The sequence below is a fragment of the Ranitomeya imitator genome, chromosome 2, assembly GCF_032444005.1.
Source record: "Ranitomeya imitator isolate aRanImi1 chromosome 2, aRanImi1.pri, whole genome shotgun sequence".
NCBI lineage: Eukaryota > Metazoa > Chordata > Amphibia > Anura > Dendrobatidae > Ranitomeya > Ranitomeya imitator.
This window is the reverse complement of record NC_091283.1, coordinates 179442668-179569667: the sequence shown is the minus strand read 5'-3', so window position 1 is coordinate 179569667 and position 127000 is coordinate 179442668. Positions and strand designations below refer to the sequence as shown.

Sequence of the window (127000 nt, the reverse complement as noted above, 5' to 3'; positions counted from 1 at the left end):
CAGGGTCACAATGTAACGCCATTTACTTGTACAGCACCTCAATGTGGCAGCGCCACCTAGCGAACTTGTGTTGCCATGAAGCCCCAGTCTAATTAATAAACGGACAGTATGTACCCCAAAATTAAATAAGTCCTGCACATTATGTAAGGATAATAGTCCTATAATGGATTGCAATATTAGACGATACTTTTATTTCTATTCCTCATTGTTTTCAAGAGCTCTGCATGCTTTCATTGAATAATTCCATTCCTGGTTACAATTAGAAGCTGAAAATCTAGGCAGAGCTCTGATGCAATGTATCAGTTGAGACAATCCCCATCAACAATAGCACACGGTTCTCCCTGGCCCAAATTAAAAACTTTCTACCACCACTGATACACTGTAACAAAATCTCAGCTATGTGAGCAGGATGGGGTAAAGACAGATTTTTTTCATTTTGTAATGTTAAAAAAAAAGTTTCAATTCACTGATCGCAAGCAGAGGTCATGGAAATATAATTAAGAAGGCACACTTAGGCCAGCAGTGCACACATATTGCCCCTTGCTACAGTAGAGCTGAGATGCCAGGAAGATCCCACCTAGTCTGCCAGAAATTCCAGCAGGGTAAGGTGCCAGTATACAGGAGGGACCAGAGCAATGAGAAGAATAGGCATAAAGGTGAACCTTGTGTGGTGAAAGGCACCAGCTCCAAAAACTGCTGCTGTGATGACTGCACTCAATGATTACTGCAATCTGGGCCTATTAGCCTGAAGTGAACCCATCTCAGCAAGTCTTTGCTATACTGAGGACTCTGTCCCCATCTACTGTTCAGAAATGTACATAACTTCAGTATCATCTTCACCAGGACAACCCCAGGTCACATGAATGGTCACTAATATTGTGCGGAATATGGTGGCAAGACTTCAGTTCCTATACTTATTACACAGAGACATTCTAAATAAAATAGACCATCTGTGGAAAAGATGGGTCCTCCAAAGGAGAAAACCATAAACAAGCAGGCTAGTTGATGTTGTTGGATACTGTGTAGTTCCATCTTGATAATAGTTATGGTTAATCACAACTCTGGCCCATCTGGGCTGTGTTCAGTAGCTGATGACTAATTAGACATCGAGTTACAGATGTTCCATTTACCTCATGTTACGCTATCACAGTGGAGGTCTACCCTAACCAGAGATGAGTGGCGCTTTTGTCTTGGATGCAATGACAGTCCGATTTTGGTCTGGAGAACACAAAGGCAACACCAAGAAGCGGCCTTCACAAGGGAATGTAACACCAGTGGGGTGGTTTAATGTACTTTAGCTTTGCCCCTCTAGTCTTCCTTCCAGGTGCACTATCAGCTCAGTGATGCATTGGTTTGGTTCTGGATCCAGTGGTGCAGCCAAAGTGTCCCAGGAGCCGTTTTTCCACGGTGAGACCAGGCCGCATGTTGCATGTGTTACAGTGATCTGCCTGTGTGGCCTAAAAGTGCTACCATGGCTGCAGCATCTCCAATCTTGTCTCCCATCCAGCACATCTTGGACTACACAGAGATTACACAGTTGATACCAGCAGCGGATCTTGATGATTTGTCCAACTGCATTCAGTGTGGCAGAATATTTTTCAGACAGCCATTAAGAATCTCACTGATAGCAGCCAAGGCTGTAGTGACGGGATTTCTGCAGGTGGCTCATTCTCCAGACTGAATAAATTGAGATATTGTGAACATTACGCCTCCATTTTTCAATTATCTGCAGATCAGTAACCTGTCTATCCACCCTGTGATTTCCATAATTCCACAACTTTTACTTCTTGGTGTTCAGATATATATAAATGAATAAAGGACAAATCTAAATACCATCAGTATTTAGTGTCCGCCCTTTGCCTTCATCAATTCTCCTAGGTACTTGCCACTTGCACACAGTTTTTGACGGAACTCGACATTGAGAATGTTCTAGACATCTTGGAGAACTAACCCCAAATCTTCTCTGCACATCTTTCTCTCTCTGCATGTGATACCAGACAGACTGAATGATGTGAGATCAGGGCTCTGTGGACGCCATATCATCAATTCCAGCAATGGGCGCCAGAAGTGACAGCGGCATCTAAGAGGTTAAACTGCTGGTATTCTGTCCCCGGGGCCTGTGGCTGCAAATATGGCTCTGTGAAATGCTGAATCTCTTCACCCTACTTTCAAAATGTCACGTTCGCAGATAGCTTAACTCAGCTGCCGGCACACGTTATGAAGAATCCAGAAGAGACTTTGATTTCTTTAAGAATTCTTGTTGAATGCATAAACAGCAGCAGGTAAAAAAGACTTTCTTGATACAAGCTGAAAGCATATGTGCCTCTAATGAAGCCAAGATGGAGACTGAGACAGAAGGGACAAACTTGATGGAAAGGGAGGATTTCAGCTATGCAAAACACAGGAACACATAGCAACAATAAACAATATGAGAACTGCAATACTGCATGTAAAATGTACAGGACAGTCTGTAAAATGTCTCATTCATGGGACATAACACTCCCGGTCTGAAATCTTTAGATTTCATAATTCTTGTGATGTCCTCTGGGGATGTCACTGTAGACCTGAAAAACAATAAGAAAACAAGCTTGCAAGTAAAAACAACAATAATTGTAGTCCAATTGGCATGGTCCAATCTTGAGTTGGAGGCATGAAGTCCTCAACAGCGGGATTGTCCGAGTCCAAACATAAACCCATCTTCAGATTGGGGAAGCTGCAACGTGCAAACACCTCCACCAACTCAACAATCCACTGGAGAAAGTTCAAATGTTCGAATGTTCCAACACAGCTGGAGGCTCCCCGCCGTGAGCTGTGTCCAAAAACAACGACTTTATGTGATGTCCTCCTTTGGTAAAAGTAACACAAGCTCAGTGACTGGACGGAAGAAAATACGAGTTGAACCGCCTTTCGTAACCTTGACTTCTACCTTACGGATCTTCCCGTCATTGGTTGGTGTAACCTTGGCGATAAGACCCATTGGCCAGTCGTTGCGATGAGCTTCATTATCCTCAAGGAGGACGAGGTCTCCCTCTTGGAGATTAGGTTTTGCAGTCTGCCATTTGTGACGGCTTTGAAGCGAGTGCAAGTATTTAGTTTTCCAGCGGTACCAAAAGGCATTGGACAAATGTTGTACCTGTTTCCACTGACGTCGGTAAATGTCCCCGTCCACAAACTTCCCTGGAGGGATTGTGGCAGCTGCAACCTTCTGAGTAAGAAGTGTAGCAGGAGTAAGGACCATTGGTGCATCAATGTTACTGGTACCACTTTACTGTCCGTGTAGAAGGTAAATGAATCAATAGCAATGTCCATTTCATCCTTTATAGCTTCAGCTAACTCCACTGCCAGAATGGCGGCACAAAGTTCGAGTCTTGGAACAGAGTGAGCAGGTTTCGGGGTTAGTTTTGCCTTACCAAGGATGAAACCACAATGCACCTTCTTATCTTCTTCCAAGGTCTTCAGGTAGGCTACGGCAGCTATAGCCTCTGTAGAAGCGTCGGAGAAAATGTGGACTTCTCTTCTGATGGTGGCTGAAAGGGTGAATGGGGAATAACAACATGGGACTTGGAAATGCTATAAGACCTTCAGAGACTTCTTCCATGTCTCCCACCTTTGTTGTTTCTGGGATGGTAGCGGAATGTCCCAATCCATACTCTCAGCGGTCAACCGTCTCAACGGTATCTTGCCTTGAATGGTGATGGGTGTGATAAACCCGAGAGGATCATAGATGCTGTTCACAACAGATAGGACTCCTTGTTTAGTGAAAGGTTTATCACAAGCTGACACCTGGAAAGTGAACATGTCCTGCTTAATATCCCAAAGCAGACCGAGGCTGCGTTGCGTGTGAGGAACGTCAGAACCAAGAACAAGATCCCTTACACCACGTGATCCTCAGATGGAAATGCTTCCATTACCTTTTTACTGTTGGAGATGATCTTGTAGTCTATGACCTTGTTATGGACGTCATTGTATTTGTGCCATAGGAATCTGAGGTAGTTTCTGCTGTCTTCTCTCACGATAAAACAATGAAAGATTTGTTGAATGTCGACCATTACTGCGACAGGATCTTGCCTGAAGCGAATCAGTACACCTATAAGGCTGTTGTTTAGACTAGGTCGAGTGAGGAGCAGGCTATTTAGGGAGATGCCTTCATACTGAGCACTGGAGTCAAACACCACTCTAATTTGGTCGGGTTTGCGAGGATGGTAGACACCAAAGGATGGGAGATACCAGCATTCTTCACCTTCTTTTAGCGGGGTTGCGGGTTCTGCGTGACCTCTATCGAAGATATTTTGCATGAAGTTGACAAAATGTTTCTCCATCTCTGGCCTTCTCTTTAAGGTGCGTTTTAGGGATGAAAACCTTGCCGTTGCTTGTTGCAGATTATTAGGTAGTCTTGTTCTTGGAGAACGAAAAGGTAAAGGTGCTACCCAGCTATTTGAATCGTCTTGGGCGAATTCCTTTTCCATAATCTTTACAAACTCTTTGTCCTCCCTTGCAGGTGCTAGCTGGTTGTCTTCTCTTGTAGAGTTGAAAACTGTTGACCCGAGGTCATCATTGTGGGACAGGAATGTGTTTGTGTCGTCAGAGGTTTCTTTCTTACTCCTGTTATCGCTTATCTTCTCTTTCACCCAGTAATGATGTGGGCATGGTTGAAAGTAAGTGTTGCCACCATTTGGTAGGATGTGAGTCTTAAATGAGGAAATCCTCGTGGGTCTCTTAATCTTTCCTATACAGACATTGCCTATGATAACCCAGCCTAGGTCAAAGCGTTGAGCAAATGGGGCATCGTGTGGCCCGTTGATTTGCTGGCGTACCTTGTGTAGTCACAGAATGTCTCTGCCAAGCAAGATCAGAATGTTTGCGCTGTTGTCTAGAGCTGGTATCTTGCCTGCCAAAGTCCTTAGATGAGGGTAATGGAGTGCAGCCTCTGGAGTTGAGATTTCCTCTCTGTTGGACGCTATCTGGTTCCATTCGACCAGAGTGGGTAAGGGTTTCTCCACATTGTTCTCAAGAGAAGACACCATAAGTCCATTTGCTCTTCTCACAGAGACCTCCGTAACACCGCTGCAGGTGCCCAGGGTGTAGGGGTGATTGTTTCCCTTTAAGTCAAACACATCAAAGAGTTCTGACCTTGCAAGTGACTGGTTGCTCTGATCATCCAGGATAAGATACACCCTTGCGGTTTTCTCTGGTCGACACCTGGGATACACATTCACCTGGGATATCTTCGCACACAGCTAGTCCCGGAGGCCTTCTCCGCAGACTTCTGTGCATGAGGAAGATATTGTGATAGAACTCACTGTTTGAACAGCATCCTCCCCACATTGCCTCGTGGTGGGGGGAGGCGTAGGCTGTGCAGTGTTAGACTGGATGGATGGAGCGCTTGCATATGCTCCTCACTGTCGCACTCCAAACACTTAATAGATATTTTACAGTCCTTAGCAAAGTGTTCAATAGAAGCGTAGCACCTGTAACATATCCCAAAGTTCTTCAGAAGCTCTTTGCGTTCCTGGAGTGGTTTCTTTCTGTAGCCGATGCACTTCTTTAAGGGGTGAGGTTTCTTGTAAATGGGACACATATGATTAGGATTCTCAACCTTCTCACCTTTGTGCTCTTATCATGTGATACTGTAGGTGTGGGAAGAACATCAATCTTCTTGACGGACATTGGAGCTCGGCGGTTCCTGTAGTTAAGATGCAGCGCCCTAGGGTCCTGGTCGTTGCAGTAATGTCATTCTTCCACCAGGGGGAGTGATGTTACGTCTGAAGGCAATAAAGGAGATCACCTTACCAGGTATCACAAACCACACAACACACTTCACACTCCAGGCCGCCAGGGGGAGCCATGCTTCTATCTATTAGGGCACTCCTCACAATTAGGTAAAAGGGGTAGTCTGGATAGGAAGTGAGGGAGAAGCTGGCTAGAGTGAGAGGGAGCCAGTGAGAAACAAAGTCATAGCACAAGGAGAGGAATCCAGAGGGAGTTCTGCCCTGCAATAGGCTGCCTCCCTCTGAGGCGCAGAAGCCGGTAGCCAGAACACCGAGGGAGTAAGGATCTCTATGCTTTACTTCAGAGACTGGCAGGACAGTTAATTCCACGTTGGCTGCCCGACCTTATACCCAGGAGGCACGGTGGCAACTTGTGGGGGCTGGGGCGTCGTAGGGTCCCTGTAAAAAGCCTCAGGCCATCAGTCATATGGGTTGGTCCTATCCTACCCATCAGGGGGACAGAGAGAAAGAGACATTGGACTCCTGTATCCCAACACTGGACACGTCCCTATCCCCCGACTAAAGAGCCTGATATGTCATGGACTCCTATACCCCACCCTGGACAAATCCCCATCCCCCCACTAAAGAGCCTGATATGTCATGGACTCCTATACCCCACCCTGGAAACATCCCCTATCCTCTAAAAGGAATTTGATATTCCTTGGACCTCTATATCCCCACCTCCCCCACCCCCGTATTTTTACCATATGCTTTGGCAATGCTAACATGTACTTAGTCCTGCCAATAAAGCTCATTTGAATTGAATTGAATTGACATTACATCTACGATAGTTGTGAGGATCTCACCGAGAAGCTCAGCAGGGAGGAACTACAACACTCAGGCGCTAGAGGAAGGCTACTGATTGCCACCTGGATAAGGGGACTCTGGATTTGCCTTCAGACCGGCCAGACTCTGCCTGCCCTGTGGTCTGGTGCTCTGGACTGTGGACACTGAAGCCTTCAGTAAAGGTAAAGAGACTGCAATCTTGTGTCCTCGTTCTTTACTGTGCCTCACACTATCCATCATCTACACTCTGGGATGCCCTGGGGACATACTTCACCTGTGGGAAGGTATACCATCTAGCTGCCATAACATCACCCCAGCGGACCCCTAAGCAGCGTCGGTCACCCTGACCGAATACCACAGGTGGCGTCACAAATATTTCCCCTTTAAAGACCTTTCCCCCATTTATTAACGGACGTCCCCTAGGGCCACGGACCGGGTCAGCCACCGTGACATCCCCACTGAGAACCGAAGGACCCGGTACCAAGTACCCCACTGCCCTACCGGGGGCGCTCCAAAGACATGGACTCTCGTGTTTAGGAGATGAAACAGGGTCGCTGTGTTCTTCATAGGAAAAACTTGGATCAGTCTTACACTCTGCAATATTTTCGATGAACTCGCAGAAATAGGAAAATGGAGGGAAGGAGACTTGGTTTTCCGTTTTGTATTTTGATCCAAGCATGGCCCACTTATTTTGGATATTGGATGGCAGCTTGGAAACTATTGGGGTTACCCCATCAGCAGGTAGCTGAGGCCAGGCAGGTACGGGTCTGCTTTAGCCAGCTGAAGCTCTAACAGAAGATCGCTGAACTCTTGGAACCTTGTACTGTCCTTACTAGATACCTTTGGAAAATCCTCTAGTCGCTTGAACAGGGCCTTTTCTATGGCCTCAGGACTGCCATAGCTTCTTTCTAGCCTGTTCCATGCAGCGGTGAGAGCCGCGATAGGAATACTGATGTAGACGGATTTAAATCTCTTGACCCGATCTGTGGATTGTGGCCCAAGCCACCTGATTAGCAGTCTAGCTCTTCAGTGGTGGTAATGCCGAGGTCACCGATTGTGGTTTTAAAAGTACACTTCCAACCCCTATAGTTCTCAGGTTTATCGTCAAACTTGGTAAGACCGGTCTTAGTTATATCACGCCGAATCATGTACCTTGCAAAGCCAGTCATCTCAGCATTCTCCAATTTTGGAAGGACCGTTGCTGGCTGGGTAGCATTGTTCATACAGTCTGTGCTTTGACCTGGAAATGCAGGAACATATGGGGCAGCGTAGGCATTCAGTCCATTAACTGGCTTAATGAGCTTAGTTTCTGCCACACATGGGACTGGAATTGTGTGACTGATGGAGTGTAGTGACTTGCCAGCCTATTGGCCTGCACATATGTTTCATTGTATAAGGTTTGGTGAGGTGCAGGTTTCCGGTACATTCCAGTGCACAGAGGATGATCAGGACAGCATATTGTACTGACCTTGGGTGCAGGATGCGGGTAAACACTGTGTGTCCTGTTGTCTCAGGGGAGCATCTGTGCAGTCAGGAAGGATTGCAGGAGCAATCTCTAGTACGCTTAAGAGGGTCTTCAGTATAAAAATCACTTAAACTGACACTGTCTCTTTGGCTCCCACTGATGGCTTGTTCCAGGACCTTTAACCTTGCCATGGCTGTGGCGTGTTCGCATTCCTTCTCTAGGGCCTCTATTTCTGCCTTTTTTCTTCTTCTCTAGGGCCTCTATTTCTGCCTTTCTTTCCTTCTCTAGGGCCTCTATTTCTGCCTTTTTTTTCTCTAGGGCCTCTGTTTCTGTCTTTCTTTCCTTCTATAGGGCCTCTATTTCTGCCTTTCTTTCCTTCTCTAGGGCCCCTATTTCTGCCTTTTTTTTTCTTCTCTAGGGCCTCTATTTCTGCCTTTTTTTTCTTCTCTAGGGCCTCTATTTTTGCCTCTTTTTTTCTTCTCTAGGGCCTCTATTTCTGCCTTTCTTTCCTTCTCTAGGGCCTCTGTTTCTGCCTTTCTTTCCTTCTCTAGGGCCTCTGTTTCTGCCTTTCTTTTCTTCTCTAAGGCCTCTATTTCTGCCTTTCTTTCCTTCTCTAGGGCCTCTATTTCCATCTCTGTTTTCTTTTGAGGAAAGGCAGCTTGTATTTTAGTGGCCTCAGCTTCTGCACGTGCTCTTCCGAGCTGTTCGCTGAGGGTTGAGGATTTTGAAGAGCTTGACTTAGATGATCGCTTTGACTGTCTGGCTGAGCCGGAAATACAAGATGACATCTCAGCTACTAGCGCGATTCTTGCCTCTGTCTTGGCTTTTATATCGCGCACGATGCTTTCTTTCTCAGAGTTAAGTTGTTGGAAAGCTTGCAGCTCTTTGCAGGGAACTGACGGGTTAAGTCTCTGTAAAACGGAGGTGCACTGATCTGCAATTTCTGCATACAGTTGATAATCTGAACACAGCTGTGCAAGGGTTCCCTCAGGTGGTCGTTCGAGAGAAGCAGGCTGAGACAGGCTGTCTATGTAACTCAGCAGTTTTTGCCATTGTTCTGCAATGGCACGGAGAAGATGTTTACTGGATTCTAGATTCTCCCTTACTTTCCATGTGGGCTTTGTGGGACGTCTAGCCTTCTCACTAAGATGGTGGATCAAGTTCTATGCACTCTTCCTCTAACAATGGGTCTGGCAGAGACCGTGTAGTCATTCCTTCAGCCATCCTGATTCACAGGGAGAATGGGAGCTGTATAGTCTCTTATATGCTGAGAGATGATGCTCTGCAGGAAGTTCTGTAGCTTTATAGAAGCTGTTGGTGGCTTTACAGATGAATCTGGTAAGTCTTTTTTACTATTCTTTCCCCGGGGCCTGTGGCTGCAAATATGGCTCTGTGAGATGCTGGATCTCTTCACCTTACTTCCAATTGGCTACAGTCGCAGATGGCTTTACTCAGCTGCCGGCACACACGTTATGAAGAATCCAGAAGACACTTTGATTTCTTTAAGAATTCTTGTTGAATGCATAAACAGCAGCAGCAAGTAAAAAGAGACTTTCTTGATACAAGCTGAAAGCACACATGCCTATAATAGAGCCAAGATGGAGACTGAGACACAGGGAGAAGAAGAAGGAAGTGACATGACACCCAGCAGAGGGAGACACGGAGACAGAAGGGCAGAGGCGTAGCTAGAGCTTTTGCCGCTCGGGGCTGATCCCGAGTTTGGCGCCCCCCCCCATCCCCCCCCCAGCTCAATACACACAAAGGTTACCAAAAATGGTTTTCCTGTTTTGTAGAACTTAAACTGGGCCTAATGGTGTCACCCCCACATGCCACACCTGTGACTTAATACCACCACACCATGACCAGGCCACATAGTGACCGAATAATACTACATACAAGGGACAAATACCACCGCACCATTTCCAGACCACATATTACCACCAAATAGTGACTGAATACTACAATACTGATCAGTAATAAAAAAAAAAACCACAATACTATCACCATAAGTGCCAGTATTCACAGGAGATCTGTACTTAGTATGCAGTGTCTGTGTAGAGGTAATACAGAGATCACTGGTGACATTATACACAGGACCTCTATATAGTATACAGTGTATAGTGTCAGTGTATAGGTAACACTGACTCACCAGTGACGTCTCTAGGTGAAGTCCTTCATCTTTCATCCAGCACAGACCGCCATCATTCCTTCCAGCCAGGACTCGTTTCTGCAGGAAATAACACAGTTATCTCGAGCTCCGCTTGCAGAACACATTACTTAATTTTTCACAACTTCTACATTACACCACATGAAGAAAAAAAGGTGATATAGTGTCACTCTGCACAGTAACAGGACCGCCCCCCCATTTAAAACAGTATACTCAAAAAATAAAATAAATACATCACTGCAGTAACAATATCCCTTAATTATCCCCTATGGTAATAATATTCCCCACCCTGGCCCCGTTTATCTCATTCCTGGCTCCAGCCATATGTTGTCGTATCCTGCCCTCATGAGTATCCATTCTACCCCATATGATCTCCACATCCTGCCCCACCAGCCTCCATCGTATCCGTCCTGCCCCATGATCCAATCCTGCCCCGTGTCTCCAATCATGCCCCGTATCTACATTCTGCCCATGCCTCAAGTCCTGCCCCCAGTGTGTCCAGCATATTACCCCCATGTTGCCCAGCAATCTGCCCCAGTGTGTCCAGCATATTACCCCCATGTTGTCCAGCAATCTGCCCCAGTGTGTCCAGCATATTACCCCCAGTGTGTCCAGCAATCTGCCCCAGTATGTCCAGCATATTACCCCCAGTGTGTCCAGCAATCTGCCCTCAGTGTGTCCAGCAATCTGCCCCAGTGTCCAGCCTTTCCCCAGTGTGTCCAGCAGTCTGCCCCAGTGTGTCCAGCATATTACCCCCAGTGTGTCCAGCAATCTGCCCCAGTATGTCCAGCATATTACCCCCAGTGTGTCCAGCAATCTGCCCTCAGTGTGTCCAGCAATCTGCCCCAGTGTCCAGCCTTTCCCCAGTGTGTCCAGCAGTCTGCCCCAGTGTGTCCAGCATATTACCCCCAGTGTCCAGCATTGCCCCAGTGTGTCCAGTATATTACCCCCAGTGTGTCCAGCAATCTGCCCCAGTGTCCAGCATTGCCCCAGTGTGTCCAGAAGTCTGCCCCAGGGTCTCCAGCATTGCCTCAATGTGTCCAGAAATCTGCCCCAGGGTCTCCAGTATTGCCCCAGTGTGTCCAGCAATCTGCCCCAGGGTCTCCAGTATTGCCCCAGTGTGTCCAGCAATCTGCCCCATGGTCTCCAGTATTGCCCCAGTGAGTCCAGCATTCTGCCCCATGGTCTCCAGTATTGCCCCAGTGTGTCCAGCATTCTGCCCCATGGTCTCCAGTATTGCCCCAGTGTGTCCAGCATTCTGCCCCATGGTCTCCAGTATTGCCCCAGTGTGTCCAGCAATCTGCCCCATAGTCTCCTGTATTGCCCCAGTGTGTCCAGCAATCTGCCCCATGGTCTCCTGTATTGCCCCAGTGTGTCCAGCAATCTGCCCCATGGTCTCCTGTATTGCCCCAGTGTGTCCAGCAATCTGCCCCATAGTCTCCTGTATTGCCCCAGTGTGTCCAGCAATCTGCCCCATGGTCTCCTGTATTGCCCCAGTGTGTCCAGCATTCTGCCCCATGGTCTCCAGTACTGCCCCAGTGTGTCCAGCAATCTGCCCCATGGTCTCCAGCATTGCCCCAGCCCCAGACAGTCAGACATAAAGAAAAAAAAAAAAAAGTAAAATCCTCACCTCTCCCGTTCCCAGCGCAGGTCCGGTGCAGTCAGCGTCTCTCCGGCTCTGCGACGCTCAGGACAGAGAGGCAGAGCGGCGCGCACAGTAGTGACGTCATCGCGCCCTCTGCTCTGAGACGTCGCAGAGTCAGAGGACGCTGAAGCCGCAGGAACCAGGAGAGGTGAGTATTAGAGCGGGGGGCGGGGGCGGGACCCGGGGGTGGGGGGAGCTGGCCCTGGTCGTGGCGGGCGGACAGCGCCGCCCGAAGATTTAAAGGGGCGTCTTTTTTTTTTTTTTATCTTCTTCTCCTGCAGCGCCGGCCGCCCCCAGCATTGTGCCGCCCGGGGCGGACCGCCCCCCCCGCACCCCCCTTCCTACGCCACTGCAGAAGGGACAAACTTGATGGAAAGGGAGGATTTCAGCTATGCAAAACACAGGAACACATAGCAACAATGAACAATATGAGAACTGCAATACAGCATGTAAAATGTACAGGACAGTCTGTAAAATGTCTCATTCATGGGACATAACAGCTGGCATCGGAGCTAACTCATATCTCAGCAATGAGACTCAGATTACAGCTGTATAACACAGATGACACCAGCGCTGTATGGAGCAGGCACAACTCCCAAGCCTTTTCCATGCATGCAGTGTGATACAGTTATATGAAAAAGTTTGGGCACCTCTATTAATTTCAAGCTTAATGTTTTATAAAAATTGTTTTGTTTTGCAACAGCTATTTCAGTTTCATATATCTAATAACTGTTGGACACAGTAATGTTTCTGCCTTGAAATGAGGTTTATTGTACTAACAGAAAATGTGCAATCTGCATTCAAACAAAATTTGACAGGTGCATAAGTATGGGCACCCCACCAGAAAAGTGACATTAATATTTTGTAGATCCTCCTTTTGCAAAAATAACAGCCTCTAGTCGCTTTCTGTAGCTTTTAATAAGTTCCTGGAACCTGGATGAAGGTATTTTTGACCATTCCTCTTTACAAAACAATTCCAGTTCAGTTAAGTTTGATGGTCAGCCCTCTTCAAATGATCCCACAGATGTTCAATGATATTCAGGTCTGGGGACTGGGATGGCCATTCCAGAACAGTGTAGTTGTTCCTCTGCATGAATGCCTGAGTAGATTTGGAGCGGTGTTTTGGATCATTGTCTTGCTGAAAGATCCATCCCCTGCAAAACTTCAACTTTGTCACTGATTCATGAACATTATTGTCAAGAATCTGCTGATACTGAGAGGAATCCATGCGTCCCTCAACTTTAACAAGATTCCCGGTGCCGGCATTGGCCACACAGCCCCAAAGCATGATGGAACCTCCACCAAATTTTACTGTGGGTAGCAAGTGTTTTTCTTGAAATGCTGTGTTTTTTTGGCCGCCATGCATAACACCTTTTTGTATGACCAAACAACTCATTCTTGGTTTCATCAGTCTACAGGACCTTCTTCCAAAAAGAAATTGGCTTCCCCAAATGTGCTTTTGCATACCTCAGCCGACTGTTTGTGGTGTGCTTGCAGAAACGTCTTCTTTCGCATCACTCTCCCGCTGTTGTGAATTCTGTTGTCGAACTCCCTCCTGTGGTCGTGAATGGTACTTCGGCGAGTTCTGTCCATGGACTCCCTCTGGTGGCTGTGAGTGGAGCTGCTGCTTCTGAGGTTCCTTACACAGGTGACGTGGTTTATCCTTTGGTTGGCTGCTCTATTTAACTCCACTCAGATCGTTACTCCATGCCAGCTGTCAATGTTCCTGCATTGGTTCAGTTCGCTCTTGGATCTTTCTGGTGACCTGTCTACTCCAGCAGAAGCTAAGTTCCTGCTAGTTATTATTTGTTCATTGTTTCCTTGTCCAGCTGGATATCATGATTTTGCCTTGCTAGCTGGAAGCTCTGGGATGCAGAGTGGCATCTCCGCACCGTTAGTCGGTGCGGAGGTCTTTTTGCACACTCTCTGCGTGGTCTTTTGTAGTTTTTTGTGCTGACTGCAAAGATACCTTTCCTATCCTCTGTCTGTTTAGTAAGTCTGGCCTCCCTTTGCTGAAACCTGTTTTATTTCTGCGTTTGTGACTTTCATCTTTACTCACAGTCAATATATGTGGGGGGCTGCGTTTTCCTTTGGGGAATTTCTCTGAGGTAAGGTAGGCTTTATTTTCTATCTCTAGGGCTAGCTAGCTCTTAGGCTGTGAAGAGGCGTCTAGGGAGTGTCAGGAACGCTCCACAGCTATTTCTAGTTGTTGTGATAGGATTAGGGGTTGCGGTCAGCAGAGCTCCCACATCCCAGAGCATGTCCTGTGTGAGTTTAACTTCAGGTCGTGCCGGGTGCTCCTAACCACCAGGTCCATAACAGTACAGCTGGCCCAAAGTATTAATGCATCTCAATAGAGGGATAAGAGAAGTTCTGAGACCATTTTTTTTTCTTTGCACTGTGTTTTGTCTTTCTTTTCCACTAAACCTTTGGGTGGTTCAGGACACAGGTGTAGATATGGACATTCAAGGTCTGTCCTCTTGTGTGGATCATCTCACTGCAAGGGTACAAAACATTCAAGATTTTGTGGTTCAGAATCCGATGTTAGAGCCTATAATTCCTATTCCTGATATATTTTCTGGGGATAGATCTAAGTTCCTGAATTTCAAAAATAATTGTAAACTGTTTCTAGCTTTGAAACCCCGCTCCTCTGGTGACCCCGTTCAACAAGTAAAACTCATTATTTCTTTGTTGCGTGGTGACCCTCAAGACTGGGCATTTTCCCTTGCGCCAGGAGATCCTGCATTGCGTGATGTTGATGCGTTTTTTCTGGCGCTTGGATTGCTTTATGATGAACCAAATTCAGTGGATCACGCAGAGAAAATCTTGCTGGCTTTGTGTCAGGGTCAGGATGAAGCGGAGGTGTACTGTCAGAAGTTTAGAAAGTGGTCTGTGCTTACTCAGTGGAATAAGTGTGCCCTGGCGGCAATTTTCAGAAAGGGTCTTTCTGAAGCCCTTAAGGATGTCATGGTGGGATTTCCCACGCCTGCTGGTCTGAATGAGTCTATGTCCTTGGCCATTCAGATCGATCGGCGCTTGCGTGAGCGCAAAGCTGTGCACCATTTGGCGGTATTCTCTGAGCATAGGCCTGAGCCTATGCAGTGTGATAGGACTTTGACCAGAGCTGAACGGCAAGAACACAGACGTCGGAATGGGCTGTGTTTTTACTGTGGTGAATCCACTCATGCTATCTCCGATTGTCCTAAGCGCACTAAGCGGTTCGCTAGGTCTGCCACCAGTGGTACGGTACAGTCTAAATTTCTTTTGTCCGTTACTCTGATTTGCTCTCTGTCGTCCTATTCTGTTATGGCATTTGTGGATTCAGGCGCTGCCCTGAATTTGATGGACTTGGAGTTTGCCAGGCGCTGTGGTTTTTTCTTGGAGCCCTTGCAGTATCCTATTCCATTGAGAGAAATTGATGCTACGCCTTTGGCCAAGAATAAGCCTCAGTACTGGACTCAATTGACCATGTGCATGGTTCCTGCACATCAGGAGGATATTCGCTTTTTGGTGTTGCATAATCTGCATGATGTGGTCGTTTTGGGGTTGCCATGGCTACAGGTCCATAATCCAGTGTTGGATTGGAAATCTATGTCTGTGTCCGGCTGGGGTTGTCAGGGGGTACATGGTGATGTTCCATTGTTGTCAATTTCGCCTTCCACTCCTTCTGAAGTCCCTGAGTTTTTATCAGATTACCGGGATGTATTTGAAGAGCCCAAATCCGGTGCCCTACCTCCTCGTAGGGATTGCGATTGTGCTATTAATTTGATTCCTGGTAGTAAGTTTCCTAAGGGCTGACTGTTTAATTTATCTGTGCCAGAGCACGCCGCTATGCGGAGTTATATAAAGGAATCCTTGGAGAAGGGTCATATTCGCCCGTTGTCGTCACCATTGGGAGCAGGGTTCTTTTTTGTGGCCAAGAAGGATGGCTCTTTGAGACCTTGTATTGATTACCGCCTTCTTAATAAGATCACAGTCAAATTTCAGTATCCTTTGCCGCTGCTGTCTGATTTGTTTGCTCGGATTAAGGGGGCTAGTTGGTTCACCAAGATAGATCTTCGAGGGGCGTATAATTTTGTGCGAATTAAACAGGGAGATTAATGGAAAACAGCATTTAATACGCCCGAGGGCCATTTTGTGTACCTGGTTATGCCATTCGGGCTTTCTAATGCTCCATCTGTGTTTCAGTCCTTTATGCATGACATCTTCCGAGAGTACCTGGATAGATTCATGATTGTATATTTGGATGACATTTTGGTCTTTTCGGATGATTGGGAGTCTCATGTGAAGCAGGTCAGAATGGTGTTCCAGGTCCTTCGTGCGAATTCCTTGTTTGTGAAGGGGTCAAAGTGTCTCTTTAGAGTTCAGAAGGTTTCATTTTTGGGTTTCATTTTTTCCCCTTCTACTATCGAGATGGACCCTGTTAAAGTTCAGGCCATTTATGATTGGACTCAGCCGACATCTGTGAAGAGCCTGCAGAAGTTCCTGGGCTTTGCTAATTTTTACCGTCGCTTCATCGCTAATTTTTCTAGTATTGCTAAACCGTTGACTGATTTGACCAAGAAAGGTGCTGATGTGGTCAATTGGTCCTCTGCGGCTGTAGAGGCTTTTCAGGAGTTGAAGCGTCGTTTTTCTTCTGCCCCTGTGTTGTGCCAGCCAGATGTTTTGCTCCCGTTTCAGGTCGAGGTTGATGCTTCTGAGATTGGAGCAGGGGCTGTTTTGTCGCAAAGAAGTTCTGATGGCTCGGTGATGAAACCATGTGCCTTCTTTTCTAGAAAATTCTAGCCTGCTGAGCGCAATTATGATGTTGGCAATCGAGAGTTGTTGGCCATGAAGTGGGCATTCGAGGAGTGGAGACATTGGCTGGAAGGAGCTAAACATCGCGTGGTGGTCTTGACGGATCACAAGAATTTGACTTATCTCGAGTCTGCCAAACGGTTGAATCCTAGACAGGCTCGATGGTCGCTCTTTTTTTCCCGTTTTGATTTTGTGGTTTCATACCTTCCGGGATCTAAGAATGTGAAGGCTGATGCCCTGTCAAGGAGTTTTGTGCCTGACTCTCCGGGTGTTCCGGAGCCGGCGGGTATTCTTAAAGAGGGGGTAATTTTGTCTGCCATCTCCCCTGATTTGCGGCGCGTGCTGCAGAAGTTTCAGGCTGATAGACCTGACCATTGTCCAACGGAGAAACTGTTTGTCCCTGATAGATGGACTAGTAGAGTTATCTCTGAGGTTCATTGTTCGGTGTTGGCTGGTCATCCTGGAATCTTTGGTACCAGAGATTTGGTGGCTAGATCCTTTTGGTGGCCTTCTTTGTCACGGGATGTGCGTTCTTTTGTGCAGTCCTGTGGGACTTGTGCTCGGGCTAAGCCCTGCTGTTCTCGTGCCAGTGGGTTGCTTTTGCCCTTGCCAGTCCCGAAGAGGCCCTGGATGCATATTTCCATAGATTTTATTTCTGATCTCCCTGTTTCTCAAAGGATGTCGATCATTTGGGTGGTTTGTGATCGCTTCTCTAAGATGGTCCATTTGGTACCCTTGTCTAAATTGCCTTCCTCCTCTGATTTGGTGCCATTGTTTTTCCAGCATGTGGTTCGTTTGCATGGCATTCCGGAGAACATCGTCTCGGACAGAGGTTCCCAGTTTGTTTCGAGGTTTTGGCGGTCCTTTTGTGCTAAGATGGGCATTGATTTGTCTTTTTCTTCGGCTTTCCATCCTCAGACTAATGGCCAAACCGAACGAACTAATCAGACTTTGGAAACATATCTGAGATGCTTTGTTTCTGCTGATCAGGATGATTGGGTGTCCTTCTTGCCTTTGGCTGAGTTCGCCCTTAATAATCGGGCCAGCTTGGCTACTTTGGTTTCTCCTTTTTTCTGTAATTCTGGTTTCCATCCTCGTTTCTCTTCAGGGCAGGTTGAGCCTTCGGACTGTCCTGGTGTGGATACTGTGGTGGACAGGTTGCAGCAGATTTGGACTCATGTGGTGGACAATTTGACATTGTCCTAGGAGAAGGCTCAACGTTTCGCTAACCGCCGGCGCTGTGTTGGTCCCCGACTTCGTGTTGGGGATTTGGTTTGGTTGTCATCTCGTCATGTTCCTATGAAGGTTTCCTCTCCTAAGTTTTAGCCTCGTTTCATTGGGCCATATAAGATTTCTGAAGTTCTTAATCCTGTGTCATTTCGTTTGGACCTTCCAGCTTCTTTTGCCATCCATAATGTGTTCCATAGGTCGTTGTTGCAGAGATACGTGGCGCCTATGGTTCCTTCCGTTGATCCTCCTGCCCCGGTGTTGGTCGAGGGGGAGTTGGAGTATGTGGTGGAGAAGATTTTGAATTCTCGTGTTTCGAGACGGAAACTCCAGTACCTGGTCAAGTGGAAGGGTTATGGTCAGGAAGATAATTCCTGGGTTTTTGCCTCTAATGTTCATGCTGCCAATCTAGTTTGTGCCTTTCATTTGGCTCATCCTGATCGGCCTGGGGGCTCTGGTGAGGGTTCAGTGACCCCTCCTCAAGGGGGGGTACTGTTGTGAATTCCGTTGTCGAACGCCCTCCTGTGGTCGTGAATGGTACTTCGGCGAGTTCTGTCCATGGACTCCCTCTGTTGGCTGTGAGTGGATCTGCTGCTTCTGAGGTTTTCTTACACAGGTGACGTGGTTTATCCTTTGGTTGGCTGCTCTATTTAACTCCACTCAGATCGTTACTCCATGCCAGCTGTCAATGTTCCTGCATTGGTTCAGTTCGCTCTTGGATCTTTCTGGTGACCTGTCTACTCCAGCAGAAGCTAAGTTCCTGCTAGTTATTATTTGTTCATTGTTTCCTTGTCCAGCTGGATATCATGATTTTGCCTTGCTAGCTGGAAGTTCTGGGATGCAGAGTGGCATCTCCGCACCCTTAGTCGGTGCGGAGGTCTTTTTGCACACTCTCTGCGTGGTCTTTTGTAGTTTTTTGTGCTGACCGCAAAGATACCTTTCCTATCCTCTGTCTGTTTAGTAAGTCTGGCCTCCCTTTGCTGAAACCTGTTTCATTTCTGCGTTTGTGACTTTCATCTTTACTCACAGTCAATATATGTGGGGGGCTGCCTTTTCCTTTGGGGAATTTCTCTGAGGCAAGGTAGGATTTATTTTCTATCTCTAGGGCTAGCTAGCTCTTAGGCTGTGAAGAGGCGTGTAGGGAGTGTCAGGAACGCTCCACGGCTATTTCTTGTTGTTGTGATAGGATTAGGGGTTGCGGTCAGCAGAGCTCCCACATCCCAGAGCTTGTCCTGTGTGAGTTTAACTTCAGGTCGTGCCGGGTGCTCCTAACCACCAGGTCCATAACACCCATACAGCTTCTCCTTGTACAAAGTGCGTTGTATAGTTGACCGATGCACAGTGACACCATCTGCAGCAAGTTGATGCTGCAGCTCTCTGGAGGTGGTCTGAGGATTGTCCTTGACTGATCTCACCATTCTTCTTCTCTGCCTTTCTGATGGTTTTCTTGGCCTGCCACTTCTGGCCTTTACAAGAACTGTACCTGTGTTCTTCCATTTCCTTACTATGTTCCTCACAGTGGAAATTGACCGGTTAAATCTCTGAGACAGTTTTTTGTATCCTTCCCCTGAACAACCATGTTGAATAATCTTTGTTTTCAGATCATTAGACAGTTGTTTTGAGGAGCCCATGATGCCACTCTTCAGAGGAGATTCAAACAGGAGAACAACTTGCAAGTGGCCACTTTAAGTAGCTTTTCTCATGATTGCATACACCTGGCTATGAAGTTCAAAGCTCAATGAGGTTAGAAAACCAAAAAAAGTGCTTTAGTAAGTCAGGAAAAAAGTATTTAAAACAAGAAAATGATAAGGGTGCCCATACTTATGCACCTGTCAAATTTTGTTTGAATGCAGGTTGCACATTTTCTGTTAGTACAGTAAACCTCATTTCAAGGCAGAAACATTACTGTGTCCAACAGTTATTAGATATATGAAACTGAAATAGCTGTTGCAAAAAAAAAATTTTTTTATAAAACATTAAGCTTAAGATAAATAGGGGTGCCCAAACTTTTTCATATAACTGTATCTGCTGTATGTTTAAGAAAATGAGAAACCTTGGTTTTAAGTTGGCACCTCAGGCACCATGAGCCCCTGTACTTGCAGATGCTCGGTGGGTGTTGATGCTTGCATTGATCTTAGGCACTCAGGAAAGCCCAACTAAATCAGCCTATTATAAGAATAACAACCCAATCAGTAGATAACCTGCTTGTTAATAGTTTCCATTGCATCAACTAACTGAGAACAATAAAAAGAGCAATGCAGAGATATTAGAAGATGTTTAAAAGGCACCTTTATGTCCACGACTAATAACCATCTTGCAGATTTTTCCAAGTGCCGACATGTCAGAAAAGTAGTGCAGATAAATTTTACACGTGGCATATTTAACATTTGAAGACTATATGGTGGATGTTCGTCAGATGTAGGACTTTGTTTTGGCCGCGTATATAACGCTTTCTCTTGAGTACATGGATTTCTTTGTTCTTTATCCTTCTATAGCCTGACACTTTTTATAGGCCATGATACGTCTGTCTTCCCTTCGTGCCTCGCATTTTTTATTTTTTTGATGGTTTCTTCTCGCTGTTATTTCTATTTTTTGTAAATCCGTTTGCATGAAGTGTCCTATTACCTAAAGCGAGTCTTGTAAAAAGGCGGCGGGACCTAAATAGCTGAGTCTAGACGAAGATTCACAGCCGCCTCTCCACGTCACACCTAATCCCGCAGACGTCACAGGAGATCCCAGCGAGACAAAAGATCATTACTAAAACCCATCACTGCTGGTATATATAGCCAAAGGGTTAAATTTATATAGCGCGAATAAAAAATGTTTGTGCAGCCCCATCCCGAGAAAGTAGACTCCGTTGTGGCTGTAAAACCTGATCCAGATAACCACAGAGAACAATGTCTCCTGCACAGAAATACATTAAAGGCATTTTTAAGAGAAGGAAAAGTGAATGAGACTGCCATGGAGAGCATTAACACCAGGGGCTCCGGGAAGGGGGTTAGCGGGCTGTTCTGCCAGCACGTCGTACCCCAGGGTCCTGGAGAATAATGTTTCTGAACACAATGTTGCACTCTCACTTATAAATAGAGGTTTTATTTATTTTGGTGTCACAGAGTCTCACATCATACAAGCTGTTATGGCTGGCAATCAGGCAACACAGCGTGCAGTAATCAGCGCACATACAGAGATCTGGCAATAACCAAAAACAATAGGACAAGCTCTGAGACGTGGAATCTCTGTAGACTGCAGTACCTGATCTATCCTCACACAACTATAAGCAGCAGTGGATTGCGCCTAAAACTACCTATGCAACTCGGCACTGCCTGAGGAGCTGACTAGCCTGAAGATAGAAATACAAGCCTGACTTACCTCAGAGAAATACCCCAAAGGAATAGGCAGCCCCCCACATATAATGACTGTTAGCAAGATGAAAAGACAAACGTAGGAATGAAATAGATTCAGCAAAGTGAGGCCCGATATTCTAGACAGAGCGAGGATAGCAAAGAGAACTATGCAGTCTACAAAAAACCCTAAAACGAAAACCACGCAAAGGGGCAAAAAGACCCACCGTGCCGAACTAACAGCACGGCGGTGCACCCCTTTGCTTCTCAGAGCTTCCAGCAAAAGTTAATAGCAAGCTGGACAGAAAAAACAGAAAACAAACTAGAAGCACTTATCTAGCAGAGCAGCAGGCCCAAGGAAAGATGCAGTAGCTCAGATCCAACACTGGAACATTGCCAAGGAGCAAGGAAGACAGACTCAGGTGGAGCTAAATAGCAAGGCAGCCAACGAGCTCACCAAAACACCTGAGGGAGGAAGCCCAGAGACTGCAATACCACTTGTGACCACAGAAGTGAACTCAGCCACAGAATTCACAACAACAAGCATCTCTGTTTTTCTTTTATAGTTCGACCATTGAGATTTCCATCATGGGCTAAGCAGAGTACGTGATGACAATATGGCAGATTTTAGAGGAATTCCAGGAGGTGTAAAGATCAAAACAAACCTGGGGGTGATTCATAGTCAATGGGATCATGCTAAGCCTTGCATGCTACAGTTTAACGCTCTTTAAGACTATGCACAATGGATGGCACTACCCTAAATAAGGAAAGTGCCACTGACTGAGAGCTACTTCCCCCTTTTGGGACCTATTATGATTATCTGGATGTTCCCTCTAATGTGGCCAGTGAGAGATGGAATGGCTAGTATAGCCCCTTCCCTCCTAGCCAGTCTCCTCCTCTTCCGTTTTGGGCCCAGGAGGTGCTTTTTCTTGAGCGCTGTCATTAGAACACACAGATTTATTGTATAGCATATATAATCGCCTTACTTATACTACATTTTTGTCAAGTAACTTTATATGACTTCCCCTTTATTTTTTGTACACCCGACCCCACTCCCTCACAGTTCCTCCAACAGTCACCTTTTCAATTCCTGCATCTGTCTCTGCACCAATCGCTCACTCATCCCTGCAGCCACACTGCACCAGCCTGTGCCTCTGCACCAGCCTGATTTTCCCATGGGTGCCAGAGTTAGTAGTTCTGCATCTGCAGAAGATCTCCCCCCGATGAAATTAACCCCAAGAAACCCATCAGCACATACTCCAACAGTTGCTAAGTACAGCTCTTCTGAGGTGAACAGAGATTATTTAATCCCTTCACTTCCATGTGGAGCGCCCCCAAGGGCCTTGGGGTACCGGGCCGTGTTGGATAGTTGTTAAAGGGGAAGTGATCACGGCAGCCGTGACCCAGTCCGTGGCCCTGGGCGTCCAACAAAAGAGTCACTTGAAATTAAAAGGGAATGGGAAAATGTTCATGACGCCACCTGTGCTACTCGGCAATAAATGTGTTAGCCGACGCTGCTTCAGAGTCCGCTGGGGCTGATGGTGATGCAGCAGAGTCGGTACAGCTCTCCACAGGTAGAGCTAAACCCCAAGGCAACTGTATGTAAGTGATGAGATGGTGCTTGTGGTAGGCCGGGCAGGTGTTGTAGAAAGAACACAGGGACACAGCGAGGTGCAGTTTCCAATGCTTTACTCACAGTTCTCCAGTCCACAAATGCAAGCCTGATGCTGTGTTCTTCAGGTTGATGGTCCAGCAAACTCCCGGGTAGATTGGGATGCACTTTTCCAGGACTCCTTTCTATGTTCCTTTCTCTGGCCGTCTCTCTACGCTGGCATTCCTCTTCTCCTGTCCAGCTCCTAACCCACAGTGTCCCAAGCCAGCAGCCACAAACCTTGTCGGGCAACGTTCTCTCTAGTCCCCTGGGTCCTATATGGCTGCCTTTTTGGCAAAGTATGGGTGGATGTGACTGTGCTTCTTGCAAAAGCCACAGCCTCCGGTTTCTTAGCTGAACTGGAAGTATTGCACTAAGTTGGGGCCGGTTCCCTTGCCTGCGACCTGGTCCATCCACTCTGGATGTGGGCTCCACAAGTGGCTTCTGCACTACCAGGACCCATTCTGTCCTTCTGGGAGCTTCATTCAACCTCTATCTCAGTTCTCTGTTCTGTCTGTCAGGAGCTGCAGATCCTCACATCTGCTCAGCTCCACATCTCTCTCTATCTCACTCTAGCCCCCTCTGACAGGCAGCTCCTTTCCAGCACATCTTCCTGCTTCTTTGTCCTCTCACAGTCTGTATAACTTTCACTCCTAATTAGCTCTTCCCCTACTCTACCTACCCCACCCACTCCCCAACACCCTTTCCTGTCCAGCCTGGGATGAGGCCTTCCACCCTAAGTGTACACCCAGATGCCCTAGCTGAACTGGTGTGTGTGTTGGATGGGAGTGCTCCAGGCCCGGATCCAAGATGGCCGCGGATCCGGGTCCTGCAGGGAGGGAGGTGGCTCACAGAGCCTGCTCAGAGCAGGCACTGTGAAGGCTGCAGCGCTGCATGTCAGATCAGTGATCTGACAGAGTGCTGTGCAAACTGTCAGATCACTGATCTGTGATGTCCCCCCCTGGGACAAAGTAAAAAAGTTTAAAAAAAAATGTCCAAATGTGTAAAAAAAAATAAAAAAAAATATTCCTAAATAATGAAAAAAAAAATATTATTCCCATAAATACATTTCTTCATCTAAATAAAAAAAAAAACCAATAAAAGTGCACATATTTAGTATTGCCGCGTCCGTAACGACCCGACTTATAAAACTGGCCCACTAGTTAACCCCTTCAGTAAACACCGTAAGAAAAAAAAAAAAAAAAAACGAGGCAAAAAACAACGCTTTATTATCATACCGCCGAACAAAAAGTGGAATAACACGCGATAAAAAGACAGATATAAATAACCATGGTACCGCTGAAAACGTCATCTTGTCCCACAAAAAATGAACCACCATACAGCATCATCAGCAAAAAAATAAAAAAGTTATAGTCCTGAGAATAAAGCGATGCAAAAATAATTATTTTTTCTGTAAAATAGTTTTTATCGTATAAAAGCGCCAAAACATAAAAAAATGATATAAATGAGGTGTCGATGTAATCGTACTGATCCAAAGAATAAAACTGCTTTATCAATTTTACCAAACGCGGAACGGTATAAATGCCTCCCCCAAAAGAAATTCATGAATAGCTGGTTTTTGGTCATTCTTCCTCACAAAAATCGGAATAAAAAGCGATCAGAAAATGTCACGTGCCCGAAAATGTTACCAATAAAAACGTCAACTCGTCCCGCAAAAAACAAGACCTCACATGACTCTGTGGACCAAAATATGGAAAAATTATAGCTCTCAAAATGTGGTAAAGCAAAAAATATTTTTTGCAATAAAAAGCGTCTTTCAGTGTGTGACGGCTGCCAATCATAAAAATCCGCTAAAAAACTCGCTATAAAAGTAAATCAAACCCCCCTTCATCACCCCCTTAGTTAGGGAAAAATAAAAAAAATGTATTTATTTCCATTTTCCCATTAGGGCTAGGGTTAGGGCTAGGGTTAGGGTTAGGGTTAGGGCTAGGATTAAGGCTAGGGATAGGGCTAGGGTTAGGGTCAGGGTTAGGGTTAGGGCTAGGGTTATGGTTAGGGCTAGGGTTAGGGCTAGGGTTAGGGTTAGGGCTAGGGTTGGGGCTACAGTTAGGGTTGGGGCTAAAGTTAGGGTTAGGGTTTAGATTACATTTACAGTTGGGAATAGGGTTGGGATTAGGGTTAGTGGTGTGTCAGGGTTAGAGGTGTGGTTAGGGTTACCGTTGGAATTAGGGTTAGGGGTGTGTTTGGATTAGGGTTTCAGTTATAATTGGGGGGTTTCCACTGTTTAGGCACATCAGGGGCTCTCCAAACACGACATGGCGTCCGATCTCAATTCCAGCCAATTCTGCGTTGAAAAAGTAAAACAGTGCTCCTTCCCTTTCGAGCTCTCCCGTGTGCTCAAACAGGGGTTTACCCCAACATATGGGGTATCAGCGTACTCAGGACAAATAGGACAACAACTTTTGTGGTCCAATTTCTCCTGTTACCCTTGGGAAAATACAAAACTGGGGGCTAAAAAATAATTTTGTGGGAAAACAAAAAGATTTTTTATTTTCACGGCTATGCGTTATAAACTGTAGTGAAACACTTGGGGGTTCAAAGTTCTCACAACACATCTAGATAAGTTTGTGGGGGGGTCTAGTTTCCAATATGGGGTCACTTGTGGGGGGTTTCTACTGTTTAGGTACATTAGGGGCTCTGCAAACGCAATGTGACACCTGTAGACCAATCCATCTAAGTCTGCATTCCAAATGATGCTCCTTCCCTTCCGAGCCCTCCCATGCGCCCAAACGGTGGTTCCCCCCCCCCCCACATATGGGGTATCAGCGTACTCAGGACAAATTGGACAACAACTTTTGGGGTCCAATTTCTTCTGTTACCCTAGGGAAAATAAAAAACTGGGGGCTAAAAAATAATTTTTGTGGGAAAAAAATTGTTTTATTTTTATGGCTCTGCATTATAAACTTCTGTGAAGCCCTTGGTGGGTCAAAGTGCTCACCACACATCCAGATAAGTTCCTTAGGGGGTCTACTTTCCAAAATGTTGTCACTTGTGGGGGGTTTCAATGTTTAGGCACATCAATGGCTCTCCAAATGCAACATGGCGTCCCATCTCAATTCCTGTCAATTTTGGCATGAAAAGTCAAACGGTGCTCCTTCCCTTCCGAGCTCTACCATGTGCCCAAACAGTGGTTTACCCCCACATATGGGGTATCAGCGTACTCAGGACAAATTGTACAACAACTTTTGAGGTCCAATTTCTTCTCTTACCCTTGGAAAAATAAAAAATTGGGGGCAAAAATATAATTTTTGTGAAAAAATATGATTTTTTATTTTTACGGTTCTGCATTATAAACTTCTGTGAAGCACTTGGTGGGTCAAAGTGCTCACCACACCTCTAGATAAGTTCCTTAGGGGATCTACTTTCCAAAATGGTGTCACTTGTGGGGGGTTTCAATGTTTAGGCACATCAGTGGCTCTCCAAACGCAACATGGCGTCCCATCTCAATTCCTGTCAATTTTGCATTGAAAAGTCAAACGGCGCTCCTTCCCTTCCGAGCTCTCCCATGCGCCCAAACAGTGGTTTACCGCCACATATGGGGTATCAGCGTACTCAGGACAAATTGGACAACAACTTATGGGGTCCAATTTCTTCTCTTACCCTTCGGAAAATAAAAAATTGGGGGCGAAAAGATAATTTTTGTGAAAAAATATGATTTTTTATTTTTACGGTTCTGCATTATAAACTTCTGTGAAGCACTTGGTGGGTCAAAGTGCTCACCACACCTCTAGATAAGTTCCTTAGGGGATCTACTTTCCAAAATGGTGTCACTTGTGGGGGGTTTCAATGTTTAGGCACATCAGTGGCTCTCCAAACGCAACATGGTGTCTCATCTCAATTCCTGTCAATTTTGCATTGAAAAGTCAAATTGCCCTCCTTCGCTTCCAAGCTCTGTCATGCACCCAAACAGTGGTTTACCCCCACATATGGGGTATCGGCGTACTCAGGACAAATTGTACAACAACTTTTGGTGTCCATTTTCTCCTGTTACCCTTGGTAAAATAAAACAAATTGGAGCTGAAGTAAATTTTTTGTGAAAAAAAGTTAAATCTTCATTTTTATTTAAACATTCCAAAAATTCCTATGAATTAATAAACTTCTTGAATGTGGTTTTGAGCACCTTGAGGGGTGCAGTTTTTAGAATGGTGTCACACTTGGGTATTTTCTATCATATAGACCCCTCAAAATGACTTCAAGTGAGATGTGGTCCCTAAAAAAAAAATGGTGTTGTAAAAATGAGAAATTGCTGGTCAACTTTTAACCCTTATAACTCCCTAACAAAAAAAAATTTTGGTTCCAAAATTATGCTGATGTAAAGTAGACATGTGGGAAATGTTACTTATTAAGTATTTTGTGTGACATATCTCTGTGATTTAATTGCATAAAAATTCAAAGTTTGAAAATTGCAAAATTTTCAAAATTTTCGCCAAATTTCCGTTTTTTTCACAAATAAACGCAGGTACTATCAAATAAATTTTACCACTATCATGAAGTACAATATGTCACGAGAAAACAATGTCAGAATCACCAGGATCCGTTGAAGCGTTCCAGAGTTATAACCTCATAAAGGGACAGTGGTCAGAATTGTAAAAATTGGCCTGGTCATTGACGTGCAAACCACCCTTGGGGGTAAAGGGGTTAATGATCTGCCCGTGCTCCCGGGCGGCCTGTGGGGGGGTCTTCATGTGGTGCTTTGATAAAGTATTCATGTGTATGGTTTCTGACAAGTCACTGATGCCTCACTGACCTGCCCCTTAGTTTAAATAATGAATATTATATACATCTTGAAAAAAAAACGTATGCAGGCAGGCGCCGGTGCACTGCAGCATGATCGCATATGTATTGTGTTTATTAATTTCTTTGCTGTTGTCCTGATATTCCTAAAAATAAAAATCCATTTGAAAATGGGGCCAGCCGCACCTGCGCAGCAGCAGCTATCGTTGATCTGATAGCTGCTATTGCGCAAACGCCGGCGGCACCATCTTGGTAGAGAAAAAAAAAACATTTCCTCCTCCAAGATGGAGCACTGGCTCCTATGAAATAGCAGCTCTCAGATCGCCGATAGCTGCTACTGCACAGGCACCGGCGGTACCATCTTGGAGGAGGAAAAACATTTTCTTCTAGCAAGATGGCGCTGCCAGCTTTTGCACAGTAGCAGCTATTGGATCACCAATAGCTGCTACTGCACAGGTGCGGCCGGCGCCATTTTCAAATGGATTTTTTTTAGCAATATCAGAAGAACAGCAAAGAAATTAATTATAAACACATTACATTTGCGATCATGCTGCAGCACCACCGCTGACACCTGCCTGCAGGTTTTTTTCCAGGATATACAGCTCTGGTAAAAATTAAGAGACCACCACATCAAATCCCTGTCATGCCCAGCCCAATCTCCAGACCTGAACCCCATTGAAAACCTCTGGAATGTAATCAAGAGAATGATGGATAGTCAGAAGTCATCAAACAAAGAACTGCTTACATTTTTTGTACCAGGAGTGGCATTAGGTCACCTAGAAGCAGTGTGAAAGACTGGTGGAAAGCATGCCAATACGCAGGAAAGCTGTGATTAGAAATTATGGTTATTCCACAAAATATTGATTTCTGAACTCTTCTGGACTTAAAACATTAGTATTGTTGTTTCTAAATGATTATGAACTTGTTTTCTTTGCATTATTTGAGGTTTGAAAACAATGTTTTTTTTTTATTTTGACCATTTCTCATTTTCAGAAAATAAATATAATATTTATTGCTTGGAAATTCGGAGACATAATGTCAGTAGTTTATAGAATAAAAGAACAATTTATATTTTACTCAAAAATATTCCTATAAAGAGAAAAATCAGACAAACTGAACATTTTGCAGTGGTCTCTTAGGTTTTGCCAGAGCTGTATATAATATCCATTATGTAAACTAGGGGGCCGCTCAATGAGGTATCAGTGACTTGTCAGAAACCATACACATGAATAATCTTATCAGCGCATCACATGAAGACCCCCCCACAGGCCGCCCCGGAGCACGAGCATATCATTAACTCAAAACTGGAAATAAACATTAAACAACAACCACAAGACGGATTTCATCAACCAAGGTATCATTGTAATCAGTATAACGGCGCCGACCTGACAGTGTCTGTAGGTTACTGTGCACAATCCTGCTGACAGGGTCACTTTAAGGCTTTATTGGAGCAGTTTTCTGCTCCGGCTAGTACTGTAATCCCTGAAGGCAAAGTTGTACGTCCCTTAGCTAACGTACAGTGAGGACGGAAAGTATTCTTGCAGCCATTTGGTAAATTCAAAAAAGTTCATTTTTTCTCATTAATGTACACTCTGCACCCCATCTTGACTGGAAAAAAAGCAGAAATGTAGAAATTCGGCTATTGCTTGCCGAATAAGCGGAGACCCGAGCAAACTCACTCAACTCTACGAGTTGTTATGATCTCTCGTCTCAAACATCCCCATTTTGTTAAGCTAAGAAATTGAAACTTGCTGATGAGGTTCACATGTGTAGCATCATTATTTTGTCAAGGTTTCATGTTGAAAATTCTTAAAATGTATTACTTGAAGGGATTTTTATAGTAAAGACAATGCTTGTATATCATTAGGATATGCAAAAGGGTAATAATTTGATTACTATGACCCCTTGCAATCATGAAATTAAAGTGTGATCAGTGCTAATAGTTATGGTGCCATTTTGGCTGTTGACCGATCCTGCATGTTAGCGTCTATACTAGGTATACAGACAAAGTGCTTTTTCCCAATAAGACACTAGAGGGCAGTATAAGAACGACACAAGTACAAGGAAGTTTATTACTGTAAGTACATAAAATTCAACAAATAGTAAAATCATTAAATCCTACAACATAAACACAGAATTGTGAAAGGACAATTTATCTCATATGACTTCAGAACCAACTGTACAAAAAAAAGACCTCCCAGCATTCTTTCATGAAAAATTAAAAAGTTTAAAACACCAATCCAGGTTTTTTTTTCTATTTTATCCCTGGATTGGTACTACTAATCTAAGTTCCCTTCCCCTAGTCTTATACTTTCCAGATCCTGTCCTCAGCTCTTCCCGACCCTGCTCCGGTCCCGCACCACTATCTTGTGACCACAACTTTTGAGGGACCGGAAGTCAGAGATAGCTACAGTCGCAACCTCTCAATGTAAGTCTATGGGAGCCTCTTTCTGGACTCTTTCTGGCTCTAATAGACTTATATTTGGTTTTGACTTCTGGATCACTCTGCAAACACTGGAGCAGTCCGGCAGGTCACCGCAGAAGAACGACAGAAGTGAGGTCGATAACAGAAGAAGACAGCGGCTGGTAAGTTTGAGACAAGGAGCAGGGAACTCCGAGTAGTAGCACTACTCCAGCGCTTCCATAAAAAAAAAAAAATCCCTGCAGTGGCGCTTTACGTGTCTGTTAAACAAAACATTATACAAATGCAGAAAACAAACAATTGTTTAGTTGTGTTTCTTGAATGACATGAATGCAACCTGCAGTGTCAGTGTGCTAATATTCTATCTTAAGCAAGGCCATACTAAAGGTCTGGCTTATAGGCTGTTAGGCCAAGTCCACTTTAGCAAGAATCTAAAATTAAATAAAAAAAATATATGTATGAAAATTGAATGGTCTGTATTTGAAAGCAGCCACTTCTATTTTACATACCCAGCCCCTCTGCAGTGTAAGAGCATGTGCCCTTTACAAAAAAAAACTCCATCCAATATTGAAGAAACTGCTAGCGATTTTTCACACGAAATGCTCAAAAAGACCCCTGGGCATCTTTTGAGCTCTCTCAGCGACTCATTTTACTATAACATACAGAATGTCTTCAGAATGTAGAACTCTTGAAGAATCGTCAGGTCAGTTTTGAACTGATTGGCATCTTTTAAACTGTTCCAGGTTTCCAAAGACTGAAATATCAAGTCATTTTTACATAGAAATAAATAGGATGATCCTTTGGAATGTTTTCTGGGTGCTTTTTCAGACGGCTTTTAGAATAGACCCACCTGAAAAAGATATTGCGTGCACATCCCCTTAGGCTGTGTTCACATGGAGCTTTTTTTTCTAGTGTTTGCTGAAGAGCCAATTCAGAATCTTGCTCAAAACCACTTGAAAAAAACTCTTCCTATAAATTTCTATGGGAAATCCTATTTGCTGACCAAGAAGAGTTTTTTTTGTTAAAGAATCTGCTTCAAAACCAGGCATCGACATTAAAAGGCTGCAAAAGCAAAACACCCATTCCCCCACCCCTCCCCCCCAAAAAAAACAACAACTCTTCCACAACCTCTTAAAAAAACAGCTTTTACAAAAGAAACACCTCCACACCTGGAGAGCTTCCTGAAACAAGAACCTTCCAAGTCTGTGTGAACATAGCCCCATGTCTCCATGGATACAGACTACAAACAGACCATATGTGGTCTGACCCTGCTCTCTTCCATCCTTTCCCTGTTTTTTGCTTAAAATCTAGATTTTAGCAAGGCTAGTAGAACAGTGGTTATTAAAAGTTACATTGAGAACCTCTTCCTTTATGGTCTGTAAGATGGCATGTATAATGAGTGTTCAATAGTAGTGGAGTAACAGGTGACTGCAGAATTTGACTACATAGGGTCTGTTTGTCTTCTGTAACCATGGAGACACATTTTTTCAAATTAAGATTAATAACTTCATTGTGTAAATTTTAGATACTATGGATCAGCAAAAAAATGAGTGCAAAAGTAATGGATATAGGGACACTATACATAACATTAGTCTATTTCCCTATATGCTAGTCACAATGTGAACAACCACTTAGGACAACCTCCTAAATAACAGAGGGAAATTCTTCTTGTGAACTGCAAGAAAAAGGGTTCATACCACTTTTGGCTTAGTTCTCCTGTGCTTTCGGTGGGGGCGACTCCTATCTACGTCCAGAATAATAGATCCAATGAAAACTAGGACCGTTCATTACATATCTCCCAGCATCTTCGAAAGCAGGCACTCCACCTTCAAGTATTTGCAGGAAAGTGCATAGCATGCATGATATATTGCTGTAGCCCTCTGACATGTAGATCTCCAGAACCTATTGACTAACCAGATTTGTAAATACTTCATCTTATAAAAGGTATTCATATTACGGTCACAAAAATTAGGAGCGTGCCTCATATCTAGCAACATATGAACCTACCAAATTGGGAGTCGTTGGAAAGGCTTTTTAATGAATATTTGTATAAACTCCACACCCCTAATGTGGTTCGGTTCATGGATGGTAGGTAAATATGATATGTAGGAGGAAACCCGATATATATGGTAATCTATGGAGTCCTGCATATTTCTACTACTATTAGGGATCTACATACAGATAAGGGACCCATAGCAGTGTCTCCTGTCCTACACAGGGTCCTAGACTTCTTGCACTTGATCACCATTCTCTGCCTGGAAGCTACTGGACCCCTTTACAAGTTCTCTAACATCCCCCCTCCCAACTATCATATTTAATTAAGGGTGTACATACAAATAGGGACCAACCATGTGGCCCCTTCAGTGAGGCCGATCCTCTCTGCTACCAGCATAGGCCTTCCTTTTCCCGAGGAACTTCAGGTTTAGCTAGGAACAACATGGAAAATTGTCCCAAAGGTCAGGAAGATTTAAATCCAAAATTCAGAACTATAATGGGGGGGAGGGTGCACTGTCACCTTCATTATTGGGTCTCATGTATTCTATGCATGAAACTGTGAATATCTGGTCTCTTTGGACTGGAAGAAAGGACCTTTTGGGTGACAAATTCCCTGGTCAAGTGCAACCACAGTCCATGTAGGTGACAGTCTTGTCATGGTTCATCCAACATTAGAAAAACAAGGTTTGCTTTTTTTTTTTACCCCTACAAACAACACCACTCTTGCCTATAGGTGTTGCTTGCAATTACATTTTAGCTCCGATCAAGCTGAGCTTCAGTATCACACACAGCCTACGGCCAACAATGACGTTATTTCTGAAAAAAATAAAATATCTCAGATATAAACCCTTTCAAGAAGTGATATTCAACTTATTCTATTACAATAAAAAAAAACCTTTATCAGTTGTATACAAACCATATAATAAAACTACATCACAAATTGTCATGTAGTCAGAATACTGATATTTGATTACATAACTAAGAAAATGTACAAAAATATAAATTCACAATGAATAAGGCTTATGGGGCACTTAGGAGGTCGAAGTCTACACTTAGTAAATGCCTTCGCAGACACAACATTGAACGGAATCCCGGCCATGGGTATGTACTGTATGAACACGCTATACTTATGTCTACCAATAGGAGGCAACGGAATAGAGAACTTGGAAAGCCATAGAAAAGCATGGTAATTGAGCTAGGCTGTAGGCCACGGAACGCGTTGGGGCTTTCAGGACCAACACATAGGCTGCTGTATGTACTAATCGACCAATGAAGAAGACTAAGAAATGGATCCTGGCGATGCTTGGATTGGGATCCATTAAGGAGTAGATGGCGCCGAGGAAAAGGAACGGGAAGATGTTCTCCATGTCATTGCGATGGGCTCTAGGAAAAATAAAATAGACAATTAAGTGAAATGAAAGGGATAGAAAAACCAAGACAGTATCAACAAAAGTAATGAGATCCATCAACAGCAACTTTCCCCAATCATGAACCTCCACCTCAGGCCCCCCATGATGCAAATAACAGTATCAGTAACCTTTTCATGGGTTTCTGTCTTGACTTACATGTTGCATAAAATAATGAAATGCTGTTGATTGGACTGAAAGATCTTCTATGTAACTGTCAAGAAGCTGCTGTTGATAGATCCAGCATCCGTGGTCAAGCTATACCTATTTCAGGAGTACGGTTTAAGACCTAGTGGATGCATCGTATTCTTTTTATTGATTCTATGAGTTTCTAATATTATATTATATATTTCTTTCTTTCTTTGTCCAGAATCTATCCTTTGCTAGAAATTTATAGGGTCATCAAGGGACAGAAAACTTGTGAGTGGGGGCGCCACTGGCATGTTGAATTAGGGTGCCAACCCCTACGGACAGGAAGGGTTATCAAAGGGATACGCAGGTTAACAGAATCCCCCCTCCTCTGCCTTAATATATTTTTGTCTTTTTAGGTGGTTATTATTTTAGAGATTGGTGTGGCCGCACCATAACACTACTAGGGGAACACGAAGAGTCCATTGACTGTGATATCGATATTTAGTGAAGATCTTGTACTTTATTTTTTAGCACTTTATTCACTTGTATAGGTGAGATTTTTTTAGGAATATTTTAATAAAATTATATTTTTACAAAGGAGTTGTTTATGTAAATCGTTATGTTCACACCCTTATATATTCTTGTAAGTAGATCCAGCATCCTTACTATGGATTTTTTTTGGACATGTGAGTGATGCGCTGCTGTAATTGAGGAACTGATTGGATTGTCTTGTTCAAGTCTTTAAAAACCACTGTAAAATCATGCTCACCATACTGATCCACAGCCATTCCTCTTCCTATACTACTAGGGACCAACCCATGTCTCATGACTTCCTGTTTTGATCAGGCTGTGTGCTTCCTTTTCCAGAAAGACAGGAAACCGCTGCAACCAATCACTCATAGCAATAGTGACACTTCTGTGGACAGTGATTAGCTGCAGGAGTTACGTGCCCCGTTTCTGGAAGATGAAGCATAGGATACTGCGTTTGTTAAAGTCAGAGTCTGGTCTGTAACAGTTCTTCTTGCTGACAGTTTCTAAACAACATTTTCCCTTACTACCTCATTCAGACGACCAATTTTCTTGTTTTGTCCATTTTTTTTACTGTAGCATCCGTTTTACTAGTAAAACCACCAACGCCTAAGAAACTAAGCAAAAGCTGAAAAACAGCTCGAAATGTAACAAAGATTCTGGATTTTACATGAAAGAATCTCCTCTTTACAAGTTGGTTGCATTAAGGGGTCATCCTAACTGGACAATATCTACGGCAAAAAAAAGCCACCACTAAAGATTGTCTGTCGAAACCACCAAAGATTGAATTTGTGCCAAAATTAATTTTGTAACTCTTGGGTCAAGTGACTGGTAAATATTAGTCAGTTCTATGGGTGGTAACATTTCCTTTTATTTCTGTGTTATTTTCACACAACTCTACCAAGTTGTGCCAAAAGTTGCAGATGCTTTTAGACTATGTTCACACAACGTTTAAATTTTTTTTTTTTTTACAATGAATCCGCTCCAAAACCCCAGGTGAAGGGGTGAATATGTGTATATATACCGTATATATATATATATATATATATATATACATATATATATATATATATGTATATATATATATATATATATACATATACAATGCCTACAAGTAGTATTCAACCCCCTGCAGATTTAGCAGGTTTAATAAGATGCAAATAAGTTAGAGCCTTCAAACTTCAAAGAAGAGCAGGATTTATTAACAGATGCATAAATCTTACAAACCGAAAAGTTTTGTTGCTCAGTTAAATTTTTATAAATTTTAAACATAAAAGTGTGGGTCAATTATTATTCAACCCCTAGGTTTAATATTTTGTGGAATAACCTTTGTTTGCAATTACAGCTAATAATCGTCTTTTATAAGACCTGATCAGGCCGGCACAGGTCTCTGGAGTTATCTTGGCCCACTCCTCCATGCAGATCTTCTCCAAGTTATCTAGGTTCTTTGGGTGTCTCATGTGGACTTTAATCTTGAGCTCCTTCCACAAGTTTTGTTCTTGAGCTCCTTCCACAAGGTTCTTGGCCAAAATCTCCAGGTAGGCCGTGCTATCTATCTTCCCATGGATGCGGACCAGATGGCCAGGCCCCTTGGCTGAGAAACAGCCCCACAGCATGATGCTGCCTTACCTTGACAAGCCAGAGATGGTATGTCACTCTCCATAAGGAAAAACGATACCCCTTAGACCCCAGTCCAGAGCCTCTCACCTAGCCAAATCAGTTCTCATGCTTCGCACTGACGAGGGCCAACAGCCCGAAACACCGTGTCTGCGAATTGACATACTGATTTGGCTTTTATCCTAAGTCATATTGCACGACTCGTTAAAGGGTTGATTGTGACTTGTAGGATTGCTACTTCCAACAGGTGGCGCTATAGAGTTTAAGTCCTCTTTTTCTCAGAAGAGGCAATTTGCATATTATATTTCCCAGAGGAGTATTGCACAGCGAATAAGCCTCCTTACCTTGACAAGCCAGAGATGGTATGTCACTCTCCATAAGGAGAAACGATACCCCTTAGACCCCTTGCACACTCTTGTCATTCTCTTGATGAGCTTCAAGAGGTAATCACCGGGAATGGTTTTCACTTCATAAATGTGCGCTGTCAGCTTCAACAAGTGGGATTTCTTGCCTTATAAATGGGGTTGGGACCATCAGTTGTGTTGTGCAGAAGTCTGGTGGATACACACCTGATAGTCCTACTGAATAGACTGTTAGAATTTGTATTATGGCAAGAAAAAAGCAGCTAAGTAAAGAGAAACGAGTGGCCATCATTACTTTAAGAAATGAAGGTCAGCCAGTCCGAAAAATTGTGAAAACTTTGAAAGTGTCCCCAAGTGCAGTGGCAAAAACCATTAAGCGCTACAAAGAAACTGGCTCACATGAGGACCGCCCCAGGAAAGGAAGACCAAGAGTCACCTCTGCTTCTGAGGATAAGTTTACCAGAGTCACCAGCCTCAGAAATCACAGGTTAACAGCAGCTCAGATTAGAGACCAGGTCAATGCCACACAGAGTTCTAGCAGCAGACACATCTCTACAACAACTGTTAAGAGGTTAAGAGGAGACTTTGTGCAGCAGGCCTTCATGGTACAATAGCTGCTAGGAAACCACTGCTAAGGACAGACAGACAGACAGACTTGTTTTGGCTAAAGAACACAAGGAATGGACATTAGACCAGTGGAATCTGTGCTTTCGTCTGAAGAGTCCAAATTTGAGATCTTTGGTTCCAACCACCGTGTCTTTGTGCGACAAAGAAAAGGTGAACGGATGGACTCTACATGCCTGGTTCCCACCGTGAAGCATGGAGGAGGAGGTGTGATGGTGTGGGGGTGCTTTGCTGGTGATACTGTTGGGGAGTTATTCAAAATTGAAGGCATACTGAACTAGCATGGCTACCACAGCATCTTGCAGCGGCATGCTATTCCATCCAGTTTGCGTTTAGTTGGACCATCATTTATTTTTCAACAGGACAATGACCCCAAACACACCTCCAGGCTGTGTAAGGGCTATTTGACCAAGAAGGAGAGTGATGGGGTGCTACGCCAGATGACCTGGCCTCCACAGTCACCAGACCTGAACCCAATCGAGATGGTTTGGGGTGGGCTGGACCGCAGAGTGAAGGCAAAAGGGCCAACAAGTGCTAAGCATCTCTGGGAACTCCTTCAAGATTGTTGGAAGACCGTTCCACCTGACTACCTCTTGAAGCTCATCAAGAGAATGCCAAGAGTGCGCAAAGCAGTCATCAAAGCAAAAGGTGGCTACTTTGAAGAACCTAGAATATAAGACATAATTTCAGTTGTTTCACACTTTTTTGTTAAGTATATAACTCCACATGTGTTAATTCATAGTTTTGATGCCTTCAGTGTGAATGTACAATTTTCATAGTCATGAAAATACAGTAAAATCTTTAAGTGAGAAGGTGTGTCCAAACTCTTGGTCTGTACTGTATATATATATATATATATATATATATATATATATATATATATATACACACAGGGTGGTCCAAAAGTAGACGGACAGTATGTGTAATAGGGTTATGAAGGGGGAGATTTATCAAACATGGTGTAAGGTGACACTGACTCAGTTGCCCTTAGCAAACAATCAGATTCCACTTTTCATTCTTCACAGACTCTTTGGAAAATGAAAGGTGGAATCTGATTGGTTGCTACGGCCAACTGAGTCAGTTTCACAGATCCAGTTTTCACAGATAAATCTCCCCCAAATCTGTTTTCTTTTCAGATAATTCAGATAACCCATAATGGCAAATTATTTAAGTACAGATCAAAGAATATGGATTTTAAAAGAGTATTGGAAATCTCAAAATGCTGAAACAGTTAGAGCAAATTGGTTGAAACATTTGGTACTCAAGCCCCAAACAAACCATTTACCGCATTCGTGAAAAATTCGATGCCACTGGCTCTATCCTTAAAGGGCCACTGTCACCCCCTCTCCAGCCATTATAAACTAAAAGAGCCACCTTGTGCAGCAGTAATGCTGCATTCTAACAAGGTGGCTCTTTTAGTTTTAGGTTCAAGTATACCCCAAATAAAGCGTTTTTATACTTAGCCACAATTCCTGTCTCTAGCCAGGGAGGCGGGTCCTCACTCCCCAGCTCTAACCGCTCCTCTGCCGTCACTCAACTCTTCCTGCGCTTTCAGCGCCGCCCCCTCAGCGCTGTGTACATTTCAAAACCCGGCACCTGCGCAGTGTACTGCTGTGCTGCGCAGACGCAGTAAGTTCTGACCGTCTGACGTCCCAGCCAGGCTTGCAGACTGCGCCTGCGCGGGCATTGCGGCCAGCCACCTTTGGAATCCCCGCCCCGCACTGTGCATAATGCAATATCATTATTTTTATTATTTTTAACATTACTATTAATGCTGCATATGCAGCATCAATAGTAAAACAAGTGCAGGATTAAACCCGCAGTGGAACCCGCAACACAAACCGTGATAAATCTGCAGGGATAACCGCAGCGGGTTTGCCCTGCAGATTTATCAAATCCGCTGCGGGAAAACCCGCGGGAGAACCCGCAGCTCCCTTCCTACGTGTGCACATAGCCTTACTCATGATATAGCCCAGCCTGGATTTTGTGTACATTCTAGTCCCTTAACGCTACCACCATGCAGTGCCCTCCATACAGTGAACCATGACAGCACCATAAAAAGCACGATGTATTTCTCAAATAATAATGCCAGCTACTTGATAACAGAAGACTCCATGATGCATTTAGGCATTGACAGTGGTGACCCTGTTGGGCAATTGCCCCTTTTGTCATTGCTCTAATCCAGCCCTAAATTGATATCAAGGATTTGTAGTAAATTCCCTACAGCCGGTAGGCCCCAACTGTCCTGGAAGAGAGGATTTTGTTCCTATAGGCTCCTAATATGCATTTTCTTGTACCGGGGCCCCTACTAGAGGTAGTAATTCCCCAAAAAGATGCCTTCAGATGTCAACAGGCAGCAGACTGAGCGACTACAGGAGATCTGCAGCTGAGTCTCTTCATTCTGCAGCTTGTCTCCAATTTCCCAGTGTAGCCTTGAGCTTGGAATGTGATCCAGGAAAAAAATGTTGAAGAGAATGAAAGTCCAGTCTCTAAAGTAGACAGTCTCCTCCTGCCCTGTAATTAAGTGCAGATTTGGTAGGGGATGGATCCCTTCTACACTTTCTCTTAGGGAGAATCAGAATGACAAGTGAGATGTTATATAAACAGGGGCTGTATAAACATAAGCTAGGGAGTTCCCTTTTCATTAGCAGCACAAGCAAAAGCCATGTATACACAAATTTCAGCCGTATGTGTGTGTATACACGGAATCAGCTCAGCTTTCAGTTGTTTCCGCATGCCTAAAAGTTTCCAGAAAAGTTACAAACCACAGCATCTGGTTCATTGAGGTCGTCATATAAGATTATGCTGAAAGCACAGTCTTATTTATTATTTTTACTTTACCTTTTTTTTTATCATCATTTATAGATCAACGATATATTCTGTGGAGACTGCACAGAAAAAAGCGATTCAAAAGAATGCTTCTTCCCGATCTTCGGACAGTGCAAACATGCTTGTTGGTAGGCAGATTATAAACAAGCCTAGTCTTTAACTCCACGTCATTTTAACAGGAGTTGGGTACTCTTGGGAGAAGACAGAAGTGGTTTATTACCGCTTCTGCGTTTTTGGCTGTCCCAATAGTGCTAATAGAAATTATTATTTTTTTAATAAAATATATGTTATTACTTACATATAACAAACACCCCAAAAAACTGCATATAATAAGTATTCATACAACTGTGAAAACAGGGGGGATTTATTCAAGCAGATTACTTTGGTGTGAGATGAGAACATTAAAAGATCCAAAATAGCTTTTTCTAAATGTGAATCACATTTTTTTTTCTCTATGAACTGCATAGTATTTATATGTACATGAAAACAGCTATGAGAAATTCTATTTTCCTTACATAAAACAAAGCCTTATACAGCTACATCAGAAAGAGGAAAAATAAAGTTATGGCTGTTAAAAAACGAAGGGAAAGAAAAACAGCTATTTTTTAGGCTATTTATTAAGGGGTTGGCTAGCTATTTGTTTTAATACAGCCCACGCTATAAACAGATTGATCTTATGATATATAACCAACGTGCAAATAATGGTCATATGTAAACACAGCTTAAGACAAGCATCGAAAAATCAAACAGATGGATGTTACCAGGTATGATTGGAACCCAGTGCACTGGGTTGTAATCTTTCAATTTTCAGATTTTAGACTCATCATTCTGTCCTTTTAGGAAGAGTTTTCAGCGGGCTCATTATCATCAAAGACAGGATTACAATGAAAGGTAACACCCCTGGATACATAGGTGATATCACAGGATCCACCAATCACAATAAGTGAAGTAATAGCTCCCCCTCCCTTCACAATGAGTTTTGCACATAATTATTAGACACTTCATCGTTGCCAGTGTAAATGTGAACTTTCTGAAACAGGAAGTATGAGGCAAAAAAAAACCAATGGCCAGTGTGAAAATTGCAAAACTTCTAATCTTTAATACAGATTGTGATAGAGATTAAAAAAAAGGATAATTACCAATACTCTAAATGGTAATTTGATTTTCTGATGCCCATCAGTACCATGAGAGGGGGTACGCCTCATAGGACAGGAAACCTGTGAATACAAAAATGCCGAACCTCCCACCATTCCTCAGTGGTTTCTGAGAAAAAAAGTCACCTTCATGTGGTTAACTTATACATTTAAAAAGTTCAATCATAAAAACAGAAGAAAAAGGGAGGAAATGTAGGGTTGCTGAAATGGGCTCCAGAAAATTAAATTACTAGTTAGTGTAATTATCTGCAGTGTCAGAATAAAGTAGATGGAGAAGACAAAGTGGCTGCTCTACATAAAGAACCTTTAGAAGCCTCTGACTTCTCTACCCAAGAGGTGGAAATGGCTCCAGTGGAGTGAGCTGCAAGACCCCCTGGTGCTAGAGTAGAAGACTTGTAGGCCCTGTAGTGCAGCGGGGTTGGTGCAGTGCAACAGATAGGCAGGGACCACAGAACGATCAACATAAACTGTGTCTTTAATCTCAGACTCACATAACAGGAGTGATATCTTCCAGATCGCAGCTGGATTTCCACAAATGCAGTCTGTATTCAAAACCCTTTGCCATGGGCAATGGCACCGCCGTGTCTCTTGGGTGCATCAGCTGCCTTGAAGTCCCTGGCTCTGTGTTAGCTCCACACAGACCTGGGTTGCACAAAGCCTCCTGCTCTGCAGCTTGAAACCTCCAAACTGACACACACAAGGCCAAACTGACAAATTTAAATGGAATCGTGATCATAGAGCCACTTCCAAAACCCAGAGTGGAGAGAGGGATTATACCCACTACCAAACCTGCAAATCCCTCTAAAAATAAAAGCCCTTGATGGGTTTTCCTATAAATCTGACTGGGTCAACTACTTGGACCCAATCCACTCTTTCTTTTATTTTGCCTTGTGATTCACAGGAGTTCTGCTGTGAACACAAGGCGCTCCAGCAGGTTTAATAAGACTCCGCCCACATCCTTGTGGACACATATCGACCATCACATATGATCACCCTCACAGCCCCTAAAATAGTCTGTTTAATCGACCTAACTATGATCCTCTTACTAGCCACCTTCCCTTTATTTACTTCTCCAAAATGAAAGAAGGAACTAGTCGAAAAGAAGATGTAACCTAGAGATATTTAATAACGCATCTTCTTACGTCTAAGCGTTAAACTCACTTTCTAATCCTGATTTAAGATGATCACAAAAAAAAAAACAGGAAAATACTGTCTCCTGAGACCTATTAAATTTGTTAGAGATTTTACTAAGGAAGGCCGGGTCTGGTTTTATTACAATACGGTCCTCTAAAATAGTCGTGTATGGAGGAGAAATGGACATTGCCTGAAGTTTCCCAATGCGCCTAGCGGATGTAATCGTTAACAAAAAAACAGCATTTTAGTGTCAGAATTTTTAAAGAGAGTTCATTAATTGGCTCAAGAAGGTGATGTAGTGAGCACATTCAACACCAAGTTTAAATCCCAAGGGTGCATTCTAGGAGCAGGAACCAGACGGGACCTAGAGATGCCCTTAAAAAATATTGCAACCCATGGATGGTCAGCCATATTATGTTGAAAAACAGTGCTAAGGACAGAGACGTTTACTTTAAAGGTGCTAACCACCTCATCGTCCTCGTGCTGAAGCCCAACGGTGATTGGCGATTTTGCAATGATTACCGCAAGCTGAATGAGGTCTCCAAATGTGATGCACATCCGATGCTCCGTGTGGACGAACTTATTGAGAGACTGAGAACCGCAAGGTACCTCACCACCCTCGACCTGACGAAGTGCTACTGGCAGATCGCCATGTCCCAGAGTGCCAAGGAGAAGATGGCCTTCTTGACACCTGATGGGTGTTTCCAATACACCAGAATGCCCTTCGGACTGCAGGGGGGGCCAGCAACCTTCCAGAGGGTGATGGATCAGGTCCTGGTTTCCCATAAGTATACCGCAGACTACCTAGATGACATTGTGGTCTTCAGCCCTGACTGGGGTAGTCATCTACCAAAGGATGCGTTGAGGAATGCGGGGTTCACTATAAACCCCCTCAAAATATGCCATAGGGAAGGAGGAGGACAAATATCTAGGCTCTGTCGTCAGGAGGGGCAAAATAAAACCCCAGATGATCAAGATTGAGGCAATCCAGAAATGGTCACAACCACTTTCCAAAAAGTAAGTGAGGGCGTTTCTTGGAATTGTGGGTTACTACTGACGATTTATTCCAAGGGTCACCATGATTGCTGCGCCATTGACGGACCTCCTTCAAGGCACAAGATCATTGTTGATAAAATGGTCAGCTGAGACTGAGATCGGTTTCCAGGAGCTGAAGCAGGCTTTGTGTAAACATCCGATTTTGGTCGCTCCAGACTTCAGCAAGGAGTTCGTGGTCCAGACAAATGCGTCAGAAGCCGGCTTGAGAGCTGTGTTGTCTCAGGTAGTGAATTGGGAGGAGCATCCCATCCTGTATCTGAGGCGGAAGCTCTCTTCATGTGAGAGAAACTATGCCATTCTTGAGGAGTGCTTAGCCATAAAATGGGCCATATATACCCTGCGGTACTACCTGCTAGGCCGTAGGTTTAAGACGGTATCTGACCATGCTCCTCTGAGGTAGTTGAGGGAAAAGAAGGCTAAAATGCTCTGATAACTAAATGGTTCTTAAGCCTCCAAGATTTCACTTTTCACGTCGAACATAGGCCAAGAAAGTTGCATGGGAATGCAGATGCCCTATCCAGACTCCCCTACAGAGCGAATGAAGGTGCCAAAACCCCCAGCTTTGTGCAGAGGGGGGAGTATCTGACAAAGTCACTGGTAATGTAATAGAGGGAAGATATGTGTCACTGCGCTTAATGGCGTCAGTAATATGAAACCAGAGTATTTTCCTCTAGCACACTATGTGTTGTGAGGGTTAAGATAAAGTTGCATAATGGGCTGGTTTCATGTGGACTTTCATAGAGCGGGAGGGAGGATGTCTGCAATATCTGCACCTGCAGAGCTGCCGGGACCTGTGTGATATCATGATCATGTGGTCAGTCACATGCTGGAAAAAGTCACATGGTCTGGGGTTTAAATAAATGGGCTCTAGAGGCAGTCAGTCTTGGGTCAGCTAGACTGGAGGGAGGTTCTCCAGTGGATTGGTGTCCTGAAGAGTCTGAACCTGTGTTGCGCCAGAGTGAGGTTCCACCCGCATACCTATGGACTGTGTTGCAGTGTCTTGATTTTTGTTGTTTTCTGTTTTAGCCAGAAATGCTGCATTTATTTTCCCTTCTTGCTGGTTTATGCTGCAATACAATAAACCAACTGAAGACTTAACGAGACGGTGTTCCTACTTTCTACCTCTGCATACTGTCATGTGAGTTGGACTACCACAAGATATAAATATATATATAAATTCTAGAAAATATAAACCATTTTCTGAAAATGCATTCCTCTAATATTTTATAATCTTTTCCCATAGATCCATTGACAATTCTTTTGCTTTTCCCATGACTCACAATCCAGAAACATCAGTGGCTGGATGAAAGATGCAAGAGTCTTTCTGGATCCCAGAAACTCACTCAGCTTTTATGCACACACGCTAATTACAAGCAAACAGGTCACAGGTGAGGATGTTACCTTAAGTAGCCATTCAAACCCATTTATGTCAACTGCTGTGCATGTTATTAGGCCAAAATCACCAGTGTATGGCTACTTTCATACTTCCGTCGGCCCGACGTACAGACGGACGTTGTGCTAAATTTTGCACAACGTGGGCAGCGGATGCAGTTTTACAACGCTAATACAAGTCTATGGGCAAAAAACGCATCCTGCAAGCACATTTGCAGGATGCGTTTTTTGCCCATAACGACGGATTGCGACGGAGCCCGGAAGACGGAAGTGTGAAAGCAGCCTTAGTGAAATGACCTCAGAGTCATTTGGATGTTTTGGGTTGTCATTATGATTTAAAAAGCGATAACACAGTAGTTTGACAATAAATGGCTTCATCCAACCATTATCCATGAGTGGAAAAAAGTTTTGGGGTTATCATTCATATTCTCTGAAAAAAAGGCCTAGGAAGCAAAAATTCTGCCTGGTTATGTAATCTTTGAGCACAACAGTACACCCCTAGTGGAGTGTGTCAATGACTGCCTTCTGGACATCTGTCAAGTCAGCAGTCTTCCTACTGAAACGGACTAACGGACCTTTTTAAACGCTTAGGAAGCCTTCGCAGGTGGTTTTTATTAATTATTCGAATTTACTGAGAGAATGACTTTTGGGTTTTCATTGGCTGTAAGCCATAATCATCAACATTAACATAAATAATCACTTGAAATTGATCACTCTGTTTGTAATGACTCTATATAATACATGAGTTTCACCTTTTGTATTGAAGAACTGAAATAAATTAACGTTTTGATGATATTCTACTTTTGGGAGAAGCACCTGTATTATCCATTTCCTACACTACTGGACTCATAGGGAGGGGTGTCTGCATTAAAGGCTCAACATTTCTTCAAGATATAGTGCCATTTTTGCTTATGTGATGCGTCTAATCACTTAACTGAGTTGTAATGTCAAACTTTTGTCTCCTTCATGATTAATAAGACCATGGTACCTGTAGTGCTACATTGTCTCTTCCTATTATAACAGACATACCATACATTTGAGGAACGCACGGTAAGTACCACCTTGTGCCCATAGTAGTAGCATGGTCTGCATTTATAGCTGGGATGCCTGACTCTATTGCAATTTTACCAAACTGAACATTAAACTTTGGGTGGAATTATTGTAAAATGCAACATGTTATTACGGATATGTTTCATGTAGCATCATATCATTACAGAAAGCCTTTTTATGTTCCAGGAGTCATCCTTCACTACGGAAGTCCCAATATATGTCAGCAGCTGCTGCGTTATCTCGGAACCCATCATCAGCAAGTAAAGGCAGATAGTTTTATAGTCCGATTAGAGAAGCAACTTAACCTAGCAATAAAGTAAACTGCTTTTTGAAAAGAGTATCTCAGCGCCCAATTCCCTAATCCAAAGAGATCATGTTAAACCCGAATGTAGACAAACAATACGGCTGACCTCCTGTACCAGGCTTCACTGTCCAAATAAAACCTCCTGGGTGGAATGTTGGGAATCTGTACCATACACCTTCAAAGTCACACCCAGAGCTCATCTATCTGCGCATTGTGTTATCACAGTCCAATCTCATCCAAAGGGGTAACCTGAAGCTTCCAGGCATGAATACAGAAACAGACCCCATTTATTAACCCCTTTACCCCCAAGGGTGGTTTGCACGTTAATGACCGGGCCAATTTTTACAATTCTGACCACTGTCCCTTTATGAGGTTATAACTCTGGAACACTTCAACGGATCCCGCTGATTCTGACATTGTTTTCTCGTGACATATTGTACTTTACGATAGTGGTAAAATTTCTTTGATATTACCTGCGTTTATTTATTAAAAAAATGGAAATTTGGCAAAAACTGTGCAATTTTCCAAATTTGAATTTTTATGCCCTTAAATCACAGAGATATATCACACAAAATACTTAATAAGTAACATTTCCCACATGTCTACTTAACATGAGTTATAAGGGTTAAAAGTTGACCAGCAATTTCTAATTTTCACAACACCATTTTTTTTTAGGGACCACATCACATTTGAAGTCACTTTGAGGGGTCTATATCAGGGGTGTCAAACTGCATTCCTCGAGGGCCGCAAACCATGCGTGTTTTCAGGATTTCCTTAGCATTGCACAAGGTGCTGCAATCATTATGTGTGTAGGTGATTAAATTATCACCTGTGCAGTACAAGGAAATCCTGAAAACATGACCTGTTTGCAGCCCTCGAGGAATGCAGTTTGACACCCCTGGTCTATATGATATAAAATACCCAAGTGTGACACCATTCTAAAAACTGCACCCCTCAAGGTGCTCAAAACCACATTCAAGAAGTTTATTAACCCGTCAGGTGTTTCACAGGAATTTTTGGAATGCTTAACAAAATTTTTGGAATGCTCGTTTTTTGCAGGACAAGATGACGTTTTCAGCGGTACCATTTATTATTATTATTATTTATTATTATAGCGCCATTTATTCCATGGCGCTTTACATGTGATGAGGGGTATACATAATAAAAACAAGTACAATAATCTTAAACAATACAAGTCATAACTGGTACAGGAGGAGAGAGGACCCTGCCCGCGAAGGCTCACAATCTACAAGGGATGGGTGAGAATACAGTAGGTGAGGGTAGAGCTGGTCATGCAGCGGTTTGGTCGATCGGTTTTTTTTATATCTCTCTTTTTGATCGCGTGTTATTCTACATTTTGTTCGGCGGTATGATAATAAAGCGTTATTTTTTGCATCTTTTTTTTCTTTTTAAAGGGTTTAAACTAGTGGGACAGTTTTATAGGTCGGGTCGTTACGAATGTGGTGATACTAAATATGTGTACTTTTATTGTTTTTTTATTATTTAGATAAATAAATGTATTTATTTGAACAATATATATATTTTTTTCTTTATTTAGGATATTTTTTTTTTTACACATGTATTTTTTTTTTTACTTGTTTACTTTGTCCCCGAGGGGGGGGACATCACTATATATTATCAGATTGCTGATCTGACACTTTGTAGTGCACTGTGTCAGATCAGCGATCAGCGACAGGCACTGCAGGGAGGCTTGCTGACGCTGGTAAGCCACCTCCCTGCAGGACCGGAATAGCAGCTCTCTGTGTACACTGTACATTGTCAGCAAGCAGCCAATCAGTGGTGGGGATGTGCTTGGACCAGGAGAAACAAGATATCTAGTCCTATAGTAATAACTTCCTTCCTGTGCCGATAAAACACTGATTTAATTGATACAACAACACAGCTTAGTAAATGAGACCGCTGGAATCAGGATTTCTGGCCCTACATTATGCTGCTCTCAAATTACATAGTAAAAATCTGCTGACATATTCCCTTTATTATAAGCATATATAGAACTTATTTGTATTAAGAAAAGTGCCCAAATCTCAAGGTATCAGCACCAGTACTGGGTTCTGTCGATCATAATGTTGGCTTTCATTTGACGCCAGTGTTCTGGGAGTAGGGGGCTTGCCGACTGGCTTCTTTAAGTAGCTAAGCATGTATGTTTTTGTTTTTGTTTGTCTATGAATTATTTTTTATGGAAAGGGTTCTGACCCTTTCTGCTGGGACCAGAGCTAATATAAGGGCACCTTTCTTTATACAAGTAATTAGTAAGAAGTGTAAGTATATTAGGAAGTTTTATAAGTTTCTATTTTTTTTCAATTGGACAACCCCTTTAATGATCATTTACAGTACCTATTGTGGGCCACATAATTAAGTCTCCTCTTTTCTACATACTTCCATTTATGCCGTATTAGCTACATCATCAAATACCACAACCATAACTAACTACCAAAAAAATAGAGAAAAAAAAGGCAGATTGGACATAATTTCGCCCAAACCCACAAAAACGGGAGGGACATAATTGTTGCCACCTTTCCTAAATTGTGGGCGACCAACTTTGTTTCAAGCATTTGATGCTTGTTGAAACTCACCTGTGGCAAGTAACAGGTGTGGGCAATATGAAAATCACACCTGAAACCAGATAAGCATTTTGTGTCTGTGTGTGCCACACTAAGCATGGAGAACAGAAAGAGGAGAAGAGAACTGTCTGAGGACTTGAGATCCAAAATTGCTGAACAATATCAACAATCTCAAGGTTACAAGTCCATCTTCAGAGATCTTGAGGGTCCTTTATCCACGGTGCACAACATAATCAAGAAGATTACAACCTATGGCATTGTAGCTAATCTCCCTGGATGTGGATGGACGAGAAACATTGATGAAAGGTTCCAAAGCAGGATAGTCCAGATGGTGCATAAGCAGCCCCAATCAAGTACCAAAAAATTCAAGCTGTCCTGCAGGCTCACGGTGTGTCAGTATCAGCGTGAACGATCAGTCGACATTTAAATGAAAGGAAATGCTAAGGCAGGAAACCCAAGAGGACTTCACTGCTGACACAAGACATAAAAAAGCTAGAATGCAGTTTGTCAAAATGTACTGGAGTAAGGCTATGTCCCCACGATCAGGAAATAGAAGCGTTTTGGATGCAGTGTATTTTCGCTGCATCCAAAACACTGCGTTCTAAATCACATAGTTAAATCCATGTGTTCATTGAACCATGCAATCTACTGCCTCTAGTGAATGGCTATGCAGTCTCCACTGCAGATAATTGACATGTTGTGGCTCGTAAACCCACACTGTTAAATAGAAGCACAGTGGGCAGGAGATTTCTATAAATCCCATCCACTGTGCTTCTAATGTAGAACACAGTGTTTTGGATACAGTGCAGGTGAGCTGCTTCCAAAACACTGCTCTTCCTGATATGACCTAAGCCAAAATCCTTCTGGGAAAGCGTCTTGTGGACAGATGAGACCAAAATAGAGCTTTTTGTTAAAGGACATCATTCTACTGTTTACAGAAAATGGAATGAGGCCTACAAAGAAAAGAACACAATGCCTACAGTGAAACATGGAGAAACACTTTATTTTCTAGAACAATTTCAAAGGTGTCAACACTTTCAGCCATGAGGGTATATAAATAATAATATTTGATAGGTGTTTGGGAGTTTCCAATGTGGATTAGTAATGAGCCTTAAAATGTCAACAGCATGATGTTATAATAGTACATTACTAATGAGCGCTATAACACACATTGGTTTATCTGCCCAATGATCTGTAGACGTCAGGTCTAATGCTGCAATATAGGGAAACATGTTACCAGTAATTTAGTTACTCGTCACCCTGCAAGACCATAAAACTAAAAATACTGGAATTTAGATAAAACTTCGGAACATTTTAATGGTCTAGATACGTTTACGACTGCAATGAAACGGTAACATTCCAGAAATGCTAAAAAGCATGCTTTCATCTCACACATTGAAAGCTAGAGCACGGACTGATCCAAAATCCTGGGTCAATACACAGACCCGCTCTACAGGAAGTGAAAATCATTAAGTTTAGAAACAATTAATAGGCAATATGACCATAATAAATGCCAAACTGACAAAACTATCAAGTCTGTTGAAGGTATATAACGTGTTTTATATTTTTTAGCTTTTATTTTTTTTCCAAATTAAGTTTAGGATTAAGGCCATATTTATGGTACCTTCTTTCTTCCTGCATTGGTGGAGCAGCAGGATGTGTGCACTTAATTTAACCCCTTCATGACCCAGCCTATTTTGACCTTAAAGACCTTGCCGTTTTTTGCAATTCTGACCAGTGTCCCTTTATGAGGTAATAACTCAGGAACGCTTCAATGGATCCTAGCGGTTCTGAGATTGTTTTTTCGTGACATATTGGGCTTCATGTTAGTGGTAAATTTAGGTCAATAAATTCTGTGTTTAATTGTGATAAAAACGGAAATTTGGCGAAAATTTTGAAAATTTCGCAATTTTCACATTTTGAAATTTTATTCTGTTAAACCAGAGAGTTATGTGACACAAAATAGTTAACAAATAACATTTCCCACACGTCTACTTTACATCAGCACAATTTTGGAAACAAAATTTTTTTTTGCTAGGAAGTTATAAGGGTTAAAATTTGACCAGCGATTTCTCATTTTTACAACGAAATTTACAAAACCATTTTTTTTAGGGACCACCTCACATTTGAAGTCAGTTTGAGGGGTCTATATGGCTGAAACTACCCAAAAGTGACACCATTCTAAAAACTGCACCCCTCAAGGTGCACAAAACCACATTCAAGAAGTTTATTAACCCTTCAGGTGCTTCACAGCAGCAGAAGCAACATGGAAGGAAAAAATTAACATTTAACTTTTTAGTCACAAAAATGATTTTTCAGCAACAATTTTTTTATTTTCCCAATGGTAAAAGGAGAAACTGAACAACGAAAGTTGTTGTCCAATTTGTCCTGAGTACGCTGATACCTCATATGTGGGGGTAAACCACTGTTTGGGCGCACGGCAGGGCTTGGAAGGGAAGGAGCGCCATTTGACTTTTTGAATGAAAAATTGGCTGCTCTCTTTAGCGGACACCATGTCACGTTTGGAGAGCCCCCGTGTGCCTAAAAATTGGAGCTCCCCCACAAGTGACCCCATTTTGGAAACTAGACGCCCCAAGGAACTTATCTAGATGCATAGTGAGCCCTTTAAACCCCCAGGTGCTTCACAAATTGATCTGTAAAATGAAAAAGTACTTTTTTTTCACAAAAAATTTCTTTTCGCCTCAATTTTTTTATTTTCACATGGGCAATAGGATAAAATGGATCCTAAAATTTGTTGAGCAATTTCTCCCGAGTACGCCAATACCTCATATGTGGGGGTAAACCACTGTTTGGGCACACGGCAGGGCTCGGAAGGGAAGGCGCGTCTTTTGACTTTTTGAATGGAAAATTAGCTCCAATTGTTAGCGGACACCATGTCGCATTTGGAGAGCCCCTGTGTGCCTATGCATTGAAGCTCCCCCACAAGTGACCCCATTTTGGAAACTAGACCCCCCAAGGAACTTATCTAGATGCATACTGAGTACTTTAAACCCCCAGGTGCTTCACAGAAGTTTATAATGCAGAGCCATGAAAATAAAAAATAATTTTTCTTTTCTCAAAAATGATTTTTTAGCCTGGAATTTCCTATTTTGCCAATGGTAATAGGAGAAATTGGACCACAAATGTTGTTGTCCAGTTTGTCCTGAGTACGCAGATACCCCATATGTGGGGGTAAACCACTGTTTGGGCACACGGCAGGGCTCAGAAGGGAAGGCACGCCATTTGGCTTTTTAAATGGAAAATTAGCTCCAATCATTAGCGGACACCATGTCGCGTTTGGAGAGCCCCTATGTGCCTAAACATTGGAGATCCCCCACAAATGACCCCATTTTGGATACTAGACCCCCAAAGGAACTAATCTAGATGTGTGGTGAGCACTTTGAACCCTCAAGTGCTTCACAGAAGTTTATAACGCAGAGCCATGAAAATAAAATAAAAAATTTCTTTTCTCAAAAATAATTTTTTAGCCCAGAATTTTTTAATTTTCCCAAGGGTAACAGGAGAAATTTGACCCCAATATTTGTTGTCCAGTTTCTCCTGAGTACGGTGATACCCCACATGTGGGGGTAAACTACTATTTGGGCACTTGCCGGGGCTCGGAAGTGAAGTAGTGACGTTTTGAAATACAGACTTTGATGGAATGCTCTACGGGCGTCATGTTGCGTTTGCAGAGCCCCTGATGTGACTAAACAGTAGAAACCCCCCACAAGTCACCCCATTTCGGAAACTAGACCCCGAAATGAAATTATCTAGATATGTGGTGAGCACTTTCAACCCCCAAGTGCTTCACAGAAGTTTATAACGCAGAGCCGTGAAAATAATAAATACGTTTTCTCTCCTCAAAAATAATTTTTTAGCCCAGAATTTTTTTATTTTCCCAAGGGTTACAGGAGAAATTGGACCACAAAAGTTGTTGTCCAGTTTCTCCTGAGTACGCCGATACCCCTTGTGTGGGGGTAAACCACTGTTTGGGCACACGTCGGGGCTCAGAAGGGAAGTAGTGACTTTTGAAATGCAGACTTTGATGGAATGGTCTGCGGGCGTCACGTTGCGTTTGCAGAGCCCCTGGTGTGCCTAAACAGTAGAAACCCCCCACAAGTGACCCCATTTTGGAAACTAGACCCCCAAAGGAACTTATCTGGATATGTGGTGAGCACTTTCAACCCCCAAGTGCTTTACAGAAGCTTATAACGCAGAGCCGTGAAAATAATAAATACGTTTTCTTTCCTCAAAAATAATTTTTTAGCCCAGAATTTTTTATTTTCCCAAGGGTTACAGGAGAAATTGGACCCCAAAAGTTGTTGTCCAGTTTCTCCTGAGTACGCCGATACCCCATGTGTGGGGGTAAACCACTGTTTGGGTGCACGTCGGGGCTCAGAAGGGAAGTAGTGACTTTTGAAATGCAGACTTTGATGGAATTGTCTGCGGACGTCACGTTGCGTTTGCAGAGCCCCTGGTGTGCCTAAACAGTAGAAACCCCCCACAAGTGACCCCATTTTGGAAACTAGACCCCCCAAGGAACTTATCTAGATATGTGCTGAGCACTTTGAACCCCCAAGTGCTTCACAGACGTTTACAACGCAGAGCCGTGAAAATAAAAAATCATTTTTCTTTCCTCAAAACTGATGTTTTAGCAAGCAATTTTTTATTTTCTCAAGGGTAACAGGAGAAATTGGACCCCAGTAATTGTTGCGCAGTTTGTCCTGAGTATGCTGGTACCCTATATGTGGGGGTAAACCACTGTTTGGGCACACGTCGGGGCTCGGAAGTGAGGGAGCACAATTTGACTTTTTGAATACAAGATTGGCTGGAATCAATGGTGGCGCCATGTTGCGTTTGGAGACCCCCTGATGTGCCTAAACAGTGGAAACCCCTCAATTCTAACTCCAACACACCCCTAAACCTTATCCCAACTGTAGCCGTAACCCTAATCACAACCCTAACCCCAACACACCCCTAACCACAACCCTAATTCCAACCCAACCCTAACCCTAAGGCTATGTGCCAACGTTGCGGATTCGTATGAGATTTTTCAGCACCATTTTTGAAAAATGCGCAGGTAAAAGGCACTGCGTTTTACCTGCGGATTTACCGCGGATTGCCAGTGTTTTTTGTGCGGATTTCACCTGTGGATTCCTATTGAGGAACAGGTGTAAAACGCTGCGGAATCCGCACAAAGAATTGACATGCTGCGGAAAATACAACACAGCGTTTCCGCGCGGTATTTTCCGCACCATGGGCACAGCGGATTTGGTTTTCCATATGTTTACATGGTACTGCAAACCTGATGGAACACTGCTGCGGATCCGCAGCGGCCAATCCGCAGCCAAATCCGCACCGTGTGCACATAGTCTAATTCTAAAGGTATGTGCACACGCTGCGGAAAACGCTGCGGATCCGCAGCAGTTTCCCATGAGTTTACAATTCAATGTAAACCTATGGGAAACAAAAATCGCTGTACACATGCTGCAGAAAAACAGCACGGAAACGCAGCGGTTTACATTCTGCAGCATGTCTCTTCTTTCTGCGGATTCCGCAGCGGTTTTACAACTTCTCCAATAGAAAATCGCAGTTGTAAAACTGCAGTGAAATGCGCAGAAAAACCGCGGTAAATCCACAGCGGTTTAGCACTGCGGATTTATCAAATCCTCTGCGGAAAAATCCGCAGAGGACCAGAATACGTGTGCACATCCCGAACCCTAACCCTACCCCTAACCCTAGCCCTAACCCTAACCCTACCCCTAGGTACCCCCTAGCGGAGCACAGGACTGAGGGGAGCGCTGCACAGATCGGGGGGCTGGGGGGGCGATCGGTGGGGTGGGGTGGGGGCACATTAGTATTTCCAGCCATGGCCGATGATATTGCAGCATCGGCCATGGCTGGATTGTAATATTTCACCAGTTTTTTAGGTGAAATATTACAAATCGCTCTGATTGGCAGTTTCACTTTCAACAGCCAATCAGAGCGATCGTAGCCACGGGGGGGTGAAGCCACCCCCCCTGGGCTAAACTACCACTCCCCCTGTCCCTGCAGATCGGGTGAAATGGGAGTTAACCCTTTCACCCGATCTGCAGGGACGCGATCTTTCTGTGACACAGCATATGCGTCACAGGTCGGATTGGCACCGACTTTCATGACGCATACGCTGTGTCACAGGTCGGGAAGGGGTTAACAGTTGCAGTTTATTCCATTTAATTGACAGAATAATAATAATAATTTTATTTCTATAGCACCAACATGTTCCGCAGGACTTTACATTTTAGAGGGGACTTGTACATACAGTACAATAGACATTACAGCATAACAATAAACACATAGATCAGAACAGATGCCAAGAGGAATGAGGGCCCTGCTTACAAGCTTACAATCTGTATGGATGTTGTCTTATATTGGGCGCCAGCCTCTAACAAAATGTGAAGATGTTTTATTAATTATTGAAAAAAATATATAGAGAGAGAGAGAGACATTACAAAAAGAGTCATCTGTTTCAAGTGTTTATTTCTGTTTATGATTATGACTAACAGCCTATGAAATCCCAAAAGTCATTATCTCAGAAAATTAGAATAATTAACAAAAAAAAACCTGCAAAGACTTCCTAAGCATTTAAAATGGTCCTTTAGTTTGTTTCAGCAGCTCCACAATCATGGGGAAGACTGCTGACTTGACAGATGTTTAGAAGGCAGACACTGACACACTCCACAAGGAGGGTAAGCCACAAAAGGTCATTGCTAAAAAGCTGGCTGTTCACAGATGGCTATATCCAAGCATATTAATGGAAGGTTGAGTGGAAGGAAAAAGTGTGGTAGAAAAAGGTGAACAAGCAATCGGGATATCTGCAGCCTTGACAGAATTGTTAAGAAAAGGCCATTCAAAAATTTGTGGGAGATTCACACGGAGTGGACTGCTGCTGGAGTCATTGCTTCAAGAGCCACCACACACAGAGGTATCCAGGACATGGGCTACAAGTGTTGCATTCATTGTGTCAAGCCACTCATGACCAATAGACAACACCAGAAGCGTCTTACCTGGGCCAAGGAGAAAAAGAACTGGACTGTTCTCAGTGGTCCAAGGTGTTGTTTTCAGATGAAAGTAAATTTTGCATTTCATTTGGAAATCAAGGTCCCAGAGTCTGGAGGAAGAGTGGAGAGGCCACAATCCAAGCTGCTGGAGGTCTAGTGTGACGTTTCCACAATCAGTGATGGTTTGGGGAGCCATGTCATCTGCTGGTGTAGGTCCACTGTGTTTTATCAAGACCAAAGTCAGCGCAGCCATCTACCAGGAAGAGCACTTCATGCTTCCCTCTGCCGACAAGCTTTTTGGAGATGTAAATGTCATTCTCCAGCAGGACTTGGCACCTGTCCACACTGCCAAAAGTACCAATACTTGGTTTAAAAACAAAACAGAGTCACTGTGCTTGATTGGCCAGCAAACTCGCCTGACCTTAACCCCATACAGAATCCATGGGGTATTGTCAAGAGGAAGATGAGAGACTGCAGACCCAACAATGCAGACGAGCTGAAGGCTGCTATCAAAGCAACCTCAGCTTCCATAACACCTCAGCAGTGCCACAGGCTGAGCGCCTCCATGACATGCAACATTGATGCAATAATTGACGCAAAAGGAGCCCTAACCAAGTATTGAGTCATTTACTAAACATGCATTTCAGTAGGCCAACATTTCAGATTTTAACCCCTTTACCCCCAAGGGTGGTTTACACGTCAATGACCAGGCCAATTTTTACAATTCTGACCACTGTCCCTTTATGAGGTTATAACTCTGGAACGCTTCAATGGATCCTGGTGATTCTGACACTGTTTTCTCGTGACATATTGTACTTCATGATAGTGGTAAAATTTCTTTGATAATACCTGCGTTTATTTGTGAAAAAAACTGAAATTTGGCGAAAATTTTGCAATTTTCCAACTTTGAATTTTTATGCAATTAAATCACAGAGATATGTCAAACAAAATACCATTTCCCACATGTCTACTTTACATCAGCACAATTTTGGAACCAAAATTTTTTTTTGTTAGGGAGTTATAAGGGTTAAAAATTGACCAGCAATTTCTCATTTTTACAACACCATTTATTTTTTAGGGACCACATCTCATTTGAAGTCATTTTGAGGGGTCTATATGATAGAAAATACCCAAGTATTACACCATTCTAAAAACTGCACCCCTCAAGGTGCTCAAAACAACATTCAAGAAGTTTATTAACCCTTCAGGTGTTTCACAGGAATTTTTGGAATGTTTAAATAAAAATGAACATTTAACTTTTTTTCACAAAAAATTTACTTCAGCCCCAATTTGTTTTATTTTACCAAGGGTAACAGGAGAAAATGGACCCCAAAAGTTGTTGTACAATTTGTCCTGAGTACGCCGATACCCCATATGTGGGGGTAAACCACTGTTTGGGCGCATGACAGAGCAATTTGACTTTTCAATGCAAAATTGACAGGAATTGAGATGGGTCGCCATGTTGCATTTGGAGAGCCACTGATGTGCCTAAACATTGAAACCCCCCACAAGTGACACCATTTTGGAAAGTAGACCCCCTAAGGAACTTATCTAGAGATGTGGTGAGCACTTTGACCCACCAAGTGCTTCACAGAAGTTTATAATGCAGAACCGTAAAAATAAAAAATCATATTTTTTCTCAAAAATTATATTTTTGCCCCCAATTTTTTATTTTCCCAAGGGTAAGAGAAGAAATTGGACCCCAAAAGTTGTTGTACAATTTGTCCTGAGTACTCTGATACCCCATATGTGTGGGTAAACCACTGTTTTGGCACATGGTAGAGCTCGGAAGGGAAGGAGTGCCGTTTGACTTTTCAATGCAAAATTGACAGGAATTGAGATGGGATGCCATGTTGCGTTTGGAGAGCCACTGATGTGCCTAAACATTGAAACCCCCCACAAGTGACACCATTTTGGAAAGTAGACCCCCTAAGGAACTTATCTAGAGGTGTGGTGAGCACTTTGACCCACCAAGTGCTTCACAGAAGTTTATAATGCAGAACCGTAAAAATAAAAAATCATATTTTTTCTCAAAAATTATATTTTTGCCCCCAATTTTTTATTTTCCCAAGGGTAAGAGAAGAAATTGGACCCCAAAAGTTGTTGTACAATTTGTCCTGAGTACTCTGATACCCCATATGTGTGGGTAAACCACTGTTTGGGCACATGGTAGAGCTCGGAAGGGAAGGAGCGCCGTTTGACTTATCAATGCAAAATTGACAGGAATTGAGATGGGATGCCATGTTGCATTTGGAGAGCCACTGATGTGCATAAACATTGAAACCCCCCACAAGTGACACCATTTTGGAAAGTAAACCCCCTAAGGAACTTATCTGGATGTGTGGTGAGCACTTTGACCCACCAAGGGCTTTACAGAAGTTTATAATGCAGAGCCATAAAAATAAAACAAATTTTTTTTCCCACAAAAATTATTTTTTAGCCCCCAGTTTTGTATTTTCCCGAGGGTAACAGGAGAAATTGGACCACAAAAGTTGTTGTCCAATTTGTCCTGAGTACGCTGATACCCCATATGTGGGGGGGGGGAAGGACCACCGTTTGGGCGTATGGGAGGGCTCGGAAGGGAAAGAGGGCCATTTAGAATGCAGACTTAGATGGAATGGTCTGCAGGTGTCACATTGCGTTTGCAGAGCCCCTAATGTACCTATACAGTAGAAACCCCCCACAAGTGACACCATTTTGGAAAGTAGACCCTCTAAGGAGCTCATCTAGATGTGTTGTGAGAGCTTTGAGTCCCCAAGTATTTCACTACAGTTTATAACGCAGAGCCGTGCAAATAAAAAATATTTTTTTTTCCACAAAAATTATATTTTAGCCCCCAATATTGTATTTTTCCAAGGGTAACAGGAGAAATTGGACCCTAAATGTTGTTGTCCAATTTGTCCTGACTACGCTGATACCCGATATTTGGGGGGGAACCACCGTTTGGGCGCATGGGAGGGCTCGGAAGGGAAGGAACATCATTTGGAATGCAGACTTAGATGGATTGGTCTGCAGGCGTCACATTGCGTTTGCAGAGCCCCTAATGTACCTAAATAGTAGAAACCCCCCACAAGTGACCCCATATTGGAAACTAGACCCCTCAAGGAACTTATCTAGATGTGTTGTGAGAACTTTGAACCCCCAAGTGTTTCACTACAGTTTATAACGCAGAGCCGTGAAAATAAAAAATCTTATTTTTTCCCACAAAAATTATTTTTTAGCCCCCAGTTTTGTATTTTCCCAAGGGTAACAGGAGAAATTGGACCCCAAAATTTGTTGTCCAATTTGTCCTGAGTACGCTGATACCTGATATGTTGGGGTAAACCCCTGTTTGGGCACACGGAAGAGCTCGGAAGGGAAGGAGCACTGTTTTACTTTTTCAACGCAGAATTGGCTGGAATTGAGATCGGACGCCATGTTGCGTTTGGAGAGCCCCTGATGTGCCTAAACAGTGGAAACCCCCCAATTATAACTGAAACCCTAATCCAAACACATCCCTATCCCTAATCCCAACGGTAACCCTAACCACACCTCTAACCCAGACACACCCCTAAACCTAATCCCAACCCTATTCCCAACCGTAAATGTAATCCAAACCCTAACCCTAACTTTAGCCCCAACCCTAACCCTAATTTTAGCCCCAACCCTAACCCTAACTTTCGCCCCAACCCTAACTGTAGCCTTAACCTTAGCCCTAGCCCTAACCCTAGCCCTAATGGGAAAATGGAAATAAATACATTTTTTAAATTTTTCCCTAACTAAGGGGGTGATGAAGGGGGGTTTGATTTACTTTTATAGCATTTTTGTTTAGCGGATTTTTATGATTGGCAGCCGTCACGCACTGAAAAACGCTTTTTATTGCAAAAAATATTTTTTGCGTTACCACATTTTGAGAGCTATAATTTTTCCATATTTGAGTCCACAGAGTCATTTGAGGTCTTGTTTTTTTGCGGGACGAGTTGACGTTTTTATTGGTAACATTTTCGGGCACGTGACATTTTTTGATCGCTTTTTATTCCGATTTTTGTGAGGCAGAATGACCGAAAACCAGCCATTCATGAATTTCTTTTGGGGGAGGCGTTTATACCGTTCCGCGCTTGGTAAAATTGATAAAGCAGTTTTATTCTTCGGGTCAGTATGATTACAGCGATACCTCATTTATATTATTTTTTTATGTTTTGGCGCTTTTATACGATAAAAACTATTTTATAAAAAAAATAATTATTTCGGCATCGCTTTATTCTGAGGACTATAACTTTTTTACTTTTTTGCTGATCATGCTGTGTGGCAGCTCGTTTTTGCGGGACAAGATGACGTTTTCAGCGGTAGCATGGTTATTTATATCTGTCTTTTTTATCGCGTGTTATTCCACTTTTTGTTTGGCGGTATGATAATAAAGCGTTGTTTTTTGCCTCGTATATGTGTACTTTATTTAGATAAAGAAATGTATTTATGGGAATAATATATATATTTTTTTTTCATTATTTAGGTTTTTTTTTTTTTTTACACATTTGGAAATTTTTTTGTTTCACTTTTTTACTTTGTCCCAGGGGGGACATCACAGATCACTGATCTGACAGTTTGCACAGCACTCTGTCAGATCAGCGATCTGACTTGCAGCACTGCAGGCTTCACAGTGCCTGCTCTAAGCAGGCTCTGTGAGCCACCTCCCTCCCTGCAGGACCCGGATGCCGTGGCCATCTTGGATCCGGGCCTGGAGCAGGGAGAGAGGTAAGGAGACCCTCGCAGCAACGCGATCACATCGCGTTGCTGCGGGGGTCTCAGGGAAGCCCCCTGCGTGACGCTTCCCTGTACCGCCAGCACACCGCGATCATGTTTGATCGCGGTGTGCCGGGGGTTAATGTGTCGGGGGCGGTCCGTGACCGCTCCTGGCACATTGTGCCGGATGTCAGCTGCGATAGGTAGCTGACACCCGGCCGCGATCGACCGCGCTCCCCCCGTGAGCATGGCTGATCGCTATGACGTACTATCCCATCGAGGGTCAGATAGGCCCAGGGCACCTCGACGGGATAGTACGTCTAAGATCAGAGAGGGGTTAAAATCATTTTTCAAGCTGGTGTTATAAAGTATTCTAATTTCCTGAGATAATGACTTTTGGGTTTTCATTGGCTGTAAGCCATAATCATCAACATTAACAGAAATAAACACTTGCAATAGATCACTCTGTAATGACTGTATATGATATTCACTTTTTGTATTGAAGAACTGAAATAAATTAACTTTTTGATGATATTCTAATTTTGGGAGAAGCACCTGTGTATACAGAATAAACACACATAAATTTATATTAATTTTATTTATTTATAATGAAGTTACTGTGCTGGTTGTGGCCCAGTCTACACATCAAAGCTTAAAAGTGAGCTTCAGCAGCGCCACAAGCAACCTGTAACTAGAACATTTTATGGACTTTATGGATAGCTACCGTAATAAAAGCTTTAAAGGAAGATTACACCGTTACTGTTCGGGTATGTGCACATGACATCTTTATCAGGTACTGTAGATTCCTGCAGAAAGGTCACCCCCCTTGCATCCAAACAAAACCCCACACACACTTTTTTTCCAGGCCTTTTGACTCATTCAAGTGAATGGGTGAATAGCGCAAGTAATGACATTATAAAAACATGTTTTGTTCACAGTGTTTTTCCTTCCAATATTCTTTTTCTACATAAAAAAAAAACGCCACTTATGAACATACTCTAAGATCGCTAACGTGCTGGCAACTGTATGATAAATATGGAGAGGATCCAACAGGCATCCAAAAAACAGTCAAAGTCCATATTATATACTCTGTGACTTCTGAGTCTTATGTAATACACAGTATGCACTGTATCTATGTCTTACCTCTCTCTTCCAGATTTTCATCTGACTAACACAACATTGCGGTTATGCCAAGACTGAAGAAACTTTGTACTTTCCTCAAAGACGACTTCACATCTTGCTGCCAAGTCATTAGCTAAACATCGTAAATGTGCCCTAAATATTACGTTTACTATGGGAAAAAAACAAAAGTTGAAACAGGGATTACTGTCTGTCCTAATCATGGCTTCCTGGACAGCCACGTCTGTTGACATTCCCATGCAGGGAAAGTCTTCCCTGGGGAATCCAAAGGGCATAGAGGAAAAAATCAGAATGGTGGTATGAAATATATACAGTAACCAAAACCCTATGTAGTCAGGAGGCCACAACAGCTGCAAAATATAGATGGAAAAACAAAGTAATCTGAATTATAGCCAAGCTATATAATGTCTAATTAATAGCCATACATGCTCTAATAATACCGCTCAGATACCAGTGCTTATCACAGGTAGTTTGGTGGAGGATGGTAGTTTTAGACTTTTTTATTTTTGCTGATGAAAAAAGAGGCTCTGATGCGTCTTACACCCCCTGACAACAGTGAGCAGTGCGTGCGTAAGGTGGGTGGTAGTCATGGTCAATGGCCTGCCGCACATCACCCTGGCTCCTTACAGATAACACGTGCCCCGGTCTGTATGCGCTCTGGGTGTCGTGCAGAAGCCTCACGGTGTGGCCAGAGGCCTCCACTGTCTGCAGGCCTCCGGATTCAGGAACAGCCGCACATAAATCAGGGGACACCCGCTTCTCATCAACCAGTTCAACTTTACTAAACAGTCCAAGTTGAATTGATGACAAAGCGCAGTATATTTCAATGTTTTCCGTTGGTTCAGCTTGAACTATCCCTTTCGCTTACTTGCTCCTTCAGCCACGCAGTATTCGAGACCCGACCCGTCTTCCTCACGCATTTTAACATCCAGCTACCACTTGTTGGAGGGGAATATGGCTAGTGCCTAGTTCGGGCTGCAGGCCATGGATGTTACAGGAATGTCCAAAGAAAGTGGCCGACGTTCTCATACTGCCAGAACAATACATACTTCCCGTGCCTCCAGCCCTCTGGCCATGAACTATCTCTCTCACACTATCTAATCTAATCTAATCAGGAAATGCTTCCCCTCCCATGCTGGGCTGGTCAAAAACATTTAACTGTATCCTAACCTGTACACTATTTACTAGTACTAATATGCTCACCACTGCATATCTCCCTTTCCTAAATGAAACCTCTAAGCCCTATACTAAACTTTATGTCCTAGATCTAACCCTATACTTTCCCTATTTACTATGCATTGCTAATATTGTTTATATTACATTACAATAACCACCTCAATTAGTACTTATAAGGTTCTATGTATTTTCACATATTACCCCACTCAATAAAATACAATAGCATCCCATGTCACAACACACATCTTCCTCCTGGTCACACCCTTACATGTGTTCTTTACTTGCAGGAATACAGAAGGGACTGAGGGCATTATTTCAAGAGAAGGTCATTGATGACTGAGCCTCTAGGTGTGAATTTTTTCTTGGGTGGTTGGTATTGTGTTACTTGTGTAAACAGGGAAGCTGATATCTAGTCAGTGCTCTGCTGAGCCATGGTTTATTTGGGTTCTTGTGCCTGTAAAGACTTTACATTTATTTTGTTCCCCAACTATAAAGGACAGGAGAAGCCCTGTCTGAACCACACTTCTGTGCCGCCGTCTGACTGCATTGATCCCATTCTGCCTACTGCTACGCAGCTAATCCTCCACTGCATCTGCTGGCATTTCTAGCGGCAGAATATAAATGATATGGAAAATTGAATCACAGGCCATGGAATAAAGAGAACAGGAAATCGTGCAAGGAGCCAGACATACAACAAAGGCTTCTCTTCCTCTGTGGTTTGTGGGATGTGATTGATGTGTTGTTTTAGTTGTTTTTTTTAAGACCTCTTCACATTTAATATGGCCCCAGCATGAGACATAACATGAACTTCAAGTGTAGCCCCCGACTTTGGTGAAACTACTCATTAAAACAATTCTTTAAAAGGGGTTGTCCAGGACTTCCTTGATGATCTAACCTTAGGCACCCGCCGATCAGCTGATTGCAAGTCTTACAGTGGCCAGAGTCAAAATGCCACAGCTCTGTGCACCGTGTAGTGGCTGTTCTAGGGTACTGCAGCTCAGCTCCCATTTACTTCCATAGGAGCTGAGGAGATTCAGTAACCGAAAACAGCTGAAGAATTCCAGGCTACATACACTGAACATTCTGCAGCCAGGATCTGCTTACTATTGTGGTGTCGGACCCCCACCTATTCAATATTAAACCACTATCTGAAAGATGGGTCATCAATATCGTTGTTCTGTATGTCCATCCATATCTCAAATAATATACACTGCCCTGTACAAACCTGAAGGATGTTATCTGTTCATGCCCCACTTAGGTGGCCCTTCTTCTAAATGGCCCCAATGTAATACTACAAAATTGATGGAGCAGTCAAGCATTACTCAAGAGCCCACCTATACAAGGGTTGCCACACAAATACTTGCCTACAAAACCCATAACGGCACTTTCATCGTTGGATACAAAGCAAAACTTTCAGGCAGTAGGTAAGGCATACTAAGAAGTTTATGTTTTGTAAAGGTTCAGCTGGGTCAACCCAGTGTGACCCCCTCTACAGCGTTCCCTGAAGCACAAATCCCCATCTAGCTAATGGATGCTGACTTTTTATAGTCTACTTAACATACAAGACAAACACAACAAATGCCAGTCGTGCTTTTATTGCAAAATCAGTCTGCTGCATAAAGGGAATTTGCAGATTTTCTGACCACATTGGAAATAAAAACAGCATCATAAACACCTCAGGGTCAGCGTCAGCCTAAAATCTGTTCCCAAATAGCTGCGGTTTCCGGATCACAGAACATTCAGGGTTTATAAAATAGGGAGGCACAAACTATCTTTAGATAGTTACAAAATGACCTGCTCAAAAAATACCAAAATAAGGTAACCAAAGAAAATGTAGAGACAAACAAAATCCTCCAGAGTGGATTCTCATAGAAAATAATTTTATTAAAGTACATAATTTGAATTAAAAAACATTAAAAATTGGAAATGCAACTCAACCACAAAAATGATGAGAAAAAGCGCAAACACTGTACATGATAATGATATGGTACGTAAAGTGCAACAATACAAATTATGCAGAATAGCGAACATCAAGTAATAATCCGACAGACAGTTTAAAGAGAGATAGAAAAATTTGACAATATAAATGGAGTAAAGGTGAGTATAATATCATCAATACTAGTCATAGGAATAATAGGGCCGTTCAAGAATATGGTGTGAAGCTTAGGTAAAGTGCATAGTGCAGACAATTTTCAGTGAAATATATAGAGAGGGATAAATCAATCCAGTATCTAATTGCATATCAAATCTGTCCGTTTTTCATCTGAAGGCTAAGAATATAAAGAAAAAATTCTTATTTTGATAATTGAAGCAGTGTAGTAGGATCAATGAGATCCAAAGCCTTTGAAGGAAAAACACAGCATAATGTGCACACAAAGACCTGAAAAAATTAAATAGACCGCAGTAGCAGCAAGCGAGAGTATCAAAGGTAATCAAGATACAACCTGTCTGACGTCAGGTACCAGTGTACCCCTTAACGTGAGTTTCGATATTCAGTCTTCCTCAGAAGGGGTGCATGTTTATTAAGGGGATTATCTTTAGATAGTGTTGATCCAGAGGAAGGAAAAAAAGCTCCAAGAACAGGGGTCGAGATGAGAGGGCCCATAGTAAAGATTAAAACCTGTTAGCCATTAGCCATGGCAGATAGTAGTCATAACGCGTCTCTCATTCAGGAGGCCCTAACATGTCTGTGTATTACATGGAGCCCAGTGATTTTATTAAGCACCATTTAATACTTGGTCTTTACTGTGGAAATAAAGGGGACCTGTCAATTTGCCATAAATATGGAAGTTTTTCCCCTGGTATAAATGCTGCTGTTCTCCTGAATCCGTCGCTGTTTTTCTTTTGTCCCTGCATCTCTCCATTCCTGAGGTATATCCCTCTCTTTCCTGTATGTAAAATGTAGTTCTGTTAGCCAACAGGCCATAGTCTGCCAGGTGACACCCACAGATGTGGTAAGGATAAACACCCATTTGTTAACAATTTCACTGCTGGTGATATCTCTCCAAATCCTGGTCTTCCTTACCACATCCCCACAGTCAGTTCTACCTCCCATCGACGTTCTACCACAAATTTCCATAACCTCTCCAACCTTATACCCATTTGCCCGGCCCCCACTTCCCCAGTCCCACTAACAGGAGCTCTATGAAACGCTCGCTCTGTCTGCAACAATCTTTTCTACATCCATGATCTTTTTATTACTAACAAAATTTCCTTGCCATCACCGAAACCTGGCTCACCCCTTCTGATACAGCCTCTCCTGCTGCACTTTCGTATGGTGGCTTCCACCTTTCTCACACACCCCGTCCTAGCAGCAAGCATGGCAGATGAGTTAGTTTTCTCCTGTCAGATAACTGGTCCTTCACCCACATCTCACTACCACACTCTGTTACCATCCCTTCCTTTGAGGTGCACTCTGTGCGCATCTACTCCCCCTCCAACCTCCAACTGGCTGTCATTTACCGCCCCCCAGGGCCAGCCACCACCTATTTTGACCACTTCACCACCTGGCTACTTCATTTCCTTTCTGCGGACATCCCCTCTATTATCATGGGCAACTTCAACATTCCCATTGACACTTCCCTCTCCGCTGCCACTAAACTTCTATCTCTCACTTCCTCCTTCGGCCTCACTCAATGGTCTTCTGCAGACACTCACAAAGATGGTCACACACTGGACCTCATCTTCACCCGCCTCTGCTCCCTATCTAACCTCTCTAACTCACCTCTTCCTCTTTCTGATCACAATCTACTCACATTCTCTTCCCTCTTCACTCATTGTCTACAATCCCCACCCCACAAACTTGCACACCCTCGCAGAAATCTTGAACTCCTTGATCTACACTCACTCTCTGAATCCCTCCTCCCTCTTACAGACATAAGTTCCCTACAGAATGCGGATAACGCTGCCGCTCTATATTGCAACACTATAGCTGTAGCTTTGGAATCTCTTGCCCCTCTCACACATACCAAAGAAATCAACAGACAGCCCAGGCACACCAGCCTGACCAAAGAACTGAGGTGAGCTTCCAGGGCTGCTGAGGGGAGATGGAAAAGATCCCACTCCAACGAACACTTCATCGCATTCAAACAGTCCCTCACTACTTTCAAGACCACACTCGCCACAGCAAAACAAACCTACTTCTCATCTCTCATATCCTCCCTGTCTCACAACCCTAAACAGTTATTCAACACCTTCAATTCTCTCCTCCGTCCCTCAGCACCTCCTCCCTCCCCACTCAACTCAGCTGAAGACTTTGCCTCATTTTTCAAGCAGAAGATTGAGAACATCAGAGACAGTTTTAGTCGACAACCCCCAGAGCCCTTCCTCCCAACTACCCTCCACCTCCAAAACCAACTTCTCCACCATTACAGAAGATCGACTCTCCACTCTACTCTCAAGATCGCATCTTGCCACCTGTGCACTTGACCCAATCCCTTCCCACTTCATCCCAACCTCGCCACAGTCTTCATCCCAACCCTAACCCATCTCTTCAACCTATCACTAACAACTGGTGTTTTCCCCTCAAGCTTTAAACATGCCTCAATCACACCTATCCTCAAAAAGCCCTCTCTTGACCCATCTAGCTATCGCCCTATATCACTTCTCCCCTGTGTCTCAAAACTACTGGAACAACACGTCCATCATGAACTGTCCTCCAATCTATCTTCCTGCTCCCTCTTCGACCGCTTACAATCAGGCTTCCGGTCACACCACTCCACTGAAACTGCCCTAACTAAGGTCACCAATGACCTATTAACCGCCAAGAGCAAGCGACACTACTCTATCCTCCTCCTCCTGGACCTGTCCTCTGCCTTTGACACAGTGGACCATTCCCTGTTGCTGCGGACCCTCTCATCCCTTGGCATCACAGACTTGGCCCTATCCTAGATCTCGTCATACCTAACTGACCGGACATTCAGCATCTCCCAAACACCACCTCCTCACCTTGCCCCCTGTCACGATTCCCCCTGACCGCTGTCACCAAGGGGTCAGGATTCACACCGTGACCGTCACCCCTACGTCACGGATTGAGGTGACTTTAGACCAACAGACGGCTGTCACATGTGCAGGGGGGCTTATCTTAGTTATCCCTCCACTGCTACTATGTGATGAAACAACACACACAGGGCTATAGACCTCTTAGTTTACAGCAGGGGCTTATTCTAGGTATCCCACTGCTTTCAATATATCACAAACTGTAGGGATTTATGTATATCCCGCTTACAGTTCCACTTAACACTTGCAGCTCTCTGGCGCCCCCTTACTCTCAGGTCAGATTAGGTACTGCACCCTGGGTAATTAGTCGCCAGAAAGGCTGCCTGCTATGTACTGGCTATTGGGCACGCTGCAGCGACGCGATAACTACTCCCACTCAGGCAGGAACAATAATTATTAACGTCGCAGCCGCTACAACATAACCCAAAAGTCTGCACACTTCTCGCTGCCACCAGCTTCGATTAAACGGGTCCGAAGCTAACCCAACACAACAGTAACAGTAGCGTATTTCACTTCAGAAGACAGGGTAAGTTTAGAGCATGGATGAACGAATTAATATATAATAGTATATTCCATTGAAATTAATTAGGCAGTGCTTTATGAAAAATATTTTATAAAGAAGTTACAAAGGAGACAATTGCAAATATGTACAAGGGTAATTATAACATAAAGGGAATAAATGAGAAAAAGCAACACTTACAAGTTCAAAGCATGACAGGCATCCAGGCTAGTGGAGTTTCCATATATCCCAGTCCATGGGATGCTGCTGGCTTCAGGAGAGGACAAGAAGTCAGGAAGAAATCTAGCAGAGACACAGCTGGGGATGTGTGCAGCCAGTTATACTTTCAAGGCTGTGACATCACAGAAAGGCTGGCTTATCCAGACCCTCCTCTCTCTACATTCTGCCTAAACTTTAAACTATTCTCTCTGATTTCTATAACTTCACTACAAAACATGTCAGCGTCCTAAAAAACCCATCAATCATCTCGGATTAACGTGAGCATTCTAATGAGATCAAATATGTCCTAACTGGGATACATATTTACAGAGAAATCCCTACCTCTTTACCAGATGGAGTTAGAAACCCGAGTTTAAAGGGATGGGTACCTACACCGAGTGAGACTACGAATATATATTTTCGTATTTCTAGCTTAAATCGTTTGCCTAATATCTAACAAAAACTAAACAAAGAATCTTTCATGAATTTTTGGAGCCACTTTTCCTTATAGCTGAACAAGAGCTTACACAGGAAATGCTAGTCGTAAATTCCGTTCGGCAATAAAACCTCTCTTCCCCCATACTCTCAGAGAAGGACAGCCAGGAATTTGCAGCTACAAACTGTTACTCCAAGAAGGGGGGGCTTAGCCCACTCAGGCTAGCAAGAGAACTACTTATGATATTTCATACCATATCGTGACACCTCCCCCTTTTGGTGTGCGCTAGGGAGGCAGTACCCCACGGTAGGCCTCCATGGGCACCTCGGTAGGTTCACCCTGGCGGGAGAGTCCATCTGCATTCCCATGCGCTTTGCCCGTTTTATGTTCAATGGTGAAGTCAAACTGCTGAAGGGCAAGGCTCCAGCGTAGCAACCTGCCGTTGGTTCCACACATGGCGTTTAGCCAGCGAAGAGGGTTGTGGTCGGTCACCACAGTGAAAGTGTGACCATACAAGTAGGGCTGCAAGCGCTGCAGGGCCCAGACTATGGCCAGGCACTCCTTCTCGATTGTGGAGTAGGCCACTTCCCTCGGCAAAAGTTTCCGGCTCAGGTATAACCCGGGGTGCTCTTGGTCCTCCGAGTCAACCTGGCTGAGCACAGCACCAAGGCCAAACTCGCTGGCGTCGGTCTGCACCAAGAACGGTCGACTGCTGTCGACTGCTTTCAACACAGGGGCGTTGCACAGTGCGGTTTTCAACGCCTGGAAGGCCCCCTCACAGCCATCTGTCCAGTTGACAATGTGAGGTAGCTTCTTCCTGGTGAGGTCCGTCAAAGGTTTTGCCAGGCTACTATAGTGCTTTACGAAGCGCCTATAGTACCCTGCAGTGCCCAAGAAGGACATCACCTGTTTCTTGGTCACGGGAGTGGGCCAGTTCACGATCACTCCCACTTTGTCAGGCTCTGGCTTCAGGGTGTTCCCGCCTACCCGGTGCCCCAGGTAGTGAACCTCCCTCATGCCCATCTGACACTTTCCCGGCTTGATAGTCAGTCCTGCTTGGTGAATTCGCCTGAGCACCTCCTCGAGATGCTGCAGGTGTTCCTTCCAGGAGGGACTGAAGATGGCAATGTCATCCAAGTACGCCACGGCGTACGTCTCCAGTCCCTGAAGCAGGAGGTTGACCATCCGCTGGAAAGTGGCAGGGGCATTCTTCATGCCGAAGGGCATGACCGTGGACTCGTACAGTCCAAAGGGTGTGATAAAGGCGGACTTTTCCTGCGCCTCGGGGCTCAGGGGAATCTGCCAGTATCCTCGACTCAGATCCATTATTGTTAGGTAATCTGCACCAGCTAACTTCTCAAGCAGCTCCTCCATGCGCGGCATTGGGTGCGCATCCGAGGCTGTGATGGCGTTGAGCCCCCTGTAGTCCACGCAGAACCGAGTGGTCCGGTCCTTCTTTGGCACGAGAACTACAGGTGATGCCCACGCGCTCTTTGACCGTCGAATCACCCCCAGCTGTAACATCTCATCGATCTCTTGGCGCATAGTCTGCTGCACCTGGTCAGAGATTCGATAGGGTGTTCGCCGTAGTGGGGCGTGATTCCCGGTGTCCACCTCGTGGACTGCTAACTCAGTCCTCCCAGGTCGGTTGGAGAACACGACCCGGAAAGGTTCCAGTGTGGTTTGCAACTGCACCCGCTGGGGTTCAGTTAACGAGGCGCTTACCTCCACATCCTCGATGGACCCATTGGCCTTGGCTTGGGCCAGCAAGTCCAGGAGGGTGTCTTCCTCACCGTCTTCGGGCAAGCTGCAGACCGGTAGGACGAAAGGTTCACGTTCGTGATGAGCCTTCATCATGTTGACGTGAAAGGCCTTTCGCCTACCCCGAGCGTGGTCAAGCGTGACCACGTAAGTGACCGGGTTGAGCTGTTGGTGGACGACGTACGGGCCCTCCCAGGCTGCCTGAAGCTTATCCGTTGGTACCGGGACCAGCACCCACACCTTTTCACCCACGTGGTAGGTCCGCTCCCGGGCGTTCTGGTCGTACCAGTGCTTCTGATCAGCCTGAGCCTGCGTCATGTTGTCATGCACCAACTGTGTCAAGGTCTGCATCTTGTCACGGAAGCGCATGACATACTCCACTATGGACACTTCAGAAGGGTTCGGCTCCTCTTCCCAGAATTCTCTTACCAACCCAAGGGGTCCCCGGACTCGCCTGCCGTACAGGAGCTCGAAGGGTGAGAACCCCGTCGAGGCCTGCGGAACCTCTCGGTAAGCGAACAGCAGGTGTGGGAGGTACCGCTCCCAGTCGCGCCCTTGAGTCTCAACCAGCATGCGTAGCATCTGTTTGAGGGTACCATTGAAGCGTTCACACAAGCCATTGGTCTGTGGGTGATACGCACTCGATACCAGGTGCTTCACCTGCATTCTCTTACAGAGAGCCTCCATTAGGCGAGACATAAATTGGGTCCCTTGATCAGTAAGCATTTCCCTGGGAAACCCTACACGTGAAAAGATGGCCAACAGGGCATCCGCCACCTTATCTGCCCTAGTTGACGACAGAGCTACTGCCTCTGGGTACCGGGTAGCGTAGTCTACCACAGTAAGGATATATTGCTTTCCAGAGCTGCTGGGGACGGCCAGCGGGCCCACAATGTCCACCGCGATCCTCTGGAAAGGCTCCTCTATCACTGGCAAAGGGATCAGGGGAGCCTTAAGAGCAGGCCCCGCCTTCCCCACCCTTTGACAAGTGATACAGGAGCGGCAGTAGTTTGACACATCTGTCCCCATCTTAGGCCAATAGAAGTGTTGAGACAGCCGAGCCTTAGTTTTGCTGATCCCCAAGTGTCCAGCTAGCGGGATCTCATGGGCAATCCGCAACAACTCACCCCGGAATTGCTGCGGGACGACCAGCTGTCTTTCCCTCAACCACTCCTTTTGTGATTCTCCGGGTACTGTCTCCCGGTACAACCTTCCTTGTTCCCAGAACACCTTCTCCTTATCAGTCTCGGAGAAGGGCGTCCCGGCAAGTTGTCTCAAACTCTCTAGGCTCGCATCTGTGTGCAGAGCGGCCTGAAACTCCTGGCTAGGGGAAGCCAGAAGCGACGTCAGGGTCCCTTCCCCACGGGAACCCTCTTGGACCTGCTCTGGGTCCACCTCTGGTTCAGTCACAGTGATGACTGAGGAGGGTCCGGAAGGCAGACAGTTATCTGCGTTCCGGGCACTCTGACTGCGGGTGACAGCAGCTACGTAGGCTGTCTCCCCAGGGGTTTCTACAGGCCCATCAGCCGGCGCTGCTATGGGCTCTACCTCCCCATCCACCCCCAACACTCCAGGGGCAGTGCTACTTATGGGCCAGTTACCTTCCTCGGTGGCACTGGTCACTTTCATGGCGTCACCTTCCTCACGGTTCCCATGCATCTCCCCATTTCCTGTAGCACCGACACTTGCCCCTGTTAGGGGTTCCTCAGCCGTCTCACTCCGCAGAGCGACGTGGCTGGGCACGCCTGTACCTATGGACATATTAACCTTCACAGAAAAATCATTATCAGGTTCAGCTGGCACAGGTACAACATTTTCACCATCAATCCTAGGGAAAAAATGGTTATTAGATGCATCATTACAAGATAAAGCATGGTCAGGTAACACATGCGATTTCCCATCATCATCATCATCATCAGGGTTAACTTTACCCGCATTAGTAGATTGGGGAGGGGTGTCAGGAACGTAGTATGCAAACATCCTCCCCAAATCAGTCCCCAACAAAACATCAGTGGGCAAATTATCAGACAGCCCCACTTCCTTCACCCCGCTCCCAGCACCCCAATCAATAAAAACCCGGGCCATCGGTAAGGGACAGCTGATGCCCCCAATCCCAGTGACAGTTAGGGTTTTCCCCGGAATGATTTCTTCAGGGGCCGCCAGTTCGGGTCGGATGAGGGTTCGTTCAGCCCCGGTGTCCTTGAGGCCTGTAGCAACATGGCCCCCCACAGTGACGGGCTGTACGTTGTCACACACCCTCCCAACCACACCACCCACCAAAAGAACTGCTGCATTAGGCCCTGGGGCCTTGGCTGGGGGGTTCTTTGGCCTGTCTGGACAGAAGGTACTGATATGCCCAGGCCGCTTGCAGGTGTAACACGCGCGAGGTTCGGTGGTAGGTCTGGTGCTGTTGGCCACAGGGCCAGGACCTCGGGTGTGCTGGCTGGCAGGGGTACTGGCGTTGGTTGCAGGCTTACCCCCTCTCCAGCTGGTGGTGACTGGCTTCCGCACTTCCGATCTACGGTTGGCCTCATAGGCATCGGCAATCTGTGCTGCTTTCGTCACGTCTTTGGGTTCTCTGTCCATCACGAACTGTCGCACCTCAGCTGGGCAAAGATGAAAGAACTGGTCTTTGATCATCAGGTCTCGCAGCTGCGCAAAGGTGGTCACTGACAGTCCTTGGGTCCACTGGTCAAAGTGGGTCCCCAGTCCATGCACCACATCACTGTAACTGTCGTGTGGGCCACGTTGGAGGGTCCGGAACTTTCTACGGTACACCTCGGGAGTAAGCTGGTACTTTGCTATCAGGGCCTGCTTGATGGCCTCATAGTCACCATCTTGTTCTTGAGGTAGGGCAGCAAACGCCTCCAGAGCTTTGCCTCTCAGCCCTGGTGTCAGGTATCGTGCCCATTCATCGGTAGGCAGTCGGTACTGTCTGCAGGCTTTCTCAAAGGCCCGCAGAAAAGTGTCCAAGTCCCCGTCCTTCTCCATAACAGGAAAGTGATCGGGCCGGGGCTTAGGTATCTGAGCGCTGCTGGGCTCACGGCTGGACTGGGACGACCCCTGCATTTGCAGTTGGGCTAACTGCAGCTGGTACTCCCGCTCCGCTTGCCGCTCGGCTCGCTGGGCCTCTCGCTCGGCTCGCTCATGGTATTGCTGAATCAGCTGCCGACGTCCCTCTAGGTCATCTGCGGCGCATTGTTGCAGAGCCAGCTGCAGGAGGAGGTCTGCGCCCCCCTGGTTGCCAGTAGGGCCCGTATTCAGTGGTTGGACCTCTGCTGCAGTCTCATGTTCGCTGGTGCTGGCTTCTGCGGCCTCTGAGCTCTGAGATTGGTCTCGAGCGGCTTCCCATTGCACCAGATCTGCGACCAGTTGGGCTTTGTTTTTGCTTGCAAAGTCAATGTGCTGTGACTTGCATAAGGCGACAAGGGTGTCTCTGGTCTGCTGCTCATAGAAGGTTTCTCCCAGCACAACCATGGTTGCCAAATAAAAGATAGGATAGAAAAACGAAGAGAAAGGGGAGGGATAATTACCAGTACGCAATTGTCTCACAACTAAAAAGCACTGAGTTCGTTCTCCAAACTTATTTGCGCAGAGTCCTCGCAAGAACTTTCTGCAAGTTTTTAGTGAGAGGAATGATTACTCAAACCAAATCACTAATGCTCTAAAATATCCCACCGCCTTGCCACCAATTGTCACGATTCCCCCTGACCGCTGTCACCAAGGGGTCAGGATTCACACCGTGACCGTCACCCCTACGTCACGGATTGAGGTGACTTTAGACCAACAGACGGCTGTCACATGTGCAGGGGGGCTTATCTTAGTTATCCCTCCACTGCTACTATGTGATGAAACAACACACACAGGGCTATAGACCTCTTAGTTTACAGCAGAGGCTTATTCTAGGTATCCCACTGCTTTCAATATATCACAAACTGTAGGGATTTATGTATATCCCGCTTACAGTTCTACTTAACACTTGCAGCTCTCTGGCGCCCCCTTACTCTCAGGTCAGATTAGGTACTGCACCCTGGGTAATTAGTCGCCAGAAAGGCTGGCTTATCCAGACCCTCCTCTCTCTACATTCTGCCTAAACTTTAAACTATTCTCTCTGATTTCTATAACTTCACTACAAAACATGTCAGCGTCCTAAAAAACCCATCAATCATCTCGGATTAACGTGAGCATTCTAATGAGATCAAATATGTCCTAACTGGGATACATATTTACAGAGAAATCCCTACCTCTTTACCAGATGGAGTTAGAAACCCGAGTTTAAAGGGATGGGTACCTACACCGAGTGAGACTACGAATATATATTTTCGTATTTCTAGCTTAAATCGTTTGCCTAATATCTAACAAAAACTAAACAAAGAATCTTTCATGAATTTTTGGAGCCACTTTTCCTTATAGCTGAACAAGAGCTTACACAGGAAATGCTAGTCGTAAATTCCGTTCGGCAATAAAACCTCTCTTCCCCCATACTCTCAGAGAAGGACAGCCAGGAATTTGCAGCTACAAACTGTTACTCCAAGAAGGGGGGGCTTAGCCCACTCAGGCTAGCAAGAGAACTACTTATGATATTTCATACCATATCGTGACACCCCCTATCTGTCGGAGTCCCACAAGGTTCATTTCTAGGGCCCTGCTCTTCTCCATTTACACTTTTGGCCTGGGACAGCTAATAGAATCTCACGGTTTTCAGTATCATCTCTATGCTGACGACATACAGATCTACATCTCTGGACCATATATCACCACCCTACTAACCAGAATACCTTAGTGTCTATCCACTATTTCATCCTTCTTCTCCGCTAGATTTCTAAAACTTAACATGGACAAAACAGAATTCATCATCTTTCCCCCATCTCACACCACCCCCCAACGAACCTATCCATTACAGTAAATGGCTGCCCACTCTCCCCAGTCCCACAAGCTCGCTGTCTCGGGGTAATCCTTGACACTGATCTCTCCTTCAAACCACATATCCAAGCCCTTTCCACTTCCTGCCGCCTTCAACTCAAAAATATTACACGGATCCGTACATTCCTAAACCAAGAATCTGCGAAAACCCTAGTCCATGCCCTCATTATCTCCCGCCTCGACTACTGTAACTTCCTGCTCTGTGGCTTCCCCTCAAACACTCTCGCACCCCTCCAATCTATTCTAAACTCAGCTGCCTGACTAATCCACCTGTCCCTCCGCTATTCCCCGGCCTCTCCCCTCTGTCAATCCCTTCACTGGCTCCCCATTACCCAGAGACTCCAGTACAAAACCCTAACCATGACATACAAAGCCATCCACAACCTGTCTCCTCCATACATCCGTGACCTTGTCGTCCGGTACTTTCCTGCACGCAACCTCCGATCCTCACAAGATCTCCTTCTCTACTCCCCTCTTATATTCTCTTCCCACAATCGCATACAAGATTTCTCTCGTGCATCACCCCTACTCTGGAACCCTCTACCCCAACATATCAGACTCTCACCTACCATCGAAACCTTCAAAAAGAACCTGAAGACCTACCTCTTCCGACAAGCCTACAACCTGCAGTAACCACCGATCGACCAAACCACTGCACGACCAGCTCTACCCTCGCCTACTGTATTCTCACCCATTCCTTGTAGATTGTGAGCCCTCGTGGGCAGGGTCCTCTCTCCTCCTGTACCAGTTGTGACAGTTGTTCAAGATTTTTGTACTTGTTTTTATTATGTATACCCCTCCTCACATGTAAAGTGCCATGGAATAAATGGTGCTGTAATAATAAATAATAATAATAATAATTTTATATACAGGGAAGATGGGGTCATATCTCAGAAAAAGAGAGGAGCAGGAACAAAAGAAAAACAGTGCCGGATTCAGGATAACAGCGGTATTTATACACACAAAAAAGCAGATCAACAAGGCCTTTAGCAGTAAACAGCCTATTGTCAGGGGACACTTTTAACATAATTTTTTAAAAATCGGGGTCATCATAGGCTAAATTGCTTCATGTATGGGCAGCCCTTCTTTTACGGTCTGCAAATTTGCAAATATAGTGGACAAAGGGATTACAGTAAAAATCTTAATTCAAGGGGTTTGTTTCTAGTCTGTAACCATGGAGGCACCAATCTGCATGGGAGCTGTATACAGAAAAAAAATCTTTTTTTTTTTTTTTATAAAGTCAAAACTAATTACTAACTCACTTCATTTCTACTTTTAGATGTATTGGAGAATGGAAACTGTTGCAAAAGTCTACATACCGTTTTGATATATAGCTGTTTAGGTCAAGGCTGAACTTTATATCCCCTATTACTAATGTACCCTTTAGTGAATGTCCCATGTCTTGTGCAAAAGTAAGTGACTCACACCGACGCTTCGTACGACTTCTGTTTTATTTAAGTGTGAAGATAGTTGGGCTGTTTATGACAGAAATTTGCTTTCATTACAGAGGAAATAGTAATCGTGTGGTCAGAGTTGGCCGGGGCAGCGATGGTTGGAGCAGAGGAGGACGACTAGTAGATGAGAGACTCCGGCAACAACATAACATCTGCCATCCATCCTCCAATTAATACATCCTTATACGGCCGGGACAGAAGCAGGCGGAATATTTTATTGTACTCGCTATGCACTTAGTCAGTGTGGACAAGGTGCCAAGCCTGAGATATTCTACCACTGCTGCCAACAAGTGCCAAGCTACAGGAAGCATGGTTGTGGGACATTACTGCAGTCCAGCACCACACCAAATACGGCATTGCATAGCCATATAAAGTGTGGCACCTGGAATGCCAAAAATATCTCTTCTTGTTTATGAACCAACAGTAAGAATGACACTCTATGCACAAAAGTATGTGCCCCCTTCACATTACACCTACAGGAGCTTTTCTGACCTCTCATTACACAGGTCAACAAAAAAACATTTTTTTTCTGGTGTCCAAAATATTTTAATGAATTTGGGGTATTTTTGGGGTGCTGATTCTGAATATGCTATCAGTTTTGCCAGATTGGCTCAAGTTTTTGAGATTTTTGGTATCTTATTTATAGCACTTGTTGGTAAATGCGACGCATCATCTCATTAATTTCTTTGGATTAGTACTTGAACTGAGCAGTTCTCAATATAGTTTTGTGTTAATTAGTGTTCTAAAAGTTTGTTCATAGCTTGATTTTTGCACTAACTTTATGTTGTTGTCTGTTTTCCAGTGAAAAGCATGAACTCATCAAGAAGAAGTTGTCTTAACGATCCAGACTCATTCTGTTACATTTGTGGTGAATACACACTGCCAATACACACTTCATCATCATCAGGTGGGGGAAGGTCAGGTAACATGGTAAACACAGGTACAGGCACATCTTCACAATGAGGGACAGGCCTTCTTGCAGATTCCATGTTAGGATACTCCCATTTTCGTTTCTTATGCTTATTGAATCCTTGCACTTGCACTGCACAGAAATAACAGCCAGGAATTTGCAGCTACAAACTGTTACTCCAAGAAGGGGGGGCTTAGCCCACTCAGGCTAGCAAGAGAACTACTTATGATATTTCATACCATATCGTGACACCCCCTATCTGTCGGAGTCCCACAAGGTTCATTTCTAGGGCCCTGCTCTTCTCCATTTACACTTTTGGCCTGGGACAGCTAATAGAATCTCACGGTTTTCAGTATCATCTCTATGCTGACGACATACAGATCTACATCTCTGGACCATATATCACCACCCTACTAACCAGAATACCTTAGTGTCTATCCACTATTTCATCCTTCTTCTCCGCTAGATTTCTAAAACTTAACATGGACAAAACAGAATTCATCATCTTTCCCCCATCTCACACCACCCCCCAACGAACCTATCCATTACAGTAAATGGCTGCCCACTCTCCCCAGTCCCACAAGCTCGCTGTCTCGGGGTAATCCTTGACACTGATCTCTCCTTCAAACCACATATCCAAGCCCTTTCCACTTCCTGCCGCCTTCAACTCAAAAATATTACACGGATCCGTACATTCCTAAACCAAGAATCTGCGAAAACCCTAGTCCATGCCCTCATTATCTCCCGCCTCGACTACTGTAACTTTCTGCTCTGTGGCTTCCCCTCAAACACTCTCGCACCCCTCCAATCTATTCTAAACTCAGCTGCCTGACTAATCCACCTGTCCCTCCGCTATTCCCCGGCCTCTCCCCTCTGTCAATCCCTTCACTGGCTCCCCATTACCCAGAGACTCCAGTACAAAACCCTAACCATGACATACAAAGCCATCCACAACCTGTCTCCTCCATACATCCGTGACCTTGTCGTCCGGTACTTTCCTGCACGCAACCTCCGATCCTCACAAGATCTCCTTCTCTACTCCCCTCTTATATTCTCTTCCCACAATCGCATACAAGATTTCTCCCGTGCATCACCCCTACTCTGGAACCCTCTACCCCAACATATCAGACTCTCACCTACCATCGAAACCTTCAAAAAGAACCTGAAGACCTACCTCTTCCGACAAGCCTACAACCTGCAGTAACCACCGATCGACCAAACCACTGCACGACCAGCTCTACCCTCGCCTACTGTATTCTCACCCATTCCTTGTAGATTGTGAGCCCTCGTGGGCAGGGTCCTCTCTCCTCCTGTACCAGTTGTGACAGTTGTTCAAGATTTTTGTACTTGTTTTTATTATGTATACCCCTCCTCACATGTAAAGTGCCATGGAATAAATGGTGCTGTAATAATAAATAATAATAATAATAATTTTATATACAGGGAAGATGGGGTCATATCTCAGAAAAAGAGAGGAGCAGGAACAAAAGAAAAACAGTGCCGGATTCAGGATAACAGCGGTATTTATACACACAAAAAAGCAGATCAACAAGGCCTTTAGCAGTAAACAGCCTATTGTCAGGGGACACTTTTAACATAATTTTTTAAAAATCGGGGTCATCATAGGCTAAATTGCTTCATGTATGGGCAGCCCTTCTTTTACGGTCTGCAAATTTGCAAATATAGTGGACAAAGGGATTACAGTAAAAATCTTAATTCAAGGGGTTTGTTTCTAGTCTGTAACCATGGAGGCACCAATCTGCATGGGAGCTGTATACAGAAAAAAAATCTTTTTTTTTTTTTTTTATAAAGTCAAAACTAATTACTAACTCACTTCATTTCTACTTTTAGATGTATTGGAGAATGGAAACTGTTGCAAAAGTCTACATACCGTTTTGATATATAGCTGTTTAGGTCAAGGCTGAACTTTATATCCCCTATTACTAATGTACCCTTTAGTGAATGTCCCATGTCTTGTGCAAAAGTAAGTGACTCACACCGACGCTTCGTACGACTTCTGTTTTATTTAAGTGTGAAGATAGTTGGGCTGTTTATGACAGAAATTTGCTTTCATTACAGAGGAAATAGTAATCGTGTGGTCAGAGTTGGCCGGGGCAGCGATGGTTGGAGCAGAGGAGGACGACTAGTAGATGAGAGACTCCGGCAACAACATAACATCTGCCATCCATCCTCCAATTAATACATCCTTATACGGCCGGGACAGAAGCAGGCGGAATATTTTATTGTACTCGCTATGCACTTAGTCAGTGTGGACAAGGTGCCAAGCCTGAGATATTCTACCACTGCTGCCAACAAGTGCCAAGCTACAGGAAGCATGGTTGTGGGACATTACTGCAGTCCAGCACCACACCAAATACGGCATTGCATAGCCATATAAAGTGTGGCACCTGGAATGCCAAAAATATCTCTTCTTGTTTATGAACCAACAGTAAGAATGACACTCTATGCACAAAAGTATGTGCCCCCTTCACATTACACCTACAGGAGCTTTTCTGACCTCTCATTACACAGGTCAACAAAAAAACATTTTTTTTCTGGTGTCCAAAATATTTTAATGAATTTGGGGTATTTTTGGGGTGCTGATTCTGAATATGCTATCAGTTTTGCCAGATTGGCTCAAGTTTTTGAGATTTTTGGTATCTTATTTATAGCACTTGTTGGTAAATGCGACGCATCATCTCATTAATTTCTTTGGATTAGTACTTGAACTGAGCAGTTCTCAATATAGTTTTGTGTTAATTAGTGTTCTAAAAGTTTGTTCATAGCTTGATTTTTGCACTAACTTTATGTTGTTGTCTGTTTTCCAGTGAAAAGCATGAACTCATCAAGAAGAAGTTGTCTTAACGATCCAGACTCATTCTGTTACATTTGTGGTGAATACACACTGCCAATACACACTTCATCATCATCAGGTGGGGGAAGGTCAGGTAACATGGTAAACACAGGTACAGGCACATCTTCACAATGAGGGACAGGCCTTCTTGCAGATTCCATGTTAGGATACTCCCATTTTCGTTTCTTATGCTTATTGAATCCTTGCACTTGCACTGCACAGAAATAACAGCCAGGAATTTGCAGCTACAAACTGTTACTCCAAGAAGGGGGGGCTTAGCCCACTCAGGCTAGCAAGAGAACTACTTATGATATTTCATACCATATCGTGACACCCCCTATCTGTCGGAGTCCCACAAGGTTCATTTCTAGGGCCCTGCTCTTCTCCATTTACACTTTTGGCCTGGGACAGCTAATAGAATCTCACGGTTTTCAGTATCATCTCTATGCTGACGACATACAGATCTACATCTCTGGACCATATATCACCACCCTACTAACCAGAATACCTTAGTGTCTATCCACTATTTCATCCTTCTTCTCCGCTAGATTTCTAAAACTTAACATGGACAAAACAGAATTCATCATCTTTCCCCCATCTCACACCACCCCCCAACGAACCTATCCATTACAGTAAATGGCTGCCCACTCTCCCCAGTCCCACAAGCTCGCTGTCTCGGGGTAATCCTTGACACTGATCTCTCCTTCAAACCACATATCCAAGCCCTTTCCACTTCCTGCCGCCTTCAACTCAAAAATATTACACGGATCCGTACATTCCTAAACCAAGAATCTGCGAAAACCCTAGTCCATGCCCTCATTATCTCCCGCCTCGACTACTGTAACTTCCTGCTCTGTGGCTTCCCCTCAAACACTCTCGCACCCCTCCAATCTATTCTAAACTCAGCTGCCTGACTAATCCACCTGTCCCTCCGCTATTCCCCGGCCTCTCCCCTCTGTCAATCCCTTCACTGGCTCCCCATTACCCAGAGACTCCAGTACAAAACCCTAACCATGACATACAAAGCCATCCACAACCTGTCTCCTCCATACATCCGTGACCTTGTCGTCCGGTACTTTCCTGCACGCAACCTCCGATCCTCACAAGATCTCCTTCTCTACTCCCCTCTTATATTCTCTTCCCACAATCGCATACAAGATTTCTCCCGTGCATCACCCCTACTCTGGAACCCTCTACCCCAACATATCAGACTCTCACCTACCATCGAAACCTTCAAAAAGAACCTGAAGACCTACCTCTTCCGACAAGCCTACAACCTGCAGTAACCACCGATCGACCAAACCACTGCACGACCAGCTCTACCCTCGCCTACTGTATTCTCACCCATTCCTTGTAGATTGTGAGCCCTCGTGGGCAGGGTCCTCTCTCCTCCTGTACCAGTTGTGACAGTTGTTCAAGATTTTTGTACTTGTTTTTATTATGTATACCCCTCCTCACATGTAAAGTGCCATGGAATAAATGGTGCTGTAATAATAAATAATAATAATAATAATTTTATATACAGGGAAGATGGGGTCATATCTCAGAAAAAGAGAGGAGCAGGAACAAAAGAAAAACAGTGCCGGATTCAGGATAACAGCGGTATTTATACACACAAAAAAGCAGATCAACAAGGCCTTTAGCAGTAAACAGCCTATTGTCAGGGGACACTTTTAACATAATTTTTTAAAAATCGGGGTCATCATAGGCTAAATTGCTTCATGTATGGGCAGCCCTTCTTTTACGGTCTGCAAATTTGCAAATATAGTGGACAAAGGGATTACAGTAAAAATCTTAATTCAAGGGGTTTGTTTCTAGTCTGTAACCATGGAGGCACCAATCTGCATGGGAGCTGTATACAGAAAAAAAATCTTTTTTTTTTTTTTTTATAAAGTCAAAACTAATTACTAACTCACTTCATTTCTACTTTTAGATGTATTGGAGAATGGAAACTGTTGCAAAAGTCTACATACCGTTTTGATATATAGCTGTTTAGGTCAAGGCTGAACTTTATATCCCCTATTACTAATGTACCCTTTAGTGAATGTCCCATGTCTTGTGCAAAAGTAAGTGACTCACACCGACGCTTCGTACGACTTCTGTTTTATTTAAGTGTGAAGATAGTTGGGCTGTTTATGACAGAAATTTGCTTTCATTACAGAGGAAATAGTAATCGTGTGGTCAGAGTTGGCCGGGGCAGCGATGGTTGGAGCAGAGGAGGACGACTAGTAGATGAGAGACTCCGGCAACAACATAACATCTGCCATCCATCCTCCAATTAATACATCCTTATACGGCCGGGACAGAAGCAGGCGGAATATTTTATTGTACTCGCTATGCACTTAGTCAGTGTGGACAAGGTGCCAAGCCTGAGATATTCTACCACTGCTGCCAACAAGTGCCAAGCTACAGGAAGCATGGTTGTGGGACATTACTGCAGTCCAGCACCACACCAAATACGGCATTGCATAGCCATATAAAGTGTGGCACCTGGAATGCCAAAAATATCTCTTCTTGTTTATGAACCAACAGTAAGAATGACACTCTATGCACAAAAGTATGTGCCCCCTTCACATTACACCTACAGGAGCTTTTCTGACCTCTCATTACACAGGTCAACAAAAAAACATTTTTTTTCTGGTGTCCAAAATATTTTAATGAATTTGGGGTATTTTTGGGGTGCTGATTCTGAATATGCTATCAGTTTTGCCAGATTGGCTCAAGTTTTTGAGATTTTTGGTATCTTATTTATAGCACTTGTTGGTAAATGCGACGCATCATCTCATTAATTTCTTTGGATTAGTACTTGAACTGAGCAGTTCTCAATATAGTTTTGTGTTAATTAGTGTTCTAAAAGTTTGTTCATAGCTTGATTTTTGCACTAACTTTATGTTGTTGTCTGTTTTCCAGTGAAAAGCATGAACTCATCAAGAAGAAGTTGTCTTAACGATCCAGACTCATTCTGTTACATTTGTGGTGAATACACACTGCCAATACACACTTCATCATCATCAGGTGGGGGAAGGTCAGGTAACATGGTAAACACAGGTACAGGCACATCTTCACAATGAGGGACAGGCCTTCTTGCAGATTCCATGTTAGGATACTCCCATTTTCGTTTCTTATGCTTATTGAATCCTTGCACTTGCACTGCACAGAAATAACAGTCATCATGATGATTTTTTTGCTCTCTCCACACCATTGGAACACCAAATTTGAAGCTTTTTCTTTGTCCTTTGCTCCATTTTCGTAATAATTCGATACATGCTTTGCACACTATGTGTGGTGCCCAAAACTTGTCTTGGTCCCCAAGCATAACCCCAAAATAGGCAAAATACACTTTTTTTTTACGAAGTCTGTTATGTTTCTTCTATGTTTTGGCAGTGTGTATTCACCACAAATGTAACAGAATGAGTCTGGATCGTTAAGACAACTTCTTCTTGATGAGTTCATGCTTTTCACTGGAAAACAGACAACAACATAAAGTTAGTGCAAAAATCAAGCTATGAACAAACTTTTAGAACACTAATTAACACAAAACTATATTGAGAACTGCTCAGTTCAAGTACTAATCCAAAGAAATTAATGAGATGATGCGTCGCATTTACCAACAAGTGCTATAAATAAGATACCAAAAATCTCAAAAACTTGAGCCAATCTGGCAAAACTGATGACATATTCAGAATCAGCACCCCAAAGTTACCCTAAATTCGATGAAATATCTTTGGCACCAAAAATGCTGTTGACCTAATCATAACCGTTAATATGGAGTTTGCCCCTCTGCAGCTATAACATCTCCCGCTCTTCTGGGGAGGCTTTGTACACAATTCTAGACAGTGTCTGTGGGAAGGCATATATCAATATCAATAAGATGGCAATTCATAAATTGGTGACAATGAAAACCAATACAGCACAGTTCCTGCTGTCTCTCTTGCCCTAGTGATTACCATTTGTCCCCAATTCTGCGCCTGTTGCCCTAGACAGTGCCCTATAAAATAATAAATCCAGCACTACCGCACTAAGAAATCTGACACCAATAGTCTAGTTATCGATCAGATATCCATAACTTTCCCTAATACTGTCTGTCAAAATTCACAAATGGCATATGGAACCTAAACTAATTTGCAAACTTTAGTATTATACACTGAACAATAATATTAAGGGTACACTGAACTGCCAACCATCAGAGTCCGAGCTGAATCCATAGAGGCCTTCTCCTGGCCGCTATAGCTTCTGATAGTGGCCGAAACAGGAGCCACACTACGTACTCCTGCTGGGCCACAAGACCCACACTGTAGTCTGTAGAGAGTTCCTCTTGTTCCTCTTGTTTTCAACCTGTTCCCATTGTCTTCAATTCCAAAGAGACTGTTCCTCTCCGCTTACTCGATCGAGTTTCAGTCCCATTAACCAGGCCCCCGCTCACATGATCGAGGTCCCGTTTGTTTAACCAGGCCCTCCGCTCACTTGTCCGAGGTCCTGTTTGTTTAACCAAGCCCCCCGCTCACATGATCGAGGTCCCATTTGTTTAACCAGGCCCCCACTCACACGATCGAGGTCCCATTTGTTTAACCAGGCCCCCCGCTCACACGATCGAGGTCCTGTTTGTTTAACCAAGCCCCCCGCTCACACGATCAAGGTCCCGTTTGTTTAACCAGGCCCACGCTCACACGGTCGAGGCCCGTTTGTTTAACCAAGCCCCCTGCTCACAGGATCGAGGTCCCATTTGTTTAACCAGGCCCCCACTCACACGATTGAGTTCCCATTTGTTTAACCAGGCCCATGCTCACATGATCAAGGTCCCGTTTGTTTAACCAGGCCCCCTGCTCACATGATCGAGATCCCGTTTGTTTAACCAGGCCCCCCACTCACGTGATGTAGGTTCAGTCCCTTTAACCTTGGCAACCAGTATTCCTTACTCTCCAGGAAGGCTCTACTCCCCTCGGCTCATCCACTACTGATGATAGCTATGCGTTTCCAACCAAACTCCCTTAAGGTACCTTCACACTAAACGATATCGCTAGCAATCCGTGACGTTGCAGCGTCCTCGCTAGCGATATCGTTTAGTTTGACACGCAGCAGCGATCAGAATCCTGCTGTGATGTCGTTGGTCGGGGCTAGAGGGCCAGACCTTTCTTTGGTCGCTGGCTCTCCCGCTGACATCGCTGAATCGGCGTGTGTCACCGCTCTGCTTTCCGGCTGCCCGGCGCTCACAGCCAGAGCAGAGAAGCAGAGCACCGAGGACAGACAGCGGTAGGTAAGTATGTAGCGTTTGTTTTTTTTACTTTTAGGATGGTAACCAAGGTAAACATCGGGATACTAAGCGCCGCCCTGCACTTAGTAACCCGATGTTTACCCTGGTTACCGGCATCGTTGGTCGCTGGAGAGCGGTCTGTGTGACAGCTCTCCAGCGACCAAACAGCGACGCTGCAGCGATCCGGATCGTTGTCTGGATCGCTGCAGCGTCGTTTAGTGTGAAGGTACCTTTAGGGTTTGGCTGTAAGCTAGTACAGGCCTTGCTCCACATGTGACAAGTCCGGGTGATGACCGAGATCCTGCCCAGACCCCTGTGGCTTTTGTATTTTCTTGCTGCATCACAGCAAATCACATGTCCCTCTGTGCATCTAGCTTCTTCATTTTGCCGAAACAGTCCTCTTTTCAGTTTCCATGTCCTTTTTGATTCCCACCTCTATGGTCTTTGATTACTAGATGGCAGTATCCATTCACAAATGCTTCACAGTATATTCCTGTTGTATGAGTCACTCCACTTCCTTACACCAGGTCTTTCTATCAAACATCAATATCTATGTAGTTCATCCCAAAGGTGTTCAATGGGGCTGAGGTCCGGCCTCTGCGGCTGGTCATGTTCTTCCACATCAAACTCCCCCTCTATGTCTGTATGGTCCTTGTGCACTGGGAACAAGTCATAGAAACCAGAAAAGGGTCTTCCCAAAACAGATCACACAAAGCTGGAAGCTACAATTTTCCACAATATCTTGTGCTGAAGATTTCCTTTCACTGGGACTAAGGTGCCAAGGCCAACCCCTGATATCAAGCCCGTAGCGTTATCCTTCTCTGCCATCTGTACAGTGGTGTGAGAATCAGACTGCACTCAGATGTCATCCGAGTGCAGTCCTATTGGAATACCTGGGGTGGACCCACAGATCCATGACAATGAACCTCCCAAGGGTGAGCTGACCAAGTAAACCACACCCTATACAGGGAGCGTTAGGGGCAGACCCAAGGGAGACTATTGCCGCAGAAGCTGGAACCCGGAGACAGGTAGTAGGAGGTACAAAACAGAGAAGCTAGATGTAGGACGGACAGAGCTGGGTAAGATGAAGTACAGTTAGGTAAGAGCTGGGTACAGGCGAGACCAAAGGAGCACTGCGAAGGGGAAGACACAAAGGAATCAGGACAGGACAGAGACACCAGACTAACAGAGTACGGAGAGGACACTGGGAGGACTGGACTGGACGAGGAGACAAGGAAGCCTGGGAGAGACAGAGAAGCTGAACTGGCTGGACAGAGTGGAGACTCAAAACAGGCAGTGCAAAGACAAAGGTGGACCTGAGCCACAGAAGCACAAATGACAGACAGGCAAGGAGCAGAGGAAGGAATCGCCTTATATACATGGAGTGCTGGAGAACTTCGGGTCACGGTCCTCCAGGGTCACAGAGAGGAGATACACAGCGCCTGTAAATCAGAAAGAGGAAGTGCTGGAGTGGGCGGTGCACACGCGCACCCGACGAGAACCAGGGAGCGGAGAAGAATGAAGGAGAGGACGCGTGCCTGCAGGAGGAGCGTGCCGCAGCGGGTAAGAATGAGCGGAAGGAGTGGCCGTGACAAGTGGGTGCAAAGCAGGCAGGGGTTAATGTTTTCCTGGAATTCAGCAAACCCAGACTCTTCCACCATAACCCAGATAGAGAAGTGTGATTCGTCACTGCACAGAGCAAGTCTCCTCCAGAGCCCAGTGGTGGCGGCATTACACCACTCCATCCGATGCTCGGCATTGTGCTTGGTGATGTAAGGCTGCATGCAACTGATCAGCCATGAAGCTCCCGGCGAGGGAGCAGTGTTTGTGCTCATGTTAATACTAGAGGAGGTCTGGACTCTGCAGTTATGGAGCCAGCAGAACAGTGGTGACTTTTCTGCCCTCTGCTTCTCAGCACTCGGTGATCCCGTTCTGTAACGTGGACTCTACGTCATGGCTGAGTTGCTGCGCTTCCTTCCACTTAACAATAATAGCACTCACAAGTGATGGGGGAAAATTTGGTAGGGAAGAATTGTCAGGAACGGACTTTTTACACCGGTGGCTCCTATTACTGGACTGAGCTGGAATTCAGCATGTCCCAATACTTTTGTTTATATAGTGAATATATGTTTTGGCTATAGTGCATTAGACACCCATTTCTAGACATATTGCCCTCTGTTAGAAGAAATGGGTTTTTCAAGTAAAGAAGCTTCTGAGAATGTAACAGAGTTAGATTAGAAGAAAGAATCATTTTTTTTTCTCACAAAACAGCGCCACTTTTGTCAACAGGCATGTAACACCCCAGGTAACCAGTTATTACAGTGACGTTGCCTTCCTTTCGGGAAGGGCGATATCATCCGTGGAGGCAATGGAGTTCTCTTTATCAGGTAAGGCACCCACATGCAACACATTCCAAATCCAGGCCAGAAGGGGGAGCTTCCTTAGACTTTATGTATCCTTGCCTGGAGGAGGAGCTAGTTAGTCTCCAGGAGGGAGAGATAGAGGAAGGACGTCTGGAACAGACAGAGAGGCCTGGCAGCCACATGGGAGCTGCAGCCTCTGGAAAGAGAGATAACCTGAAGGGTTGTATGTGGTGGAGCTACAGAGGAAAGGAGCACAGGAGTGGAAAAGGGCTCAGAGGGGAATTGTGACCGGGCACCCTCAGAGCCAGAGTACAGCAACCGGGCATCGGGAGCCTGAGGCTTTAGTGGGACTCTAGGACACTTAGCAGAACCGGAGGGCTAAGATCTTTATGTGATTGGCCCACACCACATCTGAGATGCAGCAGCACCTGAAGAGCCCGGGGCATGATAGAGTCCCTATAAAACGGCTCAAGCTGCCTGTCATGCAGGTACCTGTTCTAGGACAGGGGAAAGAGGACTTTGCCAGTAAGCTTCAGGCAGCAGGGACCTCATACAACAGCGCAAGGAGGAAAGGCTCACGGACCTCAACTGGGAAAGGGATCCTCTATTGCCTCCAAGCCGCCCGGACCACAGCTACACCTGTACCTGGTACTCTGGACTGAGATGCACTACTACCATCAGTAAACCAAGTAAATACTTTACAACTTGTGCCCTCCACTTATTCGTCGGCATACAACATTCTTGTCACACACCTTGGGAGCCCTGGGGACCCCACTTAACCTGTGGGAAGCGTCACCATCCAGCCGCCGTACCATCACCCGAGAGGACCCCTTTAAGCGGCGTCGGTCCCTACTGACCCAGAACCACAGGTGGCGTCACGAACAATAGACTTTATTCACAATACCCCTTAAAAGACCATTCCCCTTTAATTGGGCACCCAGGGCCATGGACCAGGTCGCAGCCATCGATACATCCTCTTTAAGTACAGGACCCGATACTGAGTACCCACGGCCCTTGCAGGCGACCCAGGCACTCTATCACCATTCAAGTGAATACACTACCAGATACCAATGCAAAATCTCCATCAAGGGCTCTAAGTATAACAGGTATTCTAATTTGTGCCAAAGGACCGTTTTGAACATCTCTAGGCTCCAGGGCACAGGTGTTACTGTAAGGAGATAGACAAGGGAGAAGATTTACACAGTTAATGCATAACAAATTGGTTGCAAATGAACACCACCGTCTACTAGCCAAAGACAATAGAGAAAGTGGACACAGAAATAATTGCATTAGTAGGAACTCGAGTGAAGTGCATGTTCCCTTGGGGAAGAGGTTGGAGGAGACATTAGGTCAGGTGATAGCTGGGGCACAGATAGTAATTATAAAAGGCCCAGGAGGGCAGTGAAGGGGAGGAATTGACTCCCAGACCTGTAGCAGGATGGACATGCGGTATAGCAAGATAGCTTGTAGCCACCATTACGAGAGAGTAGATCCGAGTAAGGGAGCCGAGAGACCAGATCCGAATAAAAGAGCCGAGAGACCAGATCCGAGTAAAGGAGCTGAGAGACAAGATCCGAGTAAAGGATCCGAGAGACAAGATCTGAGTAAAGGAGCCAAGAGACCAGATCTGAGTAAAGGAGCCGAGAGACCAGATCCGAGCAAAGGAGCCGAGAGACAAGATCCGAGTAAAGGATCCAAGAGACAAGATCTGAGTAAAGGAGCCGAGAGACCAGATCCGAGTAAAGGAGCCGAGAGACCAGATCGAAGTAAAGGAGCCGAAAGACAAGATCCGAGTAAAGGAGCTGAACGACAAGATCCGAGTAAAGGAGCCGAGAGACCAGATCCGAGTAAAGAAGCCAAGAGACCAAATCTGAGTAAAGGAGCCGAGAGACCAGATCCGAGTAAAGGAGCTGAGAGATCAGATCCGAGTAAAGGAGCCGAAAGACAAGATCAGAGTAAAGGAGCCGAACGACAAGATCCGAGTAAAGGAGCCGAGAGACCAAATCTGAGTAAAGGAGCCGAGAGACCAGATCCGAGTAAAGGAGCCGAGAGACCAGATCCGAGTAAAGGAGCTGAGAGATCAGATCCGAGTAAAGGAGCCGAAAGACAAGATCAGAGTAAAGGAGCTGAACGACAAGATCCGAGTAAAGGAGCCGAGAGACCAGATCCGAGTAAAGAAGCCAAGAGACCAAATCTGAGTAAAGGAGCCGAGAGACCAGATCCGAGTAAAGGAGCTGAGAGATCAGATCCGAGTAAAGGAGCCGAAAGACAAGATCAGAGTAAAGGAGCCGAACGACAAGATCCGAGTAAAGGAGCCGAGAGACCAAATCTGAGTAAAGGAGCCGAGAGACCAGATCCGAGTAAAGGAGCCGAGAGACCAGATCCGAGTAAAGGAGCTGAGAGATCAGATCCGAGTAAAGGAGCCGAAAGACAAGATCAGAGTAAAGGAGCCGAGAGACCAGATCCGAGCAAAGGAGCCGAGAGACAAGATCCGAGTAAAGGATCCAAGAGACAAGATCTGAGTAAAGGAGCCGAGAGACCAGATCCGAGTAAAGGAGCCGAGAGACCAGATCGAAGTAAAGGAGCCGAAAGACAAGATCCGAGTAAAGGAGCTGAACGACAAGATCCGAGTAAAGGAGCCGAGAGACCAGATCCGAGTAAAGAAGCCAAGAGACCAAATCTGAGTAAAGGAGCCGAGAGACCAGATCCGAGTAAAGGAGCTGAGAGATCAGATCCGAGTAAAGGAGCCGAAAGACAAGATCAGAGTAAAGGAGCCGAACGACAAGATCCGAGTAAAGGAGCCGAGAGACCAAATCTGAGTAAATGAGCCGAGAGACCAGATCCGAGTAAAGGAGCCGAGAGACCAGATCCGAGTAAAGGAGCTGAGAGATCAGATCCGAGTAAAGGAGCCGAAAGACAAGATCAGAGTAAAGGAGCTGAACGACAAGATCCGAGTAAAGGAGCCGAGAGACCAGATCCGAGTAAAGAAGCCAAGAGACCAAATCTGAGTAAAGGAGCCGAGAGACCAGATCCGAGTAAAGGAGCTGAGAGATCAGATCCGAGTAAAGGAGCCGAAAGACAAGATCCGAGTAAAGGAGCCGAGAGACCAAATCTGAGTAAAGGAGCCGAGAGACCAGATCCGAGTAAAGGAGCCGAGAGACCAGATCCGAGTAAAGGAGCTGAGAGATCAGATCCGAGTAAAGGAGCCGAAAGACAAGATCAGAGTAAAGGAGCTGAACGACAAGATCCGAGTAAAGGAGCCGAGAGACCAAATCTGAGTAAAGGAGCCGAGAGACCAGATCCAGGTAAAGGAGCCGAGAGACCAGATCCGAGTAAAGGAGCCGAGAGACCAGATCCGAGTAAAGGAGCTGAGAGATCAGATCCGAGTAAAGGAGCCGAAAGACAAGATCCGAGTAAAGGAGCTGAACGACAAGATCCGAGTAAAGGAGCCGAGAGACCAAATCTGAGTAAAGAAGCCAAGAGACCAAATCTGAGTAAAGGAGCCGAGAGACCAGATCTGAGTAAAGGAGCCGAAAGACAAGATCTGAGTAAAAGAGTCGAGAGACCAGATCTGAGTAAAGAAGCAGAGAGACCAGATCCGAGTAAATGATCCGAGAGACCAGATCCGAGTAAAGGAGCCGAGAGACAAGATCCGAGTAAAAGAGCTGAGAGACCAGATCCGAGTAAAGAAGCAGAGAGACCAGATCCGAGTAAAGGAGCCGAGAGACACCAGATCTGAGTAAAGAAGAAGAGAGACACCAGATCTGAGTAAAGAAGTAGAGAGAATCAGATCCAGGGCAGAGAGAGACAACCAGGCTGCAGCGGAGGGATGTTCATGTGGCTGGCGCTTCCAGTGTAGACATACAGTACAAGTGTTCACCGAGGCCATGATTCAGGGAATGAAGGCGGCCAGTGTGACGAGTGCACTGAACTCACCAACCTGGGACTTATGGTAGTATCGTCGACCGCTGATAGGACCTGTGTGACGTTTTGTGTTGCCTAGAGAGTGACAATGGTCCAGTAGTGACAGAGACACCCTTTAGGTTGGAGTATTTAGGACTAAGACCTCACTAACGATAGCAGTTATTTAATGGTAATAATAGAATGATAGTGTGTAAATAGCACTGGGTCACTATCCTGTTCATCTGTACAGTATTCTTCTTGTAACATAACTTGTTTCATTTTCAAAGTTTGCGTTATTTCCAGATATTATGCTGAGGGCGCACTTTTATTGTGTTACTCGAATAAATAGTTGTTGGTTTGAGTACTACTGTCTCCTCACTATCTGCACTCTTGCATCCGCGTACCTGTTAACACTACTGCAACCCTTGAACCCCGTTTTTTTTTTTACCATACCACTGAATCCATTCTTCAGCAGTAATATAGAGATAAGCAGCCACTATAACTATCTGGAGCCACTTATCTTCCAGAGAAATAAAGAACTGGAAAAATAAAAATGTAACAGTCATACTCCCAATGGTACTCATCCGGGAAGAGTCAGATCTGGCTGTCATTCACATGGCTCGTTATAGCTTATGACATCGTTATGTCTAAAAGGCCTGTTTTTGCCCTGATGAGATGGTTATGCCACCATACAGCTATGGCGCCAGTCAGTGACATTAGTCAGTGCTAGCATCAGCGAGATACATAACCAAACAAGTGACATGTGAGAATGGATTAAAGCTTGTGAAAAAATAACATTTCACTTTGGATTGCTTCATGCTGTGACTGTTGGCTTTGCGTAATAACATTTCATGCCGGCCAAAAACTAATTCTTCCCAGACATGGTGGATATCAGGTTTCTGCACATAATGAAGTACTAAGATCCTTTATTTCTGAGGGAGGCCACATTGTGATTGGGAGAGGTCAAAGGATGAAAAGAAATGGATTACTGAAATCAAAGCGACATCTAAAAAAAAAAATAGGATAGAAAGCCAGGTACGTGGTAACTAAAAAAACTGCAGCTATTAGTTGCTGGACTACAACCATAAGTAGTCTCCAGCTTTACACAGACCCATGACCCATGCCGCCCATGTGTCAGTCACCACTGCAAAATCAGCATTGTATTCATGGACCCAGAAAGTAAAGATCAAAAGTGATAAAATTGGTAGTACCTGTTTGACGCAAATTACGGTAGTTCTTTTACAAAACCCTACAAATCTTAGTTGTTGGCAGCACATGTGCTGCTGATAATATTCAAACTATATGGAGAATGAACGATCATTTTTACAATTGCATCAGTCCGTGTAAAAGGGACTCAAATCAACTTTGCTGGATCATCAATCAGCTTAGGTTACTGACAGATCTCTGCTCAAATAAATCCATTAGAGTTAAGGTACCTTCACACTGAACGATATCGCTAGCGATCCGTGACGTTGCAGTGTCCTGGATAGCGATATCGTTGTGTTTGACACGCAGCAGCGATCTGGATCCTGCTGTGACATCGTTGGTCGGAGCAGAAAGTCCAGAACTTTATTTTGGCGCTGGATCTCCCGCAGACATTGCTGAATCGGCGTGTGTGACGCCGATTCAGCGATGTCTTCACTGGTAATCAGGGTAAACATCGGGTTACTAAGCGCAGGGCCGCGCTTAGTAACCCGATGTTTACCCTGGTTACCAGTGTAAATGTAAAAAAAAAACAAAAAACACTTCATACTTACATTCCAGTGTCTGTCGCGTCCCTCGGCGTTCTGCTTCCCTGCACTGTCAGCGCCGGCCAGCCGTAAAGCAGATTACAGCGGTGACGTCACCGCTCTGCTTTACGACCAGCCGGCGCTCACAGTCAGTGCAGGAAAGCAGAACGCCGGGGGACAGACACCGGAATGTAAGTATGTAGTGTTTTTTTTTTTTTACATCAGCACTGGTAACCAGGGTAAACATCGGGTTACTAAGCGCGGCCCTGCGGTTAGTAACCCGATGTTTACCCTGGTTACCAGGGGACTTCGCATAGTTGGTCGCTGGAGAGCTATCTGTGTGACAGCTCTCCAGCGACCACACAGCAACGCTGCAGCGATCGGGATCGTTGTCTAGATCGCTGCAGCGTCGCTAAATGTGACGGTACCTTTAGACTAGTGTAAAGAGGCTTAACTTGAAGATTGTGGGCCCCAATGCAAAATATTCAACAGGGCTCCCAACTATTACAATTTTGAGTGTGTGAAGGAACTTGGAGTCTAGAAGGACCCAAAATCAGAAGACCAACATTTTTCAACGAGGTAATCCAAGATGGTAGTTGTCAGATTTTTATACAGACTGATGCAACGTGAACATGATAGTTCTGTCCCCATAGAGACTGCTGCATGTCGCTGGCAGCACATCCCACCCACTATAATTGTACCCCCGCTTTGGTCTAGTGGCCGCTTCAGGTACTGAAGTTCAACGCCTATTGACCTGAATTTGATCTGAGGTGCAGTACCTGAAAATGGCCACTACAAAGGGTAAGGTACTGCTCTCAGGTCATCAATATCAGATCGGTGTGGGCACAGAGTGCCGGACCCCACCAATATACAGTGGGGCAAAAAAGTATTTAGTCAGTCAGCAATAGTGCAAGTTCCACCACTTAAAAAGATGAGAGGCGTCTGTAATTTACATCATAGGTAGACCTCAACTATGGGAGACAAACTGAGAAAAAAAAATCCAGAAAATCACATTGTCTGTTTTTTTAACAATTTATTTGCATATTATGGTGGAAAATAAGTATTTGGTAAGAAACAAAATTTCATCTCAATACTTTGTAATATATCCTTTGTTGGCAATGACAGAGGTCAAACGTTTTCTGTAAGTCTTCACAAGGTTGCCACACACTGTTGTTGGTATGTTGGCCCATTCCTCCATGCAGATCTCCTCTAGAGCAGTGATGTTTTTGGCTTTTCGCTTGGCAACACGGACTTTCAACTCCCTCCAAAGGTTTTCTATAGGGTTGAGATCTGGAGACTGGCTAGGCCACTCCAGGACCTTGAAATGCTTCTGACGAAGCCACTTCTTCATTGCCCTGGCGGTGTGCTTTGGATCATTGTCATGTTGAAAGACCCAGCCACGTTTCATCTTCAATGCCCTTGCTGATGGAAGGAGGTTTGCACTCAAAATCTCACGATACATGGCCCCATTCATTCTTTCATGTACCCGGATCAGTCTTCCTGGCCCCTTTGCAGAGAAACAGCCCCAAAGCATGATGTTTCCACCACCATGCTTTACAGTAGGTATGGTGTTTGATGGATGCAACTCAGTATTCTTTTTCCTCCAAACACGACAAGTTGTGTTTCTACCAAACAGTTCCAGTTTGGTTTCATCAGACCATAGGACATTCTCCCAAAACTCCTCTGGATCATCCAAATGCTCTCTAGCAAACTTCAGACGGGCCCGGACATGTACTGGCTTAAGCAGTGGGACACGTCTGGCACTGCAGGATCTGAGTCCATGGTGGCGTAGTGTGTTACTTATGGTAGGCCTTGTTACATTGGTCCCAGCTCTCTGCAGTTCATTCACTAGGTCCCCCCGCGTGGTTCTGGGATTTTTGCTCACCGTTCTTGTGATCATTCTGACCCCACGGGGTGGGATTTTGCGTGGAGCCCCAGATTGAGGGAGATTATCAGTGGTCTTGTATGTCTTCCATTTTCTAATTATTGCTCCCACTGTTGATTTCTTCACTCCAAGCTGGTTGGCTATTGCAGATTCAGTCTTCCCAGCCTGGTGCAGGGCTACAATTTTGTTTCTGGTGTCCTTTGACAGCTCTTTGGTCTTCACCATAGTGGAGTTTGGAGTCAGACTGTTTGAGGGTGTGCACAGGTGTCTTTTTATACTGATAACAAGTTTAAACAGGTGCCATTACTACAGGTAATGAGTGGAGGAAAGAGGAGACTCTTAAAGAAGAAGTTACAGGTCTGTGAGAGCCAGAAATCTGGATTGTTTGTTTCTGACCAAATACTTATTTTCCACCATAATATGCAAAAAAAATGATAAAAAAACAGACAATGTGATTTTCTGGATTTTTTTTCTCAGTTTGTCTCCCATAGTTGAGGTCTACCTATGATGTAAATTACAGACGCCTCTCATCTTTTAAAGTGCTGGAACTTGCACTATTGCTGACTGACTAAATACTTTTTTGCCCCACTGTATGCTGATGTCCTGTTCTTAGGATAGGTCATCAATATTAGAAAGTCCTGGACAACTCTTTAAACGATCCTGACTTTGGAGTACATAGTCAGTGAGGGGTCATTAGAATGATCTTGATATACTCATTTGCTCCACAGAAGTGTCCTCAACTATCTGTTTGGTGGTCAGTCTGCTGTTTTATCCTTTCCCATGCTTTAAACTGCAGCTCTGCTTGACAGCAATGTATAATCACCAAGTCAACATAATTATGGCGACATCTTGCACAATATTAGTATTGTGACCAGGCATTGGAAAGTATGGACGCTGTCTTTCTGTGATGTGATTAACATGATTATGAACTCTATGGGGGCGATTCATTAAGACTGGCGAAGTGCTACGGTGAAGTGCACTGACCTGATTCATTAAGTGGTGCTGCTTCCGTCATCACCAAAAATGAACGCAGGCAGGGACTGGTGTACATTTGTGGCATAAGTGATGATTAATTTGACATGGGGGACCACACTCCATCCCACCCATATACTTTGACATGGGGGACCACACTCCATCCCACCCATATAATTTGACAGGCAAGACCACACTCAATCCCACCCATATAATTTGACATGGGTGACCACTCTCCATCCCAGCCATATAATTTGACATGGGTGACCACTCTCCATCCCACCCATATCCCATATAATTTGACAGGAGGGACCACCCTCCATCCCACCCATATTAGCATAGTTGGTCGGGACTGGTGTGTAAATGCCAAAGATGGCGATACTTTTGTGCAACTGCAGAGTTGTGCAAAAATATTGCAAATTGAGGTGTTGATGCCCTGGATTTAACAAAAGGACAGGTGTGGAGCTCTGCCCAAAGAAACCAAAGACGCTTCTTAACCAGCCACATATGCGGTAATTAAAATAGATTTTTCCCACTTTAGGACTCATTCAGCTGTCCATTTTTCATGGATAAAACATGTCCAGTGTTTTTTTTTCTTCCCCAGACAGAGTGGTCCACATATTAATAACTTCTGAGAGCTTGTTTTTTTTTTTTGCAGGACGAGATGGTAATTTCTACCATTACCATTTTGGAGTCTTTTATTTTTCCAACGCTTCGTAGTGGGCCCCAGCACTTTTCCTGATATGCCAATCCTGGCAAATAGTAAAAATCATGAGGAATCAATGAGAAAATGCCTTATTCTATAGGACACATACCTTCTATAACGTTCCACATCAGAGTCTTCACGATAAAACTCAACACCGCCATGTCTCATGGCATCTTCAGGGTTGGCAAAAGCCTGTTATAGAAGGGCAGCAAAATATAACAGTGTTAGTTATAGCAGGTCCCAAGTGGCCTCAGATTAGAAGAATAAGGCCTGTCCGCCCTCTCATTTGTCAGAAACAGCGCCACTCTTGGTCTCAGGCTATATCTGGTATAGCAGCTCTGCATTATTCAAATGTATGCAATGCCAGACACAACCCATTATAGGGGAATTTTAGATTAAAATCTCACTTTCTTAGAATAGATGATAACTATGACCTCTGGAACCACCACTACTTGTCAGAACGGGGGTCCGGTGACCCGTTGGAAGAGATCCATAGTAGCACATGCAGGCTGAGGCTCCATTGAGCTAAAGGCTTGTCTATTTCCAAGAGTTTCATTGAGTTTGTAATGGGGTAATAGTTGAGCAAGCGTGTTTTCACTCCCATAACTGAGGGCTCTCAGGACCCCCATTCTGGCAAATGATGGAGGGGGGTCTCAAAGTCAAAATGCCAATCTGGCAATTATTACCCATCTCCTGGATCCAATTTTTCAGAGTTTTTTTTATCCAATGCATCTAATAAAGAAAATTTTCAATTGTGTTGACTGCAGCATCCGGTCTGTGATCATGGAGGCACAGAGGTCTGCATAAGGGCTGTATACACAAAACGGTAGGATTTTTACAGCTGAGACTATTTGCCATGAATTTTTTTCCGTTTTAGATGCCCTGAAACAGCAAGTTTCAAAAGTGTTCACACCATTTAAATCAATATGCACTGTTCAATAGGATCTAAAATCTGGGGGGAAAAATGCCTAGACTTTTTTCTTGCAAGAGAGACTTGTGTAAAGATTTACTTGTCGTTAAAAAGTAACTCAGCTTTGACATGTACCGTGCACCATTTGTCACCATCAATTATTGAACCTAATTTATGTCTGTAATTTGCAGTTAGTCATGTAGACAGTGGCAGCGCTGTAGGGGAAGCAAAGCGCTAAGTTTAGTTATAATAAGGCAAGCAGCCTTATTATAGCAGTGTGGAGGCTAGATAGATGAAGCATTACATATCTAGACATATTGCATCCATATTTAAAGGGGTTTTCTCAAAATTGTCCCATATGGGTTGTTGATAACAAGCAGTCAGACCCCAAGCAATCCCAAGAACAAGGCTTTAAGACCAAGAGATGGAGCTTTGCGGAGTCCAGGCTTGAATAGTGAGATAAAGTCATCCGAAGTCTAATGACTGTATGGGGGGGTCTCACGACTCTCTTCGACAGCCGATTTCTGGGGTGAGAAGGATCAGGCAGTTGGAATCTCAATGACTGGTCCTTTCATTCATCACGGAGGTATGCCGCTGCCAGAGGTCTGTCATAGGAAACACAGGAATGTTCAGACAAATGTTCCTATGTATGGGGGAAGTCAGGAGAAATAGCTATCGGCCAAACAGTTGTCCAGCTGACAGCCATCTAATGTCCATGGCCAGCTTTAGCGTATCCGCAAACTCATAAAGCTACTTTCTCTGCATGCAGTCTTGAAAAATAGCATTCGCTTTTCAAGCAGAAATCAGCATTCTCAATGAATTGGTCACTTCTTTTGACAGTTCATATATTAGCCAGCAGAGGGAGACAATGAGTACAGACGTCAGCCCCTCCCAGGATGAAGACAATATCAAATCTGTGTTCCGCCCTGAGGCATGATGGGAGTGAAATTAAAAGCTTAAAAATTGTATTTATCCAACCTTATTTGTAAGAAGCCTTTTTGTCATTATCTTTTGGATGTCTACTGTACCTTCGCTGGCCATATCGATGGTGGCTGAAGTTGCACTTTAATTTCGGTTACCAGTACAATGTCGTACATGGCATTTCTATAACATAAGCTCTCTTCATGCCCTCTCGGCAGTCTCCCACACAGCGCTTTCCTGCGTGACCTTCCCAATGTTACACAATACATAAAAAACACAGTATTATTTAGATTCTAAGATGGTGCAGCCCCGGAGATTGCTTGAAGGCGGTTTTTATTTTTATAAGTGTCGTGGGTAGAAGAAAATCCAGTCCTCCCTGCACATCTGTTTTCTCTCACATCATCGCAGCCACACAAAATTCATAATCAGCGTTCTCTCCGGGTAATATTACACGGCCTGTTTTATCATGCACTTTATAGAGTAGCATTGAACCACTTGTTATTCCAACAAACTAGAAGCTTTAAGGCCAAACCTTTCTATTTGGTGGCTTACTTGCCATAGGTATAGAGCATGAAAATGCTATAGTGCCCCTGGTGGATGGAGGGTAACTGAACTGCATCATCTGCTTGCTGGGACACTTAAAATAGCAACTTCTGAAGGCCACCACTAGAGGGAGCTCACTGTATACAGATTTATACTTCTCTCAGTGATTTCAATACAGCTGTAAAAGTCCATATGCAATCAGCTCCCCCTACTGGTAGACTAGAAGTAGTGTGAGATCACCCAGCAGTTTGGATTGATAAACAGAATGGTGGAAGCTGGGAATATTATGAGTTTTTCTACAGTACCTGTAGCAACATGGGAGAAAGATTGTTCTAGAACACTCATAATGTTAATTCTCTGTTCCATCCTGGGTCATGATGGAAAAGCCCTTCACATTATGATACACTGACAACCCCCTGTGCAGGGGAACTGCAACACAACTCTATCCAAGTGCATATGGCCACTTGCAGTTCCCTGCACAGCTGGTTGGCCAGGGCTTTATCATGTAGTGGAGAGTAGTGATGAGCGAGTATACTAGTTGCTCGGATGGTCTCCGAGTATTTATTAGTGCTTTATTTTTTGTCGTAGCAGCTGCATGATGTACGGCTGCTAGCCAGCCTGAGTACATGTGGGGGTTGCCTGGTTGCTAGGGAATCCCCACATTTATTCACGCTGTCTAGCAGCCATAAATCATGCAGCTGCGTTGACAAAAACAAAATCTCCGAGCACTAACAAATACTCAGAGACCACCCGAGCGTGCTCAAGAAAACCCGAGCAACGAGTACACTCGCTCATCACTAGTGGAGAGCAATGAAATAGCCACAACGATGGTTAAGTCTCATAGCCGCATACTTGGTCTGCACTAGAGACTTGCCTAATTTGCCGATCTGGGGGGATGTTAGAGAAGAGAAGGATCTGGCTGCTGTAATTTCAATGGCTGATCCCTGTGACAGGGGAAATAGGCCACTGACAGAGGAATCTGGCAGCGGCTCTCAGAGACCATAGCAGCACTCGGCTAAGTAAGCATTCCCGTGCAAGGAGGTGATGGAAGGGATCCTAACAGCTATCTTTTGTATATGACGGCCATAAAGTCTGCAGTCTGCACTATGTGTATATATATATATATATATATATATATATATATATATATGTATATACATACACACAGTGGGGAAAAAAGTGTTTAGTCATCTACCTATTGTGCAAGTTCTCCCACTTAAAAGGAGAGAAGCCTGTAATTGACAGCATAGGTAGACCACAACTATGAGAATCAAAATGGAGAAAACAAATGCAGACAATCACCTTGTCTGATTTGGCAAGATTTATTTTTCAAATTATGGTGGAAAATAAGTATTTGGTCACCTAAAAACATGCAAGATTTCTGGCTCTCACAGACCTGTAACTTCTTTAAGAGACTCCTCTGTCCTCCACTCATTACCTGTAGTAATGGCACCTGTTTAAACTTGTTATCAGTATAATAAAACACCTGTCCACAATCTCAAACAGTCACACTCCAAATTCCACTATGGTGAAGACCAAAGAGCTGTCGAGGGACACCAGAAACAAAATTGTAGCCCTGCACCAGGCTGGGAAGACAGAATCTGTAATGGGCAAGCAGCTTGGTGTGATGAACTCAACTGTGGGAGCAATAATAAGAAAATGGAATACATACAAGACCACTGATAATCTCCATCGATCTGGGGCTCCACGCAAGATCCAGATGTGTCCCCCTGCCTAAGCCAATACATGTTCGGGCCCATGTGAAGTTTGCTAAAGAGCATTTGGATTATCCAGAAGAGTATTGGGAGAATGTCATATGGTTTGAATAAACCAAAGTAGAACTGTTTGGTAGAAACAAAACTCGTCGTGTTTGGAGGAGACAGAACTCTGAGTTGCATCCAAAGAACATCATACCTACTGTGAAGCATGGGGGTGGCAACATCATGCTTTGGGGCTGTTTCTCTGCAAAGGGACCAGGATGACTGAGCAATGTACATGAAAGAATGAATGGGGCCATGCATGGTGAGATTTTGAATGCAAACCTCCTTCCACCAGCAAGGGCATTGAAGATGAAACATGGATGCGTCTTTCAGCATGAGAATGATCCCAAGCACACCGACAGGGCAACGAAGCAGTGGTTTCGTAAGAAGCATATGAAAGTCCTTGAGTTGCCTAGCGAGTCTCCAGATCTCAACCCCATAGAAAACCTTTGGAGGGAGTTGAAAGTCCGTGTTGCCCAGAGACAGGCCCAAAACATCACTGCTCTAGAGGAGATCTGCTTGGAGGAATGGGTCGACATACCTCCAACAGTGTGTGCCAACCTTGTGAAGACTTACAGAAAACGTTTGACCTCTGTTATTGCCAACAAAGCATATATAACAAAATATTGAGATTAACTTTTGTTAATGACCAAAACTTATTTTCCACCATAGGTTACAAAATAAATCTTACCAAATCAGACAAGGTGATTTTCTGGATTTGTTTTCTCATTTTGACTCTCATAGTTGTGGTCTACCTATAATGTCAATTACAGGCCTCACTCATCTTTTTAAGTGGAAGAAATTGCACAATTGGTAGCTGACTAAATACTTTTTTTCCCCACTGTATATAGGCCTGGTGACATGTGGGAGGTTTCTTCTTACCAGAGGCTGACCCAATTCTCCATCCACATAGCCCTACGCCCTGACTCTCAGTACTACAAGCCTCCAGAGCTTGTCTTCAGCAGGTGATCGTGTAACCTGACCTTTCTCTCCACGCTGTGTACCCTGGGCGTGGAAGGCAGGGATTAGATATTAATGCTACCACCTTCGCACATCAAAGAGCCATTGAGGGGGATGTACAAGGCACCGAAAGAGTTGACATCCTATGAACCCATCTGGATATTCATCATCTTTAGCGCATGGACAATAGCAGCTCTGGGGCCTAGATAGTCTTCACTATCGGGTATCATTGGACTGACGGGATAATTAGATGAGGCACAAGTGGTGTAAACATGTATTTCTCAAAAAACAATAGTCAAAAACCCATTACAGTCTGGATATTCCTGTTTGTGAGGGATTATCTAAGGTCATTGAGCAGGTGTATCCGTTGTATCTGTCCTGCTGCCTGAAGTGTGATCCGACATCGATATCATTCATCAGTCTTCTTGACATGACATTGTTCTGTTTATTTAAAGGGCGGCTGCAAGAGATTTGCCCCTGAGAACTAAATTTGCATTAAAAAAACCAAGTCTCTCCTTACTTTTCAGATACAGAAAAGATGGCAGATTTGTCCATGTGGGCATAACCTTAAAGGGGTTGTCCAGGCATTGGTATTTGATGACCTATTTGATGTCCTCTTGCTCTCCAGAGGATTGGGCATTTCTATAGACTGATTTCAGTAGGTACCATGTAATGCTTTATTTCTCCTGCGGAGGCGCTGCATTAGAATTTTGCCCTTGTTGCCAGGTTTCTCTGCAAATTACTGGCGATTGCGAAAGGACCCCGGGGTAGGATGTGATCAGTTTATTGTTGGGGCATTCTTCTCTCAGGCAAGTCCATTCTTGTTTATCGGCCAAGTCTGATATTACAGCTCGGTGCCATTCTTGTCCACTACTTAAGGTCATTAATATCTGATCGTTTGGGGTCCGCACCCCCCACCAATCATCTGGATGTAACCAGTATACAGAACTGGATCATCACAGCTCCCTGCACTGTAAGGGCCATTCCCAGGTACCGCAGCTCGGCTTCTAATGAAGTGAATAGGAGCTGATCTGCAGCACCCAGGAGTGGCCACTACATGGAGCCATGCTGTTCTGCTCCATACACTGTTTACATATGGGTTGTCATTGGAGTTACTTTGGTGTCGGACCCCAACTGATATGTTATTGATCACCTCTTCTAAGAATAGGTAATCAATATTGAAGTAGTAAACAACCCCTTTAAATGTGTAGAAGCTGCAATATCGTCCATAGACAAGACTAGCGCCTTCTTAAAAATAGGCAAATCCTATTTTTAGAATCCTTGACAACCCCTTTAAATGCACATAGCCACTAAAGAGTTAACTCTTAAGTTCCAGACTTCTTTTCCCTAAAACACATTCCCATCAATCACCACCATCTTTCCCTTTTACACTTTGGTGTTAACAATTGCCTGTCACTGATACCAAAACCATTAACCATTTACTCGCCGGTAGAACGTGAAGACGCTTATTCATTTGCCCCAATACGGTCTCTGTTACATCACATTCTGCTCATCCAGAAACATGCACTTCTGCTATTCAAGGTGAGCCCCCAGGGTTTAACAGACATCATACAGGCTGGAGGGGGGGGAGTTTAACTTTTTGCAACCTTCTTGCCTCAAATTTGCTGAGTTTGCAAAAGTATGAGGATATTGGGACTTACTTTTTTCCGCAGCCGGATCTGCCCTGTGATGATAGCCAGGAGGTACATTTTCATGATGAGGAGGGTGCTGTAAAAGACAAACATCAGGAATACCTTGTTTTCCATCTTGGTTGCTGCAAGGAGCACTTCTCCTGGACTGCAGAGTAAATGAGACTCAGTAGGAAAGGAAACAGGAGGAGTAATAGAAAGGAGGGGAGAAGGAGAAGCTCTATGTACAGTACAGCTGTCTCTTCAGCTCCCTCTAATATTGGGAATGGTCTAAAGGGCTCCTGATAGGTTCTATCAGATCCTGATTAAATCTGCTCAAATATAAATCAAAAGGCTGCAAAAAAACACTCTAGGAAAATAAAGTTTTCTAACACCACTTCAGGAAAAGAAAAACCCCTCCAAAACAGGAGCATTCCAAAATATTCTGTGTGATATCATCTACTGTGAATGGTGGATCCTGTGTTATCTACTGTATATAGAGGTGTTATCAGTCATTGTACAGGAGGAGGAGGTGAGCTGTGACACCACATACTGTGAATGGTGGATCCTGTGTTATCTACTGTATATAGAGGTGTTATCTGTCATTGTACAGGAGGAGGAGGTGAGCTGTGATATCACCTATTGTGAATGGTGGATCCTGTGTTATCAACTGTATATAGAGGTGTTATCAGTCATTGTACAGGAGGAGGAGGTGACCTGTGACATCACCTGTTGTGAATAGTGAATCTTGTGTTATCTACTGTATATACAGGTGTTTTCAGTCATTGTACAGGAGGGGGAGGAGGTGAGCTGTGACATCACCTATTGTGAATGTTGAATCCTGTGTTATCTACTGTATATAGAGGTGTTATCAGTCATTGTACAGGAGGAGGAGGTGAGCTGTGACATCGCCTATTGTGAATGGTGGATCCTGTGTTATCTACTGTATATAGATGTGTTATCAGTCATTGTACAGGAGGAGGAGGTGAGCTGTGAAATCACCTATTGTGAATGGTGGATCCTGTGTTATCTACTGTATATAGAGGTATCATCAGTCATTGTACAGGAGGGGAGGAGGTGAGCTGTGACTTCACCTATTGTGAGTGGTGGATCCTGTGTTATCTACTGTATATAGATGTGTTATCAGTCATTGTACAGGAGGAGGAGGTGAGCTGTGAAATCACCTATTGTGAATGGTGGATCCTGTGTTATCTACTGTATATAGAGGTATCATCAGTCATTGTACAGGAGGGGAGGAGGTGAGCTGTGACTTCACCTATTGTGAGTGGTGGATCCTGTGTTATCCACTGTATATAGAGTTGTTATTAGTCATTGTACAGGAGGAGGTGAGCTGTGACATCAACTATTGTGAATGCTGGATCCTGTGTTATCTACTGTATATGGAGGTGTTATCAGTCATTGTACATGAGGAGGAGGTGAGCTGTGACATCGCCTATTGTGAATGGTGGATCCGGTGTTATCTACTGTATATAGACGTGTTATCAGTCATTGTACAGGAGGGGAGGAGGGGAGCTGTGACTTCACCTATTGTGAGTGGTGGATCCTGTGTTATCTACTGTATATAGATGTGTTATCAGTCATTGTACAGGAGGAGGAGGTGAGCTGTGAAATCACCTATTGTGAATGGTGGATCCTGTGTTATCTACTGTATATAGAGGTATCATCAGTCATTGTACAGGAGGGGAGGAGGTGAGCTGTGACTTCACCTATTGTGAGTGGTGGATCCTGTGTTATCCACTGTATATAGAGTTGTTATTAGTCATTGTACAGGAGGAGGTGAGCTGTGACATCAACTATTGTGAATGCTGGATCCTGTGTTATCTACTGTATATGGAGGTGTTATCAGTCATTGTACATGAGGAGGAGGCGAGCTGTGACATCGCCTATTGTGAATGGTGGATCCTGTGTTATCTACTGTATATAGAGGTATCATCAGTCATTGTACAGGAGGGGAGGAGGTGAGCTGTGACTTCACCTATTGTGAGTGGTGGATCCTGTGTTATCTACTGTATATAGATGTGTTATCAGTCATTGTACAGGAGGAGGAGGTGAGCTGTGACATCACCTATTGTGAATGGTGGATCCTGTGTTATCTACTGTATATAGAGGTATCATCAGTCATTGTACAGGAGGGGAGGAGGTGAGCTGTGATTTCACCTATTGTGAGTGGTGGATCCTGTGTTATCTACTGTATATAGATGTGTTATCAGTCATTGTACAGGAGGAGGAGGTGAGCTGTGAAATCACCTATTGTGAATGGTGGATCCTGTGTTATCTACTGTATATAGAGGTATCATCAGTCATTGTACAGGAGGGGAGGAGGTGAGCTGTGACTTCACCTATTGTGAGTGGTGGATCCTGTGTTATCCACTGTATATAGAGTTGTTATTAGTCATTGTACAGGAGGAGGTGAGCTGTGACATCAACTATTGTGAATGGTGGATCCTGTGTTATCTACTGTATATAGAGGTGTTATCAGTCATTGTACAGGAGGGGAGGAGGTGAGCTGTGACATCACCTATTGTGAATGGTGGACCCTGTGTTATCTACTGTATATCGAGGTGTTATCAGTCATTGTACAGGAGGAGGAGGTGAGCTGTGACATCACCTATTGTGAATGGTGGATCCTGTGTTATCAACTGTATATTGAGATATCAGTCATACAGGAGGAGGTGAGCTGTGACATCACCTATTGTGAATGGTGGATCCTGTGTTATCTACTGTATATAGACGTGTTATCAGTCATTGTACAGGAGGAGGGGGTGAGCTGTGACATCACCTATTGTGAATGGTGGATCCTGTGTTATCTGCTGTATATAGAGGTGTTATCAGACATTGTACAGGAAGAGGAGGTGAGCTGTGACATCACTTATTGTGAATGATGGATCCTGTGTTATCTACTGTATATAGAGGTGTTATCAGACATTGTACAGGAAGAGGAGGTGAGCTGTGACATCACTTATTGTGAATGGTGGATCCTGTGTTATCTACTGTATATAGAGGTGTTATCAGTCATTGTACAGGAGGAGGAGGTGAGCTGTGACATCACCTATTGTGAATGGTGGATCCTGTGTTATCAACTGTATATTGAGATATCAGTCATTATACAGGAGGAGGTGAGCTGTGACATCACCTATTACGAATGGTGGATTCTGTGTTATCTACTGTATGTAGAGGTGTTATCAGTCATTTTTCAGGAGGAGGAGGTGAGCTGTGACATCACTTATTGTGAATGGTGGATCCTGTGTTATCTACTTTATATAGAGGTGTTATCAGTCATTGTACAGGAGGAAGGGGTGAGCTGTAACATCACCTATTGTGAATAGTGGATCCTGTGTTATCTACTGTATATATAGGTGTTATCAGTCATTGTACAGGAGGAGGAGGAGAGCTGTGACATCACCTATTGTGAATGGTGGATCCTGTGTTATCAACTGTATATTGAGATATCAGTCATTATACAGGAGGAGGTGAGCTGTGACATCACCTATTGTGAATGGTGGTTCCTGTGCTATCTACTGTATATAGAGGTGTTATCAGTCATTGTACTGGAGGAGGAGGTGAGCTGTGTCATCACCTATTGTGAATGGGGGAGCCTGTGTTATCTACTGTACATAGAGGTGTTATCAGTCATTCTACAGGAGGAGGAGGTGAGCTGTGACATCTCCTATTGTGAATGGTGGATCCTGTGTTGTCTACTGTACATAGAAGTGTTATCAGTCATTGTACAGGAGGAGGAGGTGAGCTGTGACATCTGTTGTGAATGTTGGATTCTGTGTTATCTGGTGTGTCTATAGAGATGTTACCTTTCAGGCCACGTGTTCACACGTTCAGTATTTTGGTGATTTTTTTATATCAGTATTTGTAAGACAAAACCAGGAGTGGGTGATAAATACAGAAGTGGTGACGTGTTTCTATTAAACTTTTCCTCTGATTGCTCCTCTCCAGTGGTTTTGAATTACAAATACAGATGTACAATATTGACCAAATACTGAACACGTGAACGTGGCCTCACCTTGTAATCCTGCATATGATAATAATGAAACTGCTTAAACATTTTCTGAACAGAACAGTAAGTTTGAGTCTAGTACAAGACCTAAAGGCCAGTAGGAGAATTGTAAGATTTCATATTTTTTATATAGGGATATGAAAAATTGAACAAAAAAAGCTAACATGTTTTAACACAACATTGAATGGGGTTTTCCAGGCACAAGAAAAATCTCTGCAGTCAGTCACTCTATGCGACTGAGGGCTGACAAATTGTGGCAGTGTGCAATGTACACATTGTCAGGATTCCCTCTATTTCCAGCTTGAGTGGAGGGTCACTTGACTGCATGTATGAGATTTGCATAATTGCACGTGTTGACTATATTCTCAAAATATTGAGGCTATGTGCACACGTTGCGGATTTTGCTGCGGATCCGCAGCGGATCTGCAGCTGCCGGTCCGCAGCAGCTTTCCATGCGTTTACAGTACAATGTTAACCTATGGAAAATGCAATCCGCAGTGCCCATGCTGCGGAAAAAAACTTGCGGAAACGCTGCGTTGTATTTTCCGCAGCATGTCAATTCTTTGGGCGGATTCCACAACGGTTTACACCTGCTCCTCTATAGGGATCCGCAGGTGTAAAACCGCAGGTGCAATCCGCACAAATTCCGCATAAGAACCGCGGTAAATCCGCAGGTAAGACGCAGTGCCTTTTACCTGCGGATTTCTCAGCAGGGCTAAAAAATACATGTGCACATACCCTGAGAGAAGTGGAGGGGAATCTAATTAACATGTGACTGCCCACTCGTTCTAGAAATAGAGGGGATCATTACAGTGAACATATTGAACACTGTCATAATTCAGCAATCTGCAGTCTCAAAGAGTGACTGTATAAATTTCCCTTGATTTAAACAAGACACAGAAGAGTTGAGGGGCACACCCATTTGGCTATAAAGATTACCTTTATATACAAAGAGGAGGGGCAATAATTCAGCAACGGTGGGGTGCAGGACTAAAAGTGAAAAATGCCGGATTCAGGAGAACAGCGGCATTTACACCAGGGAAATAAATTCCATATTTACGCCTAGTGACGGGTGCTCTTTAAATTGTCTATGGATGCCTGCAACCCAATAGTCTGGAACTCCTGTTAGTCCAGAATGGACGTGGATCATTGAGCAAGTTTGATTTATTTTAGTAATGGACGAACCATAAGATACAGTATGCCTCGATGAGTAGAGTAAGGCTACTTTCACACTAGCGTCGGAATCTCCATGTCGCAATGCGTCGGGGAGAGATTCCGACGCTAGCGTTTAACGCATTGCACAACGGAGGCAGCGGATGCATTTCTCTGGCGCATCCGCTGCCCCATCGTAAGGTGCGGGGAGGTGGGGGCGGAGTTCCAGCCGCGCATGCGCGGTCGGAAAAAGCGGTCCGTCAGGAGCAAAAAACGTTACATGTAGCGTTTTTTGCTCCCGACGGTCCGCAGAAGCACGACGCATCCATCGCACGACGGATGCGACGTGTGGCAATCCGTCGCAATGCGTCGTCAATACAAGTCTATGGGGAAAAAACGCATCCTGCAAGCACTTTTGCAGGATGCGTTTGTCTGCAAAACGACGCATTGCGGCGGATTGCAGTTAACGCTAGTGTGAAAGTAGCCTTACTGTTTCCTGGGTTAGTAACTGGCTTAGTGATAGAAAGCAGAGGGTGGTTATAAATGGTATAGTCTCTAACTGGGTCGCTGTGACCAGTGGGGTACCGCAGGGGTCGGTATTGGGACCTGTTCTCTTCAACATATTCATTAATGATCTGGTAGAAGGTTTACACAGTAAAATATCGATATTTGCAGATGATACAAAACTATGTAAAGCAGTTAATACAAGAGAAGATAGTATTCTGCTACAAATGGATCTGGATAAGTTGGAAACTTGGGCTGAAAGGTGGCAGATGAGGTTTAACAATGATAAATGTAAGGTTATACACATGGGAAGAAGGAATCAATATCACCATTACACACTGAATGGGAAACCACTGGGTAAATCTGACAGGGAGAAGGACTTGGGGATCCTAGTTAATGATAAACTTACCTGGAGCAGCCAGTGCCAGGCAGCAGCTGCCAAGGCAAACAGGATCATGGGGTGCATTAAAAGAGGTCTGGATACACATGATGAGAGCATTATACTGCCTCTGTACAAATCCCTAGTTAGACCGCACATGGAGTACTGTGTCCAGTTTTGGGCACCGGTGCTCAGGAAGGATATAATGGAACTAGAGAGAGTACAAAGGAGGGCAACAAAATTAATAAAGGGGATGGGAGAACTACAATACCCAGATAGATTAGCGAAATTAGGATTATTTAGTCTAGAAAAAAGACGACTGAGGGGCGATCTAATAACCATGTATAAGTATATAAGGGGACAATACAAATATCTCGCTGAGGATCCGTTTATACCAAGGAAGGTGACGGGCACAAGGGGGCATTCTTTGCGTCTGGAGGAGAGAAGGTTTTTCCACCAACATAGAAGAGGATTCTTTACTGTTAGGGCAGTGAGAATCTGGAATTGCTTGCCTGAGGAGGTGGTGATGGCGAACTCAGTCGAGGGGTTCAAGAGAGGCCTGGATGTCTTCCTGGAGCAGAACAATATTGTATCATACAATTATTAGGTTCTGTAGAAGGACGTAGATCTGGGGATTTATTATGATGGAATATAGGCTGAACTGGATGGACAAATGTCTTTTTTCGGCCTTACTAACTATGTTACTATGTTACTATGTTACAATATGTCTGACGGTATCCAGTAAATGACAGGATCCAAGAATAAAATAGATAAAATACTTTAAACACGTAAAGCAATGAAAAGGGCATCTCTAGACAGTTGTGCAAGGTCTCCGCAGTCCCAGGCAACAGTCCCGAGGCTGGAGAGGTGCCATTTACAGGCATGTGCAGAATTTAGGTCACCGCATGTGGGAAAAAAAAGTTATAAATTCTCCTTTGTGCAAAAAAGTTGTCAATTTTTCCATTTTGTAGGATAACATACTTGCATACTAACATAGCAGGCATCATGCATTGTAGCGGTGCACCAACAGTTTATAGATCCATTGAACCTGCAAAACTACTAGTCAGCAGAATAAACCCACTGGTGACCACAGTGTCCTCTCCATATCGAAGGGCAAAACATTTTCGAGCATTTTTTTTTCCCTGCAGTGATTTTGAAGAGTTTTTTTTTTAACCTTTAGGTTTGACAGAATCTCGTTTATTTTATTACTTACTCTCTACAGCCCTTTACAGACATCATCGCTTTCCCCATTGGGGCTCACAATTTATATTCCCTATTGGAATGTCTTTGGAGTTTCAAGGGAGATTCCATCAGTATTCCCTTCAAAGAAGTGTCATATAGTTTCGTTTCTCCCACCAAGAGTTTTTAAAAACACACAGAAGACTCCTATCAGCAGCAAAGTGAATTTCCCATAGAAGTGAGGTTTTTTTTAGCATTTTTGAGAAGGATTTTTGAGTTGATCCAATAAAAAAAAAAACTTCTTGAAACCTCTATGTGAACCTAACATAAAGGCTCTGTGCACACAACACCTTTGTAAACTCAAGCAGATGACGCTTTAGGAAACCGGCGTGTTATCTTTCCCTGAATTAAAAAAAAGAGAAAACAGAATGGACTATAAAACAGGCACGCACAACCATGGAAAATAGAAAAATAACAAAATGTTTATTGAACACCACAGCAAGACATATAAAAACAATAAAATGTACCAATAGTGTACATAAACACCCTTATACAAGCGCACAAATAAAAAATCATAGGCGCAAGAAACCATAGGTTTCTTAAGATCATTGAGTGGACTTGGTATAGACATTTGTTTCACCAGGTTTTCTTTGTTCTGGCTTTTTCAATAGAGAGCCTATGGTTTCTTGCGCCTATGATTTTTTATTTGTGCGCTTTAAGCATATTAAGATGTGTTTTCCCTTTCAACTAGGAGGTATCATTCCATCTATATAATATGACACGTATTATGCTGACCTAGTGTATTATGTTTTATATCGGCTGCATATTTACTTGTAGGGTACTTGTATAAGGGTGTTTATGTACACTATTCGTACATTTTAATTGTTTTTATATGTCTTGCTGTGGTGTTCAATAAACATTTTGTTATTTTTCTATTTTCCATGGTTGTGCGGGCCTGTTTTATAGTCCATTCTGTTTTCTCTTTTTTTTTGGTTCTATATTTATATTGGACTAGGCACTGCACCCTACAGTATTTATTTGAGAATACAGTTTTGGTGCACCCTTTACAAATGTATGTGATCTTTCCCTGAATTGTCTTTTGTGCATCATTTTTGTTTCCAATTGTTTCGGTGATATTTTGGAGGGTTTTACCAGGGTCTTTGTGGCATCTTTTTTCTTTTTTTTTTTACTGTCACTAGTTCTTTTTTTTCTGATCCAATGAATAAAGAAGGAACCGCTAGCAATTAAAAAAAAAAAATAATAATAATAATGGCGAAATATTTCAACAGACGTCCGGCCATTTTTGATCTTTCCCATTGACTTGTATTGTAAAGTACCAAGCATTTTTTGAGTCGAAAACACCTGGCGAACTGTCAGGTAACTTCTTGGAAACCTGAAGCAAGTCCTTTTCCATATAAATGCTTATGTTCAATCTTTTGAGTATTTTCTGATAGGTTTTTCAGATGGTTTCTACCTGACAAAGACGTTGTGTGCTCATATTTTTCAAGCAGTCCATGGAGAGCGGATGGGAGCAAACAAGGTCGGTCTTTTACCCTTTTTCTTAGGCCGGTTTCACACGTCAGTGGCTCCGGTACGTGAGGTGACAGTTTCCTCACGTACCGGAGCCACTGACACACGTTGACACATTAAAATTAATGCATCTGTTCAGATGTAATTGATTTTTTGCGGACTGTGTCTCCGTGTGCCAAACACGGAGACATGTCAGTGTTCGTGGGAGCGCACGTATTACACGGACCCATTAAAGTCAATGGGTCCGTGTAAAACACGTACCGCACACGGACGTTGTCCGTGTGCCGTGCAGGAGACAGCGCTACATTAAGCGCTGTCCCCCCCACTGGTGCTGAAGCCGCCATTCATATCTTCTCTCCAGCAGCGTTTGCTGCAGAGAAGATTTGAATAATTGTGTTTAAAATAAAGATCTATGTGCCCCCCCCCCCCCCCCGCTGTTCTGAAAATACTCACCCGGCTCCCTCGCTGGCTGGCGCTGCTTCCTGTTCTGGCCGCATCTTCTACTGTATCAGCGGTCACATGGTGCCGCCGATTACAGTCATGAATATGCGGCTCCACCTCCCTCTTTATTTTAAACACAATTATTCAAATCTTCTCTACAGCAAACGCTGCTGGAGAGAGGATATGAATGGGGCTTCAGCACCAGATGCTGGTACGGTACCGGAATTATCTGGACGTGTGAGACTGGCCTTAGCCAACAAATTCGGATTTTGAGTTGACACATGATTGCACAACATTAGTCAGCCAGGGTAAACCAAGACCTATTTTTTCCTGCATAAAACAGGTTGAAAGGTTAAAAAGGGAAAGTTTACATGGCTGTGAAAATAGCAGATATGTAGATAATGTGCGCTAATCTCATGTTTTGGCTGCCGCAGGTCATATACCTTACCTGCCTTTATTCAGCTGCATTGACATTTCGCGAGACGCACGGGGAATGCAAGCGGATGACGGCAAGCGGAAAAAGAAGAAAACGAGCCAAGATCATTAAACGTTCATCTGTGACGGAGATGACAGTCCCGGACGTGGAGACAGGTAGGGGCCTGCTTATACAGAGGCAGAAGAATGACGCGTGCATATATCATAAAGGGTTAAAATCAAGGTGGGGGCAGACACCCTCTCTGCTCACCCATGATCATACACTAGAGACCTGACCACTCTACTTACATTACATTCCTGGAGTACTATCACATCCGTTCTTCACTCTAATCCTCCCTCCCACCCAAAAAAAACCCAACAACATGGGAACCCACAAAATAGTTCAGCTGTGTCATTATGAGAAATGTCATCTCCATGCTATTTTTTTTTTTTTTTTCAGGAGATCAATTTGCCAATTTCTTGAAAAATTCTAAGAATATTTACAATGTAGAGCTTTCCGTTTATTTCATTGGACGCCGTGTAATATTGAACTGTTATCCCATAGATCACAATGGATGACTTAGGACAAGCACCAGTAGGGCACTCTGGGCCATCACCACCTGCCCCGAGAGTTTCAACATAAACAATTGCACCAATAAGGTGGCAAATTTAAAGGAAAAGTGCAGAAAAAAATAATCAACATTCCGTTCTGTGTATTTAATCAATGACCACCACCATAGTGTCTATACATAGAGTGATCAACCGTGCCATAGTATATGATGCAACAATTACCATGCAATATATTTAGATACCTAATTGTCCGTGGTCCAATCTATCAATGAAGGTACAGTGGCTTTCAGTAATAGGTCGATTGAGCGGCATTCTCATGATGCTTCCGGAGGTCCGTGTCTGTTCTATGGCGAGCATTCTGAATGACCGGTGGTAGCGTGATGTCATGTAGCTAGGCTGGTACGATTAACAAACTGATCTAAAGTTCCATCCAACGCGTTTCGGAAACAGAGGTTTCCTTCCTCAGGGATGATCCGAGTGGCAAGTTAACACTTTTATGGTATGTGGCACATTTGTGTATTTGCCTACGGGTCCGCAGCGGATTGGACTCACAGCAGTTTTCCATACGTTGTACACTACCATGTAAACCTATGGAAAACAAAATCCGCAGTGCACATGCTGCGGAAAATACCGCGCGGAAACGCAGCGGTTTATTTTCCTCAGCATGTCAATTCTTTGTGCGGATTCCGCAGCGTTTTACACCTGCTCCTCAATAGGAATCCGCAGGTGTAAAACCGCATGTGAAATCCGCACAAAAACCACTGGAAATCCGCTGGTTTTCAAAATGTGCGTGGAAAAATCCGCAAACGAATCCGCAACGTGGGCACATAGCCTTATAGTCCCGTCTAATAGCAACACCTAATGGAAATATATAAACGTATTCAAAACATATTTAAAGCCGACTTATATTTACTGAAATGCAAATAGTTTGTTCTTGTTCCAAAAGGAACACGTGAAATATTAACAAAAATTTCTTGGTCATGCTCCATCTCAACATTATGTTCAGAAACATAGGTGCTCTTTTAATGGCACACTAATATGGGGAGTACAATAGGTTAATAAAAACTACTGAGGAGGGGATTATATTAAATAGATGTCTGGTATTGAAAGCCACTGGATCTTCAAGGTGGATACTCCAAAACCGAAAGGTTTGAGTAGCCGAGATGGAGCGGTGTGCCTAGATTTGTCAGTATAAGGCCTCATTGAAATGTCCAGTTTTGCATAGGAATTCGATCCATGTTACTCACAGATTTCACTATTACCTATGATAACGATTGGGGCCATTCACACGTCCACGATTTTTTGCTGACCAAGCAATCCGCACAAAATCACGGACACATGTAAAAGGGCACAAGGGAATAGCGTGTGAGAATTACGCCGGAAGGATCCGGGTGTAACTTCCTCTGCTTTACAGTGTAACAATACTGTATCACTTTACATTGTGTTGTGGGAAGCGATAAATGCCAGCGGTGCTGTTAAAAGCTCGGGTTGCCCCTTTGCCGATTGAGTCTGAAAGATTCTGTTCACCTTCACAACAGCGTTTTTTGGATGTGACCGATAGTACGCATAGCACATGTGACCGCCGGCTCCCAGAGAATCCTGACAGTGCGCACAGTAGGGATTGACAAGTCTGCAGTCACATACGGTATGCATAGCACATGTGACCGCCGTCTCCCAGAGAATCCTGACAGTGTGCACAGTAGGGATTGACAAGTCTGCAATCACATACGGTATGCATAGCACATGTGACTGCCGGCTCCCAGAGAATCCTGACAGTGCGCACAGTAGGGATTGACAAGTCTGCAGTCACATACGGTATGCATAGCACATGTGACCGCCGGCTCCCAGAGAATCCTGACAGTGCGCACAGTAGGGATTGACAAGTCTGCAGTCACATACGGTATGCATAGCACATGTGACCGCCGGCTCCCAGAGAATCCTGACAGTGTGCACAGTAGGGATTGACAAGTCTGCAATCACATACGGTATGCATAGCACACGTGACTGCCGGCTCCCAGAGAATCCTGACAGTGCGCACAGTAGGGATTGACAAGTCTGCAGTCACATACGGTATGCATAGCACATGTGACCGCCGGCTCCCAGAGAATCCTCACAGTGCGCACAGTAGGGATTGACAAGTCTGCAGTCACATACGGTATGCATAGCACATGTGACCGCCGGCTCCCAGAGAATCCTCACAGTGCGCACAGTAGGGATTGACAAGTCTGCAGTCACATACGGTACGCATAGCACATGTGACCGCCGTCTCCCAGAGAATCCTGACAGTGCGCACAGTAGGGATTGACAAGTCTGCAGTCACATACAGTGACTGAAGACATAAAACCAAAGCCTGGACAACCACTTTAAGTAAATGTTTATACATTTAGGATGCCTTCACACAATGTTTTTGAATCAGTGTATTTTTTTTTTTTTTTAAACACAACATGCTGGAGATTGGAAGATGTTTTTGCTCCTGTAGACTTTCATTGTTTTTCCCAGGGTAAAAAATGGATTTGATTGTGGTAGTTAAGAAAATCTGTCCCAGTCATGTGATTATCACACAGATGAACAGTTCGTTACGAGGTGTAGCTCCCATAACTGTACTCTTATAGTGTGACGGTACCCTAAGGAGGCAGCTGTGTGATCATCACATAACCACATTGTAATCCTCTGAAAGTAATCAAACTCTCTTATTCAATGACTGCAAGCAGAGATTTTAGCAAGTGCGGGGGCGTGATATATACCGTATATATATATATATTTACATATTTTGTGTAAGTTATTTATATTTATAGTTATATTTAAGTAGCCCAAGGATTTCATTTATTCCTTATTGCTATACTCAGATCGCGGAAAGGAATCATAAACAATACAAGAAAGTGTTAAGAATGCAGGTTTATATCAGGACACATTGTTCACGGGGTGGCTGGTACAGGATGCTGCTTGATAACAAGTTGAGCTGCCAGGGACCTCCCTGAGCATTAAAAAATATCCATCATTAATACTGTTATATATACATAAATTTGCTAATTTTCTTTTAAATAAATCTCCCAAAAATATTCCCAGATACATCAATAGAAATAAGTTTATGAGTTGTCCCCTTTGTCATTAGACTTATGCAATCTACTATACATATTGGAGATCCTCATTGGATGGAACAGGGACTCTCCAATGTTTTAAAAATCAGTGTCATGCTCTGGACTAAGCATAAAACAGTGTATAAGTTTTGCATAAGGTGTTCCATTAAACGGAAAGGGGTTGACATAGAACTGCTTCCCTCTCTTCCGTGTATTCTGTTTGATGCAGCTTTAGCTTCTGTTATTTGCTTCTGCTTGTAAAGGGTTTCCCCTTGTTAGCTCTTAGTACAAGATCAAATGATGTGGTTAAACACATGCAGCCTTACATCACACACATATGGTGACAAATGTAACACCCCGGGGTCCTGGTTATTACAGTGGCATTGCTTTCCTCATGGGGAGAGTGATGTCACGTTTGGAAGCAAGGGAAGATCTCTTCTATCAGGTAAACACAAACATGCAACATGATCACGCTCCAGGCCAGAAGGGGGAGCTCTAAACCTGGTTTAGGGGGAACTTCCCTAGATATACATTAGGGTCTGGAGGGAAAGGCAGTTGGTCTGTTAGGAGGACAGAGAAGAGAGCAGTCAGACAGTGTGTGTCGGAAGGCCTGAAGGAGCCGTTCAGCCAGAGTTGCTGTAGCTCCTGGGGAAAGAGAATTCAGAAGGAAAGAACAGATTGTAGAGAGTGTGCAGGAGAGTGAAGCACAGGAGAGTGACAACTGGGGAGGATAGCTGTGACTGGGCTACCTCCCTGCAGAGTGCAGATTCCCGGTAGCTGGAAGACTGAGGTTGCGTCGGACTCTAAGAGGCACAGCAGAAACAGGCAGGACAACTGGACTACATGTAACCTGTCCGCCCTAACACCCAGGAGGCACAGTGACGCATAGAACCCGGGTCGTGATAGAGACCCTGTAAAAAGGCTCGAGCCACCTGTCATACGGGTTTGTGTCCCACCTTTATGGAGGACCTTTATGGAGGACAGAGAGAACCGTGAGGACCTTGATAGGAAGCCACAGGCAGCAAGGGACTACACCAAAGCGCTAGTAGGAAGGCTTTCATCTCCACCTGGTAAAGGGGACTCTGAACTTGCTCCCAAGTTGGCTGGACCCTGCCCGTACCTGTGATCTGGTGCCCTGGTCTGCAGTTGCCTGAAGTCTTCAGTAAACCAGGTAAAGAGACTGCAAACCTGTGTCCTCCCTTCTTTACTCCAGCACTCACCATCCTCTTCTACACACTGGGAGACCTTGGGACCTACTTCACCTGTGGGAAGTTATACCATCTTAGCTGTCATAACATCACCCCAGAGGACCCCTTTAAGCAGTGTCGGTCCCCACTGACCAAACACCACAGGTGGCGTCACGAACACAGACTTTATTCCAAATCCCTTAAAAGACCTTTCCCTTTTACTTGGGCGCCCAGGGCCACAGACCGGGTCGCCGCCACTGTGACGGCATCTGGAGAAATGGCGCGAAAACCATGGCCGCCCCTCATCAATACTACTATGTGAGAGAAATATGCCCATTAACAAGAGAGGTCCGTCTCATAGTCTGGGATGGCGGGGATGAGGAGAGAAGGAACCGTCCAAGGAAATAGGCGGAGAAGGAACAGCAAGGAGACGTGGCCAAGAACCTGGTTGGCAAGACGGTGAGCGGAGGTCACCCGGAGGAGGGGGAGAAAGCAAGCAGCTGCCCCAGCCAATGGGAAGAAGAGGACCTGCCATCAGCAATGAACCCAGAGGTTCTTGGAGCAGAAGTGGAGGGGCTTTGCTGTCAGCTCCGGCAGACCTGGTTCCATGTAGCCGCAAAAGCATGGGAGCAGCAGCGGAGCCAGCTTCTGGGATCTCAGCCTGCGACAGAGGAGCCTGGCACCCGAGATGCCGCAGCGGCAGGTAAGAAGACCTACCCTGCCCCAGTAGTCGAGGACACCCTGATAGGGCCCGTAGATGCCCCGCCACCACTCCTACCTACCACCCGGCTGGGTGTGCAGACTGACCGAGTGGGAGCAGCCCTGGGAGATAGCACACACCTCCGAGGCCCCGTTGCAGCCGACAAAAGAGGCCCAGGAAGTACACAGAGAATGGGTAACAGTGGGAGTAATCCGGCACCAACTTGATGGGGTTCCCATGGGAGGCCAAGGCTGAGGGAGAATATCTCGAAGTAATCAGCAAGAAAGAGTACTGTCGGCAGCAGGTGCTCAAACAGGAGCAGGAGGACAGGGAGCGGGACCTCCAACGCAGGGCTGCAAAGGAAAGAGATCTGCAAGCTAAAGCTCAGGCCAGGAGGATAAGCCATGAGGACAGGGGCCCACGGAGACAAGGGACTGTAGTGGCATTCTGCATCAAATCCAGCTGGGGATTCATTAAAGAATCTGGCGTGCAACAGGAGGTATTCGTTACCAAGCGTGATGTAGAACCCCATCGATTAAATTTAGAGGGACACCCGGACAGGGACCTCTACCCCGGAGACTGCGTTACTTACATCAGGCATTGGGGAGACAAAGGGTAGTATGCCCTGCACGTGCACAAATGAGCCCCAAAAGCACCCAGGTCACCTGCAAGTGACCCAGAGCCACAGCCAGTAACCTCGCCTAAATCACCGGCATCATTACCTGGCAAGGTAAACCCGGCACCTGCCCTTAGCAAAGCACAAATCATCACATGTTCTAAAGCTACTCAAACTGCACTAGAACAGAATTCAAGGAGCACCCAGACTCCCATTGTGGGTACTGATGAACTTCACATTGTACCTGGCACACGTATGAACTCCCGGCTAGGAGACTGTACTGTGCAGGTGCTACCTTGGAAAAAGAAAAATTGAATTCACAAGATTAAATGACTGTAACATAAGTTCAGAGTTTAATGAGTTTTGATTAACCTGGTGAGGTTTCTGCTTCAAAAAGTTCATTTGTTTTAAGACATTGAGACCATGGACAATGAATGGTCTACAAACTCTCTTGAATATAGTTGGCACCTGTTTAGGTGCTTCCTACTGGTTTTACAAAGAAACTTTAAAGAAACTGTTTCTAATGTTGCCTTAAATGTTGATTTGTTTGCAGACCTGAAGAAAAACCCTTTAGGAGTGGCCGAAGACAGGGTCTGGATGCTACGCCTTGTAACCCGCCCAAGACCTACGTTGGGGGTTTACGAAACAGGTCCCTCACATCATTGCTGCTATTTGAATGTGATTAAATGACTTGAATATTGATTGCTCTTTTAAATGGACGTTGAATTTGTTGCACTTAGTTTAATAAAGTGATAGTGTTTAATACAGTCAGAAAAGTTACCTTGTAAGGGAAGTAAATAGTGTTTTATGCAGATAATATTGAAAAGTACATAAATTGAAAGTAAAACTGATGTTTTTGCACTTTGATGGAAGAGAGTCTTAAAAATAGTATACCCGTAAAGGGTAGTTGCCATTCCATAGTATATTATAGTAAAGTTCTATATTTTTGAAAGGTTATTTTATACATTATAATAAAGTTATGTAGCGTTTAAAAATTAATTACCTCCCATAAAGGGAAGCCATAGTTTAACCTGTTTATAGCATTTAAAAATGTGTATGTCTTTATTAACCTGTTGTTCTTTTCCCAGTCCGTGAGTACTGGATTTAATGAGGGGGGGGGGGGGAGTGTAACACCCAGGGTCCTGGCTGTTACAGTGGCATTGCTTTCCTCATGGGGAGAGATGTCACGCTTGGAAGAAAGGGTAGATCTCTTCTATCAGGTAAACACAAACATGCAACATGTTCACGCTCCAGGCCAGAAGGGGGAGCTCTAAACCTGGTTTAGGGGGAATTTCCCTAGATATACATTCGGGTCTGGAGGGAAAGTCAGTCGGTCTGTCAGGAAGACAGGGAAGAGAGCAGTCAGACAGTGAGTGTTGGAAGGATTGAAGGGGCCGTGCAGCCAGAGTTTCTGCAGCTCCTGGGGAAAGAGAATTCAGAAGGAAATAACAGATTGTAGAGAGCATGCAGGAGAGTGAAGCACAGGAGAATGACAACTGGGGAGGATAGCTGTGACTGGGCTACCTCCCTGCAGAGCTCAGATTCCCGGTAGCCGGAAGACCAAGGTTGTGTCGGACTCTAAGAGGCACAGCAGAAACCTGCAGGATAGCTGGACTACATGTAACTTGTCCGCCCTAACACCCAGGAGACACAGTGGTCATGATAGAGACTCCTGTCATACGGATTTGTGTCCCACCTTTATGGAGGACAGAGAGAACTGTGAGAACCTTGATAGAAGCCACAGGCAGCAAGGGACTACACCACAGCGCTAGTAGGAAGGCTTTCATCTCCACCTGGTAAAGGGGACTCTGAACTTGCTTCCAAGCCGGCTGGACCCTGCCTGTACCTGTGAGCTGGTGCCCTGAACTGTGGTTGTCTGAAGCCTTCAGTAAACCAGGTAAAGAGACTGCGAACCTGTGTCCTCAGTTCTTTACTGCACCACTCTCCATCCTCTTCTACACACCGGGAGCCCTTGGGACCTACTTCACCTGTGGGAAGTTATACCATCTTAGCTGCCATAACATCACCCCAGAGAACACCTTTAAGCAGTGTCGGTCCCCACTGACCGAAAACCACAGGTGGCGTCACGAACACAGACTCTTTAAGTACCGGACCTGGTACCGAGCACCCCACTGCCCTGGCGGGCGACTCACAAACAAGCACACAGTTTGTCATCAAATTGGTGTTACCTCTGCAATTGAGAGTTGTTTTTGGCATTATGAGATCAGCTGCACTATCTGGTCTCACTGTTACAAGCAGGAGGCAGGAGTGAGAAGTAAAATCTGCATTTTGGAGAAATACATCGGAGATTCTGCACACACAGATAGTATAGACAGCCAACATAAATTAGAGAAGAGAAATATAAAGTTACATGTCATGGGATATACTAGAGAACTTGCATACAGAACTCATAGGTAGTATAGACAATAAGTCTGCAGCCAATCATTCTATGGACTCACCTACTATATAACAACTCTCATACAGGTACAACTGAGATGGGATTAAATAAATGACATGGCTGGTGAGTTACCATTACATGTGCAATTATTTCCTGAAGTGCTACTATAGAGGGTAACTATGATTTCACAAGCATTTGCCATTTCATAGCGACATGTGACTGTTGAGATATTGAGACACCCACATGTTGCTAAAACAAAGAGGGAGAAGGTTTCAGATTAGTTTCTGTTTGTTTTTTTTTATCAAAGAATAGAGTGAGCAATGAATGGATATGGAAACACAGGAATCTGAAGACTTTCCATGAAGCCGTACCCTGCTCAGTCCACACGGCAAGGAGCCAATCACAAATGATGGGGCACAGTGTGAAGCCGCATGCTGCTGCCCCTTCATTTTAGTGATCAGTGGAGATCACAGTACTCTGATCACGACTGATCAAAATCTTTCCAGTTACTGTGACATGTCAAAAGAACTATTAAATGATAGGTACCTTTAATCTACCTAGAAATTATAGCCGTGACTGGGATCAGATGACTCAATACCAAACTTCCTAACTCTTGAGAACTGCCTTGAGGGTATTCCTGAATTCTAAAAAAGTTGGGGGTCAAACCATGCCCCCGTTTGTAAACCATACCCATTTACACAACCATTACCCTAATGTTCTGGAGCTGCACACAAAAAGTGAAATCACTGAACAATTCTGTTAACGCATAAAATGGTTAGCAATGTTCAAGGTATATTACCCTTTCTGTTAATTAAATAGACGTTAACAGCAGTCCTATGTAACACCACATATGACACAGGGATAATGCACAGTGAAGATAAATCCATTGAGTCGCAGGTGATGTTCTCTTTCTTCGTAGTCATTCATTTTCATCTTTTATCCTCGGTTTAGCCCAGTCCACCATGACTTCTTCCATCCACACCTTAGCTGCTCTTATTCCCCTCCAGCAAACAGTTAGGCTATGTGCACACGATGCGGATTTTGCTGCGGATCCGCAGCGTTTCCTGTTGTGAATTCTGTTGTCGGGCTCCCTCCTGTGGTCATGAATGGTACTTCGGCTGGTTCTGTCCATGGACTTTCTCTTGGGTGTTTCTGAGTTTCACAGGTGACGAGGTTAATTCGTTAGCTGCTGCTCTATTTAACTCCACTTAGATCTTTGCTCCATGCCACCTGTCAATGTTCCAGTATTGGTCTAGTTCACTCCTGGATCGTTCTTGTGACCTGTCTTCCCATCAGAAGCTAAGTTCCAGCTTGTATTTCTTTGGTTTGCTATTTTTCTGTCCAGCTTGCTATTTAATTTGTTGTCTTGCTTGCTGGAAGCTCTGGGACGCAGAGGGAGCGCCTCCGCACCGTGAGTCGGTGCGGAGGGTCTTTTTGCGCCCTCTGCGTGGCCTTTTTGTAGGTTTTTGTGCTGACCGCAAAATAACCTTTACTATCCTCGGTCTGTTCAGTAAGTCGGGCCTCACTTTGCTAAATCTATTTCATCTCTGTGTTTGTATTTTCATCTTTACTCACAGTCATTATATGTGGGGGGCTGCCTTTTCCTTTGGGGAATTTCTCTGAGGCAAGGTAGGCTTTATTTTTCTATCTTCAGGGCTAGCTAGTTTCTTAGGCTTTGCCGAGTTGCATAGGGAGCGTTAGGCGCAATCCATGGCTATTTCTAGTGTGTTTGATAGGTTTAGGGATTGCGGTCAGCAGAGTTCCCATGTCCCAGAGCTCGTCCTTATTATCAGTAACTATCAGGTCATTCTGTGTGCTCTTAACCACCAGGTCCATTATTGTCCTGACCACCAGGTCATAACAGTACAGGTGGCCCAAAGTACTAATGCATCTCAATAGAGGGATAAGAGAAGTTCTGAGACCATTTTTTTTTTTCTTTGCAGTGTGTTTTGTCTCTATTTTCCCCTTTACCTCTGGGTGGTTCAGGACACTGGTGTAAACATGGACATTCAAGGTCTGTCCTCTTGGATGGATAATCTCACTACAAGGATACAAAACATTCAAGATTTTGTGGTTCAGAATCCGATGTCAGAGCCTAGGATTCCAATTCCTGATTTGTTTTTTGGTGATAGATCTAATTTCTTGAATTTCAAAAATAATTGTAAATTGTTTCTTGCCTTGAAACCTCGCTCCTCAGGTGACCCTGTTCAACAAGTAAAGATGGTTATTTCTTTGTTACGTGGTGACCCTCAAGACTGGGCATTTTCCCTTGCGCCAGGAGATCCCGCATTGCGTGATGTTGATGCTTTTTTCCTGGCGCTTGGATTGCTTTATGACGAACCTAATTCAGTGGATCAGGCAGACAAAATCTTGCTGGCTCTGTGTCAGGGTCAGGATGAAGCGGAGATATATTGTCAGAAGTTTAGAAAGTGGTCTGTGCTCACTCAGTGGAATGAATGTGCCCTGGCAGCAATCTTCAGAAAGGGTCTCTCTGAAGCCCTTAAGGATGTCATGGTGGGGTTTCCCATGCCTGCTGGTCTGAATGAGTCTATGTCCTTGGCCATTCAGATCGATCGACGCTTGCGTGAGCGTAAAGCTGTGCACCATTTGGCGGTACTATCTGAGCATGGGCCTGAGCCTATGCAATGTGATAGGACTTTGACCAGAGCTGAACGGCAAGAACACAGACGTCGGAATGGGCTATGTTTTTACTGTGGTGATTCCACTCATGCTATCTCCGATTGTCCTAAGCGCACTAAGCGGTTCGCTAGGTCTGCCACCATTGGTACGGTACAGTCGAAATTTCTATTGTCTGTTACTCTGATTTGCTCTTTGTCATCCTATTCTGTTATGGCATTTGTGGATTCAGGCGCTGCCCTGAATTTGATGGACTTGGAGTATGCTAGGCGCTGTGGTTTTTTCTTGGAGCCCTTGCAGTATCCTATTCCATTGAGAGGAATTGATGCTACGCCTTTGGCCAAGAATAAGCCTCAGTATTGGACCCAATTGACCATGTGCATGGCTCCTGCACATCAGGAGGATATCCGCTTTCTGGTGTTGCATAATCTGCATGATGTGGTCGTTTTGGGGTTGCCATGGCTACAGGTTCATAATCCAGTATTGGACTGGAAATCTATGTCTGTGTCCAGCTGGGGTTGCCAGGGGGTACATGGTGATGTTCCATTTTTGTCTATTTCGTCTTCCACTCCTTCTGAAGTTCCAGAGTTTTTGTCGGATTATCGGGATGTATTTGATGAGCCCAAAGCCAGTGCCCTACCTCCTCATAGGGATTGCGATTGTGCAATTAATTTGATTCCTGGTAGTAAGTTTCCTAAGGGCCGATTGTTCAATTTATCTGTGCCAGAACACGCCGCTATGCGGAGTTATATAAAGGAATCCTTGGAGAAAGGCCATATTCGCCCGTCGTCATCACCGTTAGGAGCAGGGTTCTTTTTTGTGGCCAAGAAGGATGGTTCTTTGAGACCTTGTATTGATTACCGCCTTCTTAATAAAATTACAGTCAAATTTCAGTATCCTTTGCCGTTGCTGTCTGATTTGTTTGCTCGTATTAAAGGGGCTAGTTGGTTCACCAAGATAGATCTTCGAGGGGCGTATAATCTTGTGCGTATTAAACAAGGCGATGAATGGAAAACAGCATTTAATACGCCCGAGGGCCATTTTGAGTACCTGATTATGCCATTCGGGCTTTCCAATGCTCCATCAGTATTTCAGTCCTTTATGCATGACATCTTCCGAGAGTACCTGGATAAATTCCTGATTGTGTATTTGGATGATATTTTGGTCTTTTCGGATGATTGGGAGTCTCATGTGAAGCAGGTCAGAATGGTGTTCCAGGTCCTTCGTGCGAATTCCTTGTTTGTGAAGGGGTCAAAGTGTCTCTTTGGAGTTCAGAAGGTTTCATTTTTGGGGTTTATTTTTTCCCCTTCTACTATCGAGATGGACCCTGTTAAAGTCCAGGCCATTTACGATTGGACTCAGCCGACATCTGTGAAGAGCCTGCAAAAGTTCCTGGGCTTTGCTAATTTTTATTGGCGCTTCATCGCTAATTTTTCTACTGTTGCTAAACCGTTGACTGATTTGACCAAGAAGGGTGCTGATGTGGTCAATTGGTCTTCTGCGGCTGTAGAGGCTTTTCAGGAGTTGAAGCGTCGTTTTTCTTCTGCCCCTGTGTTGTGCCAGCCAGATGTTTCGCTTTCGTTTCAGGTTGAGGTTGATGCTTCTGAGATTGGAGCAGGGGCTGTTTTGTCGCAAAGAAGTTCTGATGGCTCGGTGATGAAGCCATGTGCTTTCTTTTCTAAAAAGTTTTCGCCTGCTGAGCGTAACTATGATGTTGGTAATCGTGAATTGTTGGCAATGAAGTGGGCATTCGAGGAGTGGCGTCATTGGCTGGAAGGAGCCAAGCATCGCGTGGTGGTCTTGACAGATCACAAGAATTTGTCTTATCTTGAGTCTGCCAAACGGTTGAATCCGAGACAGGCTCGATGGTCGTTATTTTTCTCCCGTTTTGATTTTGTGGTTTCGTACCTTCCGGGCTCTAAGAATGTGAAGGCTGATGCCCTGTCAAAGAGTTTTGTGCCTGACTCTCCGGGTGTTCCTGAGCCGGCGGGTATTCTCAAAGAGAGGGTAATTTTGTCTGCCATCTCCCCTGATTTGCGGCGGGTGCTGCAAAAATTTCAGGCTGATAGACCTGACCGTTGCCCAGCGGAGAAACTGTTTGTCCCTGATAGATGGACTAGTAGAGTTATCTCTGAGATTCATTGTTCAGTGTTGGCTGGGCATCCTGGAATCTTTGGTACCAGAGATTTGGTGGCTAGATCCTTCTGGTGGCCGTCTTTGTCGCGGGATGTGCGTTCTTTTGTGCAGTCCTGTGGGACTTGTGCTCGGGCTAAGCCCTGCTGTTCTCGTGCCAGTGGGTTTCGTTTGCCCTTGCCGGTCCCGAAGAGGCCCTGGAC

General features: G+C 44.4%; 1 protein-coding gene and 1 long non-coding RNA gene across 2 annotated transcripts; one reads left to right on the top strand and one right to left on the bottom strand.

Annotated features, from left to right (window-relative positions):
* Positions 1-29645: 29645 nt before the first annotated feature.
* On the bottom strand, positions 29646-104060 carry PTGES (prostaglandin E synthase). Its single transcript, XM_069748163.1, has 3 exons — positions 103884-104060; positions 97238-97320; positions 29646-33402 (listed from the first exon to the last, which is right to left on the bottom strand). Exons 1-3 carry the CDS (start codon positions 103986-103988, stop codon positions 33153-33155), a joined length of 438 nt encoding a protein of 145 aa, XP_069604264.1. The 5' UTR covers positions 103989-104060; the 3' UTR covers positions 29646-33152.
* Positions 87065-120306, top strand: LOC138662476 (uncharacterized). The gene is made up of 3 exons (XR_011318033.1): positions 87065-87132; positions 113500-113656; positions 120183-120306. It is a non-coding gene; the product is annotated as an uncharacterized lncRNA (long non-coding RNA).
* Positions 120307-127000: the final 6694 nt, after the last annotated feature.

Excerpts from the sequence above, each read along its gene's own strand:
- PTGES (XM_069748163.1), bottom strand. The coding sequence starts at position 103,988 with ATGGAAAACAAGGTATTCCTGATGTTTGTCTTTTACAGCACCCTCCTC. Across the intron at positions 97,321-103,883 it reads AGATCCGGCTGCGGAAAAAA|GCTTTTGCCAACCCTGAAGA; the intron begins GTAAGTCCCAAT and ends CTTCTATAACAG. Across the intron at positions 33,403-97,237 it reads GATGTGGAACGTTATAGAAG|AGCCCATCGCAATGACATGG; the intron begins GTATGTGTCCTA and ends TATTTTTCCTAG.